This window comes from Olea europaea, chromosome 12, assembly GCF_002742605.1.
Source record: "Olea europaea var. sylvestris chromosome 12, O_europaea_v1, whole genome shotgun sequence".
NCBI classification, from domain to species: domain Eukaryota; kingdom Viridiplantae; phylum Streptophyta; class Magnoliopsida; order Lamiales; family Oleaceae; genus Olea; species Olea europaea.
This window is the reverse complement of record NC_036248.1, coordinates 11,714,590-11,857,141: the sequence shown is the minus strand read 5'-3', so window position 1 is coordinate 11,857,141 and position 142,552 is coordinate 11,714,590. Positions and strand designations below refer to the sequence as shown.

Sequence of the window (142,552 nt, the reverse complement as noted above, 5' to 3'; positions counted from 1 at the left end):
TAACTCAATAGATTTTGCTGCCTGATATAAGCTAGTCTAGAAAATTACCCCAGCGATGAACAAGGCGGGTCACTACACGCCGATGCGAGGCCATCAACTCTCTGGGGGCGCTCTACCTCTACGCAAGGTTATCTACTTCCTGTGGGCGCTCTACCTCTATGGGAGACCATCAACCCCGGAAGTTACCTATTTCATCTTTTGGTGTTTAAAATCAACAAAAGAAAGAAAAATAAAATCAAAGTAGCCTAATTTGCTACCTGGACCAACATGGCTCGTCTTGAATTCCCGACTCGTTAGATACTCTTAATTTCAGTTGACTAATTCGAGACCGTTTATTCTCAGTTCTTACCTTCAGATTCAAAATTTTCATTGGACATATCTAGATGTCTTTTACATAAAAGGTAAAATGTATATTAATTAAAGAAGTTTTTTATGTTTCAAGAAACTAATTAATTTGACGATTTACTTGATCTCCATCATAATTTATATTTAGGGTCCGTTTGATTGTAAAGGTGAAATTGAATTGAATTGAATTGAAAACGAATTATAGGGAATTGAATTGCCTAGAAATTGTTTTCTTGGGAATTGTAAATTATTGTGTTTGATTTTTATAATTTTTCAAGTGAAAAATGTTGAAATAAAAGTGTTTTTTGGTATTCGTTTGACTATGTCTTACATAAAAATTATCAATTAAAGAGATAGATTTTACTGGTATTGAGAATGAAATTTGTTTTCATTGCCAACCAAAAAAAAAATTCAAGAAAATCATTTCTCTTTTGGCGTTTGGCTTTATTTTACATGAAAATTGTCAATTAAAGGAAAATATTTTTTTACAATAATTCTTAGAATTTGTTTCCATTGCCAAAAAATAAATAAATAAATGATAGTAATCAGGGTCCTCAAAAAAAAAGGAAAATGTCTATGTGGCATCAAAAGGTGGAAAATGAATTCCATGGAAATTTTTTGCCAATCAAACGCCAAAAAAATGAAAAGATGGAATTACAATTCCATTTCCTTGAGAATTGGTGTGTAATCAAACATTACCTTAGTTTGATAATCAAAGTAACCAATTCACAACCAAGCTAGTTAATTGAGATCTAGCAATTTTATTTTATTTTATTTTATTCGACTATTTATAAAACACGACACTGGTGCTAATTAGAGTAGAAACAACTTCATTTCCCAGTCAGCCACCAATTGGTTCCACAGACAATTGAAACTGTGTTGTTTCCCAGAAGAGAAAGAGGCACCGATGTCAGTAATAAACAAAATGAGATTAGGATATTAACTTTTGCATATTAATGTAATGTCCATAAATAATATTATACCATTAGGCTAGGCCAGAAATTTTCTCTTGAATCGTGCCGTATGGACCATTGTTGTCACGTAGATCCAATCTCCAATGTTGCTCCAGAAGTTAAAAAAGGATTGTCTCCATGAATGCTTGAGAAATAGAGGAACAAGAATTGACCAGAATCCAGTAATGAAACCAAAAGCCATGCAAATATAAAACTCTCGACTTATAAACTCATCATCGTCTTCTTCAATTTTGCTGCCATGTCCATGATCAGGGTTAGGAGATTCTCTAGGACACTCTGCCAGAGGAAGCCCACAGAGTTGGCTATTCCCAGCATACATAGAGGGGTCGAAGCTCTGGAGTTGAGTGCCTAATGGAATCATCCCCGTCAAATTATTGTTTGATAAGTCCAAAACGCTGAGAAAATGTAATTTTGCAAGGCTGTTTGGGATCTTCCCAGAAAGCTTGTTTCTAGACAAGTCGAGCCACTCCAACCTCTCCATTTGACCAATGCTTGATATGATATTGCCCGTCAAATGGTTTCTTGATAAGTTCAAGAAAACTAAACCCCTCATATCAGCAAAGTGATGAGGAATAGTTCCAACTAACTTATTGCTAGAAAGATCAATCCCTTTCAAAATTCCTAGTTTTCTATATTCTGACTCTCGTCCTTTCCAATGGACCAAAACATTGTCAGCATAAGTATCAACGTAAGGTACACTCTCAAAGTGATTTTGGACATTAGGATATACATAAAATCTAGTGCTTTCAGTTGAATTACCCTCTTGAACAAAAGAAGTGAAATTGTTGAAACATTCTGGAATTTTCCCTGATATATTATTCCTTGAAAGGTCCAAGATTTGAATATCGGTAAGGTGGCAAATTGTTGGATGTATGTTTCCATGAAATTTATTAAATCGAAAGCTAAGAACTGTCAAACTTGTTAGGTGAGTTCCTATCCATTGTGGAATAGTACCTGTTAACTTGTTTCCTCCCACATCAAGCATGCGCAAGTCGCTGCAGTTCTTCAAAGAGGAAGGTAGTTCGCCAATTAAATTATTATTGCGCAAATGTAACATCTTTAATCGAATCTGAGAGCCCAAACTTGGGGGGATTTCACCTGAGAACTTATTATTTGCCAAATTGAGAAGTTCTAAAAAGCCTGTGAAGATCCAGCAACCGGGAAGCCCTCCTGTCAATTGATTATCTGAGAGATCAAGGACCTCGGCAGTAAAAGGAGTGGACATTGTGCATAAGTGAGAAATGGATCCCGAAAACATATTTCTGGATAGTCGTATATCTATTGAACGAAAAAGAAATATTGGAATTGGACCAGAAAAATTATTGCTACTTAAATCTACAGGTGAAGAAAAACCAACATTGCTTGAGGATTGACCAGGAATTTCTCCACTAATGTGGTTATAAGAGAGATTTAAGCTTGACAAAGAAGTGAAATTCCAAAACCAAGTAGGTAATGTATCTGATATGCTAGCAAAAGACATATCAAGGACAGAAAGACTTTCCTGAGTTTGAAGCCATTTTGGAAAATCAGGTCCCACTTTGCAAAATCTGAGGTATAATGTTCTCATTTGAAATGGAGGAATCCAATCAGAGCTCAATTTCAAAGCTAGGGAATTGTAGGACAAATCTAGGTAGTCTAAGTTGGCTAGGCTTGAGAGGTGTTCTTCTGTGATTGTCCCTTCCAAAGAATTTGAAGAGAGGTCCAATTTTTTTAGCTTGGAAAGTTGCCAAATACCTTCGGCTAGCCTTTTAAATTGATTATTGGAGAGAGCTAATTGTTGCAATGATGAATATGCTCTCAAGTCCGGCAAGGATCCCCCAAGCTTATTGTTAGACAAATCCAAATATTCAAGACTTGAAGGTTGCTCGAGGCTTTGTGGGTGAAACTCATTCAACTGATTGTCATTAAGTCTCAACTCTTTTAAGTTTAAAAACGAGTGGTTCATGGAAAAGGAAGCGAGATCATTCTTGGATAGATCGAGGACAGAAAGAGAGGACGGAGAAGAATTTGCAAAGATATCAAAAGCAGGCAGAGTATTGCCAAGTTGACAACCCGACAAGTACAGTTCCTCAAGGAAAGAGAGCTTTGAAATTGGCTGCACCCAGTTGGTTTGGTTAAGGTTAACGCCACTCAAGCCAAGATGTTTTAACAAAGAAAGATGAGAGAGCCACTCAAGATTATCGACTCTCAAATGATTGTAACTGAAGTCCAAATAATTCAAGTGCCGCAACTCAGCCAACACTGGACTAATCTTACCTCCTCTCAATATAGAAAACATATCAAGGCGGATTACGTGACCAGTTTTGTTGCTACACTCGACATGTTCCCATTTGCAACATTCCTTTTTATCTTCTCCACTTCCCCACGATGAGAGAATGTCAGAGTCGTATATAAGGCCTTGCTTAAACTTAAGAAGAGCTTGTCTCTCCCTCTCTATGCACCTAACTTCATAAGCGGATAGTACTGAAGTTGGTTTCATGAAAAGAGAAAGTACAAACACAAGCAAAATGAGTATTTTAAGCTCTGTCATTTTTTCCTCTGATAGTGAATCAAAAGAAAAGATTGAAGTTTTGAGTTGTTTGTGTTCATGAAATCATGATCATTTTATAATCTCACAAACCACTAGACACGGTACAAGTGGTGGACCCCGCCGTCCCTCAATCAATGCCATAATTTGTCGTACAAAATGGGGGAGACAGCTAAAAATCCACATCCAACATAAGAAAGTCTTTACAATCATGATTCGAGTACCTAACTAGACTGACCAGGAAAATGGAGATCGGTTCGAAATCCAATTGGATTATATGTGAAAAGCCAAAAATTTCAAACTAGTGAACGAGTTGTTCGCCTAGAAGATCAATGTCTATTGTAATAAATTTATTTGGGTATTTGCGTTGCTTGGTTAGGCATATTATTGTTTGTTGAATTGCTGAAAATTGATTGTGATTTCATTTTAAAAACACGAGGAAGGAAATGATTTATTTCATTGTGTGTATTGTTTTAAACATGTTCTTCATAAACATGGGAAAACCCAAAAAAAATCGAGGTTGATGAATCAGTAATGTTAACGGGAAGTGCTACATGTGCATAATTGTTTACATAATTGTGTCCATAATTACACATGACACTGGATCCAATATTTAATTCAAATCTCACATTTGCACATAAACAATCAGATGATTGCCACATCACATTATGGACACCATTATGTGCAATAGTTATGTACAAGTAGAATTTTTCAATGTTAATAAAGTAAACGCCCCAATATTTTTTCGCATAACATATATATTGGTGCCAAAAGTAAACAAGACCTGAGCATAGTTTTAAATACTAATAATACATTAATGCATAGATTTTATTCTTTTCTTTTTAATTATTTATTGAATTTGGCAATTCATCATACCAAACACATTATAAAGTCTTGTGGTAGTGACGAGAGAGATACATATTAGTACCAAAGACTAAGAAAACTTCAATATAGACAAAACTGCAATATAAGACATTATTGTTCAATTATCGTATCAAACACGACGTTTTTTATCCTTTCCAAAATATAGAGATGGAAATAGAAAAAAGGCGTAGGTCCATTAGGAAAACGTCTTTAATACGTTATAGAACTATGATGATGTTCCCTGTTGAATTATAGAGCACTTTTTGTTGACTCAAGTCAATGTCGTTGAATTATAGATTTTTATTATTATTATTATTTTTTTTTAATGACTCGAACCCGCAGTTGCTACCCTTCGAATGCGCACTGAGTAAACTTCCGGACCAACGCAATAACAATTATAGATCTCTTTTTGTTGACTCTTTGATTTGGAAGATTTTTATGAAGATTACTTACGCTGGTTTTTAGAACTAATTTTTGCTTCTACACGCAGTTGTTGGAACAGGTTAATATTCAAAATTACAAACAATTCTTCCTTGAGACGAGCACAAATTATTTCCTTCCAAATTAGACAAATAGTCCGACAACCAAAGAATAAAGATGTCTTTGTTTCGAAGTTAAAAAACAGTGATTTCTTAATTTCATCTAATTACTAATACTTGATTAAGTGCTCAATCGAAAGCATACTTATTTCCGCAACACAATAAAGATGTCTTTTTTTTTTTTTTTGGGTGGCGTGGGGGGTTGAGTGATTTTTAACTAATCACTTTCAAACAAAGGCTAAACAAATCTAATCCTCCAAAAAGTAAAAATTCTGCTTATTTTTACCGATGCCACTATTATAGATGAAGTAAAGGCAACCGAGGATGCTGGGCCAGGGAGTCTAGCATATTGCTTGGCCTCCTGAACTGAAAGAAACACCAGAAACTGAGCTTCTGGCGGTTAGTTTTGAGACTAAATAACAAGCATTAGGCATTCTGAGCTGGAAGGAAGAAAGGAAGCAAATGAAAGAGGCATTAGAAATGGAAGCCCTTCCTTTGTACATATTACTAGATATGTGCTTTGGAGTTCGTGTCTTTAACGAGGCAGTGATGAGGATTTTTCAAATCCACCACGGGGCTGAAGTTGCTCCACCCCATTTCGTGTTTGGTTGAACAACAAAAGTGGATTAAAATTCAAGTCAAATTCAACAACTTTTCAACTACACATTTCATCAACTTTTATCAAATCTACTAAAAATCTGATTTTTATCTAAACCAAACTTGGGCTAAGTATGGTCGGCAGATAATTTTGCAGGATGGTGAGTGGTAAATTCCAAAGTTTAATGATATGAATGTAACAAAATTACAACCTTCAGAATTTCAGTTAAAACAAGAGTGTGCATCCATCTAATCTAAAGTTCTTCTCTCAGATATCCAGGACCTGGTTTGAAGGGGTCTGATTCAATGTATGCCTCTGGACGATAAAATCCAGCATCATTCATACGATTACTGAGGACATGAAGGATCGCTTTCTTTGCACCGTACTCATCGCGGTTGTTCTCAACGTACTGCTTGGCCTCAGCAGCCACTTCGTTTACAAAGTCGAACCTGTTGTCTTCAGACAATAATAGCCTATGAATGTCCATTGTTAAGAGTTTTCCCCCTTCTCTTATCTTCCTTACCTGCTCCTCAAGAAAAGGAATTCTTTCCATCTTGTAGTCCAACATATCATCTTTCTTGACCTGAAACGGAAATTAAAAGGGGTCGGTACAGTTTTGTACCCATATAATGAGGTCTGATGTGGGTTTAAATGGGGAAAAAAGCACAGCAAAAATTTTCAAATTATAAGATCTCTTGAAGAAAATTGATATTGTTGGGTTTTTGATACCCAATAATCCGGGCGATGATTTAAAATAGTTGTCGGATTATTTATCGACACCATAGACTTGGCTCGGCTCGGAGACGAACTACACTTTTGGATGGCTCGGATTTGGGTTGGATGATTATTTGGTTAGTTAGACCATTTAGTGATTAATATAGAGTTGAAAATTGGCCCATTAGTTTAGTATATACAGCAGTCCACTTAGAGATCTTTTGGCCCATATTTGATGACCTAAACTAAACTAACCTATATATATGTATTTATCTCCCAACCATTTTTTCGTGTGTGTGTGTTGTAGCAATGGAGAGGAGAGTTGAGAGAAGAGAGGCAACCGAGAGAGAGGGAAGTCATGTGAGGTTGTGAGTGAGATTCAACCAATTATAATATCTTCGTCTTCCTCTCCATACCTTTGTAGATTGCTATCACCACCATTTTCCTTTGTGGGGTTAGAGAGAAAGAGAGCAGTCCAAAGTAAAGGCGAAAGTTTTTGGTCGAGCTGAGATAAACCAGTGTTCGTTTGATTGTTTTCTGAGCCCGAAATCAAAATTTATCAAGAGATTTTCGCTATAAATGGTATCAGAGCTTGTCTTGTTGATAAATCTGTGATTTTTAGAGCTAAAACAGGCTGGAAGTGGTCAGAAACGGATCTAGAAATCAGAGGCAGAAACTGTCCAATTTTTCAATTTTCGGCGGGATTTGTTTTGGCGTTTTCTGGTGAAACCAAAAACAATTTGGAGAAACGGATACCACCATTGGACTGTGCAGGTGGAGAGGTTCAGAAAGGTTGGGGTGTCGCTGGCGCGTGGACAAGGCACGTGGGACTGAATCTGGGGATGGTGTCTTCAGGCATAATGTTGCTGGTAAGGATACAAACCCTCCGGTGTTGTCGGATTTCAGTTTTGAGCAATGCAGTGAAAGTTGGATGATTTTGCCCTTGGACATTCAGGTGTCAGGTGCTATTTTCGTGTTGCTGTGGTTGCTAGTGACTTTAGGATGAATAGTGATAGTCCTGAAGTAATGAATTCGCATCTCTCGATATTTACGGACCTTCAGACGTGGTCCGCTCGGTATCGTATTCTTTGCTTTTTATTATTGCAGTTAAAATAAATGTGTAGGTTAATTATTTATTTTTTGCGTTAGAAGTCATTGTGTGGGGTGACGTTAGGTTTGGGATAACCATTGCTTGTTGCTAAACCTAGGAATTACATGTTAATTAATTGCCTTAAATTCTATGTGAATTTGTCACCAATTTTTCTACACCGATAGAATTGCATGTGACCTTTGGAAAATTTACTCGATTGTTCTGTGTGAATTATGTGTCAGTACTTTGCTTGTGATCATTATTTGGTATTGTTGGCATGTATAGGTCTAAGGCAAGTCGAAAAATAACATATATTTTAACTGTGGTAAAATTTGGACATAGTTGAAAGAGATTGTCCTAAGATGATAATAAAAGGAAAGAAGAGCATAGAGACAAGGGGAATATGACTTTAGGGTGGAGTAGTAATTCTAGTGAGGTTTATTGAGAGAATAAACCTAGTTCTTACATTGCATCTGTGTGTAATCCTTTCTGCATGTATGTGGTCACTTAATTCTGTTGCAATGTTGATTTTACACTTTCAATATGTTTGATGTGTGTAATTGCATGAATTAGAGTGACTTATTACTTTGTGTAATATGTTTACATGCATAGTGGGTTAAGTTTTGTGGCGTACTCTATTTGCTCTATGAGTGGAGTGAGAGTGCGGTAGTGAGAAGAAAGTTGGGCAGCCATTTCTCTCCTTTATCTTTGTGAGCCTATGTGGTTTCTGAGATTATGTGAGGTAGCCATGTTAGGGTTATATTCTTTCTCTTTGTGAGCCTCCTTTATGAGTGTTGTGAAGTAACCGACTCTTTTTTTCGATTTTTCTTTGTGAGTGCCACCTTCGCCATTTTCTTTGTGGATTTTTTGGAGTTTTGGTGATTGGAGTAATCTTTGTGGTCATCGAAAGATGTTATTTTGCCGCAGTGCATTTGTGATGCATTAGCAGTGACTTGGATGTCTTTTGATAAGGTGGAGTATAAATGCCTAGAGGTGCATTAGTAATATGCACGGAGGATGTAGAGTGTGACATTTGGATCACGAGTGGAGATGTGATCAAATGTGTAGAATCTTTTATCTATGAAAGAGACCCTGATCAGGTGGAGTGTGAGAGAGGCACTTCTATCACTTCTGTAAGGTAGAGTCCCATTATCCACGTAGGTTGGGAGAAGTAATGTGGTGATAGAGGATTATCCCGTGGACTTAGGATTTATTGTGACTTACCAGTTAGACATGAGTTGAGTAATCTGTTTAGTGAGTATGGTGACCGATGAGAGGAGATATGTGTTCTCGAGGTGTGAGCAACACAGAATGAGATAGAATAAGTGTGGTGAGATCTTTTCTTGGGGTCATTTATGCATTTGTTGCATATGTGTGTGACCGTATGTTGATTAACTATGTGTTAATCTGTGGTTCTGCATGAACGTGATTTTGAAAAGATCTGTTTGTGTGTTATCCTATATATCTTTATCGCATTATTATTTGTTCACTGTGAATACTTGTTTCTATTTGGGTATTCTTGACCTTAGCCCTGGTGAGTACATGGAGCAAGTATCGTATGTGTTTCAGGTTGAAAACACGAGGTAAGGCCTGTTATTCCAATTTTATTGGATTACCTTGATTGTGCAAGTATAAACTGTGTGTTTTGATTGCTTGCGGATTATTGGGCATCAAGGTGGAGATTGTTGGATTTTTTAATACCCAATAATCCTGGAGATGATTTAAAACAGTTGTCGGATTATTTATCGACATCATGGACTTGGCTCGGCTCGGAGACGAACTACACTTTTAGATGACTCGGGTTTGGGTTGGATGATTATTTGGTTAGTTAGACTATTTAGCGATTAATATAGAGTTGGAAATTGGCCCATTAGTTTAGGATATACAGCAGTCCACTTAAAGATCTTTTGGCCCATATTTGGTGACCTAAACTAACCTATATATATGTATTTATCTCTCAGCCTTTTTTTGTGTGTGTTGTAGCAATGGAGAGGAAAGTTGAGAGAAGAGAGGCAACCGAGAGAGAGGGAAGCCATGTGAGATTGTGAGTGAGTTTCAACCATTGTGATATCTTTGTCTTCCTCTCCATACCTTTGTGGATTGCTAACATCACCACCCTTCTCCTTTGTGGGATTAGAGAGAAAGAGAGCAGTCCAAAGTGAAGACAAAAGTCTTGGGTCGAGCCGAGGTAAACCGATGTTCGTTTGATTGTTTTCTGAGCCCGAAATCAAGATTTATCAAGGGAGTTCCGCTACAATTATAATTCAAAAGCAGGTTCATAATAAAATCCAGGCATTTGGTGATGAAGGAGGTTCACTTCCACAACAAAGACTTGAGTTTGGAAATGATAGATAAGGGGTTTGATTGGGTTGCTTTCTTCCCATTTTCATTTTTTTTCTATACAATGTTTAAGAGAGATTATTTAAAGTAAGAATCAATTATTTATTTATTATTTTTTTATTTTTTGGGAAATTGTGTGATTAAAAAGTAGGGATAAGTTATGGGTTCACGTGCAAAATTATTTTATTGGTGGAATTTGTGGTTGAAAGTGAGTTCGAGGAAAAATGATTTTCAAATGAGCGGTGCCAAACAAAGGCTAGGTGTATTTTCCTTTTACAATAGAATAAAATATACCCATTTTCTCATTGAGATTTGGAAGCTAATGTTCATCCTTTTACGTTGTTCTTCTGGAATTGGTTCCCTAGTCCAATTCCCAATAGTTTTCGAGTTCTACATTATCTGGTATAGGTCCATAGGACCTCAAAGCACAAAACCATCAAGCAAAGTTCCACAATTCCGAAACCATTCTCAAATGACCATCCAAGTCATTAATCATTTGATATTGTATTCAATATATATGTTTATCCTTCATCATGTTTCTGAATCTGAAGTTTCAATGGAAACTCTACCAATGCGTTAAGTAAGGTCAGCTACAACTAAGCTCCTGTTTGAGAGTTGTTGTTCTATTCCACCCCAGATGATTTTGATGTTGCCAAATGAGAGTAGATGAGCATATCTCTTTAGTATGATCGAATGCAGGATTTAATGATCATGGATGAATCCTCCTTTTCGTATCAAAACGTCCTATGTCAAGTTTACACTAATGAGGCACCTAAAGACAAACATTCTCACTCAAATAGTTTCAGAATTTAATGGATGACTGGAAACATAAAGCTTTTATCACTTCCATAGGAGGGACTACCAAAATGCTGTTATATTTCAACCAGTATACTGGAGAATCAAGGCCAAATTCGGAATAATGAAACTACTTTCTGAGGTTTTTAACTTATAATATGTTGGAAAAATATAATTATGTGCCAATCTGAAATCTTCAACCATTGTGATCACAGCTTCTACACTACTTTTTTTTTTTTTTACTGACAACGTGAATTAACTAGGAGGAAGGGACAAAGAAAAGAGAATGAAAAGGAAAATAATCATCTCCCAATTTCTCTTCAAACAAGTCTAGAATTTAAACGAAAGATTTCAAAACAATCAAAGCAAAAGGTGTAAAGGCAAAAAGAGAATATATCCACATTTCAAAACTTTCTCCCTATTATTCATATTATCATTAACTCGTGTATCCTTCAGTATCAAAACACACAGAAGAGATATCCTTCAACTTCATCTTTCTTCTTTATCTTGTGAACAAAGCAATAACAAATTTCCTTGACTATAGTTTTGCATGTTCATCTAAGCCTAAATATATTAAGAAAACTTACTCTTTTCTTACTTAACTTAAAAAGGGTACATTTCCAGATATTAGCAACTTGCATATTTCTAATATAATCTTTCATATTCCACCATTTATAAATTTATTTATTTTGAAACTTACTTATGAGTCAGTTTAGAGCACCTCCAAGGTACTCTCTCAAGTATAAGATGCTCTTTCCATGCTTAAAACTCTATTATAACTTTTAAAATAGAAAAAGGTTAGGCTCTTCAAATTCTCTCTATTCTTACTGTACAAAAAGTAAAAATTTTAAGCTTTAGCCAAACGGAATCAACTCTTTCACTAATCAACAAGTAATTCCTAAGCAAATCACAGTATTTTCGAAATCAATATCATTCTATTCCACCCCAGATGATTTTGATGTTGCCAAATGAGAGTAGATGAGCATATCTCTTTAGTATGATCGAATGCAGGATTTAATGATCATGGATGAGTCCTCCTTTTCATATCAAAACGTCCTATGTCAAGTTTACACTAATAAGGCACCTAAAGACAAACATTCTCACTCAAATAGTTTCAGAATTTAATGGATGACTGGAAACATAAAGCTTTTATCACTTCCATAGGAGGGACTACCAAAATGCTGTTATATTTCTAACCAGTATACTGGAGAATCAAGGCCAAATTTGGAATAATGAAACTACTTTCTGAGGTTTTTAACTTATAATATGTTGGAAAAATATAATTATGTGCCAATCTGAAATCTTCAACCATTGTGATCACAGCTTCTACACTACTTTTTTTTTTTTTTACTGACAACGTGAATTAACTAGGAGGAAGGGACAAAGAAAAGAGAATGAAAAGGCAAATAATCATCTCCCAATTTCTCTTCAAACAAGTCTAGAATTTATACGAAAGATTTCAAAACAATCAAAGCAAAAGGTGTAAAGGCAAAAAGAGAATATATCCACATTTCAAAACTTTCTCCCTATTATTCATAATATCATTAACTCGTGTATCCTTCAATATCAAAACACACAGAAGAGATATCCTTCAACTCCATCTTTCTTCTTTATCTTGTGAACAAAGCAATAACAAATTTCCTTGACTATAGTTTTGCATGTTCATCTAAGCCTAAATATATTAAGAAAACTTACTCTTTTCTTACTTAACTTAAAAAGGGTACATTTCCAGATATTAGCAACTTGCATATTTCTAATATAATCTTTCATATTCCACCATTTATAAATTTATTTATTTTGAAACTTACTTATGAGTCAGTTTAGAGCACCTCCAAGGTACTCTCTCAAGTATAAGATGCTCTTTCCATGCTTAAAACTCTATTATAACTTTTAAAATAGAAAAAGGTTAGGCTCTTCAAATTCTCTCTATTCTTACTGTACAAAAAGTAAAAATTTTAAGCTTTAGCCAAACGGAATCAACTCTTTCACTAATCAACAAGTAATTCCTAAGCAAATCACAGTATTTTCGAAATCAATATCAGAACCTATTTGCATAATTGCACTGAAGCGTAATATATACACAAGAACAAGCACTGGGTACTCAAATTGTACCAATTTTCTCCGCCTCCACACCCTCCTATAACTGCCACCTGAGTTTCGCGAGCTTGAACTGTCCTATTAATCAAATAGAAAATAAAATCATTAATTAATTTCATATAGTTTAAAATAAAAATATAAAACAATTCGATATCAATAGCCCACTTCACCTGTGACTTAATAGCACGGTTCAAATGCCATTGTTTCTCAGTTTTCACTTCAATTCTCTGCATATGGAGCGGCATAAGCAATTAAAAACTCCTAACGGAAAAATTGCAGTAACTAATTTGGAGCTAAAAAAAAGGCATTTTCATTAATTAAATTTTATTAATCAAATTTCATTCGAAAATAAATGTAAAATTTGAAAGAAAAAAATTACACGTGAATAGTGTACAGATGATAAGCCAGTGAACGTTGGTGAAAAGGCAGCCATTGAATAGATGAATGAGCTCTACTTTATCATCAGATCAGCTAATTTAACAGAGGAAATAAGATAGCTAATGGGCCTACAATATGGGCTTGGTCCAAGAATTAGTTCCTATTTGGGCCTGTGTTGAATTATAATGACTCAATCGTTAGATGATGCATAAAGTAAAAAATAATAATAATAATAATTTCGTAATAGATAATATTTCATCAAAATTGGTTAATTGTATCTTTTCGTGTACGAGATTAGACTCAAATGAACATCAAATGAGAATCATGTCAAGGTCAAATTGAAGCTTAGTTAGTGTCATATAATATTATCTTCTTACTTTTTTATCATGTATAAATAATTACAATTCAACAGCTTTTATGAATGGAAATCGTAACTAGGGAATCTAGGAGCCAAAAACAATAAGTTGAGAATAAAATTTTCAAGAAATGGAGTAGTTTTTAGAACGTGATTGTATTTTTCTAATATTTTAAGTACATTTTTTGGTAGAAGTATTTGAAAATTGTAAAATATCTTTTTTATTTTTCTACGAAAAAAAAATACAATGGTCCGGAGACGGATGGAGGGGAGACTGGGCTGGGGTGTAAGTGCAAATGTGTCTATCTTTAAGCCACAGACAAGAAACGCTTTTGTCTGTTTTAACGTGAACGGAAATAGTGAAATTGTTTGGTGGATGAGAAGGTAGAGAGCACAAGCTTTAGACCATACCAAACTTTCTCCCTTGATGTTAATCATTGCAGGAGCATGTATAGTTAAGCTTAAAATTAGGATTAATTTCATTTTGCTAAGTGAAATTTTAATTAGTCACTTGACTTTAATTTATCTCAATTACATCATTGATTTCTTTTTTTACTTTTGCTGTTAGTTCACAATCTTACGTGAACTTTAAAATTAACAACAATTTGATGTGTCTTTTGTTTGCAATAAATGTCACATGATCATGTTGAGTTTGTTTGAGTACGGTGGTTGGAATTTTATTTGACTCGATTTGAAAAGTTTGCACTGCAACATCTGTAGTGAAACTAAAATTATGAAAAAAAAATGAAGATATGTGGTGGTAGCGGAGGGATCGGGTTGAGAGACCCAAATCTCGTAGCTCACCACTGATAAACCCCCCCCCCCCCCCCCCCCCCCCAAAAGGCCCAAAAAAATTTTAAGGTTTTTTTTTTCTTTGTAAAAACAGTTTTTTTTTTTTTACGTGTAAAAGAAAAAAATTTGCGTTGTAATCCGACCTGAAATTTTGTAGTCCAATCTTAAATCCAAACCTGAATCGGTCCCTACATGGTACAAAAGTTCATGCAATTCTTATATAGCAATAGACATATTTTTAGTTATAACATTTATAAAATGGCAATACGACTATACGAGAAAAGAATGGCCAAAAATGCACTAATTTCACTGCAAATTGAGTTAAAACATTTTATAAGGAAATGTTCTTTACTGACTAGATCATAAAGGTTTACTAATCTTACTAAATAAATCCTAATTTCTCTAAATAACCATTTCTAATTCTAATTTTCAAGATCAACAAACTCGTATTCATTTGTAGGAAGAATAGCAGCATTGGTCCCTAAACTTTCACAATATGAGCATTTGGGGCGTGTCTAGCGGCTACTGAAAGAGCAATCATAAGTATTCATTTTTGGCAATTGAGGTCCTTCTTAATTAGGGATGGCAGTATTTTTCACCCCATCTCATTCACATTGTCCCGATCTCAATTGCACAAGGAATCCCCATCCTGAATAGTAAATGGGGCAGGGATAGGATCAGGATCCCCTCCTCGAATTTTTTGAATCCACCTAGAATTTTTTTTATTTTAATTAATTTTTTTTATTCAAGTCATATTTGAAAAAACAATAATAATATCAAAAAAAAATTATTAAACAGATGGTCGGTGAGATTATCATCATCATCATCATCATCATCATCATCTTTGCCTTACTATTGCCCTGTCCCCGCTTCTCGAAAATCTATGAAGGAATAGGATGATAATGACTATTGTTCACGAAATTATTTGTTCCGATTTAAAATCAACTGCAAGTGTACAGTTCATTAACAAGTAGTAAAATGGACTATGAGTCCAAATATCGATCTCACAAGGATTGAATTAGTTCAAATCAACCTATTATAACCTTAACCGAAACACAAAAGTAAAATTTATTTTTTGTACTTTAACTAAAAAGATGTAAACTTTGATGCAATTATGAATGAAAAATTATATTAAATGCAAAATAATTTGGATGCAGTTTAACTCGAATTTATGGAATTAATGAATATAGTAACGCACTATGATTACAAATCCCCAAACAATACCCGTTCAATTTTCAATTGTACAAATTTGACATACAGTTCCACAAAAGATGAATCAATATTCCTATTTTAATTTAGCAATCTCTCTCGAGTAATGCCAAACCTATCCCAATATATTATTCGACTATATTTCTATGATGAATACTAACATATCGAAATGCATTATAAATTCACGAATATCCAATAATTCACACAAGGCATAGAGGTATATTTCTATTTCCTATCGGACCCTATGATGATTTATACTATGTCGAACTTATTTTCCTCCTTTCAAATGCATAAAATAGGCCACCACAATTATATAATTACGTGCACAATAATCATATGGAAATAAAAAGGTAATAAATCATTCAATTTCGGAACATGCGTTTTAATATGTCAAAAATCCAAATCAAAAATCAAACGTAGTATTACAAGGTTCATCGATCTCCTAGCAATGAAAGTTCTAGCCTAACATGCTAAAAAGAAGAAAACATAAAAATAGTTGAAGAAACGTCATCACCCGAATCAATCTTCAATCGAATCTTCACTTGGCGCAATGTTGTCCTCTTGTTATCTCCTAGTTTCACCTTCGAAATCTCTCAAAAACTTGTAAAAATGGCGTCCCTTATATTCTAGTCGAGTTTTTGTTTATATAGGACCCTAAAAATATTGTTTCCATAAGAGTTTCGACGGAAAAAGGAAACAGCAGTTTTGCCCTAGAAATACTCTATGCGACCGCATAGAGCATCTCTATGCGGTCGCATAGAGTAAAAAGTTTATGGCAATAATGTTTCAATATGCCTCTATGCGACCGCATAGAGGGGTCGCATAGTGCTACCAACTATGAAAGGTGTTTATTTTGGTCCTCCTACTTGAATCATTCACTTCTTGGTATCTTTTCTTAATTCTTTCCATTCCATCATCCCAAAATATCATCAATTGGCAATTGGCTTAATCAATTTCTCGATTTGTTCATCGGGTCAACTTTTGGATAATTGCACCTTGGTCCCTGAACTTTCACTTTGCGTCATTTTAGTCCTTTTTCACGTCTTTTCTCCTAATTTCACCATGTTCATCGTTGTTCCCTACAATTCACAAATATAATAAGATTAATTCATAATTCAATCATTTTGCTCGTTATTAAGTCATGTTTGTGACCTAAATAAGTGTGCAAAAATACACTTATCAAACCCCCCAAACTTGAACTATTGTTTGTCCTCAAATAAGATAGTGACTTAATTCTGAATAAACATGGCTTAATACCCTGTTGTGGCTCAGGATTGGACTAAGTATTTGACTTTATGAAAATTTATCAGTGCAAACATGACATCAACCTTTACCTGTTAAATGCAAATTGACGTGTGTGTGTGAATTCATGCCAACATATCAGGTTCATGATGAATTTGAGTCCCAACCCCAAGTGGTCAAATGTATCCTTACTCGCTCGAGAGATACACAACCCCCCAAACTTATTATTTTCACTCAATTATCCCGGGGTTGTGTCTTAAAATTAGGAATTTACATAGCTGTTGTCCTCACCCTCTCGTAGTTTGGATTAGTCTTACTATCACAAGTTTACATTTCAACAAGTGAAGACTCTCCTAAGTTTGATTGCTTCGACACTCAAGATTAAACTAGGTTATGTCCCTCGCATCAGAGGTATAGTCTCTTCAACCAAATGTCCAAGGGCTTTTCATCATGTTATTGTCTCTCTTTTGTTCTCTTTTCTGATTGATTATCATCTTCTCATTTGCTTTTTATATAACATTTGTAATGAGCTTTAGGTCGGTGATTCCCAAACCAGTTGGCCTTAGGGCACCAGGTTTTAAACCCTTGTAGGCTTATTCACTCGAGTTATAAAGGCTCGATCAGATGACTTTTTATTAACTTCTTTCCCTTTTGCTTTCTATATGACCCATGTATCGAGCTTTAGGCCGGTGACTCCCAGACCAGTTGGCTTTAGGGCACCAGATTTTGAAATATCCTTACAGGCTTACTTGCTCGAGTCATAAAGGCATGAAAAGAAGTGTTTTGTTCTCATATATTAATTTTTTGCCCTTTTTTATTTTTCTAGACATTTAGCTTCCAAAACCAACCACTAATTTAAGAGTTTTACCTAGTTTTCATCCTACTGGTCTAGGCAATCCACACAATAAATTTCATGTACGGAGCCCCCGCTCATCTCAATGCTTTCTTATAATAGCTCAACTATCACCAAACTGTCTTAAAATAGTTTATGTGTTAATTCAATAGAGGGTTATCATTCTTTTCCTACTTTATGCTCAAAATTCAGTCATTTTCCTAATCTGTCAAGCATGAATAGCGTGCATAAATAATGTCAAGTGTTGCATCAACAAGTATCAATTAGTCTAATTAACACCAGATCCAAGGTTTTGCAGTTTAAACTAGTCCAATAATATCATCATAGCTAACAAGGTTATCAAGCCCACACAAACATGCATGAAGAGAATTTAAAACAAACTGAATAAAATGTAATTTTTTTTAACACTCATCATGCACACATTATGCATTACTTTAAATCAGTGGAAAATAGATAATGATGAACACAGATAGAAATTTAAAATTATGTCACCCTCCCCAAACTTAGTTAATACATTGTCCTCAATATAAGATTAACAAAAGATTAAAGACATAATTTTAAGAACAAAAAGAAAAAGAAAAATCAAAATGGGGAAAACAGTACTCCCCTGATCAAAATGGTGGCTGTGACAGAAAGTTGGGCCCAGCATCATCATCTCCAGGAGGGGGATGAAGGCGGGATAAGATCTCTCTCAACATGTCACACTGTTGGGTCTGCTCCACTTGCATAGCCTGAACCCTCGTCTCCAAACTCCCTAGACGGTCCCAAGTTTCATTTACCTGCCACTGTACACTATCCATCCTGCCAACGTACATGGCCAATCGCCCGTCAAAGGTACTCATCTGTTGGCGTGTTGTAAGGGACTCACTGCTGGTAGTGAAAGCGAAGTTTCGTGTGGATGCCATATCGGTCTGCACCTACTGGGCAGTGGTACTCAGTGCTCCAAATTATTGCTGAAGATGCTGGATGTCTCGGCTGTGTCCAGTCATAGTGGCAAACATTTGCCTCAATAACTGGGTATCCATGTCAGCCGGCGGTGGCGGGGGCTTGTGGCATTTTCAAGTCCTCAGCTGCTTGTCCTTCTGCAGCCTGTTGCTGTCGACGGTGCTCGTTTTCCAACTTCTATTGATGTTTAATTCTGGCCCGGTCCTGGGCCTCGAGTGTGAGGCGCTTGATAAATGGACTTGGTTTCTTCGGTCCTCCCCAGGCTGAACTTGTATGCCTGCAGTTCTACAAACCCCACTTATCAAGCTCAGGAAAATCAGTGAGGTGTGTCTGTCACCCATGCGCCTGTAATGTGTATCTGGTTGTAAATGTACGTGGCCAAGTCAATCTTGTTGCCCCGAACCAAGTGATAGATGAACCTCGCCTTCTGATTTGTGAATGTCATTCTATGGGAGATGGGCTCGATGTTGTGGCAGATGAACAACCATAGGATGGCTATAGAAGGATCAATCTGATACCAATCTGCACTAGGGAGAGGCCAAGCATTTTCACGTCCCAATAAAAATTCTGCAACCTCAACCCAGTTGAAATCATGCGGGACTGGGACTACATTAGTCCAGGTGAGCTGATAGTAGTCATGAATTACTTCAGGTGAAAACATGATCCATTTGCCTCGAACCCATGTTTGATGCAGATGATCTGATCCAGGTGTGTCGATTTCAGCATTGAAGTTAGCATAGAACTCCCGCACCAAATTTTCATAGACTGGGTGTGGTCTTTCGATCACTTTCTCCCAACCACAGTTGTGGATTAAATAAACCAATTCAGAACCCGGGAAATCATCCAACTTAACTGGTCATTTCGGGATGAGTGCCCACTCGCGGACTACATTGGCGTAACGGGCTGCTTGGTCTAAAGAGAGAAATCGCCTGACACCTCCTTCGGGCTCCCTAGTCTAGGCTATGCCAGATGTGGAACCAACCTTCTCCTTTCCTTTTGATGTTCTTTTTGGAGGCATTCTGCAAAGATATATGAATAACATTCATTAAACTTCATTTTTAAAAACGAGAGGGGGAATGAGATTAGTAAGACAAGTATTTCACAAATCCTCCAAACTTGCTTCAACATGCATATAGAACTTCTTGGTGTGCACTAATCAAAACATGACATTCAAGGTAATGTAAATAGTGTGCCAAGATGAAAAACTGGAAAATTGGGCCGAAACAAGCACATTTGAAAAATTGGACCCATGATCGAGTGCGCATGTTCGGCCCTGGACATCATCGAAAAATATCGAAATTTTTCTGGGCAATCTTCCGGCATATGAAAGTATTCAATGAGATCTACCATATATTCAAAATCCAAAACAAACGGACTTCGTTTGGTGTGTCATCTAATGGTGTAAAGTAGGGGACGTAGGGTGCCGTGACCTAGCCATGTTCCTATGTATTGCAAAAATGGATGTGATGTTTTACATGTGTTTATGAATGTGGCATATGCAAACTTCAAGAAAATATGCTTGAGAATGTAGACAGAAGGAAAAATAACAATATACACACGAATGAAGCTCAAAACATCCAAAATGTGTCAAGTGGCTCGTGATTCAGTGTGCACTTTCACCCCGGACATCATAGAGAAATATCAAAATTTCCCTGGCCAATCTTCGGGCATAAGAAAGTACGTAGTGTGGAGTGGCTCATATTCAAATTTCATGCCCATTGGATGTCGTACGGGTACCTAACGCAAGGGACGAAGTGGGTGCGGTGAAGTGACGTAAGCCTAACACGTGTGCCTATATGTGCGTGGTTGGTAAGTGAGTGTTTCGAGCTCAATTTCTATGGCATTTGATCACCACGTATATGGGAATGCATATATTCAGATTGTCTAATGCGAGATTGCTCAAAATGCACCACAAACTTCACTTAGACAATTTATCGAACATGTTGTGTGCAATAGATATTCAACCTCATTTTAAGAATACTTGGCAAAGTGTAATCACCCAAAAAGCATAAACACAAATTAAAGCCATAAATCGTGACTACTTACACCCTTTCAACCCAAAATCGAAATGAAAGGGGAAAAAAATTCATACCTTTTTGGCCTTGAAGATGAGTGATGAATGCGGGAGTGATTGATGAAATGAATGAGAGGTAGGAATGTTGTGGGTGTGTGTGTGTGTTCGAATGAGATTAGTTGGATCTAAGGGTTGAGAGAGGAATGGGCGAGGGAAATGGGGAGACTACCCTTCGAATGAGCCGGTCATGGCTTAAGTCCATGACCAACCAACTACTATACGGCCGCATAGTGTATTCCTATGAGGTCGCATAGTGAAATCAAAACCTCCCAATTTAGTTTCAGTAGGTGTCTATGCGGTCACATAGACATTATGTCTATGCGATCGCATAGACCAAAATTTTTTTTTAAACATACTGAAAAGCAAAAAGGTATTTCCCTCGTAAAATTTTTTTTTAAAAAAACATTCTTTTATCTAGAAGTGCGTGAATCATACTCCCAAACACCCAAAATCATTTCAAACTCACCGACCATGTGTGTAATGCCTAGGAAATTATGTGAACTATAATTTCGTCCTATTAAAATTGCATGGATGAACGATGACCTAGAAAAATACAAATGCGAAAATTAAATAATTCTAAAAATAATGTGAAAAGTAAGCTAAATAGAAGGATACAGTGGGTTGCCTCCCACCCAGCGCTAGGTTATAATCGAAGCTCGACTTTACCGTATTGCGTCATTCTGGTGGTCTAAGATGAATGGTAAACTTTTTCTTTGAAAAATTGCCGCCCCAATAGTGCTTCAAATGCTATTCATTGACCTTGAATGTCCTCTTGCTGTCGTGAGTGATCTCAATTTTCCCATGTGGAAATACCTGTGTAATAGTATACGAATCAGACCACCTCGATCGCAGCTTTCCTGGAAACAGTTTAAGCCTAGAGTTGTAGAGTAGAACATTTTGCCCCACCGTAAATTCACGCCTCTAAAATGCAAATCATGCCACTTCTTGGTGCGTTCTTTGTAGAGTCTTGAATTCTCGTAGACTTCCATTTTGAGCTCATCTAGCTCATTAAGTTGCAGTAGATGTTTTTCACCCGCAGCCTTCAAATCCAAATTCAATTTCTTCATTATCCAGTAAGCATGGTGTTCTATCTCAAGAGGTAAGTGGCATGTCTTTCCGAAAACCAGTCGATATGGTGACATTCCTATAGGGGTCTTGAATGCAGTTCTATAGGCCCACAAGGCGTCGTCCAGTTTCTTAGACCAATTTTTTCGTGACGAGCTTACTGTGACTTTGAGTATTCACTTCAATTGCCTATTGGACACTTCGACCTGTCCACTGGTTTGGGGATGATATGCAGTGGCTACATGATGTTTAACGCCATTTTAGTCAACAATTGTTCAAATTGGCGATTGCAGAAATGTTTGTCCCCATCACTGATTAGCCCTCGGTGTGCCAAAGCGAGTAAAAATATGTTTCTTTAGAAACTCAATCACCACCTTCCCATCGTTGGTAGGCAATGCAACTGCCTCTACCCACTTTAATACATAATCCACAACCACTAATATGTACTGATTAGAGAAGGATGGGGGGAATAACCCCATGAAGTCGATCCCCCAGACGTCGAATAGTTCCACCTCCAGAATATTGTTCAAAGGCATTTCGTTTCTCCTGGATATATTACCAGTGCATTGACATCGGTCACACCTTTTCACAAATTCAAAAGCATCCTTAAACAGCGTAGGCTAGTAAAAACCTGATTGAAGAATCTTTGCTGCTATTTTTGAAGCACCAAAATGCCCTGCGTATGTAGATGAATGACAATGTCTAATATCAAAGGCACTTCTTCCTCAGGTACGCAGCGACAAACGATTTGATCAGCTCCCCGCCTGTACAGAATGGGGTCTTCCCAAAAATAATACTCAATTCAGCGAAAAACTTCTTTTTCTGCTGACTTGAATAATCTGGCGGCATGATAGACCTAGCTAAGTAGTTAACTATGTCAGCATACCAGGGTGCCTCCCCCACACCAAAAATCTGTTCATTTGGGAAGACTTCATTGATTTCCACGATCTCTGTCTGCTCTATAGTCTCGAGTCGAGACAAGTGTTCTGCCACCACGTTTTCACTGCCCTTTTTATCCCTAATTTTCAAGTCAAACTCTTGAAGCAACAGTATCCAACGAATGAGATGTGGTTTTGCATCTTTCTTTTCCATTAAGTACTTGATAGCAGCGTGATCTGTGTAAAAGATGACCTTTGACCCCACAAGATATGATCGAAATTTGTCAAAAGCGTAGACTACGGCAAGGAGCTCTTTCTCTGTAGTGGCATAATTTAGTTGAGCGTCGTTCAAGGTCTTACTTGCATAGTAGATCACGTGAAATATCTTATTTCTTCGTTGTCCCAATACGGCCCCAACAGCAAAATCACTGGCGTTGCACATTAATTCAAATGACAGATTCAAATCTGGTGTGATGATCACGGGTGCTGAAATCAACTTCTCTTTCAAGGTGTTAAAAGCCAGCAAACACTCATCCGTGAACTCAAATGTGGATTCCTTCATCAATAAACAGCACAGTGGTTTAGTAATTTTTGAAAAATCCTTGATGAACCTTTTGTAGAACCTAGCATGCCCGAGGAAGCTACGAACACCTTTCACTGATGTAGGTGGTGGTAATTTCTCGATCACTTGAATCTTTGCTCAGTCCACTTCAATACCCTTTACTGAGATGCGATGTCCTAACACGATGTCTTCCTGTATCATAAAGTGACATTTCTCCCAATTCAATATCAAGTTGGTCTCCGTACACCAATGTAATACAAGACTCAGATGCTCCAAACACTCATCAAACGAAGACCCAAACACTGAGAAGTCGTCCATGAATACCTCGATGAATTTCTCAATCATATCCGAAAAGATAGCCATCATGCAGCGCTGAAAAGTGGCAGGAGCGTTGCATAAACCAAACGACATCCTACGGTATGCAAAGGTACCATAGGGACAGGTGAAAGTTATCTTCTCCTGATCGTCAGGTGCTACTGGAATCTGATTATACCCGAAGTACCCATCCAGAAAACAGTAATGCTAGTGCTCTGCTAGTCTCTCCAACATCTGATCAATGAACGGTAGTGAAAAGTGATCCTTTCGAGTAGCAGCATTTAGTTTGCGATAATTGATGCAAACTCTCCATCCAGTCACTGTTCTTGTAGGAATCAACTAATTTTTCTCGTTTTCCACCACTGTGATACCTCCTTTCTTGGGAACATCCTGTACTGCACTGATCCATGCACTATCTGATATTGGATAGATGATGTCTGCGTCGAGCAACTTCAATACCTCAGCCCTAACCACTTCCTTCATGTGTGGATTCAATCTCCGCTGACCATCAATGCTTGGCTTGAATTTTTCCTCCATGAGTATTTTGTGCATGCATAGCGACGGGCTGATCCCCTTGATATCAGCAATTGACCATCCAACGGCTATTTTATTCTCCCTTAGCACCCGAAGTAATTTCTCTTCCTCCACTTCACTGACAGTATTTGAGATAATAACTGAAAGTGTAGAAGATTTTCCCAAGTAAGCATATCGAAGGTGTGGTGGCAATTGTTTAAGTTCCAACTTGGGAGGTTGCTGAATAGATGGCACTGACTTTGTAGTCCTAGTTCCCAGCTCTTCGAAGTGACATTTGCGCATGTATGGTGGATTAGTTTCGAAAAATCGTGCACATGTTTCAATCTCACTTGAATAAGTGTGAGTGGATTGAGAATGTGCAATGCATGCCTCGTATGCATCGGAAGGATGATGTAGCCGAAATGTATCTTGAATTATTCTGTCAATTACATCGATCTGGAAACAATTGTCTGACTCAGTAGGGAATTTCATTGCCTTGAACACGTTGAAAGAGACTTGCTCTTCGCCAAGCCTCAAAATAAGATGCCCTTTCTGAACATCGACAATCGCTCTTCCAATAGCTAAGAAAGGTCGCCCCAATATGAGTGGAACATCTTTATCTTCCTCCATGTCTAAGATGAGAAAATCGGCTGGAAATATTAACTTCTCCACTTTTACCAACACGTTTTCAATAATCCCTCTTGGATGTGTAAGGGATCGATCTGCTAACTGTAAGGTGACTGTTGTGGCTTTAGCTTCTCCCAAGCCGAGTTTCTTGAAAAAAGAGAGAGGCAATAAATTAATACTTGCACCTAAATCACACAACGCTTTATCAAAATGACGATTCCTAATAGTGCAAGGTACAGTAAAACTCCCTGGATCCTTTAGTTTTGAAGGCAGCTTTTTCTGGATTCTGGCACTGCATTCCTCAGTTAGCATCACTGTTTCATTTTCTTCTATCTTTCACTTGTTGAAGAGGATATCCTTTAGAAATTTTGCATAACTCGACATCTGAACAAGTGTCTCAGCAAATGGAATGTTGATGTGTAATTTCTTGAAAGCTTCAAGAAACTTACTATATTGCTAATCCAATTTGTGCTTTTTCAACCTCTGCGGGAATGGGATAGGTGGTTCATGAGGGTTGATAGAATTGGTAACTATACCCCGTGATGTATTGAAACTCTTCTTGGCAACATCTCCTGTTGTTTGTTCAGTCTGTTTCAAAATCTCGTCATTTGAGGTTGGTGTTGATTCCTTGCTAGCCCACTTCTGGTTGTTATAGCCTTTGCATGCTCCTTAGGATTGATTTTAGTATTGCTGGGTAGGTTTCCTGGTGCTCTACCTGTCATGGAAATTGTCATCTGTCCCATTTGTGTCTCCAAATTTTTGATTGCAGCGCTTTAGTCTTGGAGAGTTGCGTCTGTCTTTCGCATAAACTGGTTGTTGGCTTCCATATACTGATTTGTTGTTTCCATGAACTTCTCAAACATTTCTTCCAATGGTAGTTTTTTATCCTGCTGCTGATATTGACCTTGTGGTCTGTTTTGATTCTGATTACTCCACGAGAAATTTGGGTGTCGTCTCCAGCCTTGATTGAAGGTTTTCGAATGTGGGTTGTTCTATTGGCGTTGACCCCATTACACAAAATCTGCATGTTCGACCCCCTGTGTGAGAATTAGACAATTTACATTATTGTGGTCTACTCCGCATTCTTCACAGCTTGGCTTCTTGACTTGTTTTGCAGTGGCGGTCTGTAAAATGCTCTCAACCTTATGGAGCAAAGAGTCTATCTTTGCGGACAGTGCTGAGTAAATATCTACTTCATAAACCCCCGGCGTTCTATTCTGAACCACTCGATCTGAAGACCACATGGCTGAAGTTGTAGCCATTCTCTCAAACAGCTCCCATGCCCCGTCAATTGTTCTTGTGGAGATAGACCCGTCGGATGATGAGTCCACCATGCTCTTCAAGGATGGAAACAGTCCAGTGTAGAAAAATTGGATCTGTGTCTTCTTGTCAAAGACATGTTGACGACACTTCCTTAACATATTTTTGAAATGATTCCATGCCTCTTCAAATGATTCGGACTCACATTGGTTGAATATAGAGATGTCATGCTACATTTTGGCTACCTTAGCTAGCGAGAAGAACTTGGTGTAGAATTTGTGGGCTAGCTCGTTTCAAGTGGTGATGCTTACAACGGGAAGTGAATTCTGCCATTCAAGTGCTTTATCCCGCAAAGTGTGTGGAAACAAACGCAATCTTATAGCATCATCTGAGATACCCTAGTATCTAAAGTGTTGGCACATATCCAAAAATCGAGATATGTGTGTATGCAGATTTTCACTAGCCATCCCATGGTATTGATACCCATTCTGCAATAGTTGAATCACATTTGTTTTCAGATGGAAGTTCGATTGCCAAATAGAGGATACATAATGCTAGATTGACTTTGGACCACCAATGGAGGCATGAAATCCCCAAGTATTGTATTCCCGTCATCTTCAACCGCCATGCCTTCGTTGAGTGGAATCATCGGTCGATTTTGCTCGTTAGCCATTTGTTGTGCCGCTCTTACTTCTCTTTGCCTGTGATGAAATGTGCGTTCAATCTCTGGATCTACGGGAACCAAGTCTCAATCAAGTGCTCCTTACATATAAGCCCTGAGATAGCAAAATTAACCAAAAATTAAATTAAAGCAGATAAAAAAACTAAATCTAGTAAGCTAACTACTACTAATCTAGATAAGTTCGAATTAGTGTCACAAAAGATAAAATTAAAACTAAATTTCAATCTCCGGCAACGGCGCCAAAAACTTGTTCAAGAAATTATTTGTTCAGATTTAAAATCCACTGCAAGTGTATAGTTCGTTAACAAGTAGTAAAATTGACTATGAGTCCAAGTATCGATCCCACAAGGATTGAATTAGTTTAAATCAAATTATTATGACCTTAACCGAAATACGAAAGTAAAATTTATGCTTTGTACTTTAACTAAAAAGATGTAAACTTTGATGCAATTATGAATGAAAAATTATATTAAATGCAAAATAACTTGGATGCAATTTAACTCAAATTTATGGAATTAATGAATGTACTAACGCACTAGGATCACGAATCCCCAAGCAATACCCGTTCAATTTTCAATTGTGCAAATTTGACACATAGTTCCACAAAAGATGAATCAATATTCCTATTTTAATTTAGCAATCTCTCTTGAGCAATGCCAAACCTATCCCAATATATGATTCGACTATATTTCTATGACGAATACTAACATACCGAAATGCATTATAAATTCATGAATATCCAATAATTCACACAAGGCATAAAGGTATATTTTTATCCCCTATCGGACTCTATGATTATTTATACTATGTCAAACCTATTTTCCTCCTTTCGAATGCATAAAATAGGCCACCACAATCATATAATTATGTACACAATAATCATATGGAAATAAAAACGTAATAAATCATTCAATTCTGGAACATGTATTTTAATATTCCAAAAATTCAAATCAAAAATCAAACATAGTATTACAAGGTTCATCGATCTCCTAACAATGAAAATTCTAGCCTAACATGTTAAAAAGAAGAAAACATAAAAATAGTTGAAGAAACGTCATCACCCGAATCAATCTTCAATCGAATCTTCACTTGGCGCGATGTTGTTCTCTTGTTCTCTCCTCGTTTCTCCTTCAAAGTCCCTCAAAAACTTGTAAAAACGGCGTCCCTTACATTCTGGTCGAGTTTTTGTTTATATAGGACCCTAAAAATATTGTTTCCATAAGAGTTTCGACGGAAAAAGGAAACAGCAGTTTCGCCCTAGAAATACTCTATGCGACCGCATAGAGTAAAAATTTTATGGCAATAATGTTTCGGTATGCCTCTATGCGACCGCATAGAGGGGTCGCATAGTGCTACCAACTATGAAAGGTGTTCATTTTGGTCCTCCTACTTGAATCATTCACTTCTTGGTATTTTTTCTACATTCTTTTCATTCTATCATCCCAAGATATCATCAATTGGCAATTAGCTTAATCAATTTCTCAAATTTTTCATCGGGTCAACTTTTGGATAATTGCACCTTGGTCCCTGAACTTTCACTTTGCGTCATTTAAGTCCTTTTTCGCGTCTTTTCTCCTGAATTTCACCATGTTCATCGTTGTTCCCTACAATTCACAAATGTAACAAGATTAAGTTATAATTCAATCATTTTGTTCATTATTAAGTCATGTTTGTGACCTAAATAAGTGTGCAAAAACATACTTATCAACTACCCCACCTATTTGCTATCTTATTTGAAAAATGTTAAATGTACAACAACTTGTACGGCTCTCTCACATATAAAGGTGGGATCTACAATTAAAATAAGAGTTTTGTTATAATAATACTCGGGGTGACTCCCTAAGTGACAGAATTACTAAATGTCAAATCACAATTGGTTGGTGGAAAACTGCTTTTTCCACCAACCAACACAGAATTGCCAAGTAGCAATTCTGTCACCGAGAATGTCACCTCAAGTGTTAAAGTAGCAAAACTGTTAAAATAATTGCGAGTCCCAACATGTGAGATGATTGTAATTTTTACAACTCTCAAGTGTGGTACAAATATCTTTGTTGATCTTATTTTTTGATAAAAAGTGTCATAGGAATAATCAAATTGTACACGAAGCATGAAGTCCATGTTCAGGACAAAATCATCAAGAGACCTCTAGGTGAACAAAGATGTAGGAAAAATATTGTTTGAAGATCTTGTGATGTGAAATTATGAACTATATGCACTTCAAGTGTTAATGTGATAGTTTTGTAGACGATTTTTGTATAAAACAGTTTTGTACACGATTTTTGTATAAAACGATCTTGACTTCCAAAAGAAACGTGTTTGGTTTGTCTTTTAGAAGAAAATTAGTTCTCAAAATAGAAAACATGTTTAGTTTGAAAATTTGTTTTATGGCGTTTTATTCCATTAAATTTTATTACTTAGTAAAAATATAATAATTCTATGTTAATACATTATCAAATAATTTATAAATTTTAAAGTTGATGAATCTTACAATATTTTTTCTCGCTTCAAAAGTAAAATAAAAATAATAATGAACTGAGTTCAAAATATATAAAATGAAATAAAAAATTACTACTGTGGACTAAGAATATTTCATGAATGTCATTTAATATTTTTTATAATTTTATGTAAATAATCATTAAGATCTTGATTTTTTTTTTATTTTTTATAAAAAAATTTATAATTTTACTTTTTAGAATTTTATTTCAAATTTTTTATTTTTTTTAAAATTTATCAAATATTTATTTATTTATTTTTGAATTTTAAAATTTTACTTGTTAGGTTTTATATTTTATTTTTAGAAATTTTAATTTTGTAATTAAATTGAAATAAAAATTTATTTAAATGTTTATTTTCTATGTTTTGAGTGTTTTCAGAATTTTCACTAAAAAGCTCAAAACGATAATAAAAAAAAAACATTTTGAGTTTTATTTTTATTTATCCTTGTTTTCGAAAATAAATTTTCAAAAATAGCAGATAAATGCATTTTCAATATTTTACAAAGCTGAAAATAACAAACCAGATGCACCTTAAGAAGTCGAGAAGGGGTTGTTGCTTTTCTCATTAGGACAGAGATAAATGTTTATCATGTGAAATGTTAGCGACCTCGACTGCTATTTTCTCTTTTAAAGATTGAATAAAAGATACCATTCAACCATTTATTTGACAACGGTGCAGGAAAATCATTATGTGTAAATGTGTAAAACTCCCACCTGACATTATTTTCTACGAAAAAAGACCACATTAATCATAGATACAACAAAGTTATAAGAATAGGTATATATGTATACGGTATTACTTGACAAAATCTCAATATATTCAAGAATCACTTGCTACTGCCTGCTCTGTTCAAAGCTTAAAACCCAAAAATTTCTCTGCTTAAAGCTTCCCCAACTCATTTTTAGTAACATCTTTTGAGAAAATAAGAAAAATTCTGTGACTAGCTAAAAAGAACAGAGAAGCTGTCAAAATTATGGTTCCCGAAAAACCTTAATAGTATTTTTTTTTCGTAATGCTTCATCTCGAATATGTTTAGGTAAATTTGTGGGTTAGTTGAAATTTGAAGAGATAGAACTGAATTGGATGGAGAGATCGAGATCTAAGAGGTATTATTATGACCAAGACTATGATTTTGAAACCTTACTCTCGAGGACTAAGCCACGATACATTGGTGGTGGAGTGGGAGGAGAACAACATTATGTTTCTAGTAACCACTGTCAATCTGCTGGGGGAGGTGGTAGCGGTGGCCGACGGAAAATGCAGGACCTTGCTTTGATGGGTACCACCAGTTATCGAATTCTTTGCCATGATTTAAAGGCTGGGAGTGTTATCAGAAAATCCAGGAGCATTATAAAGGCCATTAGGTAGCATACTTGATGTGAATCCGGTTAGCAAGGTTGCTATCAAACTCACAGGAATTAACAATGGATCCCAAGAACGCCCAAATAACGATCAAGGTTTAGGAATTGACCTGCAAAAATAACTAAGCAACTGAACGTATATGAAACGAACGACCTCTTAATCACACAATCTTGAAATCTCCTCTGAATTTTTGGATTTGACCCATAGAATTAATGAATCAAACAACCCAACGATAATGATAATGAGAAGGACCTTTTGATTACACAACCCAAAGAATTTAACCCAATGATTTGTTTGAACGCCACAAGATATTAAATTTTGATAAGTTCGGTATTTTTGAAACAAAAGCTTCGAGAAGAAAATCTCCATTCAATTCATGATAAAAGTCTTGGTAATCTTACAATGAAAATAAAAATCCTATTTATATGGAAAATATAGAAATGTAATTAAATTGGAAAACTAACACTAAACATGGTAAAACGTGACTAAAGGAATCCTAATAATATCAAATTACCAAATTAAGAGTTTTAATTAAGTAAAACTTGTGTGCTAGAATCTGGAAAATTCTTGGTAAATTGGAGCTCATCCCGGATCATATCATCCACTCTTTGATCATATCATCCACTCTTTCTTCGAAAAGATTCGACCTCGAATCCAAACCATGGTCAACCAAATTGTAGCCCTTGTTTCCAATTACTGCTAGAACATGAAATGGTCCGTCTCCTCTCGGATGCAATTTGAACCGCTTTTGAATTCTTGTCCGCCTCCCTTTTATGCAAACCCAATCACCTTCACATGGACTAAAGTGTGCTCGCCTTGACTGCTTGATCTTGCAAGTTTGAATTGCTCCAATAGCAACTCTATTTGATGAATATCCGTGTGTTCTACTTGCTTGAATTGGCACAAGCACTTGAGGTAATGTCATGTCCAATGTATCAAGTATCAATCAGATAATCATAATCACAAAGAATACGATTTATTACCATATTTATATGTGTGTATAGTATTTTAGGTAGTAATTTCAGTTTACATAAAATTGTATCATATTGCCATGCATGTCTGTAATATTCTTCTATAAAATGTAATGAATCCCAAACGGGAAAATCATTCTGGCAATTTGGTCAACAGATTTTTCGATGGCATCTTACAGACTTCAAGGGCGATAGATCTCCGGTTGAGGTCACTATTTTAGCGCAATTCGGTTCTGGGTGATTGGAGAGACTCTCCGGCGTCTCTGTGTGTGATCTCCGGCCTGTGATCGACGTGATTCTCGGCGTCCCTTGGGTGACCAATGTATGCGACTCCCGACGTCCCTTGGGTAAGCAACGGGGTTCCTTTTCCGACGTCTCTCTGTGTGTATTTGACAGGATTTCAGCATCCTATGTGTGGGCTCGAGAAGACTTCGAGCGTTTCTTTGCTGGTTGACACGAATTGAGTGGAATTGAGCATTTGGGTGTCTGAACTTCTCTGGAGTCCGTAGCTTTGATGGCTTGGGCCTCAAGTGGGGATTTTGTATTTTAACAGGTGGACTGTGTTTGCTTGGACTTGCAACTCTTTTATTGTGGGCTGACCTTGGGTGACAACTAATTGGGCTACAAAGTGTTTCTATTTGTGGACTGCATTTGTTTGGATTTTATTTTGTATTTTATATTACAAAGTGATAAGAGTGTAAAATACCATATTTTCCCCTCTTAACTGTTACATTCATGTGATTATATTATGCCAAAATGCACTCATTACTCTTCTATTTTGATTTAGGTTGCATTTTGGTGAAAAAGATGAAATTTGGAAGAAACAAGTGAAAAATGACCAAAGTAGAAGAGAACGAAAGTTCGGGGACTAAAGTGCAAATGATCCAAATTTGTGTCTAAGATTATGATGAAGATTCGAAAGTGTTAGAGGTCAAGTGGATGAGGAAAGAAGTCAAAGGGATGAAATAACGTCAAAGTTTGATCAATACATCAATTTCCAATCGAAAACTAACACACCAGTTTTTAGTCTCATGTTGGGACCCATTTTTGACATGTAAGATGATCGAATTGGGAGATGACTTCTGAGTAACTATTTTTGTTCCTTTGAGTTAGCTATCCAATGCAACTTGAATCACCTCAATTGGACATCGGGAAAGAAAGTAATGCTTAAAACACTGAAAGCTGTCTGGCGGAACCATGCGGTCGCATGCCTTTCTACTATGCGGTCGCACACACCTATACCGAGAATTGAAGAGGCTGAAAGTGCATAACGATGCGACCGCAATGACAATAACCATGGGGTCACATAGTGTTTTTTGGGCGGCCGAATCTCAGTTTCCTTATACGATTGAATCTCTTATGGTAACCTAATTTTCACGGGATATAAATGCCCAAAACCACCCAGAACGAAGGCAGACGCCCCCAGACCTATTTCTTTCATCTTGGTACTCAAGAAACTCCGTGGAAAACTAAGGAACTTGGTGAAGCAATGAAGGATCTCAATCGATTTTGGTGATTTCGACATCTTTAATTCATGTAATTGAGTTTTTCATTATTAAACAATTTTAGAATTGAATTTTCATATCTTGAATATGTTTTTGACATTAGTTTAACAATTATTAGAATTTCCATAGATTCGGTCATGCTTTCTCTATCGAATATTCGAAATACTTGTTGAATTACAATTTGAATTATTTATTGTTGAGATTATTTTAACTTTTATCAAATCCTTCATAGATCTAGCCATGTTCCTTCTATCGAATGATTGAAATAATTGTTGAATTTTAATCTTAATATTACTTTATTGGCGAATTGATTACTGCCTTATGCTTGATGTATATGGTCGATCTTTGATCTTGTTCCAATAAAAAATGTGCGAATGTGTTATAGGAAATCTAGATTCTAGCAATATAATTGGAATTAAATTGGACTTTATTGTTAAATCTTCCGATTAGAGAGTTGGGAAGAAAATCTCTAATTGAGGAAAAATACATGAATTATTGATGTCAATTGATCCAATCCATTGGGGGAATTCCGACGCTTCACTTATGTCGCATATTGATAATTAATTTTTATTCCAAGTGACAAATCATTCCCATATAAAATTACGAAAACCCTAGTTTGTTTGATTTTTTGAGAAAATTTCCATCTCCCTGTGGATACGACATCCCAAAGCTGTACTAAAATCACCGCGTTATACTTTGGGCGTAATCACAAAGTTATTCGATTGACGCCTTCTGCGTTAAGTTTACTGGGAAAAATTATTCAATATGGGAATTTCAATTCAGGATGTTTTTGAAAGGAAAGGAACTTTGGGGTCATATTGATTGATCTTCTAAGGCACCTAAAGATACTAAGGATCTCAGTGCAAGGGAAACAAATGACGGATCTCAGCGCATGGGAAACAAATGACGCTCGTATTATTTCTTGGATTTTGGGATCCATGGAGTCCCACTTGGTGAATAATTTACGATCTTTCACTACGGCAAAAGAGATGTGGGAATACTTGAAGCGAATTTATTGTCAAGATAATAATGCACGACGTTTTCAGCTAGAGTTAGAAATTGCTAATTATACTCAAGGTAATCTCACTATCGAACAATATTTTTTCTGGTTTCTTGAACTTATGGAGTGAGTACTTCGGAATAATTCATGCTAAGGTTCTTGCGACGACCTTATCAATACTACGAGATGTCCAAGAGGTTAGCAAGAGGGATCAGTTTCTTATGAAATTACGACCTAAATTTGAAGTGGTCTGAGCTGGTTTATTGAATCGTGATTCGGTGTATATTTGGGTGATCTTTTACACGAGGAAAAACGATTGGCAACCTAAACTACCATTGGAACTGATTTTTCCTCAACTAATATGGCCACCGTTGCATATGCTGCCCAAGGATGGGAGAGGGGTAAACTACAGTGTTTTCGCTGCAAAGGATACGGGCATATTGCTTGTAATCGTCCTCAGAAAATTTGCAATTACTGTAAACAATTGGGGCATATCATCAAAGACTGTCCCAGGTGACCCCCACATCGACAAGCTAATGCATTTCACGTCGTTGCACAAGGTACTGATTCGACATCTTCACCAGCTAGTACCAGCCAACATGCTCTTACCCCAGAAATAGTTCAGCGGATGATTGTTTTTGCCTTCTCTGCTTTGGGCTTACAAGGTAAGGGTAAAATTGCTTCTTCTCCTTGGTTTGTTAATTCAGGGGCATTGAATCATATGACAGGTAGTTCTAATTCTTTGCATAACATTCAACGATATGCTGGCACACAACATATTTAGATTGCTAATGGGAGTACTCTTCCCATTATTGCTGTTGGTGATATTGGACCTTCTTTCGATAAAGTTTTTGTATCTCTGGGATTATCTACTAACTTGATTTCGATCGGTCAATTGGTTGATAATAATTGTGCTGTTTGTTTTTCTCGTGATGGTTATCTTGTGCAAGATCAAGGATCGGGGAAGGTGATCGCGAAGGGGCCTAAAGTCGGAAGATTATTTCCACTATAGTTTACTATTTCTCCTACTATATCTTTAGCTTGTATTAGTGATAGATTTCAACATGAAATTTGGCATAAACGATTGGGTCATCCCAATACTTTAATTTTATCTCATTTGATGAAGTGTGGTTCTTTGGGTAATAAAGATAAGTTTCAATTTTCCAATTTGTCTCTTGGTTGTGATACTTGTAAGCCTGGAAAAAGTAAGACTCTTCCATTTCACTCACAGGAATCGTGCTGATAAATGCTTTGAGATTATACATAGTAATGTTTGGGACGTGGCACCTGTGACTTCTCATACCCATTATAAGTACTTTGTGACATTTATTGATGATTTCAGTCGTTACACTTGGATATATTTTCTGCGCTCGAAAAGTGAAGTCGGTACCATTCTTCAAACCTTTATAGCTTACATTGAGACACAATTCTCCTCCAGTATTCGTATATTGAGGTTTGACAACGGTGGGGAATATATGTCTCATCAGTGTCAATCATTTTTACAACAAAAATGTATTCTATCTCAACGCTCTTGCCCATATATACCTCAGTAGAATTGAGTGGCCGAAAGAAAGAATCGTCACCTATTAGATGTTGTGAGAGTTTTACTTTTGGAATCTTCGGTTCCATCAAAATTTTGGGTCGAAGCCCTTTCTACCGCTCTATATTTGATTAATCGACTTCTTGCTCAGCATTTGAATTTTGAATCACCTTATTTTCGCATGTACGGTACACATCCTAGCTATGACATGTTGCACACTTTTGGTTGTATTTGTTTTGTTCATTTACCTCCTCATGAACGTCATAAGCTTGGTGCTCAATCTGTACAATGTGCTTTCATGGGTTACAGCATTGCTCGGAAAGGCTTCCTCTATTATGATGGTGTTGCTAATCGTTTTCGTATATCTCGCAATGTGGTGTTTTTTTTCAGAATCAGTATTACTTTCAAAAACATGTTGCTTCATCTCCTGATTTGGCCCCACTTATTAGCTTTGAGAATGACTTTGGTTATGTAGAGCATTTTAAACCTGGTATGTTATATCAACGACGACGGCCTCCAGATTAACTACCCCTTTCTGTTCCCGATCCCGATCCTAATTCAATCTTAGAATCTACTAGTCTTCGACGATCCATTCGTGTTACTCATCCTCTTACTTGGTATGGCTTCTCTACAAACTTATCTCATTTAAAAATTCCTACTTCTTATTCTCAGGCTGCTAGTCAACCTTATTGGGAGAAACCCATGGGATATTGTTCCTTGCGCTCTTGGTATTCGACCCATTGGGTGCAAATGGGTATATTTTGTTAATCTCCGATCTGATGGATCTCTAGAACATTATAAAGTTCGGTTAGTAGCTCTTGGAAGTCGTCAAGAATATGGGGTAGATTATGAGGAGACCTTCGCTCCTGTTGCCAAAATGACGACGATTCGAACTATTCTGGCTATAGCTACCTCTAAGGGTTGGTCTTTGTGATAGATGGATGTTAAGAATGCCTTTTTACATGGTGAACTCAAGGAAGATATTTATATGACACCTCCTGCGAGTCTCTTTTCGTCGTCATCTTCTGATGTGTGTAAACTAAAGTGTTTCCTTTATGGGTTGAAGTATGCTCCTCGTGCTTGGTTTGACAAATTTCGTTCTACTATTTTGGGTTTCTCATTTACTCAGAGCAAATATGATTTGTCTCTCTTCATCTCGATCACCAACGCAAGCGGTCTATGTTGATTATATTGTTATTACAGGAACTAACTCTACCTTGATATCTCAACTACAAAATCAACTGAAGGATTTTTTTCATATGTGAATAATTTGGGCCCCTTGGAGTATTTTTTTAGGTCTTGAAATGGTTTCAAGTCCAACCGAAACTTATTTGCATCAACACAAGTATTTGGAAGAGTTGATTACTTTAGCTGGACTTCGGGATGGTCGATCGATTGATACTCCTTTGGAAGTGAATGTGAAATACCCTAAGGATAAAGGTGATCTCCTTCCTGATCCTTCTTTATATCGCCAGTTGGTAGGTAGTTTGAATTATCTCACTATTACTAGACCAGATATTTCTTTTGCCGTGCAACAAGTCTGTCAGTTTATACATGCTCCACGACACCTTCATCTGACTGCGGTTCGTCGCATCATTCAATACTTGCTGGGTACACCCAATAGAGGTCTTTTCTTTTCTACAAATTCCTCTATTGAGTTGAGAGGATATAGTGATGCAGATTGGGCTAGATGCACAGATACTCGTCGCTCGATTAGAGGTTGGTGCATGTTTCTTGGGGATGCACTAATTTCATGGCGCAGGGAAAAAACAAGATCGTATCTCTAAATCTTCCACTGAATCTAAGTATCATGCTAGATCTTTTGCCTATTCTGAGATTGTTTAGCTGCGGGGTCTTCTAGCAGAGCTTGGTTGTCCTCAGCTTACGCCCACTCCCCTTTATGCTGATAACACTAGTGCTATTCAAATTGCTGCTAATCCTGTGTTTCATGAGCGTACTAAACACATTGAGGTGGATTGTCACTATATTCGTGAGGCTTATGATGGTCACATTATTTTTCTTCCACATATCACCACTGCTATTCAAATCGCTGATGTGTTTACCAAGGCCATGACTCGACGGCATCATCAATTCCTTGTCAGCAAATTGATGCTTCTTGATCGTCCAACATCAATTTGAGGGGGGATGTTAATGAGATAATCATAATCACAAAGATTACGGTTTATTGCCATATTTATATGTGTGTATTGTATTTTAGGTAGTAATTTCAATTTACCCAAAATTGTATCATATTACCATGTATGTCTATAATATTCTTCTATAAAATGAAATGAACCCCAAACGGGAAAATCATTCAGGCAAACTTTGTCATCAACGTTGCCCTTCAATTCATCTTTATCTCTCCAACCACTACATATGAGTTCTTTGCACATAAATCCCATCCAATGCATATGAAATTCCTTCGTCTCCTCGAGAATAACAAATTCAACTTTCGGTAAATAAGATATTTCCAAAGCAAGACATTGTTGTTGACTTTTATCCACAAGTTGATGTCCATACTGAGGCTCAATTCCCGGGTCGGGTGGTATTCCAATAGGATTATTTTCTGAAATTAAATTTTCGGTAACTTGCAAAATAGAATTATTCAAAACAGGGAGGGAAATGTTAGTTTTCTCCAACGCCCCCTCAATTTTAACCTCCTTTTCATGCAAGCTCACTTCCAACTCCTTTTTTATTTCAGAAGACCCTACTCCATTTTCCACTTGTAGCTCCTCTTCTATTTTAGCCACTTCACCATTTTCACTAAGACTTCCTTTCCATCTTCCCGTGACTCTTCTCCTTTTTTCTCACAATCAACCACCTCACTAATTTCTCCTTTACTCTCACTTTCCTTCACATGATTAATTTGAGAATTTAACAATTCACGAATCTTTGAAAATTCTTGCTTATAATCCACCCCAGTCCTCTTGCTTGATGCACTACCCACACACTTCGCACTAGGTATTTTCTTTTCCACTGGATAATCATCTCTACAACATCTCCTATGCTTCTCCCTAAATTCGACTTCTCGCCAATCTCTCCTATAATAATTTGTATCCATTCTCCCATGCCTATCGCCTCTATTTCTCTATTCCCATACTTCATCAATGCCACAACCATGTCCATATGCATCACAATTTTTCGTCCAGGTTCCTGTCTCCTCACATTGAACCCCTCATTACATTGATCCCTATAAATACTTTTCAATTTCACATCCAATCTATCCAATTTATTTTCCATATTCTCAACCATCATCTCAAACCTCCGTATCATCCTTTCCATCATTTGGAATTGACTTTGACGTGAATTTAACATTTTTTTTACTACTTTTTTTTAACTCTCTTGATAAGTTAGGTATTTTGAAGCAAAAGCTTCTAGAGAAAAATCTTCATTCAATTCATGATAAAAGTCTTAGTAATCTTACAATGAAAATAAAAATCTTATTTATATGGAAAATATAGAAACCTAATTAAATTGGAAAACTAACACTAAACATTGTAAAACGTGACTAAATGAATCCTATTAATATAAAATTACCAAATTAAGAGTTTTAATTAAGTAAAACTTGTGCGCAAGAATCTCAAAAATTCTTGGTAAATTAGAGCCCATCCCGAATCATGTCAATACTTGAGCGTGGATCAATGTGCACGAGCTGATTCCTGGGGATGAAGAGAGAATTATTGAGATTTCTGATACTAGGAGATGGGACCATGATGGCCAGATGCCTGTGTTCTCGCCTACTCAAGAGGCATTGTATTTGATTCATGAGCACATTTTGGAGAACGATGTTGGAGGGTTTAAACATAATGAGGGGTTTAGGGATGATCCAAATGACGAGTATGGGCTGAGGGGTGGTGGTGGAGGGAGTGGTAATAATGGTAAATGGGTAGTGAGGAGATTCATAGTTTCGCAAATGCATGTGGGGTCCTTGCTTGGGAAAGGAGGGAAGATAATTGAACTAATGAGGATTGAGACTAAGACACACATTAGGATTTTACCTCGAGACCACACATTGCCACGTTGCATCGCAATGTCAGAAGAGATTGTTCAGGTTCTTGATTCACATTACATTTGGAGCTTTGTGTGTTTATTTTGTGTCCCGGATGGAAAGTCTTTTAGCTGTGGTACAATAGAGGATTATATTGAGTTGATATGACACTTGGATTTTGAACTCCAAAATGACCTAAACTGAGTTGTGATTTTAACGACCCAACCCAAGAAGAGATTGGTTCGTTTGAAGCAACCAATTAAGATGTGTTGCTCATGGGCTATGTTTTCACCTATTTGGATGGCTAGCAAATTTGAGGCCCACACTATTGTCCACTTATATGGTACTGGACCTTTACCCATTACCTAAAACCTAACTTACCATATTTTGTGACTTGGTCCAATATATTCCATTTTTTCTTCACGCCACCATGTAAGAAAAAAGACTTGGTGTCTCTTTCTCCTTCCTGCGTGATTTCTCTTGGCCTCTCTATCTCTATCTTCTGCTATTCTCTTTAAAGCATATATCTTGGTGATATTTCCCTCCTTTGTGGTGTTCTTGAAGTGGCAAAAGCTTAGCAACCATAGGCGAAACCTTTGTGGTGTTCTTGGGTCATTTTCTTTGGTATTGATTCGATTTCTTGGTGAACTGAGCCTATATATCACCTTGGTGGTTGATAATTACTCTCTCATACATCTGGTATCAGAGCATAGAGCTCCAATTTCTATTAAATCGATCCAAAAATTTGAGAGAGAGGCCAGTTTCTTCAAAGTGACCGAACCCTAAATCCTTCGATTACTCTCAAACCGGATCTCTTTTGGACAAACGGACTTCGGACTCATAATCAGCAGGTCGAGGTGTCCCCTGTGAGGTGGCGCATGGTGGTGACGGCAGTCGACGACACGTGGAGGTCCCGTGGCGGTGCGTGGGAGGCCTTGTAGCGTGATTTTTTTGCCATTTTGTTTATTTAATTCTCCTGAACGTTTTGATATGTTTGGTTTACTGTTTCAAGTTGCGTATAAAAAGTGCATTTGCTGCTGATTGGAACTGTTACATTCGCTGAATCTTTAGGGCGAATAGTGGTGGCTCTAAAGCAGCAAATTCGCATCTCTCCACGTTACGGACTTAGATAGGTCCGCTCTGGTAGATTGGTTGAAACCTTTATATTTTTGCACTAGCAGATCATCGTGTGGGGTGATCATTAGGTTTGGGAGTTGCCATTGCTTGTGCTAGAAATTAGGGTTACGTGCTCTTGATTATTTGATTGAGTATTTGTCTTTTAATTAAATCAGTATTTAAGTCTTAGTGATATAACTGTCGTGAAACTAATTATCTGTTAGACATGGTTTTCTATTGCATTGTTACTTCCACTGCTTAATTCCGTTAGAACTACCGTGACCTTACCCGTTTCGAACATTCCCTTGATCTAAGATTGCTAGTCTTACAAAACATTGGGAATCTAGAACGGCGTATATTGTCTGAAACCCTAGGACTGCATTGTGTAGTTTGATTGTGTTTTGTGCACTCTTTGACAATTGTGTAAAGATGACAACTCACAACTTTGATTTGGGGATTTTTAACGGAAAGGGTGACTTTTCTATTTGGCAACAAAAAAAATGAAGGGCATTTTAGTCCAACAAAAAGTTTCAAAGACTATCGAATGCAATTTTTCAACTGATTTTTCAAAAGAACAAAGAGAAGAAGTCGATGAACTTGCTTACACCTCAATCATTTTACACTTGTCTGATGTCGTTTTAAGAAAGGTGGGTAAACTGAAAATTACCAAGGAACTTTGAAAAAAATTAGAAGACTTATACTTGCTCAAGTCTACACCGAATAAACTTTATTTGCTCAAACATTTTTTCAGTTTTAAAATGGATCCTTCAAAGGATCTCGATGACAATTTAAACATGTTTAACAAGTTGGTGCATGATATAGTCAATCGCGATGAGGCTGTGTCTGAAACTTGTAAGGCTATAATTTTGCTCAATGCAATTCCTGATTCCTATAAGGAAGTTAAGAACACCATTAAGTATAGCAGAGATACGTTGACACCTAAAATTGTCATAGACTCCCTTAGGAATAAGGAAATGGAGATTAGAGCTGAAAAACACGATAAGAGGAGCAATGAGTTACATATGATTCGGGATAGAACTCAATTTAGGTAAAATAGTCATGATGGATATCAAAGTGGCGGCGAGTCAAGTGGAAATGGATGGAAAAAGAAGGGCAAGGGTACACCTAGATCAAAATCTAGGACGAAAGCCAGAAAATGCTATGGCCATGGAAACACAGGGCATTTCATAAAAGATTGTCATAAAGAAAATGGCAAGTTAAAGGTTAAGGAGAGAGATGAGGTCAATGTGTTATCATCTACTTCCGATATAGATGGTGGTGGGGTCTATATGATTACAAGTCCCGTTGCATACACTGTTGAATTAAATCTAACAGCTAAATCTCTCATACATGAGTGGATACTTGACTCTAGTGCATCTTTTCATGTGACGTCTGAAAAGAATTGGTTTTATAACTTGAATGAATCTAATGTTTGGCATGTTGTGCTTTGTGATAACTTTGCTTATACTATTACTGGAATTGGTAACATAAACGTAAAATTTGACAAAGGTTTTGTGTACACGTTAAAAGATGTTAGATATATTCCTGAATTGTCTAGAAATCTGATTTCAGTAGGGAGACTTGAAAAGGATGACTTCACTGGTAAAATTGAAAATGGTATGCTAAAAATGATCAAGGGTACTTTAGTTTTCATTAAGAGAACTAAGGAAAATGATATCTATATTACTACTAGGGAAGTGATTAGAGGTTTGAACAGGTTTGAACTCCTCTATCTCTTCTGCGAAGATTGATCACACATACCATGACATAATAGACTTGCTTACGTAGGCATTAAGAGACTTAAACTACTTAATGAAAAAAGTGTATTTGGTAATGACTGTGTGTCGATTTGTCATTTTGTGATCACTGTGTGCTTGGTAAGCATCATAAAACTTAGTTCTTCACGAGTGTTAATAGAGCTAAAGGCATGCTTGAATATGTGCATTCTGATCTGTGGGGTTCTGCTAGTAATTCCACATCGGGTGGGAATAGGTATTTCCTGTCTATTATCGATGACTATACTAGGAAAGTATAGGTCTATCTATTGAAAAATAAATCTGAGACTTTCCATAACTTCAATAACTAGAAAAAAATAAGTGAAAAACCAAACTGGCAAAAAAATCAAATTTTTAAGGACAGATAACGGCCTAGAGTTTTGCAACATGGAATTTGATAATATGTGTAAAGAAAATGACATAACTAGACATAAGATTGTTTCTTACACTCCCCAGCAAAATGAGGTAGCTAAGAGATTAATAGAACCATACTTGATAAAGTGTGTTGCATAATGTTAAGTTCTGGTGTCCCCAAATTTTTTTGGGGTGAAGCTGTTATGACTGCCTGTTATTTGATTAATTTGACTCCATCTGCTGCATTGAATGGTGACACTCCGCATGAGAGATGGTTGAGTAAACTGAGTGATTATTCTATACTTAGAACCTTTGGCTGTGCCGCTTTTTCTCATCAAAGCGAGGGAAAGCTAGAACCTAGAACTAGAAAGTGCGTCTTTCTAGGGTATCCCGAGGGTGTTAAGGGATATAGATTATGGGATAGAAGTCAAAAAGGGGTTAAGATCATCGTGAGTAGGGATGTCACATTTAACGAGAATGAGATGCCATGTATTAAAGGGAAAATCGAACCTGTAAGTGAAACTGAACCAAGTGAGGAGAGAGATCGGTTTAAGGTGGAGTTAGGAAAACTTTGTACACCTGTCCCTACTACTCCTAATGAGGTGGAGATTCAGATTCAGGAACCTGAAGTGGAGAACGGTAACGAAGTAGTGATACAAAAACACCCTGAGGAAGAAAATCCCTTAACTAATTATAATCTAGCTAGGGATAGAGAGAGGAGACTAGGGCTGTCAATGGATCGGATAAGGAGCGGATCTGTCTAAATCTGATCCGATCCGTTAAGAAAAATTATCCGGTTCGATAATCCAACAGATATTTAATTGTTAAATTCATATCCGATTTGCTATGTTATCGGATATCCGATCCAATAATCCGATCCAAATTTTTTTCCACCAATTTTTTCCAAAAACATATTTTAACTATCTTGATGGACTCACCTAACATACTAGAAGGCCCAAATCAATTCTTTATCCAAGTGATGCTCCTTTAGTTCCTTTTAAATAAGATTTCTCTTGGAATGTTTTAATAATCTTCCTATGTAGGATACTACATTTTTAAAGGGTACTTCTCTTCTAATGTTTTAGTGGTCTTTCAATGTGGGATACTATTCAATTGTCAATTCTAAGTGTTTATTAATTTATTTTATTATTTTCACTAAAAATCATAGTCTTAACAAAATTAAAATAAAAAACAATATCAATTTTAACAAAGTAAATTATTTTTGGACATATTAATTATTAGTTTTTGATATTATAAAATAAATTACTATAGTTATTTTTATCTTATTTTAACTAATTAAAAATTAAACCTCTTTGAATATTTCAAGTAAAAATATTATACTATTATCTAATATTATTTATTATTTGAAAATTATGCGTAAAGCATAATATAAGTTTCAAAATGGAAAAAATTATGTTTAATAAATTATGATATAATATATTATATAATATTATTATAATAAATCGGATCGGATCGATATATATCCATATTTGCTCTATTTAGTTAACCGATTATCGAATTAAGATCTTAATCGAATTATCGGATTGAAACCTTAAATCCATCTCTCGTTAATTTCATCGGATTCAGATCGGATTCGGATCAAAATCCAATCCATTGACAGCCCTAGAGGAGACAGACGAGAGAACCTAGAAGGTTCGGCTTTGAATTTGAATTAGCTTTCGCCCATACTAGTTATGAAGAACTAGCTGATAAAGAGCCAAAAACCTTTGAAAAGGCGATAGGTAGTGATCAATCTAATGAGTGGCTAAAGGCAATGAAAGAAGAGATGAGTTCTCTAGAAAAGAATCATACTTGGGAGCTAGTACCTAGGCCTAAGAACAAATCGATCATCGATTGCAAATGGGTCTTTAAGGTTAAGGAAAGTGCTAGTAGCTCGGAACCCTTAAAGTTTAAAGCTAGGTTAGTGGCTAAAGATTACACACAGAAGGAGAACGTTGATTATAATGAGAGTTTTTCACTAGTTGTTAAATACACCACTATTAGGGTTACGCTTGCCTTGGTTGCGCATTTTGACTAGGAACTTGAACAGCTTGATGTAAAAATTGCTTTTTTACGTGGTGAGCTTGACGAACAAATCTTCATAAATCAATCAAAAGGTTTTAAGGATAAGTCAAAACCTAATTATGTGTGTTTTCTAAGAAGATCCTTGTATGGGTTAAAACAATCTCTTAGACAGTGGTACAACAGGTTTGATTCTTTTGTACTCACTATGGGGTTCTAAAGAAGTAAATTTGATCACTGCTTGTATTTTCAACATAATGAAATTGACGATAATTATCTGTTTTTGTTATTCTATGTAGACGATATGCTCTTGACTGATTCTTCCTCTAAGTGGATAAATAATATAAAAATAAAACTAAGTGGTGAATTTGACATAAAAGATCTAGGTAAGGCTAAGAGAATCCTAGGCATGGAAATGGAGAGAGATAGGTCAAATTCCGTTTTGTTCTTGCATCAGTCTCCGTACATATCTAAAGTATTGAAAAAATTTAATATGAGTGATTGCAAACCTGTCACGTTGCCTCTTGCTAATTATTTTATTTTATCGAAAGAACAATCCCCTTGCAATGAGCGTGAAGTATAATATATGAGTAGAGTGCTTTACTCAAATGTGATATGTTCCATAATGTATTTGATAATTTGCACTAGACCGAATTTAGGTTTTGCTGTTAGTACTCTCAATAGGTACATGGCTAATCCGGGCTATGAACATTGAGAAGTGTTAAAGTGGCTATTAAGGTACTTGAAGGGTACGAGTAACGTAAGTTTAAAGTTTAGTGCTAATAAAGAAGGTGTAAAATTGAAGGGTTTTGTAGATACTGGTTATGCAGGAGATAGGGATGGTAGGAAATCGACTTCTTACGTGTTTACCTTATCTAATTCATGTGTTAGTTGAAAATCATAATTACAACACATTGTTGCACTATCTACTACAGAATCAGAATATATTGCCACCACTGAAGCTATTAAAGAAGCTCTATGGTTTAGAGGCCTACTCCATGAACTATGTGTCTTGAATGATTATGTGGTAGTGTATTCTGATAGTCAGTCATCTATACATTTGTGCAAAAACCCCATTTTTCATGAGCGCACTAAACACATTGATATTAGACTCCACATCATTAGAGATATAGTATCTCAAGAGGTGGTAAGACTTGAAAATGTTCACACACCCTACAACCCTTCCGATATGGGCACGAAGGTACTGTCACTGGCGAAGTTTAGAAGTTGCAAGGAACTTCTAAACATTGGTACAGGTAAAGGATTTCCAATTTTATTGGTTTTTCATTAGAGGTGTCACTAATGGGAAACATTCTTTTTTGCAGGTCCTTTGACACCAAGGTGGAGGTTGTTGGACATATTGTTGTCAAATGACCTCCGGAGCGATAATGTAGACCGTTTATTAATATGAGTTGACGATTGTGATATAACTGAGTAATAAATTGATACCAAATTTTAACGACCCAACCCAAGAAGAGATTGGTCCATTTGAAGCAACCAATTAAGTTGTGTTGCTCATGGGCTACGTTTTCACCAATTTGGATGGCTAGCTAATTTTGAGGCCCACACTATTGTCCACTTATATGGTATTGGACCTTTACCCATTACCTAAAACCTAACTTACCATATTTTGTGACTTGGTCCAATATATTCCCGTTTTTCTTCATGCCACCATGTAAGAAAAAAGATTTGGTGTCTCTTTCTCCTTCCTGCATGATTTCTCTCCGCCTCTCTATCTCCATCTTCTGCCATTCCCTTTAAGGCATATATCTTGGTGATATTTCCCTCCTTTGGTGTTCTTGAAGTGGCAAAAGCTTAGCAACCATAGGTGAAACCTTTGTGGTGTTCTTGGGTCGTTTTCTTTGGTATTGATTCGGTTTCTCGGTGAGCTGAGCCTATATATCACCTTGGTGGTTGATAATTACTCTCCCCTACAACCTAAATAATTTGAAATCTGTATATTTTTCTAGTTGAGTGATAACTATCTGGTATTACAAGCATGAGCGGATTATGATATGAGCACAATTACCTAATGCAAAATTGTTAAAGATTGTGTACAATAATCTTGTTTTAAAATGTGGTATGTGGTTCATCTCTATAGGATGAGCAACATGGCTTGTTGACACGTGACAATGATGAAATTGTTGATATGTGATAGTTATGAATGTAGTTCACGTTGTTAGAAGCAAACATTAAGGGTGCGTTTGATTACAAGTAGGAAAATTACATGGAAAGAAAATGAATTCCAAGGAATTGAATTACCTAGAAATTGTTTTCATGGAAATTGTAAATGGGTGCGTTTGATTACAAGTAGGAAAATTACATGGAAAGAAAATGAATTCCAAGGAATTGAATTACCTAGAAATTGTTTTCATGGAAATTGTAAATTATTGTGTTTGATTGTATAAATTTTTCACGTGGAAAATGTTGAAGTAAAAGTATTTTTTGATGTTCGTTTGACTTTGTTTTATGTGGAAATTGTCAATTTCAGGGATATCCTCTTTTACAATTATTCCTAAAATTTGTTCCTATTGCCAACAATTAAAAAAAAAAATAAAAAAAGCCAAAAAAAAATAAAAAAAAAAACCAAAAAAAAAAAAAGGTGGAAAACCAAAAACCACCTATCCCCTAGGAAAAAAAAAGGTGGAAAATCACGCTTTAAGGTGTTGTACCTAGAAATTCATGGAAAATCAATTCCCTGGAAAATTTTGTCAATCAAACAGGCCAAAAGTGGAAGTTGGAATTCGAATTCCAAGTTCCATGGAAAATTTCGTGCAATCAAACGGGGCCTAAATGTTTGGGCTCATCAAGTTTATGAATAGAAAGAACATAGAAGCAGAACATCCATTATGATAAATATATAGCTTCGAGTACTAGGACCAATTCTCAACTATGCATTTTATGTTTTAAGGAAGCTTTTGAGCATTGTAGGCCTGTTGTAACCTGTAGGCTACTGGCATGTCCTTCAGTTATATTCATTTAGTGACTTTCTGAAAGCTTGAAGTTTGATTTTGTAGTTTAAATTCTTTCCTACTTGAAACTATGCACCTCTGATGTAATTTTGGGTATTTCTCGTGGAGAAAGAAGAGAAAGTGTACCGACCAGTTATTGTTGTGCCTCTAAGTGAGAGCCCAAGTCATTCATGTTAAATATTGTTGAACTCATATGTTCTGGTCTATATGCTTTTGTGGATTGCCGAATATAAGAGATGTATATTACTGAAGTATCTCTCTAATGAGCATGTTTGGATATTTTACTTATTTCTTGCAAGTTTAAAAAGTTTATTTGATGCTGAGGTAGGACTTACTTTCAAAATTAATATCTTACTTATATTCAAATCTGTTAGAAGATTAATTACTTTAAAACAAACTTACTTGTAAGTAAATCTCTTGAGCTTAAGCAAACATGCACAAGATAGTCATTGGTGTCATTCATAAGTGAATAATTGAACTGTTTTTAAAAGATCATGAACATAAATCATTTTGCTAAATGGTGAAAAAATTCATTATAAAAGTACTCTCTTTGTATTGAAAGAACTTTCTTAGCGCTTGTTTGATAAAGATTTTTTGGAAAGTGATTCTTTGGAAAGCTTTTTTTTTTTTCTTTTTTTCTTTTTTTTTTTTTGGTTGAATGTGTGATTTAAAAAATAGGGAAAATTTATGGAGAAACAGGAATTTTGATTTGTTTTGGAGGATATGTGATTGAAAATGAGTGTGGGAGAAAAGCTATTCTCTAAAAATAAAAATCAAACAAGGGCTTGATTTGATTGCAGGCACTGAGAAATTTATTCCCTCATTTTCAGGTTGTTGGTGATATGAATGCTGTAGCAATTATTTCCTCACGCTTAAAAGAGAGTCAACATCATGATAGAGGTCACTTTCATAATCGGCTACATTCGCCTGCGCGTTTAGTTCTTCCAGATGATAATTTTATTTCTATTAACTCTACATCAAGACAATCATCTGCGGAAGGACCAAGTTATACATCAAGGATTCCTGCTGGTTCCAGGAGCAATAACTATTCTTCACATCCATCTGGATATCTTACTGAATCTGTCCCTGAATCTGTGGTTGGCAATGCACAAGCTTTTTCTAGTGAAAATCTTGTGTTTCGAATACTTTGCCCAGTTGCCAAGGTTGATAGTGTTGTTGGGGAGTCAAATGGGTTTATGGAGTTGCTAAAAGAAGAAATAGTCGTAGATGTTGAGGTCGCAGGTCAAGTTGCTGGCGCGAACGAACACATAATTATCATTTCATCTGAGGAGGTACATTTCCTTATCTCTTAGCCCAGGATGATTGAGTCGAACAGTTGTGCGGAGGGTGGCGGGTGGCGGGGCGGGGATTAGAAGCGGAAGTAAAGGCTAAATGTCACCTTCTTCAGTTTTAGTGATAAAATAGCAAGGAAGTAAAAGTAGAGTTCCATTCTTTCCGGGTCAGTTTTACTTCCCCTCCCAAATTGGAGGAAAAGGTTCTAAAAGTACTGAAAAGACTAATCTGACCTTAATTCAATATACCGGCTCAGAGCATCTCAGAGCATATTTTAAGCTTAGCCAAACATGCTCTAAAATTCTAATTTATATATAAGTAATTCTATCCTCTCCATCTCCCCTCTCCTTTCTTGTGCTAGATAGAGTTGAGTTGAAAAGGTAACTTTCTTTAGGTAGGCATAATTTGCATTAACTATTCTTCTAGCATTCTTGGATTTCTATGTTGTTGTTCATTTTTTTCTTAAAAATTGAATATTTTATTACATATATGCTCTGAATCAGGATTTGTTTAGTTTGCATTTTCCACAAGGTCCTGAATACTTTATTTATACATGTTTCTTAGGGCCCTGATGATGAGCTGTTCCCTGCTCAAGAAACTTTATTGCATATTCAAACCCACATTGTCGACCTCGTCCCAGAAAAAGAAAACATTATCACCACTCAGTTACTTCTGCCGTCGGATGAAATTGGATGCTTAGGGTTAACAGACGGATCGTTTCCTGAGATGAGGAAAATAACTGTTGCAAACATACACATTTTGCCTAGGGAAGAACATCCAGCATTTGTATCAAAGACTGATGGAATTTTACAGGTTTACCTGTTATATACTTGTGATTCTAGAAGTCTCATATTTGTATAATACATGTGTGCTGCTGCGACTTTCTATGGTAATTGTTTAGTGATTCAAAGCATAAGATACTGTGTCTGCAGTATCAGTATCGTATGAATCATATGAAACAAGAGCTTGGTTGATGCTGAGCATGCTTGGGTGTTCTTAAAAATTACTTTTCTGGGATAAACTTATTTTCTTGGTTTTGATAGCGAACTTTGGAAATCGCCTTTGGTAAAATAAGCAACTTAGAAGTAACTTTGAGATTTGTTGTAAGCTTAGCCAAACATGCGGTAAGACAATTTTTGGCATTCTTAACTTCCACTTTCGAGCACAGATTGTTGGTGAGATCAAAGCTGCTCGAGAAGCTCTAGTCAAGGTAACATCAAAGCTAAGGAGTTACATTTTTAGAGAGTTCCTTGAACTGGATGCTCCAACTCCGGTTTCTGCTCCTAACCCTACAGAGGTGGAACACAAAGAAACTTCTAGCAACAGTATTACTCAAACTCAAGAAATTCATCCGGGGAATAGTCCAACCAAATCAACTCATCAGGGTACACCAACTGTAGTAACAGAACAGCAAGCAAAAGTAAGTAATTTAGCCTCCCTTTGGGAAGAATTTATAAATGGTTTTATTTATAAATAGACCATTTATAAATGATTTATAATTTTTGCCAAACAGACACTTATCATGCTTCTTTCTTCTGAAATCACACTGTTTTTGCTGTTGCTGCTTCTATTGTTGTATCTTGACTGCCTTATATTTTAAAATTTTCAGCCAACAGTAATTTCCGTTCCATCCTTTCTTTTTTATCCATGAAGCCAGATAATCGACCATTCCAAAGCTTCACAAATATGAATTTTTTTACTGGGTTTCCAGTTGGGTAAAATACATCGGGTTAGTGAAATTTCATGTTGGTGGATTTCATTTTGTTTCATGCACTATTCTAAAAAGCATCCCTAGGAGGCACCTAGGGGTTGCCTAGGCGCCGGCTCAGTCAAAGCGCTTTGCCTGGGCATTAAGCACGAATTAAGCGGTCAATTGTTATATTGACTGCTTAATGCTCGCCTTGGCGTGCTTTATTATTATTTTTATTTTTTCCTTTATTTGACTTTAGTTTATTGATTTTTTAATTTTTTTTTTCTTTTTTAAAAGGCTTTTATTTGACTTCGTTTCAAGTTTTAAATGATTTCATTTGTACAAAAGTCAAAAATGACTTTATCTTTTATAGATAAGATTTAAGTTACGGTACTATCTATATTTTGCAATTATGATTTTGAGATTTATCTTATTGTTGGAAACTTCGAAATTATATGTGAGTTCCCTATAAATTTGTTAAGTAGGACTTATCTAGTTGAAAATTGAAACTATGAAAAATTGTCTAGCATTTGCATTTCGAAAACTTGAAAATTGTATAATTGACTAATTATATGTATTATTAGCTAAATATAGAATTTATTAATTTTAATTGTTTGATATGTATTATTTTAATTAGTAAATAATTTTTAGAATGATTAAATATTTAATATAATAATAAAATTAAGTAATGCTTTTTTACATCTATGCCTCATCTAGGCTAGCCTAGCTTCAAGCTTGACCTCTAGCCTAATTATGCTTTACGCTTTTTAGAACACTGGTTTCAAGTTGTTTGTTAAATTTTAACTTTGTTCTATTTTATGGCACATTGTCGTGTTTGTTATTCGTCTAACTATGGGACTGAAAAAGTGACATGGCTATCTGCTTATTTGCCAACTGGATTGCTAGGTCAACTTTTTGGTTAGTCAAATCAATGGACATGAATGACCAAGTTGCAACAAATATTTAATTTCAGTTACCAACTTGCAACAAAATGAAGTTTAGTGATGAAATTTCAGTGACCACTAGATGACTTGTTTCCTTCGGGAAGGACTTTGCTGCTTGCATTATTACAATCATCCAATTTTGTATCTCCTTATTTTCACATTTAAAAAAATTACTACTTTATTTGCAGGATGTGGGGCCCTCGGGTAGTGAATCAGTGAAGCAAAATGGAAGTGAACGTCGTGAAGATATTCCTAATATATTGAATAGGTAGTAAATTTTTGTTCATTTTTCGTCGGGTGGAATTTCATGTTAATATTATTTCATATTCATTTTCTTTTTCCCAGATTATCTGTACCACTCGTTACTAGAAGTACATTGGAAATTGTTATAACACCAAATGTGGCATCCAAACTCGTAACAAAATCAAGAAACAAGCTCACTTTTATCAGTGAGGTGAGTCGAGCATCTGTGGTTTGTTTTCTTTTTGATATCATTTTCAGATGAGGAGATTATACAAATCAATGACAAAAAATTTGTTGCAAACAGTTATCAGGAGCGAATGTTAAATTGATGGAAGATAGACCAGAGGTAACAGAGAAGATCATTCAAATATCAGGGACTCCGGAGCAAGCTGAGAGAGCTCAGAGCTTGCTACAAGGATTTATTTTGAGCAGTTAGTCCCTTTCTCTTTCTCTCTTCCCCACCCCACAATACCTGGAGGGGGGGGGGGGGAATGAATGGTACCTATTTGGCCATTACCCTTTCTCACTCCTACTCTCTTGCCATGTCTGGTAAGATTGAATGCGTAGTACTAGTCAATATTGGGCAAGAAAAAGAATTTAAAATCTTGTCTATTAAGCCCTTGTTTGAGCCCCATTCTTTTGATAAGAATGAATTTTTGAATAGTGCATTGATGAGAAATGTGTGGTTAAAAAATAAGGAAAATTTTTGGAATTGTGTGTAATATTATTTTATTGAAGAATGTGTGGTTAGAATGATGTCAAAACATTGTTTAAGAATGTTTCTTTTTTCAAAGAATGGGTATCAAACAGGGGCTAATATTGTTCAGTCCTATAAACTAAGGGTCAATTTTGGCATGCTAGATTCGACCATTTAAGTAATTTAGTATTAAATTATAAGGTACTGCACTAGGTAGATGGTATAATGGTGGATTAAGGTTTCATTTTTATTTTATTTTTATTTTTTACATTCAAAAGAATGTCATCTTTTCTAATCAAGCCTAAACTCATCTCCAACCTGTGTATTATTAATAGTGCAATGATATTATTTTTAATGAAAAATTAAACAATGCTAACAACCTTAATCCATCATAATACCGTGTACTTAGTATTGTTCATTATAAATTTATGCTAAATTTCTTATACGGCCTATCCGGTGAATGCTGCTTACTGCATGCATACATTTTTGGACAATTATGTAACACTGCACCTACTTATTCAGCCGAGGAAGATGGCCCTTAGATGTCGTCAGGCGGGCAAGACTCCATTGAAGAGGCAACTTGTGACTTCTATCAGTAGCCTGAGTTTTCCATTTCCAGTCAATATTTTATGTTCTGCTCCATTACCCAAGCAGTGGAGCGGCTGCCTTTTCGTAGAAGAAAGCTTTTTAACCAGCATGTACAAACTGAAATTGCCTGTCATTTAAGTGTGATGCCTAGAACTCCCTATGTTTGTATGGTGCAGTTTACCGAGTTTTCTGGATAGATCCTGGAACGGATTAAATACATGTTTTGTATCTGATATTTGTTTCCAGATAATTTTTTTGAGATAAATAGCTTTTGTAATGTGGATTATTTTGAAGCTTTACAAGAAGCTTTATTATTATTTTATTTAGAATCTTAATTATCACAATGTTGGATATCATTGGCAGAATTTACATCATTTATCATTTATTTAATAAAAAATGCCCCCCTATTGATTATGCCTAAGGGTTCTAAAGTGCTCAAGTCACATCTAATTGTTTCTAAACAGTTTCTGTGCTTTCAACTTCAGTTATCATCTGTCACTTTGTCTCCTTGTGTTTGAAAATAAATGATATTGAAACAAGGCAAAGTACATCATTAATTACATGATAGATCTAGAAGGGAGATAAGAGAGCCATCTAGATATAGAGATTCTGTTTTTCCCTGCCATTTTGTCCTATCATAGCTTAACTTTTAATAAGCCATAGTCCTATGATGAGGTGTGAGTAGAAAACAATTTAAGAACTGGCATATAACAGGAAGAGGAAATGAACTCTTTAATAAAAAAATTGGGGGAATTTACAAAAATGTCAGAAAAATTAATGAAAGTTAAAAAAAAAAATGTCATTTTCACTTTTTGTGAGCAAAAATGTCACTTTTTGGAGTGCAAAGTCCAAAATATCCTTAATCACACATTTCTAATAGCATTAAATGCTTGATGTGAAGGAAAAGCATTGACTTAATAGAAAACATGGATAAATGTGTATTTTATTGATTAATATGAATTTTTGTTAATAAAAAATTACCAAATAAATTAGAAAACGAAACATAAACAAAAAACCCTACCTCTTTTCCATCTTCTTCATTTTCATTGATCAAGAAGACATTTGTGTTGCATTCTATATCCACTTTGAGAGGTTAGCAATTACAAATTAATTTATATTACTTTTATAGCTTTGTATTTGTACATATTAAATACAATATGGGCATATTTATTTGAAATTAATTTGCAAGTATTATTCATTCATTTGTTTGATTTTTTTGAATCCTTAATAAAATGCCATTATCACCATTTAGTAATTTCTTCCATTACCACCATTAAGGTCTCTTTAATGACAAGGCCAATATACCATTTTCATTATGTCATTTGGTAGGCGAATAATAATGACCACACTTAATATGATGTGTTGAAGAAACCTCAGAAATTCACTGTCGTCTGCTTTCCGACATTCTCGACAGTTAAACTGTCGAGTTCGACATTTACAAATCGTCGGGTTAGACGTTTGAGATGTCGAACCTGACATTTCGAAACTGCCGAGTTATACAATTTTACTTTCAATTTGGATACTTCAAAACGATACAAACCCTTGATTTGAACTTTTGTTATTGTACTGATTTACGTATTATGAAGTGTGAGTTTCATGCTATTAAATGCCAACATATTGATTCCGAATTGTTACCATTGCAATCCCAATATTTCAAGTATGAATAATCATTTGAGATTCGTCGTGTCGCATGGGGGAAATTTTGTTCATGCGGATGACGAATGGAAGTGGAGAGGGGACAAAACTACTTCCATTCTGGTGCCAAGAAGTATTACCGTAGCCGAACTTATGTTAAGGTTGAAGAAGAAACTTGGTATTCTTGATCCCCGCGCTCAAATTGAATTGAAGTTCAAAGTCCCTAACTTGAATATACCTCCGGCTGAAATATGCGACAATGAAGATTTAAATTGGTACGTATCAATGCATAAGGAAAGTGCTATCTGCGTTACTGTTTTGGAATCCGATCTCCCAAGTGTTGACATGGGAAGGGATGCAAATTTTGAAGATCCTTCGTTTGCCACGGTAGATGTTCTGCAAAACGTGGAACATGATTTGGTGAATCGGATGCATAGTGTCTCAAACAATAATGCACTTGAAACACATGAGTATGATAACGGGAGTGCACCATTAGATGAGAACTTGGATAACCCATCACCTAGTTTAGAGGCTTCTAATTCTGTTGACGTCGAGGACGAGCACTCTTTGTCACATTCCAACGATTTGGATGGATATGAATTTATGAGAACCGTGACTACATCCGATCTTGCGGAAAAGGAAATATTCTTCAGCAAGAAAGAGTTGTACTCGAAAATTCGTGCACTTGCTTTGAAAAACAAGTTTCAATTTCGGGTGAGCCGGTCAAGCATGAAGATGTTAACCGTTGTATGCGCCGACCGCAGTTGCAAGTGGATGTTACGTGCTTCTACTGTGAAGCAGTCTGCAATCTTTGTGATCCGTAAATTCAATAATGTGCACACATGTTCCATCGATTTTCGCAGTAATGCGCATCGACATGTGACGAGTGCTGTAATTGCCAAGCATATTTTCGAAAAATTGGATAATCCAAACCGATCGTATGATCCGAGCACTATTGCACGTGACATGGAACGTGAGCTCGGTGTCCAAATAAGTTACAGCAAGGCACGTAGGGAAAAGGTGGCCGCTTTACATATGCTGCATGGGAAGGACAGTTTTCAGAAACTATCTTCATACTGTCAGGTACTAGGTGAGAATAACCCGGGGACGGTAACCCACATCGAACTTGATTCGCGCGATAGATTCCATTACTTCTTCCTAGCTTTTGGTGCAAGCATTCGTGGTTACATGCAGTACTTGAGGCCCGTTGTTTGCATTAACGGTAGTCACTTGAAAGGTCCATACAAGGGTACACTTTTACTGGCAACTGCTCAAGATGCCAACAAACAGATTTATCCCTTAGCGTGGGGGATTGTGGATTCCAAAACTAACCGATCTTGGATGTGGTTTATGTCTAACTTGAAAGATCTTATAGGAGACTCAGATGAACTTGTATTTGTTTCGGACAGGAAAAGAAGTATCGAAAGAGCTATTACTCACTTATTTCCTTTGTCTCGTCATTGTTGTTGTATGTGGCATGTGGAGAAGAACCTAATTCAGCGGCACTTTAACGCAAGTTCAGTATTCCTGTTCAAACGAGCTGCTACAACTTATCGGGTCGAAGAGTTCAAACGACTAATGGGACAGATTCGTAGGGTGAGTGAAAGATGTTACAGGTATTTGGAGAAAGCCGATTTTTCATTCTGGTCACTAGCACTATTCGTGGGCGACCGATACAACATTATGACAAACAACAACGCGGAATCATTGAACTCAGTGCTGAGACATGCTCGTTCGTTGCCAATCACGTGTTTGGTCGAGCACATTCGTAAAACAATGCAGAGGTGGTTTTACGAACGTCGAAGCAATGCAACCGCATGCAGTACTATATTATCGTCGAGGATGGAGAACTAGTTACAAACAACATTTGAAGCTGGTACTAGGCTTCGAGCCCATGAGTTGACAAACAGCTTGACCCAGGTTGGAATATCCAACGATACGGAGATAATGGACTTCTCCAATAACAAGTGCACATGTCGTGAGTTTCAACTAAATCGTATGCCATGTGCTCATGTAACTCATGGTGCTACCCTGAGTGGTAAGTCATTATACAATCTATGCTCTCCGTACTATACATCGGAATACTGGAGGGGTGCCTATATGGAAGTCATATATCCCGTTACACGGGAAGTGGATTGGGATGTTTCAAATGAAATCCTAGGCACTCATATTTTGCCACCGACTGTACGCCGTCCTCCAGGTAGACCACCGACGCGGTGTAAGCAAGCTAGATACGAGTCCACTTCCCAACTGAGAAAATGCACTCGATGTGGGAGACTTGATCATAACCGGACCACATGTTCGAACCCTATTGTATCACAAGCCACTTGAAGAAGCGTGATGTGTAAAAGTAGTTGTCAAATGTAATCCCCGAAAAACTTAATTTAAATATGCATTGTACATTCCCAACTTATTTTATGAATCTGTTATTATTATCATATGCCAATGCAAATTTGGTCGTTATGTTCCGCAAGCAAAGTACCAATCATTACAGTTCCATTATCACGAATGAGATGAATACCTTTTTCGTACTATAAACTTAGCCGATCATAGAAGTTTCATTAGCTTCGACTGACAATTTGTCGAATTGGAAAATTGATTTTCATGAGACCATACTGAACAAACAAAACACCAACATTACATCTCGACAATTCATATGTCGTTCCCGACAAATATTCTCTGTAATTCTCGACAGTTGGGAACAACAGCGGCTTGAAAACCTACACTACTGCGGTTGCCTATTATGGAGATGCAGTTTTTGCACGTATCCAAAGAACGTGACCAAAATCATCCATACCACAAAATACGAAACATATTTTCCTACAAAAGGGCCATTTATTGCACAGTTACATTGCTTTTGACAATTTAAGAAGCTCCCCCACTTTCCCCATCAGACTCCTCTGAGCTAATGACAATTACTTCTGGAGGTGGAACATGAGCTACCCACTCATTCGAGTCGGACGGCGACTCGACCGGACCCCTAACCTCGAAGACTTGATCGAGAACGCTGTTCGGTGACTTAGATTCTGCACTTGACACTTCATCGAACTCGGCACCATGCTGTTCAACTCTTACATCCTCATCGTCTGACAACAAAGTGATGGGAAATTCAGCGGATGAACCCAGTATGGGTGGATGCATATTGGAGTTGAATGTTTCATTGCTAGATGTGGATGAACCCATTATCTCGTATCAACTACCTGTTTCAAAATGGAAGTCTCACAACAGCTTTAATGACATCTGAAATGTAATTTGATAGACAATGCTTGTAATGCATTCATTTTGTAAATATAAATGTATTGGAAATACTTGTTACTTGCAAAAAATCATAAACGTATAATATCTACAATAGCATGTTACACTAAGACACTTGTATTGGACAATCCCACCATTTTCAATTATCGAAAAGCAAGGAACTTATAAAATTTAATGGCCCGCTTAGTTGAACTGTCGGGCCCGACAGATGTTTTATTCCTTCTCGACAGTTGACGAAAACGTGCATTGCAATAAAGATCGTATAATTTCGAATTTTGTAAACTGCAAAATAAATGAAGAAGAATAAATAGAAGCAGCTCTTTCTTACCACAATGTTGTTCAACTACGTTGAAAGTGTCACAATGATCTGTAAGTAAGTTCAAAGTGGCACAATACCTTAGCTACAAAATTGATTGTAAGCAACAATGGTCTCCTGGTATTTATAATCATCCTGAAAGGAGGAAGTAATTACTTCATTTATCTACCCAACCACCAAGTTCAATCTCTAAATAAATTTGAAAAGCAATTGTTGTGATGGTTGATATAATAAGTGTACCTTTATCCCCCATTGTACCATCATTACTATGACATTGGTAGAGACTAGAATACTTCAATGATGTGTAAAATTCATGTTATCTGGTTGCTTGCAAGAAATTACTTCTCATTTGCCAGCTTCTTATTTGCACCATGGTTGTAATGGTACAGTTTCTCATAAAACCCACTCATCATGTTAACCCACTTAATAACATACGAAGGACAAGGGAATATACAAAAACTCATTTGTCAATTAGTTGTACCATGGAAATCATGACTTTGGCACTTTTAATGGGTCCTCATCTTAATCCAATCTATAGTTTACTAAGGAACCACGACATTCAAGCCCGCTATCTACTCGTAAATGGATATTCGTAAAACGTACGCATACATAATTTTTTGCGCAATACAATGTACGAGCGTTGACGAACATTGAATGAAGGCACTTAGTACCGTAAGTACGATTGACATAACATAATAAAGACGGATAACTAATACAAGTTGTAACACTACAATAATTTAAGCAACGGTAAACGGTGACAAGGCATTCACCACAGGAATTGCAAAATGTGATGAATGCTTCTAAGTGTCACCAAGCTTGCCAACTACCCTGTCTGATATGTAAATCACAAAAATGAATGAAAAAGGCACCAATATAACGCGAAGTAACTAACATCCTTCAACACGTAAATTACATCAAACAAAAGACAAAAGAATGCTGAACCTCGTCATCGTGCTATGTTCGGCAATTTATCCACAGTTACTTATGTTCTTGCTTTGCGCTTCCCCTCGTGTACGGAGTCCTGATAGTAGGTGCCGGACGTCGCAGTCATGCTGATCGCCGTCTATTTGTCGTAACTGCCCCTCCTGATCGGGATACATTGGCGAGAACTGGAAAAGTTACAACGTAAGCAAATGAAACGAAAAATAAATTCAATTGTCAAAAATTAAGCAATACCTTGCACTTCATCCACTGCAGCGAGCGCTAGCACGAAGTCATTGTCGGGGCATGGCTCAATGTGTACTGTGTCTGTCGAAAAGAACAATTAAATATTTTCAGTGTAAAACTACATGTACGAATTTTCAAATTATGCCAAGTACATGAAACAACAATCTACAAGTTTTCCTCATAACTGACCCACATACCTTGCAGATTTATGGTAACGATGTCCTACTCTTTGTCACGTTTGCTAGGCGATGGGTGGTGGGCCCCTTCGACTACAACAAATGAACAATTGTAAACTAATCGAATGCCTGAAATAATATTTGTTCAAATCGTGAAAAATAATGCAATACCTTGCACTTCTTCGATTGTAGAGGGCTCTGGCACGGGGCGATCCTTCGGGCATGGCTGAATGTGCGCTATGTCTATTCAGAACAACAACGAAACAGCGAATGGAAAGTGAATTTTAATAATTTTCAAAACTTCTGAAACACTTGAAATGATAATTAATCAATTTGCTCAAAAGTAACCGACGTACCTTGCAGACTTTCGGTTCCAGTGGCCAGTGGCATATCCTGCTCGTCCAGGCATGGTTTCACGTGTTCTTCATTAATGCACATACCATCCCCCTCTTGCCTGTCAATCCTCATGTCTTCATCGACACCGTTAGGCGATGGGTGGTGGCCTGCAAAGCCTCCATAGTCTACAATGAATGAACAATTGTCATACAAAACATGTCAGTGAGCAGGGATAAAGTGAACATTGTCATAAAGAACTGTAGTACGCATACGGTGAAGTACCTGATTGTCTGGGCTTGGGGTCCACATCAGTCGCACATGCAGTGGTTATAGAGCCAGATGCTGGGACGATGGTGGATATGAAGTCCTTCAATTTTTTAAATTCATCAGACATGTGCTGCATGAGTTCGAGCTTCACAGTGCGGAGCCGCATTTTGAACAGAATTCTTTGATCTAGCAACATGCCCTGAACATCGTCTGCTGTGAGGCTTGATCCAGCCGCTGCAGTAGGTCGTACATGAGAGGTGGACAGTGCCTGCATGGGAGAAGTAGCTCTATGCTGGTGGGGGGGAGTCCCCATCTGTCCACTTCGTCCAACTCGATCACCGTCACTATCCTCACTGTCGTCCTCCTCCGAGTCCTCACCTTCGTCCTCTCCGCTCTCATCGGCTCCTGACTCTTCCTCCTCGCCACTAGTCCTCCCACCGTCATGGGCCTCCTCAGAAGTATCACCCTCGGGGGTACCTATACGCTCTGCTTGGAACTGCGGAGCAACACTGTCCCTAGCAAGGTCATCCAACGCAGGGACAGGATCATCATTGAGCAACACAAGAGTTGCGATATGAGGTTGCCCACGCTCAGTTTCGATGGGCCGCAGTGTCGCGTACACATGTAGCTACAACATGAACATATTCGTTACGAAATAACCACATGCTACAATGACGAATGGAAGGTATGAGATCGTAGAAGTAACATAATTTTTTACCTGTACATTCTTGAAGAAAGCATCGTACGTACGCTGCTGTGGCTGTTTTGTTGATGTCCAGCCGAGAAGCCGTGGGGAACGTTCCCCAAGACGCTCACCAAAGCGATCACCAATTTCAGGCACCGCCTCGAACGCCCATATCTGTTACAATAAAAAAGGAATGTGAGTTCAGAATGAAACCAACCACGAAATACATTTGCTTTGAAATAATTAGTAGTTAAAATAAAGATACTTGTATGGCAATGGGAAAGCTGTGGACCGTGTAGCTAACTGCCTTTTCCTTCTTCTTCGTTGCATCCAAAAATTTTCTTGCCCAACAGCCCCGAAAGCCCTTTATCAGCCATCCATATGAGATTCTACCCCAAGGATACGAAAAGAACAAGTCTAGATCGTCGACGATCGACAACGTCTCCATATCATACCAACGTTGTTATCCGGAGCATTGAAGACTCCTTCGATGATCAAAGCGAGGTCAAGCTTGTACCGATCGGCTCGAGGCGTTGACGATCGAAGAAATGTCTGCTCGAGTTGGGCGCAAGAAATCTTGTCCACATGTTTAAAGTATTTGTCCTTTAGTCTCCTCTTCTCAAGAACTCGGTCCATGACATTGTCATCCGGGGGAAGACCACACCTTAATCCAGTCACAAGGGCATACTCTTGAATTCCGAACCTAGCGAGGTGGCTTTGCAAATTAAACCACAATTCGTGCCGCTTCTTTGTTTGTATGCAGTAGAATACGAGTTGTTGGATTAATTGGGCAGAGAACTGGAGATCTGGAACCTCGGACAAGAACCCAAGGCATGAGTTGTGAAACTCTTCCCGCTGTCGCTCGTCAAAATGTTCCACGACTGTTTTTATATACCGCAAATTGCTTCTCTGCGATACGTGGCCCCGCAAGCTTGCATTCTTTGGAACAAGAGGCTCGAAATCCATGTCTACAAAGACAAAATAAGAAAAAAAATGCGGCAGACCACAATATAAACTTCCTCCCAGCATTGAAACGGAAGATATGCCCACATCAAACATGATTTCCACCAAATGCATATGAGTACCAACCATAGTACTTCAATAAAATAGCCCTAATTCAGCCCACTGAACTTCAGAAATTTTTGCATGCAAAAAATAAAAGGAATACTGATATTTGAACGTATATTACATAGAAATATCATTTTCTACTGATAGGCAGGGCTAGGCAGGCAGGAACTGAACTGTGGGTCCCGACATTTTATCCGTCGACGGTTCATCTGTCGAGAATTACAGAGGATAACTGTCGGGTACGACAGTTGAGAAACAACTATGGATAGATGAACTGTCGAAAAATCCAATTTTGAATATGTTCCTGGTTATTAACATATTTTGATCATACAAAACAAAAAATAACTGCAACTGCAAAGAAAAGACCAATGTTTGAACCAATGGATTGAGTTGTTTATGGCTAATATGTAGAAATTTAAAATCATGTGCTTGTCCTATTTACACAGTATAACCCACCTCAAACTTGCTGAAGTTGCATATGTTTCCTTAAAAACCCATACAATTTGTAATGCATATTTCTAAACCACAAGCTTATTCCACATTAAATCTAACAAGCAAATTATTTTATTGCACAAAATTAGTAAAAACAGTTGCTGGTCAATAAAGTACTTGTTACTAACCCAAAACATACTTGTTCCCTACTGGAACAACTGGAGATTCATATTTTCAAGGTTAAAGAAGAAGATTTTAGTAGAAAAGATATACTTGAAAAACTTTAAAAATGGTTGGCTGCTTGTGAAGAGGAGTGCTGGCTGGAGGAGTATAATAGCGTGGGATATATGTTGATCAAGTGAAATGACTTGTACTACTGTTTTTATCTATTTTTATCTCTCTTACTCGCTATCCAAAATGATCCTAATTTACGATGAAAATCGTTATAATGCTGGGAGAGGTACCCATCTTATGCTAAAGCGTGCTGAGAAAGCTCGAGCTCTTATTACCAAAATTCCAGATACATATCTCACTTTTTAATATAATTGTGGTGAGGTGGGAAATATGTTTAATGTGTTGGGAGAGCCATATGTTGTATATGGTATTTAATGGTATATGAGCAGCTTTGCCAATTGCCTCCGGTTTATTAAATTTCCAATTCTGAGAGACCCAAATAACCAATAAAACAATGCCAGGTTTTAGAGATTGGCAATCTCCTTTACTTAGACTCCGGATGTTAAATTTAGTAATATGGCGCGAGGAGTTAATTTGATTTCTTTGAAACAGGGGATTAATGAACAGTAGAGCATCTGCTTTTAGAATAAATATTTGTTGATGCCATTAAGTTTCTCTCTCATCAGAATATCATGGAGGTAAGATCACGGGTTAACGTGTATGATGAACGTGAGAAAATAATTTCTTTTCTATTTTGAGATTCGGGGAAAGATAACCTTTGATAGTTTATTTGGTATTCTTATGGAGCAACATCACTTTTCTCTCATTTTTGTATGTGTTTGAATAGATGAACTTAGTGACTTTGGTTTGGTTGGTTTCATAGAGATGCTGGAAACATTGAAGCCTAAATTGAAAGCTTGGGAGAAAGAAAGAGGTTTTCAGTTCTTGTATGATGGTGTAAGCATTTCTCTTGCTAGAAGTACCTTACTTGACAAACTGATCTCATTAGGAAGATTTCATCTTAAAAGAGAAAACTTATTAAGAGAAATAGTATAAGCCCTTATATGTTGGTTTATATTTGTATGTTTGTTCGATATGAAATTTTATTCCTCGCCATATCTTGTAAGATGATAGCTCTTTTGAGGAACCTAATCTTGAAATTCATGTACTTGTTTGGATCTTAATCAAATTGAATTGTTTGTTGGAACTTAATTGACTCTGATACGATATGAAGCCCTTTTGGTATAGATTAAAATCATATTTTTAGTAATATTGATAAAAGTTGATGAAATATGTGGTTGAAAAGTTGTAGGCTCAACAATGAAATGTATAGTTAAAATTAATTGTTAATTTTGACTTGAGATTATAATCAAATTTTTATTTGTACCAAAAAGGTGTCAAGATTTTAGGTTCAATCTTAAAATATTAGCATTGTTAAGATAAATAATCCAAACCCTTATGTAGGTTTATATTAAATTTTATTAAATGTGGGAAATATATCCCTCAAAAGATCTCATATTTGTCTTTTCTTTAGGCAACCTATGTATATTGAATCACTTCTTCTAACGGTTTCAGTTGTTAAAGAGGAATGTGTTTATTAATTTAATTTTAGTATTCAAGACGCCTCTCATGTGCAAGATAGATGAATTTTTCATCAAAAGGTGTAGTATAAGTGGGTAAAGACAAGACTTGAATTTGGAACCTTGCTCTGATACTTTCATGAACCATCTTATCTATTATGGCTGATTCTTGGTTCATCCCCAGCAACAGTTATTGCAACTGTGAATGGAAATAAGCAAGGTATGGCAATCAGAGTGTAAATTAGTCATAGTAAGAGTTTAAATGGCATCAAGAATTCATATTCAAATTTCTCGAAGTGAGATAGCATAATCAGTTGATGATATATATAGAAATTGAGTCTTGTTTAAAATGAACAAAAACAATGCATTGCTTTAGTTGCTTATTATTTTTAGACATACAGTATCATAGCAAACATTTTCCATTCTCAAACTCTTCTTTCTTTTAAGGAGGATTGCATATGGATGTAATTCAAGAAATTGAGATGGGGACTTGTGAAGATGAAAAGAAGACAGAAAAAAGGATTCAAATGGTTTTAGGCCTCCTTCATTACAAGTTTTGGATCATGTAAATATCAATGTGGAACCAGACACCCCAGTTTCGACTCTGAAAAATGTCATCATGCGTTCAAAATCTGATCTATCATTCAGCAAGGATGAACTACAAAAAGCAGAACAAAAGTTGAGACGGGCCTTCATTGAATTTTACCGGAAGCTTCGACTTCTTAAGAGCTATTGGTAAAAAAATAAAAATCTTCAGATTTTGAACTAAAATTGAAGTACAAGTGACATAGTACTAACTTCTATATAATGTTTCAATTTCTTGAATATGTTGGCAGCAAAAAGAGCAAGAACGTCAAAGGCAGAGGATATCCTTACTATTTGAACAAATATTGATGTTGGATTCTCATATGAAGCAGCAAACTTCACCCACCCATAACCAAAGTGGTTTTAGCAATCACTCTCTTGGTAATATAACTGAAACCTATTATCTAAAACAACATAATTACTACTTGAAAAAGACACGTTGGGTTCGATCAGTCATCATAGGTGTAGGAAACTCAAATACAGTAAACTGACAATTACACAAACTACTAAACTATCATTTGAATCACTCTGTCAAACAAAATCATAAATTACCCTAATGTAAAACAAAATCATAAATTACCCTAACGTAATGGCAAAAAAAAAAGGAACTAAAAAAAATTACAAACACAGAGAGAGAGAGACGGGTTTACAGTGACAGTAGCCGAGGGTGGAGGCTCAGCGTCGCCGACTTGGTGGCAGCAGGTTCAACTCACAAGCCTGGACAAAGCTCGACGTTTAATCACGCCGGGGTGCTGAGACTACCATGCTCAGCAGCTGCCGGAGTTAAATCTTTCAAAATTCAATAAATCACTCTGTAAAACAAAATCATAAATTAGCCTAATGTAATGGCAAAAAAACAGGAAGTAAAAAGAGAGAGAGAGAGAGAGAGAGAGGGGGTTTAGAGTGACAGCAGTCACCGAGGGTGGAGGCTCAGCGTCAGCGACTTCATGGCAGCAGCTCGACGTTTAATCACGCCAGAGGAACTCAGCAGCTGTCGGACTTCCTCTGAACGTGAGATGATGGGAAAATCGAATGGGGAGAGAGAGAGAACGTGAGATGATGGGAGGAACAATAATGGAAGAGAGAAAGGCTAATTTGGTTTTCAAATTTCTCATCTAGTCATGTCTCATTAATGAAGGATATACAAGGTATTGAAATTTTTAAGAGGGGCAGAAATGTCCAAAAATCTTCAAAAATGACAATTTTGTAATCTCTTTTAAAAAAATGACATTTTTGTAAATGCAAACCCAAAACTTGACATATAGTGTAATTTCCACTTTCTATAATGTCAACTTTCCCGGTGACGTGGGCGGGGAACATGGCTGACTGGGTTCCTTCGGCATGGAATTTTTTGCTTGAATTCTTACCATCACCCAATTTCGTTGCTCCTCATTTTCACATTTCAAAACTGTCTACATTTTTTCCCAGGATTTGAGGCCCTTGGGTAATGAAAGGGTGAAGCAAGATGGAAGTGAACGTCGTGAAGATATTCCCAATATATTGAATAGGTAGTGAACTTTTGTTCATTTTTCTTGGGGTGGAATCTCATGTTAATCTCATTTCATAGTCACTGTGCATTCATTTTCTTTTCCCCAGAATCTCTTTACCACTCGTTACCAGAAGGACACTGGAAATTGTTATAACACCAAATGTGGCATCCAAACTCATAACAAAATCAAGAAATAAGCTAACTCTAATCAGTGAGGTTAGTCGAGCTAAGCATCCCTGGTTTATTTTACTCGTTGATATCATCTTCGGACAAGGAGATTATTGGATTGTTTGAGCCCCATTTTTGGGATAATGTATTTTGTAATAGCGATTTTTTTGGAGAATTTGTGTTTAATAAGTAGGAAAAGAATTTGGGTTTATGTGTGAAATTATTTTATAGGGAGAACGTGTGGTTGTAAATGGATTTGAAAAAAATGAGTTTTTAAAGAATGGGGATCAAACAAGGGCTATATGACTCAATGACTTAAAATTTGATGCAAACAGCTATCAGGATTGAATGTTAAACTGATGGAAGATAGACCTGAGGTAACAGAGAAGATCATTTAAATATCAGGTACTCTCGAGCAAGCTGAGAGAACTCAGAGCTTGCTACAAGGATTTATTTTGAGCAGTGAGTCCCTTCCTCTCCCCCACCCTTCCAATCTCCTTGGTGGAAAAAAAAAAGTAAAAATAGATAGGGGAATTTACACAAATGTCACTAAATATGAAAATGCACAAAAAATTGTCTTGCACAATTTTTTTGCAAAAATGTCACTTTTTCCCCCACAAAATGTCCATATTACCCTTTGACACCTTTTTAGGAGCAATAAATGCTTGATTTGAATGCTATTAATGGTGTGATGTGATTATTTATTTATCTTTATTGTTAATATTGAAGAAATGAATATTATATTGTATAATATGAATTTTTGATTAAAAAAATGGGTGAAATGTGTACAAAGAGCACACACAAGTAGGAGTTGAAATAGCTTCTTCTTCATCATCATCCCCCTTTCATTATGAACAAGGCATGAAGGAAAGCTATTGATCAATTTCAAAGGTGAGGTAGTAGAAAAAAAAATTTTGCATGTCATACTTGAGTACTTTAAATATTCAATAAAACATGGTCAGAATTAATTGTCCATATTTCATCTCTTATTCATTGGTTTTTTGTTCTTGGTATATTTTAGAAAGGGAAGAAATACCAATATTCTCAAGAAAATGTGAATCATTTTATATGTAACTCTATATTTAATGAAGCATTGAGTTATACTTTCTTTGTGTGTGGGGATATCAGTTGAAGTTGTAGTTGAGAATTGATTATGACCTTTAGTGTGCTGCAATAAATTCCTGAAACAGTAAAACACATTTTTTGTATGCTTCCCAAAACTTATGCCGGTCAAGTGTTGAGCAATTTCGTAGAAACTGTCGGGTTAGACATTTGAACTGTCGAAATCGACATTTAGTAACTGTCGGGATGGGCAGAGAATTCAATTGTCGATTTTGACACCTGAAAAGCTCTCTTTTTGGTACTACATGGATCAAAGTATTGTAATGAGCCAATTTGACTATATTAAATCTTTCGACAAAAATGTGCAGAATTATGACTTTTGTACTCCCAACATTTCAGGTATGGCTCAGGATCTGAGATTCATCGTGTCGCATGAGGGGGAACTTTGTTCACGTGGATGACGAATGGAAGTGGAGAGGGGACAAAACGACTTTCATTTTAGCGTCGAGAAACATTACCGTAACAGAACTTGTATTAAGATTGAAGGAGAAACTTGGTATTGTTGAACCCCGCAATGAAATTGAGTTAAAGTTCAAAGTCCCGAATTTGAATATACCTCCGACAGAGATACACGACGATGAGGACCTAAATTGGTACATATCTATTTATAAGGAGACTGCACTCTGCGTCACTATTATGGAAACCGAGGTCCCCAGTGTTGACATGGTGAGGGAAGCAAACTGTGTAGAGAACCGGTTCTGCCTAACGGAATGTCCCCATACTTTAAGAAATGGTGAGGTCAATCATGAGCATAGTGGGTCGAACAACGAAGCACCCGCACATTCAATTGACCATATCGAGGCTGCAGCATCCGTTGAGCACTTAGAGAACCTATTACATGGTACGAATGATGCTATTATTGCTGAAATTGACCAGCCTGTGTCATCACATTCCATGAGTTTAGGCACAAATGAGTGGATGGCAGTCGTCGTTCTCACCGAAAAGCAAATATTCTTTAGCAAGAAACAGTTGTACTGTAAGATTCGTGTGCTTACTTTGCAAGAGAAGTTTCAATTTCGGGTGAGCAGGTCAAGCATGAAAATGTTAACCGTTGTATGTGTGGATGATAATTGCAAGTGGATGCTACGTGCTTCTACTGTCAAGCAATCTGCAATCTTCATGATCCGTAAATTCATCAACGTGCACACATGTTCCCTTGATTTTCGTTGTAACGCACATCGGCATGCCACTAGTTCTGTAATTTTCGAGCACATTGTAGGCAAACTAGATACTCCAGGTCGATCGTATGACCCTACCGCTATTGCACGTGATATGGAACGTGAGTTCGGTGTGAAAATCAGTTACAACAAAGCTCGTAGGGGAAAGCTTCATGCCTTAACTATGCTACACGGTACACCGGAAGCCAGTTTTTAGAAATTGTCTTCATACTGCCACGTCGTAGGAGAGAGTAACCCGGGGACAGTAACCCACATAGAACTCGATTCTCAAAATAGATTTCATTACTTCTTCCTAGCTTTCGGTGCAAGCATTCGTGGTTACACGCAGTACTTGAGACCCGTTATTTGTGTTGATGGCAGTCATCTAAAGGGGCCATACAAAGGGACACTTCTACTGGCAACTGCTCAAGATGGTAACAAACAGATATATCCGTTAGCATGGGGGATCGTGGACGCTGAAACCAATAAATCGTGGATGTGGTTTATGTCCAACTTGAAAGAGCTTATAGGGGACTCCGAAGACCTCGTATTTGTTTCAGACAGAAAAAAGAGCATTGACAAAGCTATTACTCAGTTGTTTCCGTTGTCTCACCATGGTTGTTGTATTTGGCATCTCGAAAAGAACCTCATACAGCGATACAGCAACGCAAGTTCAATACTTCTATTCAAACGAGCTGCTACGACATATCGGGTTGAGGACTTCGAAAGACTCATGGGACAGATCCGCAGGGTGAGCACAAGAGCGCACGGGTACTTAGAGCGTGCGGGTTATTCATTTTGGTCCCGAGCACTATTTCTTGGCCACCGTTACAACATCATGACGAACAACAACGCTGAGTCTCTGAACTCCATGTTGAGAGAAGCCCGTTCTTTACCGATAACTTGCTTGGTCGAACACGTTCGGAGTACTTTGCAGAAGTGGTTTTATGAACGTCAGAAAATTACGATCGATTGCAGTACAGTATTGACGCTGAGGATGGAAAATGAGTTACGGATGACATTTGAAACTGGAACTAGGCTTCGAGCCCAGTTGTTGACAAACAACTTAACTCAGGTTGGAATATCCAACGACGTGGACATAGTTGACTTTTCCGAAGACACTTGCACGTGTCGTGAGTTCCAACTAAACCGTATGCCATGTGCTCATGCAACTCGTGCTGCTTGCTTCAAAGGGAAGTCTTTGTATGACCTTTGCTCCCCTTATTACACATCTGGATACTGGAGGGGTGCCTATAACGAAGCGATATACCTTGTTCGCCGTGAAGCGGACTGGGTTTTTCCCAGTTTAATTACATCTACTCCTATTTTGCCACCACTCGTACGTCGCCCTCCAGGTAGACCACCGACCCGACGTAAGCGTTCAAGATACGAATCTGCATGGTCGAGCAGGAAATGCACTCGTTGTGGTCGTCTTGGTCATAATCGGAGCACATGTTCGAACCCCAATATATCACAAGTTCCCTAAACGTTGTTAGTGCAATCGACGTTGTATGTTCAATGTTCCTTAGTGCTCTGCACCTTACAAAGTTATGTTATAAATAGGCAAATGGAATTGTAAATTGGGACGTTGTCCTTCTCTTGTTGTTGTTGGACTGCGCGCATCATGAACCCCATTTAAAATTTTTAAGTTCAATATTCATGCAGTAAATTATAATTTCTAAAATCGTCCACCACGGAAAGAAATCAGCTCTAAATAAATAGCATTTCATATCATCCAGCAAACGTTGTGCAAAATATAGGTGTAGGTTAATTTGTCGATCCCGACAGATAGAAATCTGTAATTCTCGACAGTTCGACCGGACTGGACTGGACTATACACAAAATACACTACGCGGATTACCGCGAAAGGAAATGTTCATGCAGACATTTTCGTTCTGTGTTAACCAACTGCATCCCTACAAAAGAGTGGACTGTACACTACTTATTCACCACACTCCACGGCCGGCATTTCACTCGTCGTCGACAACCGCACTTGCTCCCCCGCTGTCTTCACCTGACTCGTCAGACGAGATCATAATGATCTCATTCGCTGGGGCATACACTAGCCCATCGTCGTCCTCAGAATCCCCCTCGTACGCAGTGTCGACCGAGAACACAGCATCAACCACATCGTTCTGTGACAAACCATCGTCACTCCCTACATCTTCCAAGTTCGGGAAGGGAACAGGGAAAATGGCTCTCCTACCCATACGAAGCTCAATTTCGTCATCGTCTGATGAAATGTAGATTGGAAATAACGGAGAGGAACCGGGAATCGGCATCGGCTCATCAATGTTGAACGGTTCGGTGCTTCCTGTGGACGAACTCATTATGCTTAGTAGTAAAGTATTGTTGAAACAAAATCTATCTTTGAGAGCCACAAATTCTCACAATGCTATTCCACTAAGCTGTCTAGAAGTGTGAACAATGTGACACTGTATTTATAAGCAAGTTGAAGAGGATATGCAATTATGGTCATCATCTACCCAACCACCAAGTCCAATCTCCTTGTTAATTTGAAAGGCAATTGGTGTGATGGTTCAATAAATTTATGGTACTGTTATCCCCCATTTCCCCATAATTAGTAGGATAATTAACACTCTTTATTATCTCTGTATAATTCAATACATATACATTCCTGCACCTGAAATGCCTCTGTGCAAAGTATTCCCAGCAATTGTGCCATCTTTGTAATTGTAGTGCTTCGAAAAAATGGGATTACATTATATTCACACACGTGGTATACCGAGTATAGTTCTTATCAAAAATTTTGAAAAGTGGTTGTAAGTTTGTATATATGCTTCATAACAATGCCAATTTAACAACGATGTCAACATTGAGCATAGAAGAGAAGAAATTATGCAGTTATTATCAAAATAAAAATTGTAATCACTATAATGTCCATCTTCTAGAGTAGATTACAGTTCAGTTCCCATTTTACATGGGTGGACTTTCTTGGTGTCATCTAATTGATGTTCTAACCTGGAAACAAGGTGTACTTTAACGAGAATGCAAAGATCATTTTCTAAATTTCAGAAAACTGCTTATCATGTCAATGTAGGTTCCCACTGTTCACGTAACAGAAGACATAAACAAGGTATTAGACAATGTCATAACTTAAGGCAAGGCAAAATGTGGGACGCTTGTCAAAATTCCAAAGCACATGTCAAACAAAAATGTAAAGCGTCAATGTTAGAATAAACGTAAAAGCAAGTGAGTAATTGTTCAAGTCTACTACGTTCACCATCTGCACGCCTCGGCGGGTAAGCAAAAGCCAAAAACAACCCCATTGTCCTGCCATCCCGCCGCTTCATTCATAATTACTTCTTCAAAGTCTTTCCCCTCCCCCTCGTGTACGGAGTCCTCGTCGCAGGAGCGGGACGTCGTAGCCGGGCGGAGCGCCATCTGGTCGTAGAAACTCGACCTCTTCATTCTGGTACAGGCGTGAGAATAGGTACGTCAGCGGCGGGAACAGGTACGGTAGCGACAACACCTACATAACAATGGAAGGGGCCCAGTGAGTTACCGTCAATGACATTCACTAACCATACGTATTATACACAGTAGTAACGCATGCAATGAACTTACCTTCGCCATCTGTGACCTTGCAACTATTAATCTCTGCATCGCTGACCGCGGCCGCATCTGAGGGCTCTGTGGCAGCTCCGTCTTATTAACAGAAAATACGTAAATGCATAGCATTCGACGAAACATTAGGAACCAAATGCAATGACATGAAATTGCGAAAAGTGCTTGTAATGGACGCACTACCTTCCTGGTCGTACATTGGAGTGGGCAACGGCTCGTGCTCGGCGTCCGGGCATGGTGTAATGTCAGCTCCCTCTATTGACAACAACAGTAAAAAAATGTGAGCATATTTTTTATGTCGTGTTTCACAACATGCGTACTCGATGAAATAATATGTTTCGAATTGTGCATGTAATACCCACATACCTGGCAAGTCTTCAGTTTCAACAAGCAGCTCCCCCTCGTCCCTGCATAGAGGACTGTATGCTCCGACTGTGAAAATCAACAGTGACGTCATGAGAGCACATTACATCTCCGAACTCAAGAATTGTACAACGACCAGGCAGTAACATGTGTAGAATCACTCGTTATTAATATTCGTACCTGGAGGCTGTGAACATCATGTATCAACTCCCAATTCAATTGGCGTGGGCAATGGGTCTGTGCCTCGTCCATGTACGTCTACATCCCAATTGTAACAAGAAAAAAATGAATAACCTTGTGGTCGATTTCCAAAAATATAACCGAATAGCACACGTTTGATTCATACCTTGTGGGGAACAACTTGACGGACCGGGCTCGAAAATGGCGCCAGTTGAGCGCGGAGCGGTGGTAGGAGGATGTGGGGCCACCTGGCCAGCAATGAACTCACGGAGTTTTGTACATTCAAATGTCACGTGCTGTTCAATTTCAAGCTTCACAGTCCGGAGTCGCATCTCGAAGAGGATTCTTTGGTCGAGTAGCAGCTCCTCGACTTCCCCTTTTGTCAAGCTGGAATCAGATGTTCGAACTGGCAGTGAGTTCGTCGTATGCCCTCGCTCAGGTGAACGAATGGGTGCCCCTGCAGGGGAGGAAAAGTCACCGGTATCCTCATCGTCGTCGCCTTCGCTATCACTTTCCGACTCCCCATCGCTCTCGTCATCTCCAGATGTCTCCCCGTCACCACTTCGTCCACTACGGACTCTGTCCTCCAAATCTTGACCTCCCGATTGTCCACCAACTCCACTTTCGACGTGTAAGGAATGAATCTGCGGCGCAACCACATTCCTCGCAATGTCATCAAGCACGGGCACCGGGGGATCGTCGTACGGCACAAGCGACGACAGATATGGCTGCTCAGCCTCTGCATCGGTGGGACGGAGAGTTGCGTACACATGCAGCTGCGAAATGAGGTTTAGATAATCACATTAGAACGTGCCAGATAGTAACAAGATGGTAAATGGGAGACAAAGACATGTCGAAAGTCTACCTGTACATTCTTGAAAAATGCATCGTATGTACGATGCTGTGGCTGCTTTCGAGCGGACCAACGAAGAATTCGTGGTAGTCGTTCACCGACTCGCTGACCGAAGCGTTCCCCAATCTCCGGAATCGCCTCGAACGCCCAAACCTGTTACAGTAACAAAAACACATCACAATTACAGAAATTATATGCGCAATGCGATGGGAAAGTCGTGAACCGTGCATGTAAAATTACAGAGATTATATGCACAATTACAGAAACACATTCAAATTACAGATGTTATGTGCGTACTTGCATGGCGATGGAGAAGCCGTGAACCGTGCATGTAATCTCTTTCTCCTTGCTCCTCTTGGCCTTTTCGAATTTTCTTCCAAATCTGCCCCGGAATCCGTGCAACAATCACTTATATCCAACTCTACCCCAGGGGTAGGAAAAAAAGAAGTTCAGGTCGTCCACCATTGATAAAAATGGCAAATGGATACCAACGTTATTATCCGGAGCATTGAATACTCCCTCGACAATTAGAACAAGGCCTAGCTTGTAGTGATCAGCACGGGTCGTCGATGGTCGGGCAACAGTACACTGTAGTTGTGCCAATGATACCTTGTCATTGGACTTAAAGTACCTCTCTTTTAACCTTTTCCTCTCAATCAATCGATCAAAATCGTCCCCCTCGGGGAATGCACCACATCTTAACCCCGTCACCGCAGCATACTCTTGTAGACCGAATCTCATCAGGTGTCCTTGCTCATTGAACCAAAGCTCGTTCGCCTTTTCTGTGCGGATTGTTCTAAACAGTAGCTGTAGGATTAGCTGGGCAGAGAATTGAATGTCTAGAATATCAGCCAGATATCCGAGGGGGGAGTTGCGAAAGTCCTCACGTTGCCGCTCGTCAAAATGGTCCATCACAGTCTTAACATACTTGAGGTTGCTGCATTGGGAAATGTGGGCGCGCAACCGTGCGTCTTCTGGAATCAGGAATTCAAACTCCATATGCCCTGCAAGGTGCGTTGACAAAACTCATGAGATTAGATTATAAACATAAAAAATATTGTATAATGTCTAACGCTATAAGGATTCAACATCATGGATGCGCTGATCTGTCGAGAACTACAGAGATCATATGTCGGTATCGACAGATTATCTGTGGACATCTGTCGATACTGATGGTTGATGTTGAAATACGCATGCAATGCTAACTGTCGAGAAAAATAGAGATTCAACTGTCGGGGTCGACAGTTCACTGGGAGTTGGTATGCGTGCTGCGGGGTGCAAGTTGAACATATTAGGCAGTGCCACATACAAGTATGTTTCAGAAGTAAAAACGGAGGATGTGTGAAGGCAGACATGCATGCTAGAAACTGGAAAGATAGCCAACTGTATTTATGCATATGTCACCATACAAGCATGGGTTTTAACGTAAGTTACATTTAAAAACGCCCCATATGTTTTAACGTAGGTTACTTATAAAAATGCCCCATATGTCTAACCCACTTCAAAATGAAAGAAAGTGATATGAATCCTCACCTGGTATATACAAACGGGAGGCTTGGAATAGAACACCAATGAATGTGTCCGGAATATGACCTCAGCACCGAAGTTAGAAACACACGTTCATAATTGAAAAAAAATGAAAAGGACCTACGGATTCGTCGCCATTCAAGTTATCATACTTATTATCAAAAATAGGAAACAAATTAAAATAAGTGAGCATAAATGGAGAGTCAATATGAAACAGTGAAGGATATGTATGCAAGTGATTTCATACACCTCAACTATTTGACGAATACTTAAGACAATCAATGACACCATTTTGTACACCTCAATATGGTCAACAGTAATTGAGACTATCAATGAAATGAAAGTAATAACTATTTCTCCATCCTAGGTATTCCATCAAATTGAGCAACCAAATCCTAGCATGAGAGAGTTTTTCCCTATACCAAATGAAATCATCGAAAATCTAATCTTGTTTACAACGTGTATTACATTAATTGACTTTTGCAGTCGCGGGAATTGGCTGCACCAAGTATTCCCATGTATGTATAAAGTTATACATCGACATTCCATGGAAATTAAATTTAATTAGAGGGATACAAAATTCCACAAGCACAACATGTTTCGATGTTCGTGTCTTCTGTCCAATGCAAACAAAAGCCCAGCCACAATAAAATAGGAAAACATACCCCATAGACCAAACCCCAACTTAGTCCACGAGATTTTCAACCCGTCTTATTCCCAGAGAATAATAATAATAACACAACACAAAATGTTTGAAAATGGGAAGACAGATAATAACAAATGTGAAGAGGGTTTCATCACTTAACCAAAAAAGCCATAAGTGGATCAGTGACAAGACAATTAATCACTTAAACACCAATTCATCATGCCATGAATAACCTGCCAGTAAGATTACGAAACTCGACAAGTGCACTACAAAAGTATAAGCAAATGGAATAGTAACTTAATAATTCACATGAATTAAAAAAATTTAGCAATAATCCTTCAAACATATTGATTTCCAAGCTTTGACAATAACATTTTACCACAAGGCAAAACTTCTACCGTTTTCTTTTATTTTCCACAAAACAGGAAAACTGCAAACCTCTACTTGAAGTTGGTGCTGCTTGAGGTACTCAATTGCTTCATCCAGCATTGAAGCCTTGTTCGTCTAACACAATTGCAAAAGATAAACATTTGGAAATAACAAAGTAAACCCCATTAGATTTAATGAAATCAACACTTCAACTAAATACTAAAGAGGAAAATAAAATAATTTCTGCTTTCTACCTTGTTTGAATTTGGAATTAGATTTTGCAACGACTTTGTGTTGCCATTAATCTTGCTTCTCCTCCTCTGCCAAATGCATCTTATAATTTCAAAACGCGGAACTAACATTGGAATATATACATACAAACTTCAAAATGAAACATATAACGAAAATAACAAAAAGTAAAACTACAATTTTCTGTCTACAAAAAAGAACCTTTTTGAGACAAATTATACACTTTAGTTGCTCGGGTAATCTTCGATGAGTTCCGACGTGGTGTTGGCTTCAGCAGTGCCTCTTCTACCAAGGCTTCAATAGCATCCTACATATGATAACTATGAAATTAAACTCCACAACGAAAATATATATTAAGGACAACAACAATAAAATAAATGGAAGCAGAAATTTATGCTAACAAACGTAATTGTAACATTGTATGAACTCCCACAACCCACAGGATCTCAGAAAGCCGTTATCCAAATCATTCGCTACAAAAGTAAGTTTCGACGAAAATTTTTTTAACCTATAACATTAATTATGGAAGATAAATTTAGATTAAACGTGACAATATATTAAATACATTTCGCACCTACAAATTATGTCAAACATCTTAAAATTGGACCACTACAATATCTAAAATTCCTATATTTCTTACAATTGAGATGTGTAACAGTAAACTGTAAACCTCCAATGAGATATGAGTCACGTTTCTTTATGTCATTATACTAAATTATTAATCTTAATCTCAAAGTAAAGAATTGTTATTAATAAATAATAGATATATGTTCGAGTTTTATCTAGAGTATCAACAATAAATTTTAAAAAAGGCCCCTTTGCTTTGAGTTTGAGTTACAATACTTGATTGAAACGTGGAAAACAAATCAAAACCCAATTCATTGAATCCACAAAATACATAATATTGTTTTCATACAAGTAAGTTCGTCCAATTGCCATAGACATTCTCCAATTAGTCTGTCGTTCTGTAATCTGTGTCAATAACAAAACTTAAAAATCCTAAACCTAAATGACAGTTGCAAAACTCCAATTCCAATTAATGCTATTGGTATTGTAAAAGTGCATCCTCTTCTCTATAGAAGGCAGAATCCTTGATGTTAAATGAAAAGGAATAACCTCAAAATAATCCATCTTCCTAGGAAAACGTTTAAAAGAAAAACAAAACCACGTTATGAAATAGAGTTTTTATGTATTTCAGACAGAACCTTTAAGATCCAAACAAGACACGACTCCAACTTTCTTCCTCAAATTACTGGACTTGCAGAACTTGGAGTTGGATCGATAATGACCTCATCAGATTCATATAATGGCTTCAAGAGGAAGATAATGGAGTCATTACATCACATTCTAGCCTTTCCATGAAAATTTCAAGTCAAATCTTCACCACTTATCTCCTATTTCTAACTTCGCCCTACAGTTTCTTTATAAAACTGAAAATTGGATATTGCATTTTCATTACAATCTTCAAAATGGTTTTCGAAACTTCAATAAAATATCCCCAATTCAGCCCACTTCACTTAACAGATTGTTGGATGCAAAATAAAAAAAGAGAAAGAGTATTGAAATCTATACGCATATTACATATAAATTACATTTCATACCAGTACGGCAGGGCTACGCGGCAGCGGCGTGGATGGTGAGTTGATGACGGCAGGCTTCGACTTCAAACAGATGTGGACTTTCGACATTTTTCGCTCTTCGAATGCACTGGCCGCAGAGAGAGAAAGAGTGAGTATGAACGACGGTACGCAGGCAGCGGCGTGGATGGTCAGTTGATGACGGCGGGCTTCGACTTGAAAGAGATGTGGACTTTCGACCTTCTTGGCTCTTCGAATGCACCGGCTGCAGAGAGAGGAAGAGAGGAAGAGTGAGTATGAACGAGGGTATACAAATTGGGGCTGATTTTTTTACAACTTTTTCCATTGCTATTGGGTCTAATTTTTTCCCTTTTTCTTCAAATTCACATGGCAGGGTTCTGTACAATTTCTGCACATGAGTCAAATCTCATTTAATTTTGGTACAATTTCTTCCATTGGTCATTTCTCATTTCATTAGGACCTGTAGGGTATTTGAGATTCTTTAGAGGGGCAAATATGTCAAAAATTGACATTCTTGCAATGCCAAAAAAAAAGTGACATAATTGTAAATGCAAAGTTAAAAATTGACTATTTTTATAATTTCCACAAATAGATATAAAAATGAAAAATTGAACTTATTACCCTTTCTCTCTTGGTATGTTTGGTAAGATGGAATGCATACTAGACAATTCTAGGCAAGAAAAAGAATCTAAAATGTTGTCTACTAGTACTTTATGTCCTATACACTAAGGGCGTTTGGCACGTAGGATTAGACCATATAAGAATAACCTTCAGTACTCTACCTACTAGGTAGAGTTATTAGTGGATTAAGGTGGATGGTATTTTTTGATTTCACATTCAAAAGAATTTCATTTTTCTTTTCTTTTCTTTTCTTTTCTTTTCTTTTCTAGCCCAAACACATCTCCGACATCCGCATTATATTATCCTGTGTGCCAAATGCAGCCTAACTGCATACCAGACACGTCGTATGCGTACATTTTTGTACAATTATGTGACACTGTATCTACTTATTCAGCCGGTGAAGATGGCCCTTAGATGTCATCAGGCATGCATGACTCTATTGAAGAAGCAACGTGATTTTCGTCAGTGAACTGTGTTTTCCATTTCTAGCCCTACGGACTATTGTTCTGCTCCATTACCCAACCAGTGCGGCTGCCTGCCTTCCCGTAGAAGAAAGCTTACCAGCCAGAATGTACAAATAGAAAATCACTTGTCATTTAAGTGTAATGCCAAGAAATGTTTGTATGGTGCAGTGTACTGAGTTTTCTGGATAAATCCTAGAATGGATTTGTATTTCCCTCAATACATGTTTTGTCTTTGTTCTGATGTTTGTTTGCAGAATCATTTTTGAGAGAAATGGCTTATGTAAAGTGGTTCGGTTTGAAACTTAGCAAAGAAATTCTTGTTTTGCAATTTGCTCAAAAGCAAATAGCAAATGGTTCCTGGTGACCTCTGGTTGAAACATAGTTCTTCCATCATTTGGTTGCTCGTCTGCAGATGCCTAGAATAATCCATTTCAAATATCCGCGACTATGTGAGGATCATCCCTGGGTGTACTTGGGATAGATGCTGCAGGGATTTGGACGTAGCTCCATTCTCTTTCGTCATATCTAAATACTGCGTGATGAGGAAGGGGTCCGAAGCATCCCCTTCACAGTCGGGCACTGGACATTAGCTGAGAACCCAAGCCGACTGTCTTTTAGGCCATCCATTTTTACTTGGCGTTGTCGAGCTATGCTAATCCTGCCTGGAACTTGACTTTGCCTTAACTCTCTGCTCGTTTCATCTGGTGGTGTTTTTTGACCTCTGCTCTCTCATTGGCAACTAGTCCAAGTCTTGAAGCTGGAAATGCTCATAAGATGAGTAATTTCATATGTTTTTACTGGAAATTAATGAGATATATGCAAGCAAAATTACAAAAAACGGGTTTAATTTTTCCATAGATACACAAAGTTTCAGGTCACAAATATAAGGACTCTTTAAAGGGCTTTTGAGCTTAGCAGCTGAACAAATACAGGACTGGTATTCTTTCTTGTTTCCAGTTAGTTTCTTGTTTTTTGGGAATCGGAGATGCCCTTGTGCATCATCAATTAATCTAGCCATCCAGAAGAGCCTTCTATGGCGTTGTTTCTTTATGTGGAAATAACAATGACGTGTTTGGTAAGATGAACTCGATAGTACTAAAGAAAAACTTAACAATAAAATCTTATTTAGTGTGAACTTGTATGGTTATTTATATTTGTTTCTGATTTCAATTTCCTTATTATTTGTTCATACTAATAGTTGTGTGGATTAACAAACCGCAGATTATTTTATAAATTTCATTTTGATAGAAGTAATGGACAAGCACAAAGAATATAGCACAAGAGATACGCAGGAAACGACTAAAGAGGGAGTAGGAACCCCATATCAATATGACAGTTTACCCGAAAGAGTAAGGACTAATATAAGCTTAATTTCAATTGGAAGTATGGAAAGGCTCGAAATTGAACAAATTGAGTCTTGAATCAACCTAGTGCAATAATCAAGAGGGGATGATGCTACACGTACATCAAAATATCCATAACAGTGTTCACCACTTTTATATGGAAGGGAACCCACTTTCAATAAAATATAATTTATTTGAAGTGGATTTCCCTCCATGTGAGGAGGTGAACACTTTATATAGACCATATTATGTACAGCTACAATTCTGCTGAAGAACATTGTGAAAATGGAAGGTGAAAACTGAAAACTGGAAAAGAAAACAAAATTATACGACTCTATAGTGGAATTCAAGAAAAAAAATGCTGCTGAGAAGTGAGATCGTTTTTCATTTCTCATTTATGTTCCCGTAATTAATATTCATCCAAGTAAGTGTACAACGTCTCGTCTTTCTTCAACTCGCTTCGACTGAGCAATGCGTTCAAAATGCGTTTACTTTTGCTCGGAAATTGTTCTATATCTTGCGGGTTTTCTTTCTCAACGTGAAAGCGGAGTGAAGCAGATTTTCGAGGTTCTGAAATGTACTGTCAAGAGAAACAGCTAACGTAAATTGACGAAAATGATAAAAGAAGTTCATTGAAAGAAAAGAACACCTGTTGTCTTCCAAAAGAAGGATTTGGAGTGGTTGACCGACTCCGATTTGAGGTTGCCGGCTGGGAACTTTTTGGCGTGTTTGGCTTACTAGAGATGGATCTCGAACGCAAAAGGGGAAACCGGGGTGGTGACACTGTTCGTTTTTCTTGTGTATCAATGCAAAGAGCAGAAAAATCAGTACTCACAAGAATCGTTATACAATTGAAAGAGAGCGGAAAATGTGAAAATTGTAAGGTTAAAGGATGGCAACAGTTTCAATACGAAAACCAATGGCCGGATCAAACCTATATCTTTTCTGGCGATGGTACCAGAGAATGAAAAGTTTCCGGGTTGCTGAGCAAATCGTGGAGAAGGTGAAGGAGAGCGTCCTTTACTGTGAGTCAACCAACATAAACATCTTCATCTCCTCGTAATTTAAACGGTCAGATAAGATGAACGTAAATACATGACAATCGAACTCACAAGACTACCGATGATGGAGTATCTCCAATTGTAGCTCGAATAGCTGCAATAGAATTAGCTCATTATGCACGACGACAAATCAAAGCTTGAGTTCCAATAAACTTGTAAGGTCATGAGTGAATTCATTTTCGCCTACCCATTCTAATTATTGCTGACTTTAGTGGAAGATTTAAAACAACTAGACCATTTGACTCTCGTGAAAAAGATACAGAGTTAGTGAGTTACGCCAATAGGTTCAAAGTGAAACGAACTCGAGACTGAAACAGAAGATACGGCAAATAGTGAATTACCATTCTTAAAATGATGCCAGTCATCTTCATCGTCTAGGCTGCATCCTTGGAACTTCAACATAGTATGGATCGCACCATGCATGGTCTCCCCCACTAAATAGAAAAATCGAAACACTTCTTGATAAATGAACAGTGAAATCTCTATCACATAAACTGTTGTATTGTGACCCAAATTCTTGGGGTTTAGGAATAGTAGTTGGGTTGATCTTGGAGAAATCCACTTATGTGCCGGACAAATTATTGCCTCATTTTCACTAGCTGGATGCACGAGCGTTTGTAGCAGAACAATCATCGCCCGCTTCTCGCCTCGAGCAATAAGCTTGTCGCTCGACGCCGCTCGAGTGACGTATTTTCCTTGTTTTTTCTCGTTTTGAACTCCTATTGGTCTACAACTAGGTTTTTTGGCGTCTCTATAAATACAAAACGTCGTCCTTTGTAATATATATGAGAGTTATCATGATTTTTGAGAGAAAACCTTGAGAGAACAAATCTACAACATCTTGTGAGCTTAGATTCAATTGAATGCATTGAGTTTTAAGAGCTTAGGTTTAATTGAAAGTATTGAGTCTTGATATTGTAAACATATTTCTATTGATTATAGTGAATTTTCTCCTTCTCTACCCGTGGTTTTTTCCTTAATTAAATTTTCATGTAAATCTTTGTGTTATTTACTTTTCTGCTTTATTTCATTATTGTCATATCTTGCGATCCGTAATCCTAACATAAACGAAAAACATCATGAAAGAAGCATAAAAACAGATCAAAATTATCCACAAAACATCGTAGTTCAGTGTAATTGCCTGGCAAGATGTACCGTTTATGGTACTTGGGAGCGTTTATCACTAGTGACTGCTGAGAAAGGCCCTCCTGGCATGTCTTTAGCCTCTAAGAAAAACAACATGATTCAATAAATATATCAATGCGTAATTAACTTTCTTCCATGGAGTCTGGTGAGTCTTTAAAACAAAAAGGTAAACATCGCCAATTTCTTACTAGTATCATATTCAGCTACGGTTAAAAATTAAAAGTTACTTTTAAGTAACTCTATAGTTTTCGAACATGGTTGGATAAGTTACCTGCTCAATACATGATAAACGGAGCTCTGTTCTGGTAACTTCATCAACCTGCTTATCCAACAAATCATTCACCTTATAGGACACAGAGTCCAAATGGTCTACCGTATTCTCAAGAGCTTTAATGGCATAATCCTTCAATGTATTCACTACTCTGTACATTCAAGAATTTAGATAAAAATACAAAATCATCTTCAAGTAAACGATTTGACCACAAACGGGAAAACGAAATTCTTCAAATACAACTTACATCCGTTTCTGGTCATCGTTGGTACAAGAAAACTCGAAATACTCTGCAGCTGAGTAGAGTTGTTTCCTGATAATTCCTAAATCCTAAGCAAACAAATGTAATATGTAAAAATTCGATACTGCATTTAGGAGAGTCAAAAAGCAAAAATGTTCAAATATATGCTTCGTTAAAAGCAAAACAGAAATATCATGATTTTCCAGTGATAATTGCATCAAGATGCAACACGAGAACAAACAGTTACCAGCACCACTTGTCATATTCAAGTTCTACTTCTTTAGATTTTGTTTTCTTCGTCTTACTTAGGCCACGGTGCACCGACATGGACACCTCAACATGCAGTTTTGTAAAGTATTTAACAACGAAATGTCTTCGATACATATATTAATTTTTTTTTAAACTCTTCATTTATATCCTTATAATTTTAGCCCATTTTGGTTAGAAAATATATTCTTAAATAGTGATTTTTTTGGAGAATTTGTGATTAAAAAATAAGGAAATGTTATCGATTTACGTGTATTATTTTATGGAAAAATATTTGGTTAAAAATAAGTTTTTGAAAAAATGGGGCCAAACATAGGCTTAGTTTTATACTTGTTAATTTTCTTGTTGAAATATTTTAAAATTTAAATATGAGCACCTATCTTTTATTTAATAATAACTTTGAGTAAAAAATATAATATTTATGTTACATAAAGGAAAATGACCGCGATAGATTGTCCGAGAAGGTCGGACACGGACATAGCACCCTATTTAAAATGTCCGTGCAACACTATACTAATTTTGTCTACAATACTCATTTTCAACTACACATTCTTCATTAAAATAATATTACACGTAAATCAAAAACTTTTTTCTTTTTTTTAACCACACATTTCAACATCAATTAACATTCCATAATACAATACTCACAAATAATGGGAGTACAAAGTAGCACTTAGGACTCAAAACTCAAAAGTGACATTGAAACATAAACATAACAGAACATATGTGTATTTGTGAGACGACCCCCTCCCCCCAACCATAGGGTCGGGATCGGGGGTGGAGCTATTGCCCACGAGCTATATATAAGTAAAGAACATAAAATACCTTAAGGCCATCGGAGAAGAGGATGCTCTTTTGCTTAGATATCTCCTCAAAACTGGACGGCTCCCGAGGGAAGGACATTGAAGCAGTTGAAGTAATTGTATCTATGAAAGAGTAACCAAGTGGTAGCTAGAAAGTCCTTATCCTGTAACAACCATTCCTGTCTACATTAAAGCCATGCTTCTGATTATAAAGATAGTTATGAGCTTTGGCACTGGCGTGTCTGTGTTCCACGAAATTTGAGACAACCGCGGGGGCGTATCCTACTTTTTAAATATTCTACTTCAAATCAGTATAAATCTCGTATCGAAAAATACACAATCTTATTACATTAAATTTTATTATATTTCATTTTTTTCTCTCCTATTTTCGACCACACAATCTTTCATAAAATAATATTACACGTAAATCGAAAACGTTTCCTTCTTTTTCAAACACTCATTTTTTCTACTCATTTTCATTTTCAAAAAATGGGGGCAAACGGGAGCTTAACATGCCATGGGCACTTTTCTGGTGCTTGTTGGATACGCCAAGTGGCATGTCCTGTATTCTAGCACTAAAAATGAACAGCCCAAAAATAAATTAACATCAAGATAAACAGAAGTAAGCTAGCGAAACCAAGATAATTATTTCCATAGCTTCATCTACTTCCTAGTCGATCTCAAATTTATTAAGAATGAAACATAATTTGCTCTAGCTGGAACCTCAAGAACTACAAGAATCTTTAGTTAAAATGGGAGTCTAATTCAACACCTTTGGAGTGAAAATTTTAAGAAGAGTTGATCTCCTGTGAGCTCAAGCTCGAAAGTCATAAGCTGAGTTCGGGAGAGTTAATGAATTCCAAAAAGACACTCTTGTCTAGTACACTCTAATTGTTCATCGCACAAGCATATTCCAACATAAAATAGTATAAATCTCGTATCTAAAAACACATGAAAAATGGTTGCAATTTTGCATTCGAAATCCAAAAGACAACAAAAAAATAACTTTCAGGGTGAAATTCTACACATGTAAGTCAAAGAAATTAATCATGAACTCAACTTCTAAATTCTGAACTTTCCCCAACTTCCCGAGCGATCAAAGAAAAACTCACAAGCAAAAACGCTACATAATTTATCCTCACTGTAGTGATATATAAAGTATAGACCGGGCACCCACTTTCACATTCAACTTTTGTCACATAGTATAGCTTAGAAGAAAAGCAAACGAAAACATATATTGACAGAGACCAATGTTGTTTGGTACAAAGATTTTGACTTAACAAAAGAAAGACGACAGTTTTTTTGGGTCGTTTTGTGGGGTATTTGAGGTTGAAGGACCACGCAATTTGCAGAAGAGGGGAAACGGAAGCAGAAAAGACACAAATTGTAACTCCCCGAAACCTATGTCCCAACGTTACTCAATTAATTTCTTCGTCCCTAAGAAAAGTGGATTTAATACAAAAATATTGAACTTTGCGGAATAAATAAGTTATTTTATTGTCTCATAGTATATCAAATAAATACAAGGAAAAATTGCAGTCAAGTACCAAACCTTTCTCTTATTAGCAAACTTGATCCAAACCTTTCATTTGTACCACCGAGGTACCAATACTCTAAAAAAATTGCAGATCCAATCCAAAATGATTTGACCACAAAAATCGTTAGTTGACCCCAATAATGAAAATTTTAATAATTTCCCCCACAATATAGTGAGGTGCAATTAACACCAAAACAATGAAGTGCAATAATAGGAGGAGAAGTGTAATGCACAAATTTTCCTTCATTTATTTGATCACTTGTTAACTTTAAAACTAAAGTGTTTTCATACCTTAAATTGTTGGTTAGATGTTGATCAAGCTAGTATCGATGTCGTGTGAATCAAAATTTATATAAAGCTTTAACATATAAAGAAATCTAAAATTTTAATTTCACAAAATATAAAGAAAATATTGACTAGGTTCTGATACCATGCTGTAACATCTCGAAATGTATGTCCCGGAGGTTACTCAATTAATTTCTTTATTCGTAAGAAAAGTGGATTTACTCAAAAAAAAAAAATTGAAGAAATTTTGAGGAATAAATAAGTTATTTTATTGTCTCATAATATATCAAATAAATTTAATTGCAAAATATTTTTATACTAAATGCTAAGTATTGAAAGAAAATAAAATTCTTAATCCAACGACATAGACTCTGTCGACAGTCTCAACCTTAAATTCCGATCCATCAAGCATCTATAAAAATAATTTATAATATGAAATGAGCATACTAATACACTCGGTATAGATTTCATGTTAATATTATCACAATTTAATATAAAAAGCAACTAAAATATGCACATAACATAATTCTCTAGTAGGATAGAAATCTGACCATCTAAGTCTCCCTAGGATATTTAGCGCATTCTTAAATAGTACTTATTTTTCCAATTTAATAGAATAAATTATTTTAAAATGATGCTTATTATGATATGGTCAACCTTCTAAAGTGAACTATTGTTATTTTTGAATTATTATTATTATTATTATTATTATTATTATTATTATTTAGAAGAATGTAATTGTTGCCGTGAATGGGCAGATGGGTGTCACAAAAACCGGAGTGATTTGTTCGAACTTGACATGGATACTACATGAAAATTTTGAGATTGTATAATATTTAGTTATAAATTGAATTTAGGGAAGAAAAAAAATCATAACTTAGTGATTTAGTTTACACCAAATCACAATTCAAGTATATAGTTCGAAAATGCAAAACTCAAGTATGAGGTAATTAATTAAAAATATTTATTAATTAAATATAATAAAGTCACAATTATATGATTAAGGGAAAATTGCAGCAGCGGTCCCTAACATTTTTAATTTTTGTAGATTTTACCCTAATCTTCATTTTGTATCAGCAGAGACCCCTAACTTTTCCTAAATATGCAACTAAAGTCCATCTGGACGGAAATCATTCAAAACATCGTTAGCTGACCAGAAAAATTGAGGAGGAAGTACCAGCCAAAAAAGCATCAACATCCAATAAAATCGTCGCTGTAGCAAATTGTTCGAGAAAATTTTTTCGATCAATTGATTGTGTTTTGGACGGTTTCCGTCCATGTGGACCTCATGTTCATATTTATGAAAGGTTAGGGATCTTCGTTGGCACAAAATGAAAGTTGAGTAAAGTCTGCAAAAAATGAAAAAGTTAAGGATAGCTGCTACAATTTTCCCTATAATTAATGGTCACAGAAACATAATTATATATCACAACTTATTTATTGGTCATATATTATCAAATTGATTGGTCACGGATTATGTCGAGGCCATAAATCAAAAAATTTATAGATCACAATTTAATTTTATAAGTCATAGCTTATTTCATTGGTCACAAATAAAAAAAAAATTATAGGTTACAGTTTATTTATTGATCACATATTTTCAAATTTGTTGATCACAAATTATTTTTTTAGTTACAAGTTATTGAATTTTAAGGTCACAATTTAATAGTTAGTAACAAAGGACCAAATATTTGGTTGCAGACACAGAATACCCAACCCCGATCCCGATTTATCGTCAATACTTAGTCAGAAACATTACCCATCTAGCCACAAAACCATCACAACCACTGCCAACAACACCACTGTCACTGTCATTATGGCCACTTGCGACCACCCTCACCCCGCCACCACCACAACCACGACTATCAGCTCTCCACGAACAACTATCTCCAGCACTAACAGAAACGCACCACCACCAACAACCTGCACCACTATCACCTCATAGCCACCACCACCACCACACGGCCACCACTATCAACTGCACACAAGCAATAAAACTCACCCCAAATTTTCAGCACTAGTACGTGACCACATTTCCACAAATCAGGACTATCGGAACTCAACAAAAACACAGACCAACAGAAACCAACCACTACACCACCACATTCACCATCGCCACCTCCACAATCAACCCACCACCTCAAAAACACCACTTAGATCGTCACTACAACACTCAGATCATCGTCTGCACTGAGCATCGAAGGCACAAGGCGATCTTTGAAAAAGTGGATGACAAATGGCTGGGCCTTGTCATGCTATGTGAACTCAGATCGTTGTGCGAACTGTGTTGTCATGCTGCAGTTGACGGTATAAGAAAAAGAAGGGAGTGTAGAGAGAGAAGGAAATAAGAATAATTAGGATTTGGGGGTGGGTGGTTTTATCATTAAATTAATACATGATATTTGAACAAATAAACTTCATACCTGATATATGAATTGTAAATTTAAAACAACTGTTGCCATGTAATTTCCACTTGAATTTATTCACATCAATCTAACGACTATCAAACCCGGACCACATTGGCCCAAATCCAAGAAGTGTGCAGATTAAAACTTTAAGTGGGCTTGGGGCCTTATTATCATCATCATCATCATTGTGGAAAATCGATATAAATAACACTAAAATATTATCTATAACAATAATTATATTTTGATATCAACCCGCATCGCATGCCCAAAGCTCGTTGAAGGTAAAAATACACCAAAACCAATATGAATTTTCCCATGAGCCAATTGTATCCATTGAGTAAATATAGGTTCGATCAAAATTTATCTTTCTTGAGCACCATTTTGAACATAAAGTTCCAAGAAGGTACTATTAATAATCTGACAAATATTGAAATACGGGAAAGAAATATCATTTCGATAATATTTTCGGATGGGCTGCAAAAGCATTTGTCGGCTCATCAATCATTGACAACGTTTACATTTTCATAATTGTTTGCTGCACACAATTGATAATCCTATTAGAGTCAGCCAGTTTTTATTTTTTCTTGATTTTTCATTTTATTTAATCACTTAGGGTCCGTTTGATTGCAAAAATAAAATTTGGGTGGAAAGAAAATGAATTTCAGGGAATTAAATTGACTAGAATTGCTTTTATGGGAATTGTAAATTATTCTATTTGATTGGGTATAATTTTTCGCGTGGAATTCATTGAAATAAAAATATTTTTTAGTATTCATTTGACTTTATTTTATATGAAAATTGTTAATTAAAGTGATAGATTTTACTGATATAGGGGTTGAAATTTGGTTCCATTGCCAAAAAAAAAATAATAATAAGAAAAACATCTTTCTTTTGGCTTTATTTTACATGAAAATTGTCAATTAAAGAGAGATTTTTTTTTTTACAATAATTCTAATAATTTGTTCCTATTGCAAAAAATAAAAAATGTTACAATCACCGGGAATTTCAATTCTCACCATTTTGGTGAGAATTCCAATTCATTGAATTGGTGAAATTTGACTTATGTGGCACTCAAGTTAGAAATTCAATTCTAAGCTAAAAAAAATACGATCGTACAAAGTTAAATTGGAAAGTGGAATTCCAATTCCATTTTTCATGGAATTCCACCTCCAATCAAAACACCGCCTTAGTTTAGTTAACTTAAAAAATTGAATAAAATAAATTTTTTAAATGCGCTCTTTGTTCTTAAAAATACCAAAATAGAAAAATTATATTGTAAAATAAGTTTGTAACCTCTAGCGCACAGAATTACAAATCAATGACTCAATATCTAAAGAATCTAGACTAGCTTGAAAATGGTCTAAGGCCCCGTTTGGTATGGATTTTTTGCTCCAAAAAATTGAATTTTTGACCGTTATTTTACTATTCAAGCCGTAATTTTTGACTTCTTCTCTCACATGTGGACCCCACTTTTCTTCTAACGGTCAAAAAATCAATTCTCAAAATTCCTACCAAACGGGCCCTAAATATATTGCTCGAGGTTCCATGGGAGGCAAGACAAGAGAGTAGTGGGAGCTTTTCGTGATGGCGTAACTTTTAATTTATTAAATTTGATCCAAAAATATTTTCTTAGAAAAAGCGAAAAGCCAGTAGCTAAAGACTATAAAATCAGATCGATGAATTCTTAAAATTTTATTTATATAATCCTATCAAAAAGATTTTTGACACTAACCCACAATGACTTCTTGCTAGAGAAAGTCAAGAAGCTGCTTCTCCTGCTAATTTCAGGCTCACAAGCATTATTTACACTAACTGAAATGTCAAAATTATCCCTAACAACTTTCGTGTCTTCCTCGAAGCTCTCCCATCTCCAAGAACCAAAGCTCAACCTGTCCTTAACACCACTCCCTCCCTTCTTGGACCTCTCTTCCGAGCCCCCGTGCCACACTTTTCGGAAAGAAAACGATAAAGTCCGAGACACAGATGGACCCAAATAAGCTCCATCCAAAACGGTTGTCGGGGAGGGTGTATTGGTAATTTTTGCTGCATCATTCAACAATCTAGGAGGAAGGTCTAAGCACCTGCGGGCAGTTTTGTCATTAGGTGGTGGCGATGGAATGGTGGCGGTGGTTCTGGGCTTTCCCGGTGCCTCCTCCCAGTGAAATGGGATGGAAACTAAAGATTCGAGTGTCGGTGTTTGCAATTCTAGAGGCTCTCGTGGCTTGCGTCGAAGTTTAGATAAAGAAAGTTTCGGACTAGAACCCATTATAATTTTGTCTGCATTATAATTATCTATACGTGTGTGTGTATATATATAGCAACTCACCCCTCGGGTTGGTGAATTACTGCTGGATATGAGAAGGTAAAAAACGCTCTACGCGCTTCAACTTCACGAGTAATGCCACCGCAAGTATATAATTGCGAATATTTTTTAATTTTTCATTGCATTAAAATGTCTAAGGAGAAAAAAATAAGAAGACATTGCCCACGTAGATTAAAATCAGACACACCTCATGGATGGTGGGCTACCCACCAATAGGGATGGACCCATGATGAAAATTCAATGGGGACGAAATCAAAAAAGCATAAGAAAAAACCTGAAAAACTTGAAAAAACCTCAAGAAAAATGAAAAATTTGAAAATCGAGTTGAGGTAGCCGACCCCACTCGGCCTCAAGTGGGACCGTCCCTGCCCACCAGGTGGCGCACCCTGATAGTGGCGGTGCGACCGCCCTATTGAAATTTCTCTCTAGCCTGCAATGCTAGTGGGTCCACAGTTATGAAACAATTCAGACGGTAGTTTTGCATGTCTCAATTCAAGTTTATACCGAGCCTGAAGCAAAGGTGGATGAAGGTAGGCTGGCCTGGACCGACATGACCATTTTGTTGATGCCCATAATTTAATGATAATGAATAAATCTATACCTAAAACTGCTCCACCCTGTAAATTTAGCACCTTATAAAATGAAGGTGTGAAACTATATTGACCAACTTTCTAACTAGTGCAAATTCAATTTATCATTAAATTGGCCCTGTCAATAAATCCACGGCAGTCAACATAAGGTAGCTACAACTATTTAAAGCTGTGTACTAAAAAGAGGGAACACATGCAGATGTTTTGAGTGAGTGAAGATAGAGAGCTAATACGAGCCATAATCTTTCCCAGCTATCGTATTCAACTTGCTTTAGTTTGTCACATCTCAACTACATAACAACTTATTATCTCATTAAGCACTTCTTATTAATCCTATTCAATGCATGAGATTCTTCCCGATTAATGCAATATTGGCTTGTTCAATATGCTAGATTGAGCAATAATATACTGGACGTTTCTGTTTCTCAACCATTGCCCCTTTCCATCATTATTTAAGGCCGAGCAAAAGAAACAACCTCATTCAGTTTAAACTCACTTGTTACGAGCCTCCTAACGAGTAAAAGCCTTGTTCAATTATCCCCTCTCTAAATTATACTATAGTCCATTAATAACACATATTGTGGTATGCTGAGTTAGACAAGACAACTGATAAATTTTATCGTATATATCAATCTTACTTAATCATATTGAATTTTTCGTACTAAGCATGTGCAAAACAAGTACCTTTGTACACAATAAAGTTGGATAAGAATACCACAAAATGAAACTAGAAATCACTTTTAAAACAAGACTGCTCAATGTGTCTATAAATCCATGAATAGGCCTTTCACGTGTAATATGGCATATTGAAAGAACCAAAGCATAAACAGTTCTACTACAGGTACAACTTTGTTGATAGTGTGTGAGATGACCAACATATTTACCATTGATTTTAACTACACTTAAAAAAATCAATGGCATAGATTTTTACACCCCATTGAATGTTAACAATGCTGTACATTTTGGATGTACAATATGATTCAAGCATATACGTTCCAAATAAAAGGGCTCCAGCTCCATTGTTTCTAAATCATCTATGTATTTTTACTCATTTTAAGCACTATAGTTGGATGAATAATTTAATACATTAGAACAGCTTCTTTGCTATACATATTCACCATAAAAGTTCCACAAAGGATTAGAAAAATGGCAAGGCAAGAACCTTTGTATTGGCCTCTTCTTTCACTATCAAGGCAAGAACCTTTGTATTGGCCTCTTCTTTCACTATCCACAGTTTGTCGCTATTTTTGGAAATGGACGATACTATCATATGCAAGGGTTCCCTCAAGATCCCCAATGAGTCGAGATATTCCGACTTCAATTCCTCTCTGTACTTCTCTGAAAAGAGTTTTAATAGTATCAGCGAATCGTTTCATGTCAAAATTAGCAGGCTTTTCGATTTCTTCTATGTCCCTTTCAAAGCCGGAAGCAATCTTAGTTTGGACTTCCATTAGTCTTTGCCCTGTTGCAACAATATATCGCTGCAGCTTAAAGGTTTCTTCAAGAAAGAGCTCCAGCCTTTTGGTTTCCTCCTCAGTTCTAGCAATTTTAGAACTTCCACTGTTGAAATCCAGGGCACTCTCCTGCTGCAATTCATTTAAGTTACGCTTAGAACAGAATCCTTTAGTGTATGTTCGGTACACAGTATTGGATAAACTGAATAGTATAACAACATGATTTTATTTTCTTGTTCTTTTTTAATATTGTTTAGTATTATCCAACCCTCCCTATTAGACATGCCAAATGAAATTCTTAAAAATGACGACAAAACATGAAGTGACTCAAATTATTAAATGAGAGAAGGAAATACTAAGATTGGAGCATACGATTCGTTTGCAAATATCGTCGGTATTTCCCTGAAGGGACTGGTATCGATCAACTTGTTTATTCAAGAATGACATGAGTGCATAAAATCCCTTTATCCCAAATTGTATATCATTGTTGCTTTCACCATTTTCACAACTTTCTTGATTTCCTGTTAACCTCTCAAGCATGAGTAATTGCTGCTTCAGCCTTTTGATTTTGTACGAGACACCAAGAGCATGAAGATCCACCTTCCATGAAGGATTAGTTTTCGTACCTATACCCTGTCCTATTGAAGTTGATGTTTCAGCACTCAAAATATCCTTGGAAAAGGCAGCAACTTCCCCTTCTTTTATCTCCTTCTGCGGAGATTCAAGTGTCAAAACGATATCCTTGAGATGCCTATTTTCCGAGGTTTCATTTTCCTCCTCAATTGCCACGGCTTGCGATATTGCCTCAGGTTTCATCTTCGTTTCTTGCTCTTTTTTCCCAGGTTTTCTTTTTATGATCTTTACTTTAGACCAAACAGGATCACGGGATTCAGCTCCCTTGTGCAGAGATGAGTTGAATTTAGTTTTCTGAAAATCTGGTGAGTTTGACAACAAAGCCAACTTTTCTTTCAGAGAATGTAATTCTGCTTCTCGGTTCAGCAATCTTGCTTCCAACTTCGGATTATCTTGCCTGAGCCGAGCCAGCTCGTGATCAAGCCCCTCAACGTGCGACTGAAACCTCTTTGATTCCAGTTCCATGCTCAACAAATGCCAACGGAGAGCTTCTATTTTTTTGTCTTTCAGTCTCAGTTGTTCAGCAAAAGCATCCATTTCAATATGATGTCTCTCTTGAATTGCAATCTTGCATTTTTCAGACTCGGATTGGACCCAATTTTCCAAGTGCAGAATATCAGTTGTAAACTCTTCAAATTGCAAGTTAAGGCAAAAATTATCAATAATGGAATCCACTTTTAAAGTAAAACAAAAGAGACAATTTTGTATCTTCTTAAATTTTGATGAACTGAGATGATTGATCAAATCAGAATGTTTAAGCAGGTTTCATATCTTTATCTTTTGCTTAAGAAAAAATTGATTGTGTGTCACAAATTACGACGTGGGCTCAACTATATGGGCTGACCTTAGACGGCACCCCTGCAAAGTGCATTGGTGGCCACCAATGATAGCCCATTTACCCCATCAGTTTGTGTCAATTTGAGTATGGAAATCGAGAATAGGATCTTACTCTGTTCCTCACTTCCATCAGTTGAGTGTGGCTCAGATACAGGAGAAAATGCTTCTGGACCTTTCCAAAAGTTAGGCTGGTTGTACTCAGAAAGAAAGTCAGTTTTCTCTGAACGGGGTTTTCCAATGTCCAGTAGCATTGTTGCTTTTGAATGTACCACTTCGCCAACTGAATGTATATCTGACTTTGAATTTACATGCTTAGACAACATATTTCTTAATGAATTTCTTTCATGTCTGGACTCAGAAACTTCCTTCCACCTTGCTGTTTCTAGCTCAAGTTGCTTTCTTTTAGATTTCGATAATTTTACTTCTTCTAAAAGCATTCGTTTCTCGGCTGTATCCAATTTGGACTTTCTAAGCATAGCTGATAAAATCTGGTCTTTCTGTTCCAAATCCTTTCGCAATTTTACAAGCTCCAAGGATAATTTTTGGGTCATCAAAATAGACTTCTCCTTCTGCTCTAGTACTGAATCAAGCTCTTGCTTTACTACTTTGACTTGCCTAAGAGCCCGTCCCATCTCCGCTTCAAGCTGTCGCTGGTTTGATACGAGCTCAATAAATGCAGTTTTGTGCTTTGAGATTTCATTGGAGTGTAGTTGAGCTTCACGCTTGACAGCTGCTCTCAATTCCTCCACCAGGTTTTCAGCCTTCTTCAGATTTTCCTCTAATTCCCGACTCCTAGTCTCCTTTTCCTCAACAGATTTATCCTTCGACTGCATTAAAACTTCGTTCTCTTGCAATTTTCCTTTTAATTCTGAAATAGTTTTATCCTTCTCCGTCTCGAGTACTCTCAATTCATTCACAAGAGCACCAATTTGCTGTCTGAGTTTCTTTCTCTCATTGAACCAAGTCTGTTCTTGGGCAGCAAATATGCTGACAACTTTCTCATTAGCTTTTGCATCTTCACTTCGTATTTTCTTCAATTCTTCAGCCTCTTTTTTTGCAGCCTCGAGCTTGTGGAGAAGCTTAGACTTCCCTGACTCAACCTCTTCCCTCTGAACTCTCCACACCAGAAGTCCCAAGAGGTGAGCACTCCCTTGAAGCATCCTATTTCTTATTTCAGACCATTTATCATCACACATATCAGGCTCTGGCAAGAGTCTGAGAGCAAAAAATGCACAGGAAACGCCAAAAAACATCGGACACAAGCTATCACTATTCTCCTTGGATATGACAACAAAAGAACCTGAGACCCCCTTTTCATCCATTTCTCAATCACAAGACGACTGACGATATCACGGAGAAATTATTCATGAATTATCACCAATTCAACAGCAATAAAAAGCTGTATAAAATGCACAAGAAATGCCAAAAAGACAGCTTACAAACTATATTCTACTTGAACATAGCCAAATCTTATTTCTGAACAATTTCACAGAGAAATTGCCAGTTAGAATCTGTTTTTAATATTGAAATGTCAAATATTCTACGAATAAATTTATTGAGGGCAAAAAATGCAATTGCCAAAAAAGTTGGATATTCTCTATTCTCCTCGGATATAGCGAAAATCAAACCTGAGACCCATTTTTTATCCATTGCTCAATTATTATAAGATCGCCGATTGCTGAATAATTTCACCGAAATTGGAAGTTATAATCTACCTTTACTTATTCTATATCTTCAAATAGATTCAGGAATTAGAACCAATTCAACTTCAATTGAAAAGTATGCAAAATCACAGTAGCCAAAGAAATATAGAATCCATGTGGTCAAAATTAGGGAAAAGATATGTTTACATCATGAAGTGAAATAATCAATAATGCTTAAAACTTTAAAAATTTAGAAAAAGCAAAAGAAAGGCATACAGTAAAATCATCTGGAAATGAAACCAAAATTTGTAAATTCAAAATATCTGGGTATATAGAAACTTACATGATCTTAGCCAAGCCAATCCAACAAATTCTCTCAAAATTAGTCTTCAATCCCCATTACCAACGGAACCCGGAGCAAAGTCAATGAACTTTAGCTAAAACAAGTACCCTTCTATGATTAATTTAGCTTAAAGCAACAAAATTTTCCAATGGGATGGGTACGGGTGGGGCAACGTGGTTCAGCAGCAGCAAAACCCAACTTCAGAAACTGGTTTCATCTGTGAATTCTTGGAATCATGTTGATACATATATATATATATATATATATATATATCCTCAGAGAATGCCAAAAGCATGACTTTACATGTGTGAATACTGCTAAATCAGTTTAAAAGAAAGAAAGCTTGTGCAGCTGTAACTAGAAGCAGAAAAATTCAAAGAAAATTGTTCTTCCCTGGTTTTCTGTGAAGGTGGACCCTACTCTTACACCCCTTCTTAAACAACTTTTTCGCTCATTTTCTTATTCGGTTATGGTTCTGAAAATAAGCAGCAAAAAAGCTAGATTCCTGGTGATTTTGTCTCCAATTGATACAAAAGAAATATTAAGTCCAAAGAATAAACGCTACCTGCCATATCTCCATCAGGATTCCATCATTACGTATATTATTATATATTTCCAGGGTGGCTTGGAGGTACAATCTCGCAGTGGTATCAATGTGAGAGGCCTCGAGTCGATTGCCACGATGTACATGCCATGAATTTTGCCATTTGTACTTTCTTCTCTTATCATTGTTGACATTGTCTTTGCTTTCAAAAAATTATGAATGGAAAAACTTTTTTTTTTTAATCGACGATTGATAGTTTGTCATGTGACAAACTGTCAAACTTTGGGTACACGAATCATGATTGGTACGCTAGTCACATACCAGATTAAATTTTTTAGTAAGAAAAAATAAGAGGCAGATTTAAGGGTCCACTACAAATTTTTTAGTAAACCAATTTTTTTTTTGCAAGTAAAAAATAAATTTTATGTGTAATTTTATTTTTTTAATATTAGCCCGGCTTAAAAAAGTTTTAGTCCAAACCTGAATCTGCCTCTGATTAAACATTTTTAGGATACTTAATGCATGTACCATTTGAAAAGGAGACCAACTTTATTTGATTAGCTTTCCTTGATTTTAATTAATCAACCACTCAATTATTCTCAAAGTTTATTGAGACAAGCAAAAACCGATTGACCCTATAAATAGTTTCGTCCTTAAATTAGACTCGGAAAGTATGACATATATGTGTTACCTACCCTAATAATTTAGAAAGGACCATTTGTGGGTCATTTTCTTAATTTTTAGGGCACCAAATAATGAAAGAAAAAATTAATTGTAAATTTTTTTGGGGGCACCAAATTGATGAAAAAAAAAACTAAATTGACATGGACAACAACGCCAGAGTCGTTTTACCAACATATGGCTTATAATTGTGAGATAATAGTCCACATTGAGCACATTCTAGTAAAAGCCCCTAATAAGTTGCTAAAATGCGCCATAAATGTGACATTTCCAAACCCAAAAGTGTCCCTTTTTTTTTCACCGATCTCATTCGTTATATGCTGTCAAGAATGATCACTTTAACACGAAGTAGAATTGACAACTTGACAATGAACACTAGTCAAGCTGTCTACCTGCGACTTCTCAATATCATATAAAACATTGGTCTCAACAACTAATTATTCAATAGTTGTTTAAAGATCTTGAAAGATTTTTCGATGTTGATATATTATGCAATTGTTGAGTAAAATCATACTCGTGACACTAAGAAGAGTAAGAATTTCTTGATTGTGTCCAATATAATAATAATTAATCACCTGTTAATGGTCCAGGGGATGTTAAGTTTCTGAGGTGCAAATAGTGCAGAGACCAAGAAATGCAATCAAGGACTGTGCGTTCATTAGCAAAATCATGATTTGCCCAAAAATTCTTGAACAATTCTTTGCGTACAGTGAATTGTTGACAACCGTCATACAGGAGCTAATTGGAAAAAATGAGTAAATGACTCACTTTTGACAAGATTTTCAGTGGGACTCGTTGGTCTAATTTAGAAGATCAAAGTTGATCATTGTTCTACTCCGTGAGAGCATCAAAACCATATATTTATTTGTCAAAATTGATGAATGAATGAATGAGAAATTGTAACTCAAAGATAACTATTGGAAGATGGTTTATGTAGGAAAATAACACTAGTCCCACGTAGGAAAATGAAGAAAGTATTAACCACTTTAAATATGGCTATACATTGAAAATGTATAATTATGTGTAGCATAGAGACTCTCTCCATGTACGTGCGCAGGGAGTGCAAATCATGGATCGAAATTGCCTTCGTACCTTGAGCTTGTGCACGGGTGCGACCTGCGTACAAGAATGTCGGACCGAGCAAAGCAAAAATTGGCCCATTTGGAATGTCCACGTTTTGTTTTCTTTTTGCTTTCTTCAACTGACATTTGAGTTTCACAAACTACCAAAACTCCAGCAGAAACTGAAGTGGCTCCAGTATTTATTGCCATGGAGTTATTGGACAGATTTATGTTATATTGAATCTCAATTTTCCAGCAATTCATACACATGAAAAAATCTCTCTGCCTCGCACAGAAAATACTCTGCATAGTTTTGTTCTATCTGCATATATATAATCTCTAGTCATGGTGGTGATATTGTTCGAATACAAACTCAGTTCGCCGTAGTAGTTTCTGTGGTGCTCAAATTCTACGAATTTTACCATTGTATCCTGGAAAATAGACGTTGGGATTAGATCTCAAGTACTACGGTGAGGGAGCGAATCTGTTTTAAGGAAACTGTGTTCGCACAGGCCTCAGGTTGAAATTTTATAAAAAAAAAAAAAAAAAAAAAAATATATATATATATAAATAAATATACACGGTATTTCTATTGAAAAAAAAAATCTATGTTGTTTTAATAAAAATAGTTTGTGCTAATTTTACGCATATACGACGGGTTTCGCTGCCAAATACAGTGAACTGCCATATACAGTGAGCTGTCAAATACGGTAAGCTGCCTGCAAATACGGTAAGTTGCCTGCAAATACGGTAAGTTACAAATATGGTAAGCTTCCCGTAAAATCGAAATCTAAACTACATATATGGTATGCAATAATTCGATTTCATTAACACCACTATATTCCAACAAACTTAAAACAGATTCTTTGATAAAATAAAAAAATTGGTTTCTCATACTATTAATTTTGGAAACTAATTTTCTTTTATTTTTAGAAATGGCAATTGAATCGACCAACATAGATGTGACTCAAACTGTGCCTACTCGAAATCAGGCTATGGGCTCAGCTGTGGCTCAAACTGTGGCTAAATTACCAAGTCATGTTGTGAGTTAAACTATGGCTCCAACAACTGGCCATACCGTTAATGTTCCGATTAATTATGGAGAAAAATTGAAAAAATTCAATGGCTTGAACTTCAAAAGGTGACAGCAGAAAATGTTATTTTAGCTGACCACTTTGAATCTTACGAGATTTTTGACTGAGACTGCTCCAAAACTCAATGAGGGTGAGGGAGATGTTCAATCAATCAGTGCACTTGATGCTTGGAACCACTCGAATTTTTTGTGCCGAAACCATATTATGAACGGCTTAGTAAACACACTATACAATGTGTATAGTACTATGAAAACTGTTAAGGGGTTGTGGGAGTCTTTAGACCAAAAATATAAAACTGAGGATGACGGGGCTAAAATGTTCACTGTCGACAGATTCTTAGATTATAAAACGGTGGACTCCAAAATAGTTATCAGTCAAGTGCAAGAACTCCAAGTGATTCTTCACAAAATTCATGCCAAATGGATGATTTTGAGTAAAACTTTTCAAGTGGGTACAATTATTGAAAAATTGCCCCCCGCATGGAAAGATTTCAAGAATTATTTGAAATACAAGCGAAAGGAAATGAATATCGAAGAACTAACTGTTAGACTTCGAATTGAAGAAGAAAACAAGAGTTTCGAAAAGAAGTGGTTCAATCTTGGTGATGCTAAAGCTAATGTTGTGAAGCATGGTCAAAGTAGTAAGAACTATAAAAAAACAAGTCTGGACCATCTGGTGGCAAAAGGACCAATCAAGGACCGAAAGGTGGAATTTCTAAGAAAAAATTTCAAGGAAAATGCTTCAATTGTGACAAAGTGGGCTACAAGTTTTCAAAGTGCAGATTGCCAAAGGAGAAGAAAGAAGCAAATATGGTTGACTACATGGCATATGATGTGTCGGAGCTGAATCTCTCAGTTGTCATTTCTGAAGTAAACATGGTGGGTTCAAACCCTAAGGAGTGGTGGATTGACACCAGTGCTACGATGCATGTGTGCTTTGATAAAAAAAAAACTGTTTGCTGCATTTGAAGCAATTGAGAACGAGGAGAAATTGTTTATGGGAAATTCAGCAACTTCAGAAATCAAAGGTCAAGGAAAGGTGGTTCTGAAAATGACCTCGGGAAAAGAGTTGACTCTCAACAATGTGCTATATATGCCGAAAATTCTCAAAAACCTAGTGTCCGGGTCGCTTTTGAATAAGCATGGATTTCGCATTGTATTGAGTCAGACAAAGTTATTTTGTCAAAAAGTGAGGAAAAGGATATGTTTCCGATGTTATGTTTAAATTCAATATAATGATTGTTAAATCGAAAATGAATAAAGTAAACTCTTCTTCTTATTTACTTGAATCTTCCAATTTGTGGCATGATAGATTAGGACATGTTAACTATGTTACTTTACGAAAACTTGCTAACTTGAATTGCATACCCGAGTTCCACATTGATTCAAAACATAAGTGTGAAACTTGTGTTGAGACAAAATTGACAAGATCTTCGTTTAAATCAATTGAACGGAACACGGAACCACTTGATTTAATTCACAACAATGTATGTGATTTAAAACTCGTACAAACAAGATGTAGCAACTAGTATTTCATTACTTTTGTCGACGATAGCACCAAATACTGTTATGTGTATTTGTTAAAAAGTAAAGATGAAGCCATTGAGAAATTTGTTCTCTATAAGAGTGAAGTTGAAACTCAACTTAATAAGAAAATTAAGGTGTTAAGAAGCGATCGCGGTGGTGAGTATGAAGCACTATTTGTGAAATTCTGTGCACAATATAGAATCATGCATGAAACCAGTGCACCTTATTCACCGCAACAAAACGGTGTTGTTGAACGAAAAAATCGTACTTTAAAGGAAATGATGAATGCAATGCTAGTAAGTTCTGGATTACCTCAAAACATGTGGGGGGAAGCTGTGTCATCAGCAAATTACCTTTTAAATAAGGTACCCGAAAGAAAATGAAAAAGACCCCTTATGAGTTATGAAAATGAAGAAAGTCTTCCTATAAATACTTACAAGTGTGGGGGTGTTTTGATAAAGTGGTCGTTCCAACACCAAAGAAGGTAAGGATAGGGCCAAAGACAGTAGATTGCATCTTCATTGGGTATGCACACAACAGTAGTGTTTATCGATTTCTTGTCTATAATTCTAAAATCCCTGACATACACAAAAACGCGATATTAGAATCAAGAAATGCTTCATTCTTTGAACATGTATTTTCGTACAAGTTCAAAGAGGAAGCAAGCTCCTCCAAACGAACATATGAGACTATAACTGAAAATAGTCATGATGAAGAACTATAAGAGGAGACTGAGGTTAGACGTAGAAAATGGGAAAGGACAGAAAAATTGTATTGTCCTGATTTTCTGACCTATATGCTAGAAAGTGAATCTCAAAATTATCAAGAGACTGTGAATTCCTTGGAAGGACCTCAATGGAAAGAGGCCATTAAAAGTGAGATAGATTCCATATTGCAAAATCATACATAGGAGTTAGTGGATGTTCTTCCAGGAAGCAAATCACTAGGTTATAAATGGATTTTCAAAAGGAAAATGAGAGCAGATGGAACTATCGAAAAGTACAAGGTCAGACTAGTAATAAAAGGTTACAAACAAAGGGAATGTCTTGATTACTTTGATACGTATTCTCCAGTGACGAGAATAACATCTATTAGGGTGATACTTGCGATTGTCGCTTTGAGAAATCTTGAAGTACATCAAATGGATGTTAAAACTGTATTTCTAAATGGAGATTTAGAAAAAAAAATTATATGGAACAAGCGTCTATTAGGGTGATACTTGCGATTGCCGTTTTGCGAAATCTTGAAGTACATAAACTGAATGTTAAAACTGTCTTTTTAAATAGAGATTTAGAAGAAGAAATCTATATGAAACAACTCGAGGAATTTTCATCACCAGAGCAAGAAAAGAAAGTTTGTAAATTGTTGAAGTTACATATGACTTGAAGCAAGCACTCAAACAATGGTATGAAAAATTTGATAATGTCATGATAGAGAGTGGATTTAAAATCAGTGAGTGTGACAAGTGTGTTTATGTCAAAGACACTAAAGATAGTTATGTCATTTTATGTCTTTACGTTGACGAAATGCTTATTGTTGGTAGTGACAATAAAAGGATTGAATCCACTAAGAATATGTTAAATTCGAAATTTGACATAAAAGATATGGGTTTAGTTGATGTCATCCTTAGAGTCAAAATCTCAAGAATATCAGATAGGCTTTGTTCTAAGTCACTCACATTATGTGGATAAAATTTTAGAAAAGTTCAATAAAGATGATACTGGTTTGGCTAGAATTTCAATAGATACAAGTCAACACCTATCTAAAAACAAAGGTGAAAGTGTCTCTCAAATAGAATACTCAAGAGTTATTGGAAGTTTAATGTACTTGATGAGTTGTATAAGATCAGATATATCCTACACAGTCAGTAAACTAGGTAAATACACGAATAATCCAAGAGTTGATCACTGAAAAGAAATAATGAGAGTACTAAGGTACTTAAAATATACTCGTGACTATGGACTACATTATACCAGATATACAACGGTCATTGAAGTATACAGTGATTCTAATTGGATATCTGATATAAAAGACTCGAAGTCCACCAGTGAATTTGTGTTCACATTGGGGGTGTTGCCATATCGTGGAAATCCTTTAAACAAATAGTTATAATCAGATCTACGATGTAATCTGAGTTTATAGCTCTAGATAAATGTGGTGAAGAGACCGAATGGTTGCGCAACTTCTTAGAGGATATTCCAAGATGATCAAAACATGTGCTAGCAATTTGCATATATTATGACAGTCAATCAGCAATAGGAAGGGCACAGAGTAACATGTACAATGGTAGGTCTAAACATATACGTCGTAGGCACAATACCATAAGACAACTACACTCAATTGGAGTTATCACTATTGACTACGTAAAGTCAAAAGATAATATTGCAGATCCGTTAACTAAAGGATTAAATAGAGAGTTAGTTGAGAAATCATCGAAAGGAATGAGACTTAAGCCTTTGAATGGATAAGTCATTACAAAGGAAACCCAACCTAGTTGACTGTAGATCCCAAGATCTAGGTTTAAATGGACAACCTAATTTTAAAGGCTTAATAAAATCATTGTGAAGGTGTTTCGTCATGTCCATTCCTAGGATGTAACAGTGATGCCCGTAAGGATGAAGGATAAGCAATAGGCTTTCAATGATTCTTATGCGTAAAAAATCGAGTAAAGTAATGCGGGTTACTTGTAATAAAAAATCACCTATGTAAGAGAGAAGTAGGGTCGCTTCTAAGAGAATTGTGTGGGGCTCAATTCTTAAGAACTCTCACAGAATCATGCATATGTTCATGGCCAAAACGAACATAATAATGAAAACTGAATTGTGTTAGGAAGAATCCTGTGTGGAGTATATCATCGTTTACATAAATGGCAGAATAGTTCAAGGATAACATGTATACTAGTCAGCCAGTAAAGTAAATATTCTTTCACAATGGAAGGTTCAAAGGGTGATACCTACCTATCTTATGTAGGCTTCAACCGTTGAACTTTATCACCTAATCTTGTGTTTCAAGGTCACCAAGTCTTATGTCTCACGGTCTCATGTCTCTCCCAATTTTCATTCATGTGGGGGATTGTTGGAAAAAATGAGTAAATGGCTCACTTTTGGCAAGATTTTCGGTGGGACCCGTTAGTCTAATTTGGAATATCAAAATTGATCATTGTTCTCCTCCGTGAGAGTATCGAAACCATATATTTATTTGCCAAAATTGATGAATGGATGAATGAGAAATTGGAGATCAAAGATGATCATTGGAAGTGGTTTATGTAGGAAAATAACACTAGTCCCACATAGAAAAATGAAGAAAGTATTAACCACTTTAAATATGACTATACATTGGAAAGGTGTAATCATGTGTAGCATAAAGGCTCTCTCCATGTGCGCACGCAGGGGGTGCAAATCATGAACCGAAATTGCTTTCAAACCTTGAACTTGTGTGCGAGCGCGACCTGTGTACACGAATATCGGACCGAATGGAGCAAAAATTAGCCTGTTTGGAGTGTCCACGTTTTGCAATTTTTTTGCTTTCTTCAACTAACTTTTGAGTTTCCAAAACTGCCAAAACTCCAGCAAAAACTGAAATGGCTCCAATGTTTATTGCCATAGAGTTATTGGACAAATTTATGTTATATTAAATCTCAATTTTTTAGCAATTCATACATACGAAAAAAAGGCTCTGTCTCGCACCAGAAAATACTCTGCATAGTTTTGTTCTGTCTGCATATACATAATTTCTAGTCGTGGTGGTGACATTGTTCGAATACAAACTCTATTCGCTAGAGTATTTTCTGTGGTGCTCAGATTCTATGGGGTTTTACTGTTGTATCCTGAGAAATAGACGCTCGGATTAGATCTCAAGCACTATGATGCGAATTTATTTTAAGGAAACTGTGTTCGCACAAGCCTCTTGTTAAAATTTTATTTACATTCTACAATTTATTCTTGCAAGTTATTTATTTATTTAACGATTTCCAATTTACAATTTACTAGATTCATATATGTTGCAGTTTACTAGTTTTATATATTTATGTTAGAAATAAAAATAAAAAATAATATATATATATATATATATATATATATACACACACGGTGAGCTTCACTGCCAAATACAGTGAGCTACCATATACGATGAGCTATTAAATACGGTGAGCTGCAAATACGGTAAACCGTCTGCAAATACGATAAGTTTCATGTAAAATTGGTATCTAAACTACATATACGGTATGTGATAATCCGGTTTCATTAATATCACTATATTCCAACATAATTTAATATAAAGGTGCTGACAACTCAGCACTTATACGGTGCATTTTTTTTATTTGTTTTGATTGAATGAATGAAATTCTGTCACGCGTACATCTATGAACAAATTCTATGACAATTGTCAGTACATGGTTCCAAATTCTTCATGGTCCAGGGTTCCACAGTGATATTTAGAGGATTTTCTTGATTATTGGTGGACTTTTAATACATAAAACTGCACCCCTTTTCTCACACCTGTAAAGGAAGAATTTTGTTGAGAAAAAGCTGTACAAAACTATGAAATTATAGGCTATTAAGAAATTATAAGTGGCCAGGAACTTGTTCATTTTTAGCGGCAAGATCTGCCTTGGAATCAGGAATTGGTGACTAGGATGGATCCCCACACCTCTGGGTTGGATTTAAAGTTAACCCATAAAGTATTATTTATCTTCATTCTCCTTTTTCTTATAGAGAATCTTAATATTTAACTATAATTATTTGGTGGGTTTAGAATACAGTTATCATACTCGAAATGATCACTGATTCACACGCCATTTGATCACCAACTCATTGGTTCAATCGATCGATCACTAGTAGGTTTTTGCTCTTTAAGCTTTTTCAGACAAGTACTAAGGATCATTTGACAGAATTTTTGCTTTTGCTTTTACTTTTGCTTTTGCTTTTGCTTCTACTTTTTACCGAAGATCTTTTTGAAAAGCTACTTTAGATTAGCATATAAAAGATCCATTTGGCGTAGTTTTTGCTTTTACTTCTTGTAAAATAGCTTTTGGAGGAAACTACCCTAATTTTTACTCAAAAAAATCGAAAATGCTTTTAGAAAAAGTCACATTGAATCAGCTTCCTTTAAAAGTTCTTTTAACTTTCAAAAGCAATTTAACAAAATTAATCAAACGAGTCCAAAAATTACTTTTGGATCTCAAAAACTCCTTTTGATTTTTCAAAAGTTATACCAAATGGACCCAAAGTCCTTTTAAGATAAAGCACATTCAAAAATAGTTTTTAATTTTCAAAAAAAGTGAAAATTACATGGAAGCTTGCTTTTAAAATTTACATTTCAAAAATCGGATTTAAGGTTTATTTATGCAAAAATCAGATAATAATATAATTTTTAAATATTAATAATAATCTTATAAAACTAATTTAATCTACTCCATCCCACCCCTCATCAAACCCAAATAGTAAATCATTGTTCATTTCTATTCTCTCTATCTTTCCTCTACGTCGTCTCTCTTCTGCCACCAAAGAAAGATCCACCATCAGTGCATAGTAGATGAAAACGCATAGCATTAGGACCATTGAAAGCCACAACATCAACGTTGCGCACAGTGGGCAACGATAGCATAGTTGTGTACGATGTTGCTGCATCAACTACGAGGGACGACGTGCTCATCCCATGGTGCCTCACGCATGACACATAGCAACGGCGCCTTCAGAAGCCACAACAACAAAGTCACGCATGGTGAGTGTAACAGTGAGGCTGTGTGCAACGTTGTTGTAGCAGCTGCAGGACGTCGTCGCTCAAAGTAGCCATTCTTTATTCTTCCAGTTCTATTCTGTTATGATTTTATGGTGCTTGTAATCATCGATGCTGTCATGGTTGCGGTAGTTGTGCAATGATTTAGAATATGTTTTGTGGATGGATTTTACAAGTGGTAGTGGTGCGACAATGCAAGTGGGGTGAGGTGGGAAGAAAAGTGTTTGTGAGCAATATTTGGTTGATTGTAACCATTAAATAAATTGTAACTAATTATTTGATTGATTGTGACAAATAATTAGGTTAATTTGTGATGAAGAAATAATGTGATCCCCAAAATGTGATTGTAACTGACAATTTATTAAATTGTGACCAAGAAACTATTCGTGGCCAATTCATTTGATAATTTACGATCATTAAATAGGTTGTGACTTATAAAATTTGTAATTTTTGATTGATGAAGAACTTGTAACCTATGAAATTATTGATTTGTGTTTGAAAAATAATTCATGACTAATTAATTCATTAATTGTGATCAAATTGTATAGATTTGTTACATTAATTTATTGAATTAATTATTATCTAATGTTTAAAGTTTTAAACCTTTTTTCTTAATTTTAAAATGGGTCATACTTGTTTTATTACATCCGAAATTTTTCCTTCAAAAAATTTGTCAGGCCCCAAAACTTGGTACGTAGTGAACAAACAACCCATTGCTTGTGGGCTCAACTGTCCAGTTTAGAACTAATCTTAGCCCAAATATATTGAGCTGACCACAGTACAGGTGTCTGGTGTTATTGTTGACAACACCTATGCCAGGCCAGGCCATTCTAGAATTTCATGTCACCGTTCAACACTATGATCCAGAGTGCTCTCAGACAGAATAACTGATCCTTCAAGTTATCAAACACAATTTCATCCCGCTTTTTCCTGTATCGCCTACAGAGCAGGCTTGCATACGCTTTTTGTACAGATTCACTCTTTCTTCCAGAATCTCTCTTGGTTCAGTTATTGATTTCACCTTTCAATATATTTTTTTTTTTTTCTGACTTTATGGTTTTAGAAACTAGGGTTTTATATTAAAAAAGTTATAAGAAATCGGCTATGGGTGAATTGAAGATGGAGGAGATGTCGCTTCCAGTTCTGTTCGAGCAGGCTCGAAAAATTCACGAAGCTGCATCCGAATCATCCGTCGATCAGGTTTTTCTCTTTTTTCAAATTTTCTTTATAATTTTAATTAATTTGAATTATTTATAGCTTTTATTTTTGTATTTTATAGGAGACTGTGAAGAAAGGTTGCGACTTGTTGAGGCAATGCGAGTTTATGATTGGAAAGTTGGGCTTATTTTCGGCAAATGAGACCAAGGATGATATTAGCACTACCAATCTCAAATATCTTCTGGCAAGTGTTTATCAGAAATTGAGAATTTAGAAAAATGAAACAAGACTTGAAACGATTTTTTTACCACTGTTTTAGGTTCTGAAATAACGCTTGGTGAACACGTGATCTGCTTTGTATGATATGTGGTGTGAAATGAGATGTTTTTATTTAACTTGTCGGAATTTGAATATTTGGGTGGGACAAAACGTGGAATTTACAATTGAAAAAAGTTTATTTTGTTGAAAAAATCATTAGTTTTTTGTTGCATTCATGAGGAGCTTATTGATTTCATTAAGGGAATGTAATTCATTTCTTGAAATGCGTGTCTAATGACGATAGAATATAAGAGAATAAAAACTGAAGCTCCACTTATGAGATTGATTAGAAGTTTGAATTTATTCGGCCAGTAAAGTTTTGACTATGAGTAGAAAATTTATGATGTCAAGGGTGTGTTTCTATTGTAATCTTTAAGGATGTGAACCTCTTATTATGTTTCTCAACCTAAATGATGCCTGTGAATTGCTATTTCTCTCTTCATAATCATCTTTTCTTCCATTTATTTGTATGCTTTGCACAATTTGTTTAATAGGGATTGAGTTCGAGCCTTTGAAGGAAAACTGATGTATGTAAGCGTAACTTGTTTACATATAGTTGATTAATGATATTACTTTTTATCTCATTACATCTGATACAGGTGCCTTATTATCTTGCTGAGTTGATGGAGAAATTTGCACAAGAGGACAGGATTCAAATTCTTAAGGCTTCACAGGCCAAGTTGAAGGTAATAATTTTTTGCCACAAAGATGTCTTAAGAAAGTCTATATATGCATCTTTCCATTTCTTATTGTTAGTGAAAGCAGTACTTAACAAAATTTAGTGATGTCCTGAATTCTTGGTTTTCCCTTGGCCCTACTGCTAGGAGTTTATCTCATTTTGTGAGGCGATGGAGCTTGTTCCTGAAGATGAATTAGCAGCATCTGCACAATCGGGTGGTAATTCATTTGCAGATCAGAGGGCTAAGAAGGTATGAATTTATATTGCTATGAGTTCCAAGGATCATATATCTAACTGTATTTCATTTTGCATTCTGCCGTTTATTGCTGCTTGAAACTGAATACAATTTTGATACTAATAATATCACCTCATTCCAGATTGCTCGGTTCAAACGTCAAAAAGCTGCTGAATCCAAATTGCTAGAAATAAAGGAGTGGAAGGAACGCCGTGGGCGTTCAACTAGAGCCTCTGCGTTATCTACTCCAGTTGAGGCAGGGGAAGATGATCAGCTTGATGATGATGGAGAAGAAGAAAGAGAGGTCAGTTGTTTTATTTACATTTCAGGCTCTTCTTTTAGTGTGTTGTGGCTCATTATTTATATTTTGTATGATGTTCCCCTAATTTTACTCCCTAATTCTGATTTTCTAACACAAGGAACAAATCCGTGTTAGCTGTTTGCGTGGTGAAGGGAGAGTTTTAGAACAGTTTCTTTTAGCCACGGTTTTCGACTTATGTGTTGAATGGACTTTTTCTAGGCAGCTGTTACCTAAATGTTCTGCTGCTCAACTGGTTGCTTGTTACTTGGGAAATGCTTGTTGATTGTCAGATTTACTGGTGTCTGAGCATCACTTGTTTCCCGTTGTGGCATTTCATCCTTGTTACACATGAAGCTTATTTTGACGAACTTACTATCTAAAGTGGACTATTATACAATGATTCACAGAGTGCTACGTGTGTAAAGGATTCACGATGATAAATTTCATCCATTTGTGTGGTTGTTTATTTCCTCCTCTCCTTGTAATTCTATGAATTTTTTGCTGAATGTTATTATTACTGTTTCCGTAGGCATGGCTGGCTACCATATCCTTGGTGCTCTGTAAGGTTGGTCCAAATTTCAGCATTTTCTGTGCCTTCCCAGCTGCTGCTTCTTTTTCTGTTTTTTATTTACTCATTTTTATATAATCAAGCCTCTCCATAAACTTTATGCAGGCGTTTGATCTGTTGGAAATGCTGAAGAAAGAGGAAGAGATGCTTTCTGCTATAAAAGAAAAGCAGTCACAGGTATAGCGCATTACATTTTGGGTAGGATGTGATGTTGCATTTCATCAACTTTGTTATGGTCATGATTGATGGTGCCAGGTGGCAAGCGTGTTTGTCTAAATCTAAAAAGTGTATAGTTACTTTTAAGTAACTTTTTGCTGCCTAAAATATTTGAATAGGCTCATGTTTATAAACGCTCAAGTCACTTTTTATCTAAACAGTTGACCCACTTATCCACCGCTCATTTTTATATATTTATAATTTAAACCAATTTTAAACACTTCCTAAACATGCTCTATTATTTACTCTTCTCAAATATAATTACTCATTTCTCTCTCTACCCTGGCTGTCAATATAAGGAATTTACTTATTTCTAACTTTCATCAATTAAAGAAATTATTTGTTCTAAACCTTATTTACTTGTATGTGAACTTTTTAAGCTTAGCAAAACATTCTACTTTTAAGTGTTTCTTTTCATATGTCATGCTAAATAATTAGGTAAGACACTGAGATGCATGCATGCTATTTTCCACAGGAAGGGGACGTTGAAATTTCACAGCTTACCCTTGACGAGCGCACCAAGAAAGCCGAGGCCTGGCATCGGAATGCTGCAACACGAGTTCGATATACAAAACCTGCACCTCCAATCACATGTGCTACTTTTGCTCAAGATGTTATAGAGGGGAGAGCTAATGTTTCGCAGGCTCACGAGCACAAGCACCAGCCAATGATTTTTGGACCAACAAGTCTTGTGGCCAAAAACCCTACAAGTGAACGGGAAATAATGGCTGCTCAGGTTTTCCAGCCTCATTATAGGTATGCTAGGTTTCATTAAAAATGAATTAAGATTATAATTAACAAATAAACTGCTATAGCTCAATGGGCTATCCCTTGTGGCGTGATTGGTAGGATGGACTGAACAGCGTTAAACATTACTAAAAAAGAGAGGAAAAAAGTATCTTGCGCCTTGTGCTTGCCAGTAATCCACCTTACTGAACATGCAATGGATGTCTAATTGCTTAATTTTGAGTACTGATTTGCAGATTACCAACAATGAGCATAGAGGATGCTGGATTAAAGGAGATGGAAATAATGAATAAATGGCAAGAGAGGAATATGCAGCTTATGGAAGAAGCCAACTCCTCATGGTATAAGGATAACCAGAAGTCGAGACCAGGCGAAGAGGAGGATGAAGAAGAAGATGATGCTGCTCAAGAGAAAGCAAGGGCATGGGACGACTGGAAAGATGACAATCCTCGTGGTGCAGGTAACAAGAAGCTCACTCCATGTGGCTAATGGAAAGATGGTTGTTCTCCGAACTTGCTAAATTTCTTGCTTGATTGTATCCGTTTGCGTCTTATTGATATCATTGTACTATTTTTGCGCATGCTGAAAACCATAACACTGTATAGCAGCAATAGTTGGTTGTATTGTCTTTATGTCGAACTTGAAATCCTAATCGAACTCAGCATTGTTCATCATTTCTATGATACGAAGTGATGGCAAAATTCACAACTTACAATCTGCGCCGCATTGTCCCAACCTTTCTCAAATCTTGCCTTGCTTCCCGAAAATTCCCCCGACCGCCCGTTCCTGTGGTATATTTGTCAGCAGTATTGCCATTAATGTAAAATGACAATGTTCAGGGCGGATTTGTGCTCGGTCCAGGCTGCGCTCTTTTGGATGCCTTGAGCCTGGGTCTCCAAACTGATGCCAAGGCTGTGGGTGCCCTCTTTAATTCTTTTCCTTACTCTCTTTCTGAAAATTAACTTCTTGTGTATTACACTTCAAAGCTTGGTGGAACTTTTACGGACTATTGCTTCAAAGACAGTTGTATAAAGTAACATGACTTTCTTGATCTTATTATTTGTTTTATCAATTCGAACTTTATTTTTGTTGACGTATTTCGTTTTTCTATTGGAAGTTTTGAATTACTTCCACTTGATCAAATCCCTGGGTGCGTTCAACAAAGATAAGTGAATTGCTAGTACTTGTTAATAAGCTATTTTTAATATTTTATTAATTAACATTTCAACAAAATTAAACCTTCGTTCTTGTTTATTATGGAATGTCAATAATTGATTAGATTGAATTACACATATTTTAACATTTTTTTCTTTAATTTCGCTTTCATTGAACGTCATAAGGTAAAACCATAGTTGTAAACATCAATTAGGATTGTAGGCCACGAAGGAAAATCAATTCAAAGTGTGTATAAAATTGGAATCATAATAAAGTTGAACAAATTCAACTCATAAACGATGGTCAATTGAAATTGTATTTTATTATATTTCTTTGGAATCCAAATAGAATCGTACAAAATTCCGATGCCAACAATTACGATCCCATGAACTCAATATTAAATTGGTTCCGAGCAATTCGATTTAACAATTAATCTTTCAATATCGATTAAATAATTAATCTTTCAAAATTATTAAATTTTATATGAAATCGTCAAAAATAAATTATCGAAGGTTACTTCACGATCCAGTGTAACATCTAAACTGGCGCAGAGGCCCATTCGCAAATTTTGAACATAGAACTGCAGGGCTTTACCGTAAGGAAGCCCTTCCAGAAATTCTCGACGGCCAAGGACAAGCCCAGGCCGAAGAGGGGGTTTGGAAATAGTTTTCAACCAGCAATAGACGCGCCTCGGTTAGAACCTCACTAGCTGCGTCATTGCCCCAAGCGCAAAGATGGTTTAAAGTCTTCTTCTCCCTCCCTTTTTATAGCTATAATTTCCTCACCTTTTCTAACCACCATCGATGTGGGACAAATTCTACATGCACTTGCCGCCACTTTCAAACATTCAGATTGAGCGGCGTTCTGGCAGACCGTTCTCCATATAATTTACCCTTCAGCTCTGTGTGTGTGCATATCTTGTGGCTTTGCTCTTGCATCTAAAGTCGATGATATCTGGTTTAGCTTATAAGTAAATCTGAGCTGCTCATAGGTATTTGTACACCCGTGTCATCTGCATTTTGTGCGCCGTGCAGCACGTCAAGATTTGCTGTGGGATCATCCAGAGTCTGAGGGTCGATTACATGAATCTTCTTTAATCATACTATTTTGTTCTTTGTTAGATTACTGACAGAACAAGATAAAAATTCATTCTTACAGAGTTTAATTTATATATTTTTTCATTAATAATAGATTTTTTCAACTGTAACAAGCTCAAATAATAACAAATTATCCACCGCTTATTAGATGGTCTGGTACATCATTATATGGAATACACTCTCGAGACGAAAGAAAACATCAAGTAAAAAATTGAATAAATTAAGCAATCTATTGACAAACAGTAGGATATATTCTTATTCGGTCCTCCAAAATTATGTCTTCATCTGGTAATACCCAGTGAGCCTGTCCACTATTTCAATTCTTGCATTTGGGCTTCTTGGAGCCTGATAAGTTGCTTTTCCTCCACCTGAGCTCGACGACATGTAGCTTGGCCCATTGACTGTCACTCCTCTTGTCGACGAGTTCCATGGGGTTCCCGGTGGGCTTCGTTGTTTGATCGGAACTTGGCCCCGAACTTTTGCTTTTGCAGACTGTGTTGGGACCATGAAGCTAGGAATATGATCAAAACTCAAGCTAGGCTGTTGCAGAGTCATACGGAGGCTCGATTCCTTTGGGACTCCCCTACGTCGGCCCATGTTTGCATTTTCGAAGCCTAATGATGTGTCATCTGTTGAGGTGCCTGTCACATGGGAGCTTTCCCATAGCACATTTTTCTTGGTATTGTAGGGTTGCGAATCCTTCCACTGCTCGAGCCAGTTCCAACCCCACTGTTGCTCGATATTCTCGTGATCACCATTTTGATTAGAATATATGAGTTCGTGCTGCTGCTGCTGCTGCCAAGGTAAATCTAATTTTAGTCTTTACTTAATAGGTAAATAAGTTCATGTAAAAATAAGTTGTTCAGCCTAACACGAGGATAAATATATCAAACCTGATGGCCAAAAGCATGGGCTAGAGCTCTCTCCCTTTTCATTTCATTTTCCCTGTTTCTCTCCCGACCTTTTGTCTCCAGCTTGTTCATTGGACTTCTTTGCACATGCTCTTCTCGTCGTGGTCCGAGTCTTTCTTCTAGAAGCTTGTTGTGCGCTAATTGCAGTCTACGTGCGCGGACTCTTGCCTGCACCCGTACTAGTGCTTGCATGCATCGCATTGTCATCTGCGCTTGCTTCCGCACATTGTGGCCCCTCACTAAAGCTTGAAGCCTCACCAAGCCCTTGAGAGCACGTAATGCACGTCTTGCCTACGAAATTACAAAACAACAAAAAAACAAAAAAATCAAATAGACGAGTAATTAATTTTTGTGGTGTTTGGTGTCAGAGAGAGTCAAACAATGTGTTCATAATAGAATGTTTATTCAGAAAACGGACTTTTATGCCCAAGCATTGTATTTTGGACCGTGTGGAATCCAATATATTGTTCTCTCATCGATCAAGGATATTGACCTTCGTAGTTTTTATCGCGTCCCTCGGATTCGAACTTAAAACTTCTGCCTCGTGAGAAACTTAAATTGAATCTTAGTACCAATCAGCATTCATAAGTTGCAGTCGATCTAGCATAGAGTACTTGCTGCTACATCTGTTAAACAAATGTATTATTGCAATCCAACTAGAGAGAAAGGAAGACAGAAATTACCAGGTATCCTCTGTAACAAGATTGTATAAAAGTTGCAGCTCTTTCTTCCTTGGAATGACGTCCATATCCGGCTAATCTAACAACTTTAGCAGCTGCCTGAGCTGCCGCAACAGCAGCTTCAGCAGCAGCAGCAGTCGCAACAGCGACGGCATGAGCACGATTCTGATCTTCAGCCACTGGAGACGAGTAGAAGCTCTCACCATTTGTAACGTCTGGAGAACTGTCTGCAGGAAAATGTTCGAGGTACAAAACCTCTGGAGCTTCGTGTTGCCATTTCTCTGCATTTTCCTTTTCAAAATCATATCATCACAACATTAGTACTTGTGCACGGTTACTTTCATCAAACGATATCGTGTTTCTTCCCCCCTCCACCCCCACACACCCCCCAAAAAATTAAAAAAAAAAATGATTGTGTGGAATGATCAGGAATTAAGTCTTATTCCAAATAAATTTTGCGTAGCGACGAACCAAACAGGGCAAGAGGGCAATGCGAAAAAAAGAAAAAAATAACCTCACTTATAGTAGATTCCAAATTTATCGAGTGAACTAACCTTCTTCTCAGGCAAGTCCTTGGAGGACTGTTTAAAGATCTTCTTCAGATTGGAAAACCAACCACCACCACCTCCTTTCTTCCCCATTTCCGGCCAATAATGGCCTTCTACAGGATCATAAGTCCAGGGATAAAACAGTCTAAAAGGAAAAGTGGATATGTTAAAACCTCAAAATTTCCGAAAAAATAAAATAATAATAATAATGATTTTATTGAATTTAATCTGTAGAAAATAGCACGAACATCAGAAGGCCCCTTTAACTCCAAGCATGCAGAGAGGGAATGTATGAATATGTAGAGAGAGAAAACTGAGGTGGTATTTAACAATATCACGGGAGTGCTATATGCCTATATTGTTGGCCTGATGAAATGGGATTCTACCACGTGTCCATTTCCTTCTTCAACAGGGCTTTGATCACTGTCTTTCTGTGGACAAACTGACAAAGATCTGAAAGTCAAAGTCAATGAAGATTTATCGTATTCTGAACAGGATAAATCTTCATTCTGAATTTGAAAACAATTTTTTCTTTTTCTTGTTAGATGATTTAAGTGCAAGGAAAGGGAAGTTTATTATAATATAATATACATGTGTACCCTATCTTCTTTCTGTTCTAATCTGATAATGAATCGAATAGATAACTTATAAGTTAGATCATTTTGTTAGTCAATACATTAATCATTCTTCTCCTATTAAACTTGTAAGTTCTTTACGAGAATGATTCGATACATTTGAAAATTTTTGCCCGCAGGCTCACCAAAGGCCGTAAAGAGCACATGTAACATATATGTACGAGTTACATAAAGTAGGTTTTGAGTTGATGATACTACTTACCTATGATCGAAAAATTCTTAATTAACAACATTAATCATTTACTTACCTAATTGTGACAACATATTCTGATTTTCAAATTCATTGAATTTTCTATGCTAATGACATTTGATTTGTCGGAACTATGATTTCGCTTATTCTACCATCCAAATCATATCTTGCACTAAACGTCAAAGGTATATTTATTATCAAATTGTGAGCAGATTGGTTCATGTTGATTTCAATCCTATATAATATCTGCCATATAAGTTTCTTTTAAGATTGCTGAGTTGTGAAGTTTAATTTCTAACCACAATTTTCAGACAGTTGAGAGATTTAAAGTGATGCCAATAAAGGGATTGTGACCAACTTTTGCTTGCATTTAAAGGGAAATTGAAGAGAAGGGTAAGTTATCAATTGGGAAGGTAGATAAAGTGTTAATTGAAAATGGTGATGAGCACTTTTCAATCTCAACACATTTGCAAATTGCCATCTTTTAGTACGGTTAAATATAAGGATACGACACTAGTTGACTTTGCATATCTATGTGCTCCCCCGACCGCGGCCCGCTCCTCGTACATATACCCTAGTTCGTTGAGGGTAGGAAAATGATCTCAAACTTACGAGTAATGCTATGTAGTTTCACGAATACTGATAGTGATGTCATTGTCACATTGTTCAATAAGGTTACATTTAGTACATTGAATCAAGCCGTATTAGGTAAACGGTATTGTGGTAAATTAAGGTGATAATATTTTTTAATTTTTTATTCAAAAGTTAGTCTTATATGCAAAATATTCAACTGGCCGGCTTGTTTTTCCTGAAAAGAAAAAAAAATTCAAAATGCAAAATATTCTTTTTTTTTGCCCAATCGCGTAGGTAAAAACGGATTCAAAGCCTTGGCCGGACATTTATGTTGTATGAATACGCTCATCTTTAGAATAAGATTTCGTTCAAGGCTCCATTCATTCGAAGAAATAAATTTTAAATTTCTGCCAAAAACGAAAACAAATGATTTAAAACCTTTCTTCGTTTATAGAGAAAGTTACTGTAACAACAAAACATCAGGCTGTAATTATATTATAAATATGTTTAAGGAACTGAAATAATTAAAACAACAAATGCCAAGGATAATACAAGCAAACGTTTAAACTGAAATCACAAGGCATTATTATGCAAAGAAAACCGAAACAGTTAAGACTGCCGCAGGCTTAATCTAATGAGAACTCTTAGATACATCATGACATTATCGTCTTAAAGAACTTCACTAGTAAGAAATGAAATGACTATAGAACATATACTTGAAACCAACTAATATTGGAAGCAAATTAACGTTCCTCGAGCTTGATGTCTGTTCATACCACATTTATTCTTCGTGATCAGTAAAAGCTCAATACATGATTGGTTGGTAGCTAAACTTTATAAAATTGAATTGTTGAACTTCCTCAAAGAAATACAGCGAACTTAATCATAGTAAAAATGCCCTGTAAATAAAGCTAAAAAAATGTTTACACGTACACATTTCCCTTGCACCAACCAAATATAATCGCAATGAGGTAATAATACAAGATATCCACAATTAAAGAATAAAAATAAGTCTTAAAACCAACTTGAAATTCAACTGGCCGGCTTGTTTTTCCAGAAATTCCTTCACAATATTGAATAGAACGACAAAACAATAAATAATCATATAACATTCAGTAATTCATATATCAGGCTTAGACAAAAAGGTTCCGAAACCCATTAACTCAACTGCAAATATCGCAGAACAAGTCACTGTAGTATTCTTCTCCGTCTAATTCTTTTCGAATAAGGGATATTTTCATTTTCTTCCAGAATTTTTACTATTTTCTCGCATTTTGCATGTTACGAAAATGAGAGCTCCCCTTCGATTTGGATCTCACTCTTGATTTGGGTTCTGTAGAGAGGCTTTGGAGCAACCGAGCAACGGTTTTGGGGGAAACAACGAAAGAGACATTTGTCCGTGTATGCTCAAGTTTAATCTTCTTTGCCAGAACAAACCGTCCAGAAACAGTGTCAAAAAAGTATGCGACAGGAGGTGATTGAATGAAATAGATTATTGTGTTTTAAATTGTCCAATAATAAAATGTCACATCATGTCAAGTATAATGTACACGTAACATGATACGTTTGACTGAAACTATTGGAGCAAGATTATTGTGTGATTCATGCTTTAAAATATTCCAAAAAATTACGGAAAGTATAAACTATAAAAATCGCACGCATTTCTAGAACATAACACAAACAAAAGGAAGCAACGCTTTCAAATATAAAGATATAAAAGCTCAAGCAAATATGTGGTTCAATTCTGTGGTTGTCCGACCAAAAAAGAACATTTAGTAATAAATAATAATTCCCACAAACACCCATCCTCCTCGTCGGATCAGGCCCCGTTTAATAAATAGCAACTTTCTAAACGCTTAAAATACAGGGTGTGGTATAAGCTGCAGCTAGAATACCAAAATACTCAAATTTTGTATACAGGAGTAATTCCTAGCAAATGGAAGCATTTTCTCATGACGACTGCTGTTGCCTCGCACAACAAGAGTCGACTTGTCTCCTCTGCTGAGCCAACAACCTGTATTGATTTCAAAGAAGAGGTTGAGAAGACTAGCAAGTACAATCAATAAGACGTGCAATTGCCAATTATTTTGTTAAAGCCCTTACCACAAGAGGTAATTAAAATTAAGACTTCAAGAATCTGCCATTATATTGTAAAGTGCAGTAGACGTAAAAGTTATAAGCAGCAAGATGTAGCACCAGAAAAATTTTTACTAGTTCACCGAATACTAATCAAGCTTGCTCTTAGCACAACCCCAGTTTTAGGTGCGCTAAAATTAGGTGGGGCCAGCCCAGTTTAGGAGACCCGTTTAAGGCCTTATCAGACTGCAATTTTTCCCAAAAAAATAATAAAAAATAAAATTCTTGAGGACTGAGTCCAATCAATCAATTAACCGCATTAGAGGCCCATCCAGACCGCTCATCATTTTTCACGCCTCTACTCATGGCCAAGGAAAATAAAAGGCGCATTGAGAAAGATGCCATTCAGCAAATGCCTTTGCCACATAAAGCCTTATATTATTAATTAAAGACTCAAGAAATCGAAAATAGAGCTAATATATGGGCGAGAAAAGTAAGGAGAGCATGCTTCAAGTTGTGGCATTCATAAACCGTTTGATAGGATAACAATCTCAAAAAAGTTCCCTTCCCCACAAAATAACTCCATTCCGGAGTAATATACAGCGGTAATGAACTGTAGTCTTTGCAAAACGGATTTCAGGAAGACAAGATGAACTTTGAGCCTTCAAAACTTATTGGAGTTAACTATCATTAAAGCACATCTTCTCATCGTGTTTCTGAACTTGAAATTAGATTGCAATTTCTTACTTAAACCTATTTAATTTCCATATGCAAATAAATAGCCCAAGCCAGCAAGCAACAGACCCACCCTTTATTCTCAAGCAACCCTCAAAATCATCATTACACTAAAAAAGCCTTCAAATATTTCTTAAACATTCTTTTTCCACTTTAATTTTCGTTGCTATATAAATTTATGCTTCATACCTGACAGTTGGTATAAAATCTTGTGAAGTCTTCAGATAAATTGTATAAATATTCGCACAACACATTCGGCAAAAGATTGGTGCATGCCTCTTCAACATTCTGCAACGGGTGGAAGAAAAGCAAAACCCAAAATAATACAATGAAGTATATAAGAAAATGTCAATGCATCCAACAAATTGCAACATGTATAGACATGGCTATATCTTCTAGGATTGTTATTACCTCAGCAAATTGGAGCAAATGAAATCCTAATACACGTTCATCGGGATGAGCCAACACTAACTTTCCAACCTGTCACAAATATAATCAAGAATTGTGTACTTTGAATGTTTTTAGGTAAGCTATAAAAGTTTATTAACGAGTGGATGAGTTTTGAAAAATTAACTTCTTCGGTTGGTAAAAATTTGAAAACAAGTATGTTACTTATTTTGACTATAACATTTACTTTCAAAATAGGTAACTTCTTTTCACTTAAAACTAAGAAAAGTGTAAGTTATTCATACTTGTGGGGAAAAAATAAATAAATAAATAAAACAAAATAAAATATTTTAAGCTAGTTAAAATGCCCATTGAAAATGTTTCCAGCAGCCACTAACATATGGCTTAGATTTTTCGAACTAACAATAGGTGGCATTCTTGGGCCAGTCATGAGAAGCCAAGCTTATCGTCAAAAGTTTAGATCAAGTTTGAATACAGAATAATGATGCAAGTACTCTACTTGTAAAAGACAAAATTGGAATTTGATGAAAAATCGAATTGATCAAATTTGGAAATAGTTTCTTATTCAGAAAATTATTATTTTCTTTCACAATTTAGAACAAATGAAAAATTAAGACCTAAAAATGAGCAAAAAGCTTAATAATTTAACCTTTGGTAATAACATTTAGTATATAACAAACATTGAAAGATACAGGTAGGAACACAACTTCAAGGACAGCATCCCACCTTTTTCAATTCTTCTATATCTTTACCCGATTTCCTTATAATTGAGCATATTCGGGCATGTGCATACAGCAGATACACAGCAGTATTTCCCTGCTCATAAAAGAAAAAAGGCAATCAAGTATAAACTGGACAATTGAAGGCGTGCTCAATTGAGAATACTAGTACGCCAAAAATTTAAAATTAAAAATCAGAGGCTGACTGGGGAAAGCAATAGGAAGCAATCAGCCGAGGCACTATGTCAAAGGGAATTAAGGAGGAATAAGAACTACATTGAAATAAAATAACTTTATTAATTAAAGTCCAGGACGGACTGATCAAGATTAATATGATCCAATACAATGTACCTTACTTTTTCTTATAAAAACACGTAGAGAAAAAGTTGTTCCCTTGTATATTTTCTTCCCATATTAAAACGCAATCAAATCTCTGAACCCACCTTATCATTCAGCATCTGGTCAAAATTGAAGGTGTAATTGGTAGTTCTGTTATTCTTCAGGTCAGCATATCTGTTCAATACCCGACAAAAATAAATTAATTCAAATGTCAGTCAAAAAATTAAACAAATAAACATGAGCACATTATCTGTCAAACCTAACACATTATTTATGTGCTCACATGCTCGTGTATTTTGGAATCTAATCTAGATCGACAACTAAATTCCAGAACTGAACAAGAATATAAATTTTTGATCCTTACACTAAGCTTATGTTCTATAAAGAGCTAAAAGTTTCTTACACAAATGAATATGGAAGGTTTGCTTTTACCTGTCTCAAATTGGGAATAACACATTTCAGAACCCAACCCGGATCCACAAGTAAAACATGAACTGATGAATATCATGATCCTTATACAAGACAACGCACAGCAAAATTTTGTTCATTGCAACAATTAGTAAGGTAGGTTTAGCACTCTAATTAAACTGGAGACCTCAAAAATCAACAAAAAAGACGTGCAAAGGCAAGAAACATACTTTACAGCACCATATCCAACTGCTTCTGCAGTACTATCAAGCTCTTCATCGGTCCATTCCTCACCCTTACCTGGCCATAAAAGGAAAATCATACATGACATGACATTAAGATCCAAAACAATGAAATCAGATAGTAGCAGCCTGCTAAAATCTAACATATCTTGATAGTTGGGGAAAAAACTAATTTTCTACTGATCTGATAATCATTGAAGTGAATACAACAAATGCAAGGATTTTCCTAAAGCAACTATTAACTTACCTCTTTGGATTAAAGCTGTTTTGCATCGACTTTTGGCTTCATCAAGTAAATCAACCAATTTGACAGTTTCAGTACTGCGAGTGCGAAATCTCTTTCCGTCTTCTCCTAAAACAAGCCCAAATCCTACATGGCTAGCTTTGGGATACTTATTATCTTCAGCTGGAAGCCAACCAGCGCGTTTGGCAGCCTTAAAAAAAATGAAGAAGAGGCATTCAGACTTGAAACTTAGCAGCACATATGATTAAAAGGTGAAATGAAGGATTGATGCACCATTTAATCATGGATTAAGAGAACGTCATAACTTACAGTAAAGAACATTTCAAAATGCTCTCTCTGGCCAACATCAGTTACATATATAATCCACTCCACCTTTTCTTCATTAAGTCGATACCTACAAGTTGCACATGTGCAGAAACATCAAATAGAGTGCAGTTAAGTTTTGATATCATTTACATAATTGCTATTTTGTTGAGTTATAACATCTTATCAGTCTTAGCAGATATCAGCTTTACCAATGACCAAATCTATATATGTTGATGTGAAAGAATTTTATGAGCTATACATTAATACCTTTGTGTATAATTTACAAAAAAACTGTAAGATAAACTGACACAAAGACAACTAGAGAGAATCTCCATGAACGGATGATGAAATATGCATCCAAAAATAAACACGTAAAGTTTGGAACTAACCATAATGCCGCAAGATCAGTTGAAGCATAGTTGTAACCACCATCCCTCTTCACAACAATAAGAGGAATATTTTTCCCTTCAATAAAGATAACACGAGCTCCTTCACTTTCTTCAATTAATCCCTGTTTACTCAACAACTCTAAAGCCCCTGGAATGTATGGGTTGTAAAAGCTTTCTCCCTGGATAAAAGGAAAACTAAAATAAGTGCCGCCGCATACCCAGTCGAAAAAAGTTAAATGTCAACAATAACATCATATATTCATTCAATAGGTCCAGTCACTGGAGCTTAAAAGAAATAATATACATTAAAAATATTATTAGATACCATATCGTCTTCAGTCAACTGTGTGATGCAGGCGTTAATTGAACGTTCTTGGCTTACCAAATTTCATTCAAAACTGAATACAAAAAGTATCAAGGAAAAAAGACTGTTTCACTCCACCAGAACAAGGTCTAGGCAAATAGGAAATGTCAAGTTTTCAGTAGACAAAAATTGACACATGTTCAGAAAATAGCCCACATAAACAATGAAATAATCCTGCCCAAAGTATGCTCATTATGTGACAAAATGCATTATTGCATTTTTTTATTCTTATTTCTTGGTGTGAATGAACATTTTAAAAACAATATTTACCACGAGACTTGCAATAAACTTTTACAAGCAACTAAAGCAGTAAGAAAATTTCCTACCTTTTCCTCTAACTCGACTCCAAGTCGCTCATAAACCCTATTATATCCTCTTCTACTGATTTCACAAATTTGTTTCCATGCCGTTCGATACCTCTCTTCTCCACCCTGTAATATGAATATGGTCAGAGAATCACGTGAATAAGATAAATAGAGACCTCCACTCAAGTAGATGATATTCCACCTTCACAGGAGTCTGTAAATGTTTACAGTGTTATTTACCAAGAAACTATGGTTACTTATGGGGGATGTTTCGAGGTTAAAAGAAAGTAACAATAAGGAGTCGAACTTTCAAAACCTTAAGCTACCAAGTTATTCACCTGAAGACTGACCACAGCCTGTTGGGCCCTCTCCTTGAATGCAGGATCACTGTCAAATCTCTGCTTCGATGCCTTATAAAATGCCTGAAAATCCATGATTGAATCAAAAGGAGAATCTTTGTGCATCCTACTATATCGAAACTTTTTCCTCAATGAAATGCAATAACTGGATTTATTTTTCAAGTATGCTTACACAGATGACCAAACAAATGAAAGCGTTAATAATCACCTAAATAAAAGTTCTTTCTTGTGCATAAAACCTAGCCACAAAGGAATAAGGAACTCTTAATTTCAGATTGATATCATGATCACATGGAGTTTTAATCTCAATAAAGAGAGACAAATATCATCAAACGAACATGAGACACATTTTCCAATAACCCACTAGCGTTTCGACTTCTGATTTTTGCTGAATAATCGGTGTTTGACCTCTCTCAACATCAACAGTTTATGTTGGCTAACAAATCACAGTAATCCTGACCTTCATTTCAATGCCTATTCCAACTTTTGAGTACCATATCTATCAAATTAGAATTCAAAGTTGTGACCATTTTATGTAGAAATTTTTTCCATGATGGCCAAAAAGAATGGTTTACACTCTCCTACATCACTAATTTGCTTAAACAAAGAGAAATTTAAGTTACCAGTCATTATGAAAATTTTCAACTAAAAGTGAAAGCCAAATGATACAATTTTATTTCACAAGTGCAATGCACCGAATAATTGAATCTTCATAAAACAGCTAAAAAAAGTACTCAATCTTCTATCTGAAAAGCTACTTGGTAGGCATTGATAATTAAATCTTCAGTTCAAGCGATTATAACAATCATTAGATAAGTCATATAATAGAGGTGGCAATGGGCCGAGCCGATTGCCCACGAGCAACAAGCCAAGCTCTCGTGGAGAGCACGAGCCGAGCTCTTGGGCAACCGGCTCAGCCCATTGCCAGATATGATATAAAAGATGCATATTACAAGCTTCAAACTCAAAGTGAAGTAAGAAAGAACGAACATAAAACCACAAGATCTTGAAGGACCAAATAGTGTTCAAAATTTCTCCGCTCACCTCTAGATCTCCAATTGCTTGATCATTAACTTCCCCATTTGGAAACATTTCGAAAAGGTACTCAATTAGCATACCAAACTGCAAAACAAAAAATTCAGCTTAAGATTTATGATAGAGATGATGAAGCACAAACACTTCATAGGAGATTATATTTAACATCAGTCAAGAATACAAAATGAAACTGTGTAACTAATAAATTTCCAGATAACCTACAAAAGCATCCAACAAGGCAAAAGTAAATACTGTTGGCTCATTCTAATGGAAAAAAGAAATAAAGATGGCATAGATTTAAGTTCCAAATTTGATGAACTACATGTGTCATGTAACTTAAAAGGGACATTCAGACCAAGATCAGAACTAAAACATTGAAAGGAGCAATCAAGTTAAGACTCAGAGAAAGCTTTTAAATAATAAAATATAAAGCAACAATCAATATTGCTCCAAGAGAAAAGAAACAATAGAAAAGAGTATGATCGTAAATCAAAATTTATGTTTTGGTTTCACAACTTGAATTATCGCAGGTAAACTAAAAGCAAACAGCATACCTAATACGATCGGAAGTACGACACAAAAACATGGGCATGTCCAATATTTGGCCACAACAAAGCAATAAGCAGAAAAAAATAAATAAAGTCTACCTGTGTGCCCCAGTCACCAACATGGTTTCTCCGTAGAACATTAACATTTGAATATTCCAGCATACGTGCCAGCGTATCTCCAATGATTGTGGACCTCAAGTGACCAACGTGCATTTCTTTTGCTATATTTGGTGAGGAGAAGTCAACCACTGCCCTTTTGATGGGAAGCTTCGGAGCCCATATTTCGATACCATTGACGAGCATCCTTTGAATACTCTGTACAGCTTTAGGTAAGATTTTCATAAACAAAAACGCACAGAAATGTTCTACTAAAAAAGGGGAAGTTTCAAAAATCAAACCTTAGCTATCCATTGCTGAGACAATACAACATTTACAAAGCCAGGTCCAGCTATTGAGCACGAGTCTATGATTTCTGATGAAGGAAGGTTCTTCATAATAGCCTAAAAATGAAAATGTAACTAATAAGTATTTGATGCTTTCAATTTAAGACATGAAATGAATCATGATATCCCAAAATATTTTTCCAGTCAATATAACAAGACATAGCTATAGCAAGTATAATCATCACCACCTGTCCTATTGGTTGGGGACCTCTGAACTGCGTACCCTTGCCTTTAACCTTTGACCACAACCCCATGGCATTGTTGCTTAACAACGAGAAACAGTTGTACAATTAGCAAGCATTAATTATATAAAAAAGCAAATTGATCTGGACTCTATTACAAAAAGAAAAAAAACGTACCATTGATAATCACCAAATTTAGGATTTTGGCATGGAGCAATTGAAGGCTCTACAGCCAACTCTTCAGGGACCGTTAACCTCAAAGATTCTTCAAAGAGCTTCGCTATTTGTTGTTTGAGACTCCCAACATTCTCTTGATCCAGATCAACAACATGCTGGACCAGAAACAAAGACAAGTGAGCAGCAGACATAAAGCATATTTGTGTATCATTCGTTTAGAAAATAATATGTTTTTGTGATGTGTTTTTTATGTGAACTTACATTAGCCATATTTGACAGAGACTGTGCCTTTGCGTCAATCAAAAGTCTTCGAGATGTTTCTCTAAGAATACCTGTCTAGTTTGACCACAACCACAAAAAAATTACAAAAAGCACACTCAAATTGCACCTTTCAATAAAAACAAAGCAAATGTCAGGGAGAGCAAATATATAAAATGAAGCACTGACATCTATAAGTCCCCAATGTTAGAAAAATTAAAGTAGATTTGATATCTATAAACTATTGCACTAATAAGTAAAGCCAAATAAGCAGTTGAGCTCCATTATGCACTATTTCCATGCTATTAAGTCCAAAGTACTATTAAGACATGTTAAGTTTGTTCGAAAAGGAAATTTTACCAAATATCAGGCTATGAATGCAACTAAGAATAGAAACAAGCAGAAAATAGAAAACACAGATTAAATAAAGAGTAATGCTATTTGCAGTCAAGCGGTCGTCCTATTAGTGATTTGTTGCGTAATAAAAAACTGCCATAGTAATGTATCAAATCACTAACCATCGTGTAAAAACTATGAAAGACTGCAAATAGCATTACACTTGAACAAACTATAATGCCCAACCCAAAACGAGCACACGTTTTGTGGGCATCAACGGTTTATCCCAATACTTTTTCCTTATCCCTTTTCATATCAAAGAAAATTAAACTATTTAATTTGAGGCGAGATTCTGAACAAAGCACTTGGCTGAAAACGAAGTTGCGTCACACATACAAATAAACATACCCATAAAAATGTTTGTGTGTGTGGGTGTGTATGTATATGTGTGTGTGTATATATGTATATATATGTGTGTGTGTGTATATATATATAGAGAGAGAGAGAGAGAGAGAGAGAGAGAGCGAGTGAGCGAGCGAGCGAGCTTACAAGTAGTGGACGAAAGAGAGGAGTGCGAGTAGAACAGAGAGAAACGATTAAATTGCAGAGGGGACAGAACCGGCGGAACCAAATTACTCAAATGTGAGCAGTTCATTACAATTCGATTAATGAAACCCTAATTTTTCCACGCTGAATGGCGCGCGTTTCTTGTATGGACTGTGTGCGAACTGTAACTGTTAGCGTTCGTTTCAGGATTTTGGGGATTGTGCGAGTGAAAAGCGTCATGATATTTATTTTATTTGAAAAAAGAATGTTGAAATTAAGCCTACCTCCATTTTATGAAAATGAAAATGAATAGAATAATAATTTTTTAAAAAATGAGTGGTTTAAAATGTAAAAACATTCGATTTGCTTTTAATATTATTTTATGAAAGATTGTGTGATTAAAAATAGGAGAAAGAAAAATAAAATGTAATGAAATGAAAATTAATTGGAGTCAAACGGGGTGTAAATGATAAGTCGTCATATAAACTAGAGTCGTAAATTCAACTAGATTAAATAGTATTACTCTATTTATTTAGTCCTTATTTTGTTGAAAATTAAAATTAAAATTTTAATTTTAATTTTAATTTAAATCAAAATCAATAATTAATTTTAAGCACACATTTTGTATGATTAACAAGTTTTCAACCACACATTTCATTAGCATTTATCAAATATATTTAAAGAATCTGATTTTAATCCCTGAAAATATAAGCTCACATATATACACAAAATTTCATATTCTATTATATATAAATCAACTCTTGTCTATTAAACTAATGAAACAATCCACGTGACAAACATAATGTCTACGCGATAATAGCGTGGTCAACAGTTGGCATGTTACATGAATAATAAATGAACTTTACTCGATGTATCAAAAATATTTATAGCTTTTACCTTTTGCATCAAAACCTTACTCGTGTTTTGCATAATGTATCAAAAATTGCTTTTCACTTTGAAAAATCTATCCCAAATAGATGCTACATGTAACATTGCATAACATACTAGAAGTTAAAATTTAATTCAAGATTGTGTTAAAAAGTGGCATTCCATTCGGGAATATATGGACTATGGAAGGTTCAAAAATGAATAAGTTATTTGTACAATTGTGTTTGACAACATTGATATTGTCAAAATCTGGATCATTAATTAAAAAATAGATTTCTACATAGATGAATGGTGACGTCAACTGTATATTTTCAATCAATATTATTAAAATTATATATGTGTGTATATATACAAGAAGTGTGATTGTCAAACATTATATCTAAACTTTGATGTTATTTTTTACTAAAAAAATATAGTTTAATTTTAGTAGTAGGTGTGGTATGCATTGGCCATAGAGAATTCTCAACACAAATAAATCGTGCTAATAATTAAGGAATTTCCTCAAGAGAAAATTACCTAAAACTCTACAATTAAAGATTAGTTTTCATAAATAAGGTGGTTAAGGTTTAAATTCAGATTTCAGGTGGTAAACATGATTATTAATTGCAATTAATAAAAAATAAATTAAGATTAATCCACATATTCATTCCCCACCCAATTCATCTCGATTCAGAGCCTAAAATTTTTCAGCATCTTTCTTCTCTATATCTTCTCTCTCTATATACCTCCCACCCACTCCATGTACCATCTCCTCTGGTTTTAGAATCGTCGTGCGCACGGCAAGGATCCACTACTATTTTAGGATCATCGTGCGTAGTGGCACAGCAAGGCACCGCTACTACTGCAAGTAGTGGCGCCTTACTTCGCAGTCGTCGCTACTGCGATGGTGCTTGCGAAAATCGAGGCGAACCTTGCGATGGTGCTTGTAATAGCAGTAAGTCCATGGGCAATAGTGCGACTATGTGTAGGTTCTGTTGTTGCGGCATGGTCGTACCTAATTTTTAGGTGTGGTGTTTCATTTTTCTATCTATAAATTTTTGGAGGTGATTTTTGTTGGTTGTATTTGACGTTCTTGGCGGTGGCTATAGTGGTGTTGGTGTTGGTGTTGGTAGTGGTCGTGATAATTTTGGATCTGATTTGTTGGTGATGTTTAGGTAATGAAGGTTGTGATGTTGGTTGCGGTGATAAGATGGTGGTGGTAATGTTGTGCTCGTTTGGTTTTTTATTATGATGAAGTTTATCTTCATTATGACAGTCTGTGATCGGGTCTATGTTAATTGTGACTTGTTTACATACAGTTACAAATTAAATTGATATGGTCACAGACTATCACACTGAAAACACAATTGGTCACAGGTAACACAAGTCGGTGAATTTAGTAAAATTGAAGGTGAAGGTGGTGGTGGATTGTGGTACCGATCTGAGGTGTGAGAAGATTTGTCTGTGGTGATTCTTTGTGGACAAGTAAGTACGTATTTATTGTGAAAATTACGACCAATTTTGTGTTGATTGTGACTTGATCGCAAACTGTCATAATTAATATTGACTTGGTCACAAACAATCACACTGAATACAAATTTGGTTACAGTTAATCACATTGAATACAAATTTAATCACAATTATTCATGATACATGTTAGTGACTTGGTTATCTGCAGTCACTTGAAAATTTTCTAGATAGGTATGGTAGGGTGTGGTGAGGATGGACGTGGGTAGCATATGATGGTTCCGTGAGATGGGATGTAATATCTAGTTTTTAATTTTTGGAAATTTTTTGGAAGGTGGAAGTGGTGTGGGGTGTGATATCAGTTTTTAATCTCTGCAAATTTTTTAGGATGTAGGGATGGGGCACAGTAGGGTAGGGAGTGCATGGCATGGGGGTGTGTGGGATCTCTAGAAAAGGGTTTTCAAGTGGGTGGCTGGGTGGGGTGAGGATAATGAATTTCAATTATATATATATATATATTGATGATGCCAAAAATTGTACCTGTTGATTTCTCGAGATTGAGGACTGAGATCGAGTACGAACGGAGCCTTCCAGTACCTGAAACAAAGGCAACGAGGTGTGTCCTCGTCACCCCTCCGATGCTTAAGTCAGATGGGAAAATTTTGTAAAAGTATGTATTGTAATTATATTGTAAAAATATATGTGAATAATGGGGCTAGGTCTTGTATTTATAGACGTTGGTGGTTGAGTTGTAGAAGAATTCAACCATTTAGAGTCCTTATCCTCATCAGATAGAGTAATTGAGTTATAAGAGGACTAAAACACGTAAAATGCTCGAGACGAGTACACTATTTTGTCATGTGGGCCTGACCTTAGCGGGGCCAGATTATTATGCCCGACTTCTAAGAGGCCCGACCACTTTTTAGAGGATATTTGAAGACGAGAGTGGTCGAGATATTGACCTCGGGCCATGCTTGAAAGTTCGGGGTCGGGCTATAATTTTTGCACACATCATAGGCCCCCGTGCATCCATATTAGGAGCTCATGGGCAATGTGGGAGTTTCTGATATGAGATGCATAAGTATATTAAGTTCTAGAATAGGCATGCTCATGTCGAGTCGATAGGCCCCCGAGCACATAGGTCTAGGATAGCAAGTATTGACTATTTAAAATTTGAAAGGAATGAGCTCGATCTTAAGGCTTATTAGAAATTTTGAAAGAAAGGACTTGATCCTGCCCTTGTTGAAATTTTTGAGAGAATTGAGCTCGACTTCGACCTTGTAAAAGAATTTGGCATGAATGAGCTCAACCTCAAGCTTTATCAGTACTTGAAGTGAAAGAGCTTTACCTCCACCTTGTTTAGAAGTTGAAAAGAACGAGCTCGACCTTGAGCTTTGCTAAAAGTTTTGGAAGTAATGAGTTTGACGACTAGACGAAGTTTCATATAGGAGGCTAAGTGGAAGCTCAATCTCATTCTGAATATATTTATCTCAAGCTTGTTGGCTGGGGTTTGACAATAATTTGAGCTCCAGAACGTAGCCCGAGTACAATGTGAAATAATATCCCGAGCTCTTGTGGCTGGGTCTTTGACAATGCGTTGAGCTCGAGGATAGGCCCCTGAGCCGAACGTAAAATAATATTTCGATCTTTGCTCTGATGAATTTGAGAATAGTTTGAGCCTGGCAAGCTCGGGATAGACCATGGTCGGGTTTTTACTTGATGCATTGCAAGACTTAGAGGTGCTTGCGTGGGACAAGACTTAGGTGCCTACGCATGACAGGGCTTTTGTTGGTGCCTGCTCGTGACAGGGTTTTTGTTCTTGCATGGGGTAAGGTTTTGATGCCTGCGCGGGACAAGGCTTTTGTGCTTGTGTGGGACAAGACTTAGATACCTGCGCGAGATAGGGCTTTTGTGCTTGCATGGGGTAAGGCTTTGATGCCTGCGCGGGACAGGGCTTTTGTGCTTGTGCGGGACAAGGCTTAGATGCCTACGCGGGACAGGGCTTTTGTGTTTGCGCAAGGCAAGGCTATTGATAGTGCCTGTGCGGGGCAGGGCTTTGGTGCTTGCGCGGGGCAAGACTTTTGATGTGCCTGCTCATAACAGGGCTTTGGTACCTGCTCAGGGTAGGGCTTTCATGTGCCTGCTTGAAGTAGGGCTTTATTGTGCCTACTTGTAATAGGGCTTTTGGTGCCTGCGCGGGACAGGGCTTTGTGGTGCCTGCTCTTGACAGGGCTTTGGTGTGCCTGCCCAGGGCAGGGCTTAGTGGTGCCTGCTGCCTGCTACCTGCTCTTGACAGGGCTTTGGTGTGCCTGTTCGGGGCAGGGCTTTAGGTGCCTGCGCGGAGCATGGCTTTGTGTGCCTGTGCGGAATAGGGCTTTGTGGTGCCTGCGCAGAACAGGGCTTTAGGTGCCTGCACGGAGCAGGACTTTGTGTGCCTACGCGGAGCAGGGCTTTGTGGTGCCTGCACGGGACAGGGCTTTGAGGTGCCTGCGAGGAGCAGGGCTTTGTGTGCCTACGCGGAACAGGGCTTTGAGGTGCCTGCGTGGGACAGGGCTTTGAGGTGCCTGCGCGGAGCAAGGCTTTGTGTGCCTGCGCGGAGCAGGGCTTTGAGGTGCCTGCACGGAGCAGGGCTTTGTGTGCCTACGCGGAGCAGGGCTTTGTGGTGCCTGCACGGGACAAGGCTTTGAGGTGCCTGCGCGGAGCAGGGCTTTGTGGTGCCTGCACGGGACAAGGCTTTGAGGTGCCTGCGCGAAGTAGGGCTTTGTGGTGCCTGCACGGAGCAGGGCTTTGTGTGCCTGCGTGGAGCAGGGCTTTGAGGTGCCTGCGAGGAGCAGGGCTTTGTGTGCCTGTGCGGAACGGGGCTTTAGGTGCCTGCGCGGAACAGGGCTTTGATGGAGCACTTAGTATGAGTGAACCAAATGTTATTGTAATTCATAACCAAATAATCATACCATAAGCATGAGCATTGATAACACCAAAATATATGATTTTCAAGGATTAAAATACAGATCATATATGTTGTGTGATTAATGTCTTTTAAATATCCATAATATTTATTTTAGGATGTACGTATGAGCTACTATTTTAATCTCAACTAATAATGATAGTTGCTCCATATTAGCAGCAGGTTAAAAGTTATAGATGAATAGTGGTTTCATAATATTTTCAATGCATAGCCTTTGTTCATTAAAATGTAAATCAATAAAATCATTAAAAGCTCAAGCACTTATAAACAAATCAATTGCTCAAGTGCATTCATTAGTTTAGAATTACAAGGTTCCCATTTTTCATAATGATGATTAGCTTTTGAGGCTAATGTCCTCAGGTATATTTCAGTGGAGATGTGTCAAATACAGTTTTCACCAAATAAAAATTAGTTATAAGACAGTTTGTCATTAAATATGTCCTCAAATGTTTAAGCCAATTGTGTTAGCCTTCAATCATATTTAATTGAAGTCGCATGCCCTTGTGCAAGCTTGGTTTGCAAAGAAATATTCTCGTAATTAGCACTTGAATGATGAAGAATTAAGTTGGGCAATCTTTAGACAGTTGCCCAAAGAGAGTTTATGCCAATAAAATGAAGTAATCAATGGGCCCAAATGCATTGGATAAATTGGGGTCATAAGGTCAAAATAAGACAAATGGCAGGTCCAATCATACACACCCCCAATGTAAGCATAAAACATACCTCAGATGAGGCCCATATGTTAATGGGATGGGAAATTTAATGGGGTGATCTACTCCAGCAAGAGAGCCCAAAAGAAAAGCACCTGACGTGGAATAAAATCTGAACCAAAGTTTGATTTCCATAAGAAATTAATGCTGATACCCATCACAATGGAAAAAAGGCTGGGCTCGTCGCCTGAGGTGAATTGCGGCAGCTTCAACTATGGTGGCTACTAATTTACAAATCACATTAGTTATTTTTATAGCAACAGGAGCTTTGGTAATCGTGGCTCAAAAGCAAAATTTTGGCTTGGGCTTTTCGTCAAACAACTGGGTTGCCACCGTGATACTATCAAATCGGTAATCCAGAATCCGTTCTTTGAACCCGCAAAACATAACAGTAAGGCTTGCTCAAACATCAATTCTTTTTCCAATCAAATGTCGGCCCCTTGTCATAGCACCAATTCCTCGTTGCCTCTCTCTACATTGCTTGAGAACATATTTGCCTCGAATTCTCGTTCATATGCCAAAAGATACTTAGCTTAAAGCTCACGACTGCCTCAAAGGTCGCGATTCCGAGTTGCCTTCGTAATAACATTGTAAGTTGCGGGAGCCTCTCCTTTTGCAGATTTGGACTATATTACCGGTCCAACATGGTGCAACTTATCTAAATTTGTATTGACAACCGCCCCGACGACTATCATCGGAGGTAATGGTGGCCTGCAGTAAACCCGAAAGTTCTCACCGAAGTGGATAGTAGCTTTGACGGCGGTGAATGAACACGACTGACCCTTTTTCTATTCTATTTCTTCTTCAGTGGTTATTTTAAATGCCTGATTTGGGGTAGACCTAGAGCTTGATTGGAGGTAGAAGAAGGGTGATAGAAGGTCGGTTTTTTTTCTTTTTTTTTTTTGTTCGATTTGGGGCTTTCTCCTGATTTAACCTCCGATCTGAAAATTAAGATGATCAATTGATATCCTCATTTTTTTATTTTATTTTCTTTAGAACAAAGACCAGAAGTTCATCCTTTCAGTGTTTTGTCTCGGTGGTCGACCTTTGTTTGGTTGAAATAATTGCACGAATAATTGTTGTCTTTGCTTTTCTTCAGTAGAACAAGCTGGCCGAATAATTATTCAATTTCGGGTGACTTTTCGTACGTTGTAATAACATGGTTAATGTACCGTTCCCACAGACGGCGCCAATGATGATGCCAAAAATTGTACCTGTTGATTTCTCGAGATTGAGGACTGAGATCGAGTACGAACGGAGCCTTCCAGTACCTGAAACAAAGGCAACGAGGTGTGTCCTCGTCACCCCTCCGATGCTTAAGTCAGATGGAAAATTTTTGTAAAAGTATGTATTGTAATTATATTGTAAAAATATATGTGAATAATGGGGCTAGGTCTTGTATTTATAGACGTTGGTGGTTGAGTTGTAGAAGGATTCAACCATTTAGAGTCCTTATCCTCATCAGATAGAGTAATTGAGTTATAAGAGGACTAAAACACGTAAAATGCTCGAGACGAGGACACTATTTTGTCATGTGGGCCTGACCTTAGCGGGGCCAGATTATTATGCCCGACTTCTAAGAGGCCCGACCACTTTTTAGAGGATATTTGAAAACGAGAGTGGTCGAGATATTGACCTCGGGCCATGCTTGAAAGTTCGGGGTCGGGCTATAATTTTTGCACACATCATATATATATATATCGGAATTTTAACAAACATGCAGGAACACTTATGGATTAGTTATCAATAACTAATTATTAGTGGAAATTATAGGAACTCGATATTTTCAAGATCTCAACTAATAATTAAAAATTACAAGTTTTTCTTCGAAAAATCAGATACAAGTAAAATTCTAAAAATATTAATAATAATGCTATAAAAATTATTTAACCTATTCACCCCACTATCATCTACCTTTCCAAATCCTAATTATTTCCACAAATTTGTTCTCTTTCTCTACATAATCGACCCCTCAGCCGGCGCAAGCATGGAGCGATGTCATAAAAGATTGGGAAGATAGTCCATCGACAGTTCTTCCTCTACTAAGAGAGTTTGTGTGGTTAGATTTTGCCCTTCGAGGAACACGCTTTGCTTATGAACGAACAATTTTAACTTTTAAGCCAGACCTCGCAAGAATCACAAGTGAAAAATAATTGACTATAACATTATAGCATAAATTAACTATTGTCAAAGCAGTAATATTATTCATAGTCAACAATTGCAATTTAATCATATGTATCAGTTTGTTATTGAAGCATTAACTTGTTGTCCGAGGCAAAAAAATTACATGAAATTAATGTCTCAAATAACAAGATGTCACGTAGGATGGTTACTATCGTTGAATACAAATAGCATTATTAGATACAAAATCAGCAAGTACTTCAATTTCTAGCAGGCATGAAACGAGCAACAAGCAAGGTCACACAAACCATGAGTAGACCTCCAAAAGTAGAATTCCAAATTAATATCATCTCTACATGCAATTGGAAAAGCTTCTAATAACAAGTGAATATAAAATATAAAGGCTAGAAAACTACAGAAGCAGAATTAGAAACTCACCAAAATTAGAAGCTTCCTCGTACATTTTGATTATTGGAAGAAAAATTTAATATTGAGACGGGAGGCAACTGTATGGGGGGGAAAAATAAGATTATCAACTGGCAAGTTATTTTATAATCCCACATCAAACTCCAAAAATCGAGCCCTAAATGAATATTCAAGTTATTCAACTTACCCGGTCCTGAGCACAGGCAAATGAGGCCTGTGCCTCAGGCCCAAAACCACAAAGGGCCTATTTAGGCCCAAAGTTTTTTTTTTAATTTTTTAATTTTTTTTAAAGAAGGAAAAGAAAAAGAAAAATAGTTTTTTCTGTGATGATTGAGATATTTGTTTGTTGTTTTAATCTTAAGTTTTAAGTTAATAATATGTTGCATAATATATCGTTGAATTTTACATTTACGTTGATTTTGGGGGCCTAATTTTTGAATTTCGCCTCGGGCCCCGACAATCACAGGACCGGCCCTGCCTATAGCATAATCTTTAGTCGAACATCGTGCACGGACTTCTCCTATATTTTCAAAGTGAAATTTGTGTGAATATTTTGGACCTTTTTGGTGGATTATTGGGATTCTTTGCTGAAGTCGTTGACTCCTCTCCCCACTCCCACTTTGAGCAAACAAGCCCTTAAGTGAAATTGGGAGTTGATCAGACGAAAAACTCCTTTGACGTTTTATTTGTTTTGGCCTTCACAAGACAATTTAAAGGAGAATATAGTAGGGGCCTGTTTGGGCTCGATTTTTTAATCCAAAAAATTGATTTTTTGATCGTTATTTTACTATTTCAGCCGTCATATTTGACTTCTTCTCTCACAGGTGGACCCTACTTTTCTCCTAACGATCAAAAAATTAATTTTCAAAATCACTCCCAAACAGGCTCTAGATATTGACGACAGAATTGTATTATACAAAGTTTGGCTGATTTCGAAATTTTGGGACAAAATAAAAGGTTTATGTGACATTGTGCAAAACTACTAAAGGTCAGGGATAGCCAATTATGCTTTTTGGTTCGAAGTTTAAGCAATGCAAGCAATGTTTGGTTGAGATAAAAATCAAATTATTTGTAAATTTTAATTAAAATTGATTGAATATGTAATTAAAATTAATTGTTGACTTTAATTTAAATTTTAATTATTTTTTTAACTGAAAACAAACCTGAACTATTTTTTATAACAAGAGGAACCAAAGAAAAACTTGTTTCGGCTCAAGGATGTATGCTTGTTTTACAACCTCACCATTTTTATTTTTTATTTTTATAAATTTGAAATTAAAAAAGAATTGTTAAATTAAAAAATTTGTTTATTATCGCCCAAAGCCCTTAATAAAACCCTCTACATTTTCAATTTCACTCCCTACCACAGTAATGGCTCTATCGAAACTCACGTTTTTTACCCATTTATCCAAAACCCTAACTAAACCCTGCCGTTTTCGACTTCCGGCACCGCCGTCCATCGCCGTCCCTCTTCGCCTCTTCTCCTTCGCAACCCCAGAAGAGGCGGCGGCCGAACGCCGCAAGCGCAAGCGCCGCCTCCGTATCGAACCCCCACTGTCTTCCCTCCGCCACCAACAGCAACAACGCCCTTCTCCGCCCTCCGCCGCCCCTCAAAACCCCAACGCCCCCAAACTCCCCGAACCTGCCTCAGCTCTCTCCGGCAACCGCCTTAACCTCCACAATAAGATTCTGACACTCATCCGCGAAAATGATCTCGAAGAGGCTGCACTCTACACGCGACACTCGATTTACTCTAATTGTCGACCGACTATTTACACGTGCAACGCCGTTATGGCTGCGCAGTTGCGGCAGTCGAAGTACTCCGATCTTCTGTCTCTTCACCGGTTCATCACTCAGGCAGGTGTCGCCGCCAACGTCGTGACGCATAACATCCTCCTAACAGCCTACCTGGACTGCCGAAAAACGGATCTTGCTTTGGAACACTACAGGCAGCTCATCAATGATGCACCATTTAACCCTTCCCCCACCACTTACCGCATTCTTATCAAAGGCCTTGTCGACAATCAGAAAGTCGATAATGCCCTTGAGCTCAAGGACGAAATGGCCACCAAGGGCTTTAAACCGGACCCGACTGTTTATTCATATTTAATGTTGGGTTTAGCTAAGAATTCAAACCCGGATGGGATTTTCCAATTGTACGAGGAACTAAAGGAAAAATTGGGACAAGAAGAAGTTTTGGATGGGGTGATATATGGGAATTTGATGAAAGGGTATTTCTTGAAAGGAATGGAAAAGGAAGCCATGGAGTGTTATGAAAAGGCTACAGCTGAAGGTTCACGTATAAAAATGAGCGCAGTGGCGTATAATTATGTCTTAGAGGCTTTGACCATGAATGGAAAGTTTGATTTGGCTGTGAATTTGTTTGATAGGATGAAAAACGAGCATGATCCGCCAAGGAAATTGACTGTGAATTTGGGGAGTTATAATGTGGTGGTGGATGGGTATTGTGCAGAAAAGAGGTTTGGCAGAGCCATTGAGGTTTTCAATAGTATGGGAGAGAAGAGCTGCAATCCGGATACCCTGTCATACAATGTGCTGATTGATCAGTTGTGTAGTAATGGGATGTTGGATGAGGCAGAGGAGTTATACAAGGGGATGAGTGATAAGAATGTGAATCCCGACGAGTATACTTTTGTTGTTTTAATGGACACTTGCTTTAAGGAGAATAGACCAGATGATGCAGCCGGGTATTTTAGAACAATGGTTGAGTCGAAGCTGAGACCGAATCTGGGGGTTTATAACAGGATGGTTGATGGATTGGTTAAGGTTGGGAAGATCGAGGAGGCTAAGTCAATCTTCGATATGATGCTGCCGAAGCTTAGGATGAATGATGATGCATACAAGTTTATCATGAACTCATTATTTGATGTTGGGAGGCATGATGACGTGCTTAAGATCGTGGATAGGATGTTGAGGGAGGATCCAAATGATTTTACTGAGGAACTGGAAGAATTTCTTCAAGAAAGGTTGAGGAAAGATGGAAGGGAAGAGGAGTTGACAAAACTTAAGGAAGATTTAGAAAGGGAGAAGGCTGAGGCTGCAGCTAGGGCTGCTGAAGCAGCAGAAAAAGCTAAGGCCAGTTCTCGACTGGCTCTTTCCTCTTTGAAACTGTTTGGAAAGAAGATTTCTGAAAATACGGATGCCGGAGAAGAGCCACTTGCTGCCACTGATGCTGAGGCCTTGGCTACCTCTGTAAATGGACGTGAACTGGCTGAAAAACAAGAGAATACCGAGGAAAGCTCTGGAGAGATAAAATTTGCTGATGAGGGCGTGGCTGAAGAAGCAATAGAAACTAGAAGCAATGCCGAAACTAAGCAGGTTACAGCATAATTATTAATTAGATTCAAGGGACAATCATTTGTTTACTACTCTGTTACTTTGTTCTCTGAACTTCCTAGTGATGTTTGTGTAGCTCCAGAATCATAAAAATATACAATTTGAACTCGCCATGTGTTCTTAATTCTCATCGCAGCACAAAATAATTAAAAAACTATGAATTTTATGTGATTTGATTCCTCTCAAGCAAAGGCCATGTCCACGTGATTGGAGAAGCCTTTGAATTGAATATGTGAAATATCGATATGAGTTAGAATCCAATGTGCATGACATGACGGGTGGAATCTCATTTGAATCTAGGTGGTAATCATCAGCATGAACCTCAAATAGCAAGAAATGTGAAATTCTGGTTTAAATAACGAGACATCTTGCAAGGCTAAATAATACTTATTGCACTGACCTGAATAGTATGAAAAGTGTGAAATCTATTCTGAATAACACCCTGTTTGGCCCCAATTAATTTTCATTTTTCTTTATTCTATTTTTAACCACATAATCTTCCATAAAATAATATTACACGTGTATTGAAAATTTTTTCTTCTTTTCAGTCACTCATTTCCCCAAAATAGAGGGCCAAACAGGGGCTATGCATGTCATCTTACATGCTAAATACTGTTGGGCGATCGAGGAAATGATAAAGAGAAGCTCCGGAAATCCTGTGGGAATAAACAAGGATCGTCTTGCATGACTAAATACTAGTATACTTTAGGAATGATTGAAAAATTCCTGTCTGAAATTTCTTATGAATCAACAATGATTCATGAGCTTTAGAATTGCACAGCACAACACCTTGGAGATGGTTATATTGTCTGTGACATTGTGAAAAGGGAACACGTTCAACGACCTCCAGAACAGTAGAGAATCAGGGACAGAGGGAATGGTTAAGGACAATTTTATTTGACGTAAACAAGGTAACAGAAAATCAACTCCAAAATGCCAATGTAGGAAACAGTAGTCACAGGTCCCATTTTCTCCCCTTTTGATCAAAACCTTGATCTCACGTACAGAGCAATATCATCTTGAAGGCAAGCAAGAAAAGAGCAAGTCATAAGAAAAGAAAAACATGGTGCTTATTTGACAATTGATTAAAGCTCAATCTTAGGCAACCAATGGGAAGATAAGTTGTGTTTAACATTTTACAAGTCATTCTGTTGCGACGTCTCACAAAAACACGTTAAGTGGATTTTTGGTATACAATATTCGACAAAATTAGACACTATAGTGAAGATGTTCTTAGCTTTTTACCTTTCTTAGTACCTTATTCGCTGTACCAGACATGCTAGCAATATCTTACCATACACGTGTGTCATGTGGATAGACATACGACAGCCCAAAATAACTTCTTCAGCTACAAAGATTTGACATACACACCCCGTCGTCTGAATTTTGCTCTTTCCATATTCTTCCAGTAACTCTAAGCTTCAGCTCCTTGCTGTCCCCACAAGAGAAAAAAAGCGCCACGTTTCTTTGGATTATAAGACCATCATGACTGTCCCTGACCTTTCGGTGGCTATCTCGAATGCTCCGAGGTGTACCCTCCCATATGAGTTTTCGGCCATTTGCTCCAACCTCCAAGCTGTAGCTATAATTGTGAGCTTCGACCTCATTGCCCATAAAACGGATGAATGCCATATAGACAGGAGCTATACCAAGCTGAAATGCTTCAAAGTGGAGGCAGAAATATTGTCCAAAACAATGGAAAACCTAATGAAACAAATACCAGAAACAAGATCACATTACTAATCAACATGTTATTTAGTTTTTACGGAGCAGTAGTTATTAGTTCTATTGAAACGTCAGAAGCAGCTAGGGCACCAATGTATTGTTGATACATCAAAACATGAACTTGACAGCATTGCAACCACAATTTTCTCTTTATTTTTTTATCTTGTGCTGAAGTTCATTAAGTAAAATGGAAAAACAGGAAATGCACTTTATACGTGATAATGTTGTAGGAGACGATACAGATGGGTAGGCATTATTATAAGAGGAAATTCTTTTCTATACTTGGCCCTTGTTTCCCCGTTTTCTAAAACTCATTTTTCCTCGAACTCATTTGCAGCTACATATTTTATGGACCCACAACTTCTATCAACTTTTCAACAATACATTTCTACAACTTTCATTGAAATCTACTAAAAACTCTGTAGCACGGACACTCTAACTAGCGTAGCGTGTCCGTGTCCTCGGACACGTATCGATACCGACACTTTTCGAACACTTTACAATAATTATTTTTTCTTACTGTTATTATATATTTTTAATTCAAAATTATTAGCAAATAACAAATAAGTAATCATATTTAAAAGATTTCAACAAGAAAAATCAATAATAAGTATAAAAATAAATTTATACTGTATAAATGAAGAATTTTAAAGAATTTAATTAACGTGTCGACGACGTATCGTGTCGTTACTTTTTTGAAAAATTACGAGTCAACGTATCCGATACGTATCGTGTCGAACACTCAGTGCATCGTAGACTAAAAAACTGATTTTTATCTAATCCAACAGGGGCTTAATTAACAGTTCCTTGGTAATACATTGTAAGCCTCTGAAAATACCATATGGAAACATCAAATACACAAAGGAATTAATTTAGACTTTGAGTAACGAAAGCCTCAGAGAGCCACAACTCAACGTGCATATGCTATAAATGACAACTGGAAGATCATAATATTCATATTATAACATGAGCAATCCAAGAGCACGAGATGAAACTTACTGTTAGCATCCATGTTGCATTTTCTACTTCACGAGGATTTGACTTTACGTAGCGGTGATTGAATGTACTTCCCGAGTGCATGTCCACTTTGTGATCATCTCTTAAATGAGCAACAAGACAGGGAATGTCACCAGTAACTGAGCACTCAGATCCTGCATACGGACAATTGTATGGTCTGAAATTGCAAACTGCCTCGTGTTTCAGTTTGCTGTAATAGGGAAATATTTCCGGACATCCCAAAGAACAGTACTTGCATGGCAGCTCGAGTGACTCAGCTACCTTCTCTAGTGCTAAGCACCTAATATCTCCAAGCTCTTGTTTGCATGTAGGACATCGGTTATGCACCCTAGTCTTGCAGGTGGAACACAGAGTGTGCCCATTGTGACACTACAAAAGATC

General features: G+C 36.7%; 14 protein-coding genes across 21 annotated transcripts in view; 5 read left to right on the top strand and 9 right to left on the bottom strand.

The window, feature by feature from the left end:
- Positions 1 to 1,028: 1,028 nt before the first annotated feature.
- Positions 1,029 to 3,880, bottom strand: LOC111405647 (probable LRR receptor-like serine/threonine-protein kinase At4g36180). The gene is made up of 2 exons (XM_023034623.1): positions 1,329 to 3,880; positions 1,029 to 1,219 (listed from the first exon to the last, which is right to left on the bottom strand). Exon 1 carries the CDS (start codon positions 3,847 to 3,849, stop codon positions 1,336 to 1,338), a length of 2,514 nt encoding a protein of 837 aa, XP_022890391.1. The 5' UTR covers positions 3,850 to 3,880; the 3' UTR covers positions 1,029 to 1,219; positions 1,329 to 1,335.
- A 2,128-nt stretch (positions 3,881 to 6,008) lies between these two features.
- Positions 6,009 to 13,328, bottom strand: LOC111405646 (protein PLASTID TRANSCRIPTIONALLY ACTIVE 7-like). The gene is made up of 4 exons (XM_023034622.1): positions 13,263 to 13,328; positions 13,054 to 13,110; positions 12,899 to 12,961; positions 6,009 to 6,430 (listed from the first exon to the last, which is right to left on the bottom strand). The coding sequence occupies exons 1-4, from the start codon at positions 13,314 to 13,316 to the stop codon at positions 6,101 to 6,103; spliced, it is 504 nt and encodes a 167-aa protein (XP_022890390.1). The 5' UTR covers positions 13,317 to 13,328; the 3' UTR covers positions 6,009 to 6,100.
- Positions 13,329 to 30,212: 16,884 nt separating this feature from the next.
- Positions 30,213 to 53,482, top strand: LOC111405645 (RNA-binding KH domain-containing protein RCF3-like). Its single transcript, XM_023034621.1, is given in 9 exon segments — positions 30,213 to 30,507; positions 39,140 to 39,558; positions 48,565 to 49,026; positions 49,592 to 49,840; positions 50,196 to 50,447; positions 51,850 to 51,929; positions 52,007 to 52,115; positions 52,209 to 52,335; positions 53,124 to 53,482. Coding segments are annotated over 9 exon segments (2,013 nt in total). The 3' UTR covers positions 53,144 to 53,482.
- Positions 53,483 to 54,848: 1,366 nt separating this feature from the next.
- On the top strand, positions 54,849 to 57,155 carry LOC111406598. Its single transcript, XM_023035989.1, has 2 exons — positions 54,849 to 56,608; positions 56,708 to 57,155. Exons 1-2 carry the CDS (start codon positions 54,849 to 54,851, stop codon positions 57,153 to 57,155), a joined length of 2,208 nt encoding a protein of 735 aa, XP_022891757.1.
- Positions 57,156 to 68,016: 10,861 nt separating this feature from the next.
- LOC111406597 lies at positions 68,017 to 70,287 on the top strand. The gene is made up of 2 exons (XM_023035987.1): positions 68,017 to 69,010; positions 69,119 to 70,287. The coding sequence occupies exons 1-2, from the start codon at positions 68,017 to 68,019 to the stop codon at positions 70,285 to 70,287; spliced, it is 2,163 nt and encodes a 720-aa protein (XP_022891755.1).
- Positions 70,288 to 72,755: 2,468 nt separating this feature from the next.
- On the bottom strand, positions 72,756 to 74,746 carry LOC111405644. Of its 2 annotated transcripts, XM_023034620.1 has the most exons (5): positions 74,083 to 74,207; positions 73,798 to 73,938; positions 73,099 to 73,708; positions 72,933 to 73,010; positions 72,756 to 72,821 (listed from the first exon to the last, which is right to left on the bottom strand). In XM_023034620.1, exons 1-4 carry the CDS (start codon positions 74,086 to 74,088, stop codon positions 72,949 to 72,951), a joined length of 819 nt encoding a protein of 272 aa, XP_022890388.1. In that variant the 5' UTR covers positions 74,089 to 74,207; the 3' UTR covers positions 72,756 to 72,821; positions 72,933 to 72,948. The 2 variants fall into 2 exon arrangements, with proteins under 2 accessions (XP_022890388.1, XP_022890387.1); XM_023034619.1 differs by having other exon boundaries at positions 72,933 to 73,708; positions 74,083 to 74,746.
- A 5,870-nt stretch (positions 74,747 to 80,616) lies between these two features.
- LOC111405643 (protein ABIL2-like) lies at positions 80,617 to 85,539 on the bottom strand. The gene is made up of 10 exons (XM_023034618.1): positions 85,452 to 85,539; positions 84,414 to 84,555; positions 83,328 to 83,410; positions 83,081 to 83,231; positions 82,805 to 82,889; positions 82,005 to 82,097; positions 81,715 to 81,757; positions 81,537 to 81,625; positions 81,252 to 81,397; positions 80,617 to 81,182 (listed from the first exon to the last, which is right to left on the bottom strand). Exons 2-10 carry the CDS (start codon positions 84,489 to 84,491, stop codon positions 81,012 to 81,014), a joined length of 939 nt encoding a protein of 312 aa, XP_022890386.1. The 5' UTR covers positions 84,492 to 84,555; positions 85,452 to 85,539; the 3' UTR covers positions 80,617 to 81,011.
- A 4,745-nt stretch (positions 85,540 to 90,284) lies between these two features.
- Positions 90,285 to 90,898, bottom strand: LOC111406969 (uncharacterized protein At4g00950-like). The gene has a single exon (XM_023036318.1). The coding sequence runs from the start codon at positions 90,885 to 90,887 to the stop codon at positions 90,318 to 90,320; it is 570 nt and encodes a 189-aa protein (XP_022892086.1). The 5' UTR covers positions 90,888 to 90,898; the 3' UTR covers positions 90,285 to 90,317.
- Positions 90,899 to 92,397: 1,499 nt separating this feature from the next.
- Positions 92,398 to 97,012, bottom strand: LOC111405642 (golgin subfamily A member 4). 4 transcript variants are annotated; one of them, XM_023034614.1, is made up of 5 exons: positions 96,445 to 97,005; positions 94,571 to 95,798; positions 93,361 to 94,250; positions 92,736 to 93,120; positions 92,398 to 92,696 (listed from the first exon to the last, which is right to left on the bottom strand). In XM_023034614.1, exons 2-4 carry the CDS (start codon positions 95,778 to 95,780, stop codon positions 92,776 to 92,778), a joined length of 2,445 nt encoding a protein of 814 aa, XP_022890382.1. In that variant the 5' UTR covers positions 95,781 to 95,798; positions 96,445 to 97,005; the 3' UTR covers positions 92,398 to 92,696; positions 92,736 to 92,775. The 4 variants fall into 4 exon arrangements, with proteins under 4 accessions (XP_022890382.1, XP_022890384.1, XP_022890381.1 ...); XM_023034616.1 differs by having other exon boundaries at positions 92,398 to 93,117; positions 96,445 to 97,012; XM_023034613.1 differs by having other exon boundaries at positions 92,398 to 93,120.
- Positions 97,013 to 107,911: 10,899 nt separating this feature from the next.
- Positions 107,912 to 112,023, top strand: LOC111405641 (PP2A regulatory subunit TAP46-like). Its single transcript, XM_023034612.1, has 9 exons — positions 107,912 to 108,286; positions 108,366 to 108,488; positions 109,162 to 109,248; positions 109,387 to 109,491; positions 109,619 to 109,780; positions 110,307 to 110,342; positions 110,451 to 110,522; positions 111,037 to 111,317; positions 111,545 to 112,023. Exons 1-9 carry the CDS (start codon positions 108,191 to 108,193, stop codon positions 111,795 to 111,797), a joined length of 1,215 nt encoding a protein of 404 aa, XP_022890380.1. The 5' UTR covers positions 107,912 to 108,190; the 3' UTR covers positions 111,798 to 112,023.
- Positions 112,024 to 113,680: 1,657 nt separating this feature from the next.
- LOC111405639 (protein IQ-DOMAIN 1) lies at positions 113,681 to 116,103 on the bottom strand. 2 transcript variants are annotated; one of them, XM_023034611.1, is made up of 5 exons: positions 115,948 to 116,103; positions 115,706 to 115,844; positions 115,155 to 115,442; positions 114,454 to 114,762; positions 113,681 to 114,352 (listed from the first exon to the last, which is right to left on the bottom strand). In XM_023034611.1, exons 2-5 carry the CDS (start codon positions 115,790 to 115,792, stop codon positions 113,834 to 113,836), a joined length of 1,203 nt encoding a protein of 400 aa, XP_022890379.1. In that variant the 5' UTR covers positions 115,793 to 115,844; positions 115,948 to 116,103; the 3' UTR covers positions 113,681 to 113,833. The 2 variants fall into 2 exon arrangements, with proteins under 2 accessions (XP_022890379.1, XP_022890378.1); XM_023034610.1 differs by having other exon boundaries at positions 113,681 to 114,355; positions 115,948 to 116,096.
- A 2,715-nt stretch (positions 116,104 to 118,818) lies between these two features.
- On the bottom strand, positions 118,819 to 127,742 carry LOC111405638 (arginine--tRNA ligase, chloroplastic/mitochondrial-like). Of its 3 annotated transcripts, none has more exons than XM_023034608.1 (18): positions 127,520 to 127,740; positions 126,638 to 126,708; positions 126,377 to 126,531; positions 126,206 to 126,281; positions 125,973 to 126,074; positions 125,674 to 125,889; positions 125,036 to 125,113; positions 123,971 to 124,054; positions 123,654 to 123,758; positions 122,964 to 123,142; positions 122,578 to 122,662; positions 122,272 to 122,458; positions 122,013 to 122,082; positions 121,479 to 121,548; positions 121,043 to 121,132; positions 120,320 to 120,388; positions 120,098 to 120,196; positions 118,819 to 119,111 (listed from the first exon to the last, which is right to left on the bottom strand). In XM_023034608.1, exons 1-18 carry the CDS (start codon positions 127,623 to 127,625, stop codon positions 119,001 to 119,003), a joined length of 1,953 nt encoding a protein of 650 aa, XP_022890376.1. In that variant the 5' UTR covers positions 127,626 to 127,740; the 3' UTR covers positions 118,819 to 119,000. The 3 variants fall into 3 exon arrangements, 2 of the variants coding, with proteins under 2 accessions (XP_022890376.1, XP_022890377.1); XM_023034609.1 differs by having other exon boundaries at positions 126,638 to 126,712; positions 127,520 to 127,676; XR_002704844.1 differs by lacking the exons at positions 118,819 to 119,111; positions 120,098 to 120,196; positions 120,320 to 120,388 and adding an exon at positions 121,807 to 121,886 and having other exon boundaries at positions 121,068 to 121,132; positions 127,520 to 127,742.
- Positions 127,743 to 137,417: 9,675 nt separating this feature from the next.
- On the top strand, positions 137,418 to 140,291 carry LOC111405636 (pentatricopeptide repeat-containing protein At3g49240, mitochondrial). Its single transcript, XM_023034606.1, has 2 exons — positions 137,418 to 139,411; positions 139,978 to 140,291. Exons 1-2 carry the CDS (start codon positions 137,444 to 137,446, stop codon positions 139,996 to 139,998), a joined length of 1,989 nt encoding a protein of 662 aa, XP_022890374.1. The 5' UTR covers positions 137,418 to 137,443; the 3' UTR covers positions 139,999 to 140,291.
- A 188-nt stretch (positions 140,292 to 140,479) lies between these two features.
- LOC111405637 (E3 ubiquitin-protein ligase SINAT3-like) overlaps positions 140,480 to 142,552 on the bottom strand; it is a 4,289-nt gene continuing 2,216 nt past the window's right edge. The window contains exons 2-3 of the mRNA XM_023034607.1: positions 142,154 to 142,540; positions 140,480 to 141,133 (exon numbers count right to left, since the gene is read on the bottom strand). Coding sequence (XP_022890375.1) covers positions 140,774 to 141,133; positions 142,154 to 142,540 — 747 coding nt within the window. The 3' untranslated portion in view covers positions 140,480 to 140,773. The remainder of the gene's footprint in view (positions 141,134 to 142,153; positions 142,541 to 142,552) is intronic.

Bases quoted from the DNA above. Each gene is read 5' to 3' on its own strand.
- LOC111405647 (XM_023034623.1), bottom strand. From the start codon at position 3,849: ATGACAGAGCTTAAAATACTCATTTTGCTTGTGTTTGTACTTTCTCTT.
- LOC111405646 (XM_023034622.1), bottom strand. From the start codon at position 13,316: ATGGCTGCCTTTTCACCAACGTTCACTGGCTTATCATCTGTACACTAT. The intron at 12,962-13,053 runs GTGAAGTGGGCT...TTTGATTAATAG, and splicing joins ACCGTGCTATTAAGTCACAG to GACAGTTCAAGCTCGCGAAA. The intron at 6,431-12,898 runs GTACAATTTGAG...TTTCCGTTTCAG, and splicing joins TGTGGAGGCGGAGAAAATTG to GTCAAGAAAGATGATATGTT.
- LOC111406598 (XM_023035989.1), top strand. From the start codon at position 54,849: ATGAATAATCATTTGAGATTCGTCGTGTCGCATGGGGGAAATTTTGTT. The intron at 56,609-56,707 runs GTGGTTTTACGA...AGCTGGTACTAG, and splicing joins ATTCGTAAAACAATGCAGAG to GCTTCGAGCCCATGAGTTGA.
- LOC111406597 (XM_023035987.1), top strand. From the start codon at position 68,017: ATGAGGGGGAACTTTGTTCACGTGGATGACGAATGGAAGTGGAGAGGG. The intron at 69,011-69,118 runs GTTTTTAGAAAT...ACTTCTTCCTAG, and splicing joins ACACGGTACACCGGAAGCCA to CTTTCGGTGCAAGCATTCGT.
- LOC111405644 (XM_023034619.1), bottom strand. The intron at 73,709-73,797 runs GTAGACTTTCGA...CTCATTTCGCAG, and splicing joins CATTTTTCAAGAATGTACAG to CTGCATGTGTACGCAACTCT.
- LOC111405643 (XM_023034618.1), bottom strand. From the start codon at position 84,491: ATGTCCTTCCCTCGGGAGCCGTCCAGTTTTGAGGAGATATCTAAGCAA. The intron at 81,398-81,536 runs GTTTGATCCGGC...TTGATACACAAG, and splicing joins CATCGCCAGAAAAGATATAG to AAAAACGAACAGTGTCACCA. The intron at 81,183-81,251 runs GTGTTCTTTTCT...TTCTCTTGACAG, and splicing joins CTTCTTTTGGAAGACAACAG to TACATTTCAGAACCTCGAAA.
- LOC111406969 (XM_023036318.1), bottom strand. From the start codon at position 90,887: ATGGGTTCTAGTCCGAAACTTTCTTTATCTAAACTTCGACGCAAGCCA.
- LOC111405642 (XM_023034613.1), bottom strand. From the start codon at position 95,780: ATGGATGAAAAGGGGGTCTCAGGTTCTTTTGTTGTCATATCCAAGGAG. The intron at 94,251-94,570 runs GTAAGATCCTAT...TGCAATTTGAAG, and splicing joins TGATGGAAGTGAGGAACAGA to AGTTTACAACTGATATTCTG. The intron at 93,121-93,360 runs GTATGCTCCAAT...AATGAATTGCAG, and splicing joins ACGATATTTGCAAACGAATC to CAGGAGAGTGCCCTGGATTT.
- LOC111405641 (XM_023034612.1), top strand. From the start codon at position 108,191: ATGGGTGAATTGAAGATGGAGGAGATGTCGCTTCCAGTTCTGTTCGAG. The intron at 109,781-110,306 runs GTCAGTTGTTTT...CTGTTTCCGTAG, and splicing joins ATGGAGAAGAAGAAAGAGAG to GCATGGCTGGCTACCATATC. The intron at 111,318-111,544 runs GTATGCTAGGTT...ACTGATTTGCAG, and splicing joins GTTTTCCAGCCTCATTATAG to ATTACCAACAATGAGCATAG.
- LOC111405639 (XM_023034610.1), bottom strand. From the start codon at position 115,792: ATGGGGAAGAAAGGAGGTGGTGGTGGTTGGTTTTCCAATCTGAAGAAG. The intron at 115,443-115,705 runs GTTAGTTCACTC...GATTTTGAAAAG, and splicing joins AGGACTTGCCTGAGAAGAAG to GAAAATGCAGAGAAATGGCA. The intron at 114,356-114,453 runs GTTTGATATATT...TTACCTTGGCAG, and splicing joins CCCATGCTTTTGGCCATCAG to CAGCAGCAGCAGCACGAACT.
- LOC111405638 (XM_023034608.1), bottom strand. From the start codon at position 127,625: ATGAACTGCTCACATTTGAGTAATTTGGTTCCGCCGGTTCTGTCCCCT. The intron at 125,114-125,673 runs GTAGACTTTATT...TTTGTTTTGCAG, and splicing joins TTGGTGACTGGGGCACACAG to TTTGGTATGCTAATTGAGTA. The intron at 119,112-120,097 runs GTATGAAGCATA...AAATCAATACAG, and splicing joins GATTTTATACCAACTGTCAG to GTTGTTGGCTCAGCAGAGGA.
- LOC111405636 (XM_023034606.1), top strand. From the start codon at position 137,444: ATGGCTCTATCGAAACTCACGTTTTTTACCCATTTATCCAAAACCCTA. The intron at 139,412-139,977 runs GTTACAGCATAA...TCTTCTTTTCAG, and splicing joins GCAATGCCGAAACTAAGCAG to TCACTCATTTCCCCAAAATA.